General features: G+C 57.9%; 9 protein-coding genes and 3 long non-coding RNA genes across 15 annotated transcripts; 9 read left to right on the top strand and 3 right to left on the bottom strand.

Annotated features, from left to right (window-relative positions):
• Nucleotides 1-11,548: 11,548 nt before the first annotated feature.
• Nucleotides 11,549-19,377, top strand: HOXC13 (homeobox C13). The gene is made up of 2 exons (XM_026000053.2): nucleotides 11,549-12,278; nucleotides 17,771-19,377. The coding sequence occupies exons 1-2, from the start codon at nucleotides 11,549-11,551 to the stop codon at nucleotides 18,025-18,027; spliced, it is 987 nt and encodes a 328-aa protein (XP_025855838.2). The 3' UTR covers nucleotides 18,028-19,377.
• An 8,221-nt stretch (nucleotides 19,378-27,598) lies between these two features.
• Nucleotides 27,599-29,165, top strand: HOXC12 (homeobox C12). Its single transcript, XM_072765085.1, has 2 exons — nucleotides 27,599-28,193; nucleotides 28,927-29,165. The coding sequence occupies exons 1-2, from the start codon at nucleotides 27,599-27,601 to the stop codon at nucleotides 29,163-29,165; spliced, it is 834 nt and encodes a 277-aa protein (XP_072621186.1).
• A 5,839-nt stretch (nucleotides 29,166-35,004) lies between these two features.
• Nucleotides 35,005-38,454, bottom strand: LOC140599815 (uncharacterized). The gene is made up of 3 exons (XR_012002810.1): nucleotides 38,288-38,454; nucleotides 36,323-36,482; nucleotides 35,005-35,228 (listed from the first exon to the last, which is right to left on the bottom strand). It is a non-coding gene; the product is annotated as an uncharacterized lncRNA (long non-coding RNA).
• A 7,159-nt stretch (nucleotides 38,455-45,613) lies between these two features.
• Nucleotides 45,614-47,591, top strand: HOXC11 (homeobox C11). The gene is made up of 2 exons (XM_026000055.1): nucleotides 45,614-46,295; nucleotides 47,359-47,591. Exons 1-2 carry the CDS (start codon nucleotides 45,614-45,616, stop codon nucleotides 47,589-47,591), a joined length of 915 nt encoding a protein of 304 aa, XP_025855840.1.
• Nucleotides 47,592-56,491: 8,900 nt separating this feature from the next.
• On the top strand, nucleotides 56,492-62,592 carry HOXC10 (homeobox C10). The gene is made up of 2 exons (XM_026000057.2): nucleotides 56,492-58,371; nucleotides 61,439-62,592. The coding sequence occupies exons 1-2, from the start codon at nucleotides 57,624-57,626 to the stop codon at nucleotides 61,714-61,716; spliced, it is 1,026 nt and encodes a 341-aa protein (XP_025855842.1). The 5' UTR covers nucleotides 56,492-57,623; the 3' UTR covers nucleotides 61,717-62,592.
• An 8,698-nt stretch (nucleotides 62,593-71,290) lies between these two features.
• On the bottom strand, nucleotides 71,291-71,838 carry LOC140599860 (uncharacterized). The gene is made up of 2 exons (XR_012002843.1): nucleotides 71,708-71,838; nucleotides 71,291-71,408 (listed from the first exon to the last, which is right to left on the bottom strand). It is a non-coding gene; the product is annotated as an uncharacterized lncRNA (long non-coding RNA).
• Nucleotides 71,398-75,781, top strand: HOXC9 (homeobox C9). The gene is made up of 2 exons (XM_026000058.2): nucleotides 71,398-72,946; nucleotides 74,824-75,781. Exons 1-2 carry the CDS (start codon nucleotides 72,409-72,411, stop codon nucleotides 75,066-75,068), a joined length of 783 nt encoding a protein of 260 aa, XP_025855843.1. The 5' UTR covers nucleotides 71,398-72,408; the 3' UTR covers nucleotides 75,069-75,781.
• Nucleotides 75,782-81,779: 5,998 nt separating this feature from the next.
• Nucleotides 81,780-85,210, top strand: HOXC8 (homeobox C8). The gene is made up of 2 exons (XM_026000511.2): nucleotides 81,780-82,215; nucleotides 83,648-85,210. Exons 1-2 carry the CDS (start codon nucleotides 81,780-81,782, stop codon nucleotides 83,938-83,940), a joined length of 729 nt encoding a protein of 242 aa, XP_025856296.2. The 3' UTR covers nucleotides 83,941-85,210.
• A 4,619-nt stretch (nucleotides 85,211-89,829) lies between these two features.
• Nucleotides 89,830-102,904, top strand: HOXC6 (homeobox C6). 2 transcript variants are annotated; one of them, XM_072765155.1, is made up of 3 exons: nucleotides 89,830-89,947; nucleotides 100,465-100,810; nucleotides 101,560-102,904. In XM_072765155.1, exons 2-3 carry the CDS (start codon nucleotides 100,657-100,659, stop codon nucleotides 101,862-101,864), a joined length of 459 nt encoding a protein of 152 aa, XP_072621256.1. In that variant the 5' UTR covers nucleotides 89,830-89,947; nucleotides 100,465-100,656; the 3' UTR covers nucleotides 101,865-102,904. The 2 variants fall into 2 exon arrangements, with proteins under 2 accessions (XP_072621256.1, XP_025855844.1); XM_026000059.2 differs by lacking the exon at nucleotides 89,830-89,947 and having other exon boundaries at nucleotides 100,396-100,810.
• HOXC4 (homeobox C4) lies at nucleotides 89,864-126,629 on the top strand. Of its 3 annotated transcripts, none has more exons than XM_072765153.1 (4): nucleotides 89,864-89,947; nucleotides 123,732-123,848; nucleotides 123,997-124,936; nucleotides 125,438-126,629. In XM_072765153.1, exons 3-4 carry the CDS (start codon nucleotides 124,498-124,500, stop codon nucleotides 125,788-125,790), a joined length of 792 nt encoding a protein of 263 aa, XP_072621254.1. In that variant the 5' UTR covers nucleotides 89,864-89,947; nucleotides 123,732-123,848; nucleotides 123,997-124,497; the 3' UTR covers nucleotides 125,791-126,629. The 3 variants fall into 3 exon arrangements, with proteins under 3 accessions (XP_072621254.1, XP_072621255.1, XP_025855846.1); XM_072765154.1 differs by lacking the exon at nucleotides 89,864-89,947 and adding an exon at nucleotides 122,441-123,572; XM_026000061.2 differs by lacking the exon at nucleotides 89,864-89,947 and adding an exon at nucleotides 122,442-123,572 and having other exon boundaries at nucleotides 123,732-124,936.
• Nucleotides 94,668-100,139, bottom strand: LOC140599861 (uncharacterized). The gene is made up of 2 exons (XR_012002844.1): nucleotides 100,016-100,139; nucleotides 94,668-96,424 (listed from the first exon to the last, which is right to left on the bottom strand). It is a non-coding gene; the product is annotated as an uncharacterized lncRNA (long non-coding RNA).
• HOXC5 (homeobox C5) lies at nucleotides 104,962-107,313 on the top strand. The gene is made up of 2 exons (XM_026000060.2): nucleotides 104,962-105,642; nucleotides 106,372-107,313. The coding sequence occupies exons 1-2, from the start codon at nucleotides 105,189-105,191 to the stop codon at nucleotides 106,584-106,586; spliced, it is 669 nt and encodes a 222-aa protein (XP_025855845.1). The 5' UTR covers nucleotides 104,962-105,188; the 3' UTR covers nucleotides 106,587-107,313.
• Nucleotides 126,630-134,612: the final 7,983 nt, after the last annotated feature.

Genomic DNA, 134,612 nt, shown 5'->3' with positions numbered 1-134,612 from the left:
TTCCCTAACGAAAAGAATCTCCAGTAAAAATCGGCACTGGACACAGAGGCCAGTAAAATCCAGTGAACGCAGAGGAATCGCCTGGCCCTTCAACTCTAAACAAAATCATATTTTACGTTAATTACAAAAGTGAATTTAATTTTTCTAAGTGCCTCATTTTGGTAGGGTCAGAAGACACATCTGGCAGGGATGAGGTCATTGCAAGAGGAGTTTGAAGATTTGCAATAAAAAAAAAAAAAAAAAAAACCCACAACCTCCTCCTTGGGAGTCTCAGTCGAGGTGGGAGCAAGTAGCTTGCAGGCCCCATCACTGAAGGCCAGGCCCCCCCAGCTCAGTGTGCTCGGGCACCTCTGCCCCGGGCCTGCAGCTCGCTGCTCCAGCGCGGGCGCAGGCTCTGCGGCGGGTGCACCTTCTCGGGTACATGTCGGGTCTCCCGGGACTTTGACCCTGCGCCCCTCCCCGCCGGGTTGGGAGAGGAGCTGGGCCCCAGGCTGGAAAACCTCCGCGGGGAGGGGAGGGGCCCGGCTCACCCCGGGGGCGCTCAGGGCCTCCCAGGTGAAGGAGCGGGACTCCGGGAGGGATCGCTGCGTTCGCGCGGGCACCGCGGGGCGGCACGGCCCCCCCCCCCCCCGCCAGCCCTCCGTGCCCTCGGCGGGAGCGGCTCTGCGGTGCGCGGCGGCCTTCGGGGTCCCGGCGTCAGCGGTCGCTCACTTCGCCGCCACCCTCCGCGCCCCGGGGCCCCCGCGGCCCGGCTCCGACTCCGCCTGCAGACCGGGCCGCCCCTCCCCAAAAGCGGCTTCGGGGAGCGATGTGGGGTCCCCCCACGCGGAGACGTGGCCGCGGGCCCAGCTCCGGGGAAGGGCGGGAGGCGGTGCGCGGAGGCGGCCCCAGTGCGGCGCCGGCACCAACCAAGTTCCGCTGGGGATGTTCGAGAAATCCAGTTTCTCCCCACCCCGGGATGCGCCCCCCGCCTGAAGTCCATCCCCTCCCAAGCGCCAAGACGCGGACGGGCGGGCGCCCCGCGGTCTGGGCGCTGGGGCTCTGCCTGGGGCAGATTTCGTTTGGCGCAGGTTGAGCCAACTCGGTGGCCGCGCCCCAGCTGGGAGCCCCGCGCCGCTCTGCGAGCCCTGCACGCGCCCCCAGACCCCGCGGCGCCCGCTCGCCCTGAGCGCCCCGCGCCTGCTCCCCGCCGGGGGAGGCCGTCGGCTGCCCGGGAGCTCGACGGGAAGGCAACGCTCCGAGCTCCCCGAGCGGCCCTGGGAGGAAGGAAAGGAAATCAGCAACCGACGCCCCAACCACAGACGTGGAGCCAGATTATGATCCCACTGGAGGTTTCGCTGAGCCTCCCCCACCCCACCCCACCCCAGCCCATGCACACATCATGCACCTCCGAGCTGGCTCCGTCCCCGAGAGCCCCCAAAGGAGCCCTTCTGGCCTTGAGAAGGGGGACTCTCCTCCCCTCCCCCAGCTTTGATGCTTAAAACTGAAGCCGCTGAATCCTGGTTGGGGACCTGGAGGAGAGGGAGGCGGTGAGGGGGCTGCTTCCCCGAACTAGGGGTTTGCAACAAAGCAGATTTTGAACTTCTGACAAATACGTTCCTTGTTCCTACAGCGCGGATCTCCTTCTGGAGGGCCACGGTGCGGGGCGGGCCGCAAGGTTCTCCGTGGAAGTGGGCGGCCGGTATCCCAGCACTGCAAAACACCATCGCGGCGAAATCCTGGGGAAACGCAGGCACCACTTCCTCTCCCCTACCTTTTGATTAGTTGAGTAATTCAGGAAAAGGAGAATTGTGGTTGCTTCTGGAGACTCATTCTTGCTGGAGAGGGAAAAAAGGGGGTGGGGGGAGGGAAAACCTAATAGAACAACGGTGGAGTGTGAGCTGTGAGCGAGATGGTGAAATAGGTCCTCTGTGCACTTTTTTTTTTTTTTTCTGGCGTAAAAGGACAGTGTCTGCCTTTCTGGGGCATCAGTTCCTGGAAGGATGTTGGTAAAACACAGTGCTAGATGGTTACCAAAATGTGTGTGTGTGTGTGTGTGTGTGTGTGTGTGTTGGAGAACAAGGGGTTTCTACTTATATGGATGGAAAACATATTTCTTTACGTGGGAATAATACTTGGGCTCTAGCTTTTTTCCAGGGTGATTGAAGCTGGCAGGACCAGCCCTCTCCACCTATATTCACCTCAGGTGAATATGCACTTGCAGAGCGAACCAGGGGCATTACTCGAACTGGCAAATTCAGAGTCATCTTCCGGGCTGGGGAGAGCATCTGAGGAACCCCTGCTGATAGGAGCCTGAGGACTGAGCGCTGACCCGCTAGCACCCAGACCAAGGGGGTGTCTCTGGACCTAGCCAGGAACTGGGCTCCAGTGGCTGCACCCAGAGAGCCGGAACCCAGAGACCAAGGGAGCAGTTACTTTGGAGGCAGGGGCGGGGGTGGGACTGGGCTTTCTTCCTCCCTGGATAAACTGCATTTGATAAACTTTTTTTCAAGGGTGATGCTAAGTTTTGATGCCACTTTCTTACTGGCAATGTCCGAAGAGAGAAATTCGCCGCTGTGTATGATCCTGTGCCTACTCTTTAAAGCACCAAGTATTCTAAACAAAAAAATTTAATATAGGAAATTTGTAGACTCACCGTGCACCAGATTTAGAAGTACATTTGAAATATGCCCAACTGGGTTGTCATCCTGAGTTTCTACACAAAACATGACCATGCCACGTGCAGCAAATGACAACAGATACGTAGCCACACCGAAATTCATACTGAGATTTCTATCATGTGAATAATTTGCTTTTTCTCCTTTATCTTTACGCCGGTGAGGATCTACCCAGCTTTGCAGAAGTCTTTTCCCATGGCTTCGCTGCCTCTGTCCTTCAGCCCTTCCTACCTACTTCCCCCTATTTTAAAAATTTTGAGCCAAGAATTCTCTCACACATTTTCTTAGTGGGTGCATGAATTTTTTAAAACCACCTCCCTATCCCAAGACTGGAGAGAGGGAACAGAAAATAATTTTTTTTTCCCCTTTCCCATTTGGGAGGTGCCCTTTTCTACAGGAAGAAGGGACGGGCAGTGAGAAGGGAGGGAAAGGGGCCGACCTGCGGTCTGGGCAGGGGTGGTTGTCAGCGGAAATCTGCAATCGGGAGGTGACCCTGCAGAGATGCACCGGAGCCCCCCCCAAGCACCGGGACCTGGTTCCCAGACCCCCCTACGGGGCGCCCTGGGGCACAGCCCAGTCGGGGACCGCGCCTCCCCCGCGCCCAGAGCCCTGGGCCCTCCGGTCTGCTCTCCCCCACACGTGAGTGTGCCCACCTGTGCGCCCAGCCTCGGGGCCCCGAGCGCACGCGCGCCTCCGCGGGGCTGCGGGACCCGGCGGGGCCGCGGGGCGTGGAGCGGGTGCGGGTGCGGGTGCGGGTGCGGCTCGTCCCGCGGTCCTCCCCTGTCGGCCAGTCGCTGTCCGGTGTGCAGGCGGCCTTCGCCCAGCTGCGGCGGGGTCGGAGCTAGGGAGGCCGGATGCGCCATCGCCGCTGCACGTAGCACCGCAGCATCCCCCGGAGCCTGCGGGCGGACACCGAGGCCCGGTCCCAGGGCTGGGAGCCTCCCCGAGAGCACCGAGCGGGCAGAGGCTGGCGCCCGGCTCCCGGCCCGGGCCGGCGGGGGCTGCCCAGGCTGCGGGGACTCGCCACCCAGGCTCCGGGAGCGACCCGAAGCTCCTGAAAATCCGTGCAGGGAAACAAAACTGCGCTGAAGAACCGGCGTCAAAGCCGAGATGCCCCCGAGCTTGGCGAGAGGACAACCTGGTTTCCCGCAGGCGCCTAATTCCGCTAAGCGACCGCTGGGGGGGGGGGGGGGGGGATGGATCGGAGATGCTCCTGGATATCCTCAGACCTGGTGTCTTTATTCTCTCGAAAAAATAAAAAATAAACGTGTAACAAGCATCTCTGCCTTACGGATGCCTGAACACCATTTCTACTCAGTAGCTAACTGCATCCGAGAAAACCACCGGTGGAGGTGAATGAATAAACACGTCTGTGCTAATGTGTATCTTCGTCCCCAGAACTGTAGGTGCACCCATCCCCACTGTAGGCGCACCCATCCCCACCATAGGTGCACCCATCCCCACACGCGCCTATCGGCATGGGCGTAAAGACGATGCAAGGCTTGGCAATTTAAAAGTGAAACATGACAGTGTTTCGTATTCAAGGGAAATATTTTTTAAATGTTTGCAAAGATTACTTAATTATCTGGATATGGGTATCTGAGGGCGCATATCTTGTGTTAATATTTATCTAAAGTTCCCTTAACAACCAGCAAAGCATAGATTATATGCTTATTTGTCTAGAGATGATAGGTCTATAATAGATGAGAGAGAAATAAATCTATATTACTTCTTTGGAGGGAAATTCTTGAATAAGCCAAGCACTGAAAAGAGAGTTACCAGTATTTTAAATCACAACGCGGATCCTAGCAGAATAGGACTTTCCTGAGGCTGTGGAGTAGGCGAGGAATTGCATAAGTTCCCCCCTCCCCATGCCTTAGGAGCAGAACATCTGCAAAACTTGAGGATGGTCTCTCACATCCATTGGCTTATAGTGGCTTAGTGGAAGGAGAGAAGGCCACCTCTGGAGACAGCTGGAGTTGGTGGGTTCACAGAGTCTCCCTAAGCTCGGATCCTAAAAATATTTCCTTTCCTTTCACCCCTACCCACTCTACCAGTCTGCTCCAACCAGCACCCCTGTCATGACCAACCCGTAAATGTCTCCAGGCTAGACAAGCACAATACACACCCCTGGCAACACATGTTCCTCAGCATGGGCACTGACTCCAGTGGTGTCCGAAAGCTGGGACTCAACAATTGTGCTCCCTAGAAATGCGGAAGCCCATCAAGTGTGAGGAGCCTGCGGTGGTCTTTGTGCCTCAAAAGATATTTCTTCTTATCTAAGTTAAATTTTTCTCTGACTATGCAAGTGAGTGTGGTAATCTTTAGGAAGAGAAAAAATAGATGTCCCCCCTCCTCCTTTGTGGTTCTTCACCTTTCATCCACTTTGCTGCATGCACAAGGCAACACCACAGCTGAGGGAAAATAGTGCTCCTAAGTACTCCCTAGGGAAGGGAAATTTGGGTGGGAGGGAGGAGGATATCAGAGGGATAGTTTCCCACCAGTCACTAAAACTGCACCAAATCGTATCTTTTAAGGAATATTGAATTAATTACCACCAGTTGGAATCTTGTTCCAAGTATCGAGACAAACAAACCCCCTCCTGCCTTTCTGCCCCACAGCTCCCAAGCCAGGTTGGCTATTTTAACAAAGAGAGGTTTATTCCCCCCCTCCAACTTTAGTTGAATCTTGGGTCTTCACTTCCCTCCTTTTTTTTTTTTTTTTTTTTGAGATGGGGAAACTAAATTTTCTTTCTTTCGATAAAGCATCCTCTGAAGATCCCTTAGTTGCTTGTGCCTGATTATTCTCAAATTAGACTGTGTCTTCTTCTGTGACTTCTGAGGGTGTCCGGTCTTGTGGAGATCTAGGCTGTGTGATTTCCCTCCTTCTTCATGATGAAACGTACATATATCCTTCGCCATCTGCCCCTTAGGGCTCCACCAAATTCCAGTTCCCCGCATCACGGTGGCATTAAGGGGGGGGTGTCTCTCATCTAGTTAGAAGTGAAATGTCTAGCACTTCAGCTCTTTCACATTTAGTCATTCTTTGGGACAGGTTAAACAGTCCTCTTTGATACAGAAGAGTGATGGCTTGGGGTCCTGAGAACGTTATTTTCCGTATCTTCCTTTTAAGTAACTAACTGGAAATCTGAAAGGGAGGGAGAGAAAGATCAGCCTCCTTTCTAGGAGCCCCAAATCTAAACTTTAAAAGATGGAGGAAATGATCGAAAGTGATAAATGCCTTTTCCAAGCATTCAGTTTGTTGGCTTTCTGACCAAAAGGGGCCTTTGTTAGATCTCTGCTACAAGAAAGCCAAACCCAGCTCCCAGCAAACACTCCTCCACCTCTTCCCCACCCCCCTCACTGCCTTGTCTAACTTGAAAATGAACTTGGACTTCCCTCTCAGACAGGCCCTAAACCCAGGAGAGATTTTATTTGTCTGTTTTTGAAGGGCTTCCTAAAAGGGGGAGGTGTTTTGAGGGGAGGGGAAGGGAACAGAGGGCTCTCACCCACAGCAGAAGAGAGGGTAGGGGTAGGGGCTCCAGGGAGGCAAAAAGGGGCCGAAGGTACTTGGTAATTTCTGAGCTCCATGTTAATTCTCTGAATTTCTTTTGTCAGTGGAGGGTGAGGAGAGGGCAAGCGACAGGCTGAGATGTTGCCAAGAGAGACAAGGGGGCAGGAGGGATGAGATTAGAAAGGGATGTCGCTGGGGGGGAAGGAGAAGATGAGGAGGCTGGGAAGGGGCCCTGGTTAGGAGCTTGGCCAGGCTGGGAGGGCGAGGCGGGGAAGCAGTAGATGAAAGAGGGCTGGGGTAGGGACCCTGAAAGCCACTGGAGGAGGCTTCCTGAGAGTTCTCTATGGCAGGGGCTGATCTCCCCACCGCCCAACGCAGTGCACCACCAGGCAGGGGAGGAGAATACCCAGGAAAAGATTGGTGATGACAGCCCGAACCTGAACCCCTGTGTGGATCCCTGCAGAACCAGAGAGGAAAGTGTGATGTAGCTCCCCAGACCCTCAGCCTGCACCGCAAGTCCTAAGTGACAGCAGGAGGGAGTGGATTTCTCTGATGTCTAAAAGAGGGAAGTGAATGGGGTCTGGAGGAAGGCAAGTTTGGGTTTGAGAGTGAAAAGTCTGACACTAGGAGCAAAGTGATGCCTCAGCCATCCTGGTCCCATCTTCCCTCAAGCTGGGGCCCCAGGGAGGGAGAACAATAAAGGTGGAAGACGCCGGGATGGCAGCCACTGTCCAGGAGGTGAGTTCCCAGGCTGGGAGGAGACGTCTGGGTGGCCCTTTTCTGAGGCCAGGCAGTGGGGGAGGACCAAATAAAGTAGAGCTGGTTCCCGAAAGATCCAGGTGGCGGGAGGTGGCATCTGAGTCTCCACACTCCTTGGGTCATCGCCAACCTTCCAGAGCTGGGTGGGGGGTGGAGGAGAGGAGGAGACTGGGCTAGGCCAGGAAGCCCCAGGATCAGCCACTTTTCTTTCCTTTTCACCTGTATCACTTTCACAACCTACCAAGAATTTGCACTGAGTATGTGGGAGGCTCTTTCACTCAGACACCCTCTCAGGGCTGTCCTCTCCTAGGCCTTCCCTGAACCCCCAAACCTTTCCTGTATGTGGCCTCTCCAACCCAAACATCCCTTTCTTTCCTGGACAGCTCAAGCCCTCTGTCCTCTGTCATCCACAAATCTCCTTTTCCATTCTGCAGCCCGTGCCCTGGACAGGAAAGGGCCCCCCAAACTATGCCCGCCCACCAAGGCCCCAAGTCTGGGCCAGAATCCAGACCCCATGGTGGTGAGGCTCTTTGTTCTCCGCCGCCTCAACCCACCCCCTCCCTTTTTTTAAACTGGAATTTCTCCCATAAAAAAAGGGGGGCAGGAGCTTAAGGGCTTCGAGCTCTTCCCCCCTCCCCAAATCCTGGAGAATCTGAAGGAAACAGAGGAAATTGTAGGGAAAACAGAGGAATTGATGCTTAATTTCCAGAGAGAAGAACCTGGGAGTGGCGAACACACCAACTTCATTCCTCTCATCCTTCTCCCTAGCCTTGGGTTTAAGGCACACCCAGCCCTCAAACACGTTCATCAGGCTTGCACCCCTCTGCGGCAGACGCTGCTAACCTATACCTCTGACTTTGTCTTTAACACGGCGGCCCGGAGTTCCACCCCTCACCCTCAGCAAGGCAGACACCCGCCTCTTCATTTCCCTAGTACTTTCCTGGGGGATGTGTAGGTAGATAAGATGAGCGTGCAAATTAAGTGTGTGTACAGAGGGATAAACAGAGCAGCACAGATCTTTATTTGCATATAGAGGATTTGGGCACGAGGCTGCGTATCTTCAAGAACGCACTGGGTTGTGTTCACAAGGGCATGTGCCCGAACAGTGCTGCAGCCCGCACAGGGTCCCAGATCCACAGGCCAGGAGCGAACACACACACGCAAAGTGTGTGCATACACTTTCTGTGCAAAAGCACGCTGAACATCCCCTTTGTAGGTTGGACACAGAAAAGAAATATTTCGGAGCTGAACTTAGCCTGCATCTGGGTCCCGAGCAAAGCCAAGGACAGAGTGGCCCCGCCGGCAGCCCTGCCCGTGTCCCTTTTGAGCAGGGAGCCCGGAGCTGAGCCCGGTTTTCCCGACGGGGCCCAGGGGCGATTTTCCATTTTCCTTTGATATAATGAAATGCTGCGTCTTTCCTCCCACACCAGCAGCTCAGAGCCGAGGAGCACCCTCCTCTTCGTTGCCCTGCTCTCCTCTGAACTTGCTCGGCGGTCGAGCTCCAGCGGCCACACCGCAGCAGCCCGGCGGGCTTGGGGCTTGGGGCGCGGGGGGCGAGCACCGGCCGGCCGGGGTCTCAGCGCCCGGCTTTCCGGGGCGGGAGCGCCTCCGAGATGTAATTACTACGTTTGCAGTGGTGCATATTCTCCTGGAGTGTTTAATTTGGTTTTATTTGTGTCTCAGCGAGATCCACATTTTTTTTCGGGGGGGGGGGGGAAGCGACCCCAGGCTTTAAAGTTAATTAACACCCAGGCTTTGCTGCCCGCACCGCCGCGCCCCCGTCCAGGAGCCAGTTTCAGGCTCGGAATGTCCTGGGGAGCCCAGAGAAAGAGCCGGGAATCGTTCAGAGTATGCGGACACGTCTCCAGATGCTTTTAATGCCCTTGGCCCTGAACCTTCCCCTCCTCCAGGCTTCCCACACCCCCAAGTCTCTTGGTGGGTGGGTGGGGGTGGGGGGCTACATCTTCTCTGGCTGGTCTTCTTGATGAAGGAGGCTTTGGTTCCCTCTCCTCTTGTAGCTAAATTTTGGCCGCATCGTGCCCCTAATAAATGGAATTGTAAAATTGCCGGGTTAATTAAATCTATATCTCATTGCAATAGGAATAGTTAATGTCCTTACATAAACCTGGAAAAGAACATACTATTAATTTTATTTATTGCTGGGCCGCCCTGCACCCAGATCCTTCCCACCGTTCTGACCCCTACTCCCAAAGGCTGGGTCCGGGTCCACGGAAGACACGTCAGGCGTCAGGCAAGAGCATTCCTGGGCTGGGGAGGGAGCCCCAGGAATGGGGTGGGCCGTTCAGGCCCTTTGTTTCTCCCGGCGGCCCCACAGAGCCGGATCCACGTATCTCCCCACGCAGACCCAGGACTTCGCGGTAGGAGAAGCCAGGGCCTCTGCACCACCTCTACACCTGCGGCTGGAAAACCTCAGACCTCCGCGCCACCCACTCCCACCAGCCAGGCCAAGGTCACAGGACCCAGCCTGGACTGGCCAGCCCGTGTTTGCTCTCCTTGTCTTACCTTGACCTTGGACTCTGAGGCAGGGTAGCCAGTTTCCAAGCCAAAAGCTGTCTCCCAGCAAGACCCCACCTTCCCCTGGTTCATCTCTTCTCCCTCCACCATCATCGCCCCCGACACACTTTCAAGCTAGGAGGGCTTTATGTTTCAAACCTTCCTGTTGTATTTTCCTCCCACTTTCCACCCAGCCCAAAGCCTGCCTGCTTTTCAGACTCTGCGGTGAGGTCCACCCTTCCAGATGAACATCGCGCTGATAAAGATTACTCATTTCTTATCCTAACTCACCGACGCCGGGGCGCTCTCCATCGTCAAATACCACCTTCCCCATACAGGGAGAAGGAGGCGGCCAGTGGGTCACGTCTCCGTACAGACCCGGCATTTGCTCCCAGGGTTGAGGGATCCAGTGGGTCTGGACTAGCCTGCGCGTCGTCTGGACAGGAGCACCCAGCATTTAAAATCTGTGGCGGTGGCAGGACAGAGGGAGACGCAGCAGCCCCTCTCCCCTCTTTTTTTCCTCTCTCTCTTTATTACCTCTTCTCCTCAGGGAGGCCCTGTGCTGAAAGGGAATTTGGCTCAATTCCATGGAGATGTGCTCTGGAAAGGGGTGACTCTATTAATGAGCTAAACTGGACGTAGGAAACCCAAGTCTGGAGATTGGTAAGGAGAAGGCCGGGGTGGGGGGTGGGGGCTTTTTCAAAAATCAGTAAGTTGGTGTTAATTTTTTTTTCTTTGAAATATGGGGCAATTTTAAAGCATGAAGACGCTCCGCAGTAAAAGGGAGTGACCCCAACAAAGCTGTGGGAGCTAAAGTTAGAGAACTGTGTTGATCCTGGCTCTGCCCCGGGGCCCTCCCAGGCCGGCTCTCCGGGCTGCGGGCTGCGGAGGGCGGAGGCGGGCCGCGAGGCTAGGTCGGTCCTTCTGGGGTCTTACAAAGTCGAGCCTGGAAAGGTCCCTCCAAAGGGGCAGCTCCGCCGACTCTCTCCTTCCACGTTTCCTTTTGTACGCGCTTGCTCTGGCTCGCATCAAGGGCTTGTGAGCTTGCCTAGACCGAATTCCACCCCCCATCTCCCGCCCTTTCCTTTGAAAATCTCACTCCGAGGCGGCTGGTTTCTATTGCATATTGAAGCATCAGCCTATTGCTTTTGCCCTCTTTTCCCTCCTTTTATTCTTTCTCCACTTTTCACTGAAGAGCATCCCTCTGCCCTCTCCATGCAGCGGTGTGTGTGTGTGTGTGTGTGATTTGGGGCTATCACATCCTCTTAGCCCTGTCTGCCCTGCGGTGGAGGTGCAGGAGCCAGCCCAAAGGCTCCCTCTCGGACAACTGGGGCTTTGGGGAAAGTGGCTAAAAAGTCGGAAATGCAGATGCAATCCTGGGCATCCAGGTCTCTCGCTGCGCGGCGGGTTCCTTCCATCCGCGAGCTCCAGGGGATTATGCCAGCGCGAGAACCCCGCGCCTTGACCGCGCGCTTCCGCCTGCTTCATTTATTAAGAGGGAAAAAAAAAATCCAGTCTCCCCGCTACCCTTAGCCCCAACCCCAATCCAGCCGCAGCGAGATCTTTTTTTTTTTTTTTTTTTTTTTTGAGGTGGGGGGAGAGATCAGTCTCTCCCATAGACGATCTAAATCTAAACCTAGAGGGAGGCGCCCAGGAACAGTCCTGGTCGCTCCAGACCCCTTTGCGTCGGCCAAATTCAGCCCCCCCCGCTCCTCCCTCCCCCTCCCCGGGGCCTGCCAGGGGGGCGGCGCCCTGTCCCTTTAAATCTCCCAGCTCCCTCCTCTCTGCCCCTCCTGAGAGCCAATCAGCAGAGGCCTGATCCCTCCGGCCCCGCCCCGCCGCGAGGGGTGGGAACCCCAGGAGGCCCGGCCCCGGAGTCACGTGCGGGGGCCGCGTCACGTGGGCGCGGGAGGGGCGGGGCGGGGGGACGCGCGGGAGGCGGCGGGTTTCTTAATGAGGAGTGTCCGCATGCGTGCGGGGAGCGGCGGGAGGGCGGTGCAGGCTCCGCGCGGGGGCGGGGGAGCGGAGGAGGAGGGAGCGAGGTGTCTCCCTAGCTCGCTGCCTCTGGCAAGTGGAGTTTTTAAAAAGCTCGCGCAGATCATGTCATGACGACTTCGCTGCTCCTGCACCCGCGCTGGCCCGAGAGCCTCATGTACGTCTATGAGGACAGCGCGGCGGAGGGCGGCGGCGGCGGCGGCGGCGGCGGCGGCGGCGCGGGCGGCGCGGGGGGCGGCTGCAGCGGAGCGAGCCCCGGCAAGGCCCCCGGCATGGACGGGCTGGGCAGCGGCTGCCCGGCCAGCCACTGCCGCGACCTGCTCCCGCACCCCGTGCTGGGCCGCCCGCCCGCCCCCCTGGGCGCCCCGCAGGGCGCCGTCTACACGGACATCCCGGCCCCGGAGGCGGCGCGCCAGTGCGCCCCGCCGCCGGCGCCCCCCACCTCGTCCAGCGCCACCCTGGGCTACGGCTACCCGTTCGGGGGCAGCTACTACGGCTGCCGCCTGTCGCACAACGTGAACCTGCAGCAGAAGCCCTGCGCCTACCACCCGGGCGACAAGTACGCGGAGCCGTCGGGCGCCCTGCCCGGGGACGACCTGTCCTCCAGGGCCAAGGAGTTCGCCTTCTACCCCAGCTTCGCCAGCTCCTACCAGGCGATGCCCGGCTACCTGGACGTGTCGGTGGTGCCCGGCATCAGCGGGCACCCGGAGCCGCGCCACGACGCGCTCATCCCCGTCGAGGGCTACCAGCACTGGGCGCTCTCCAACGGCTGGGACAGTCAGGTGTACTGCTCCAAGGAGCAGTCGCAGTCCGCGCACCTCTGGAAGTCGCCCTTCCCAGGTAAGCAGGGCCTCGCCTCGCCTCCCCGCCCGCCTGCCCCGGGGCTCCGCGCCGCGGCCACCCCCGCCGTCTGGGGCTCGGCTGGGCGGCCGCGGGAGCCGGCCGGGCGAGCTGCGCCGAGGAATGCGCGGGGAGGAAATCTGCTCCGACACGTTCCGCCGAGCTGCCGGCCGAGGGTGAAGCAATCGCAGGCGCCCGCTCGCCCGCGCGCCCGCCTCCGCCTCCGCCTCCCGCGCGGCCCTCGGCGCCCCGCGCCCGCCTGCAGCCAGGACGGGGGATGGGGCGGGCTGAGGGGCCCACCGCGGGCGGACGCGCAGGGCTGGAGCCGCGGGCAGCGGAGGCGGCGTGGCCTGCAGAGATGGAGGGAGGGAGCTGCCCTGGCATCCCCTTCCTGGCCACCGGGACAAAACCCTGCACCCACCGAAGAATGGGGCGGCGGGGGGGATAAGAACTCTCCTGCCCGAATTTTCAAGATCGTGCATGCACCGGACAGGTTTTTTGGTTTTTTTGTCTTGTTTTTGTGATTTGAATAGGGGGGGGGGGGGCCCTAAAGACATGTAGACTGTTTTTCTGTTCTTGGTTTATTTTTAAGGATTTGGGCCCCCCCCCCCCCCCGGTGAGTTTCCTGATCCTTAAAGGAGCAGAACTAAAATCTCCGGAGGGGACGTGGAGAGAAGGGAGTTTGCATCCCTCTCCTGCCGTACAAAATTTTCTTTGCTTCGCTGGTATCCTGAGCTCAAATCCTGTGGGTGTTCCCACTGCCAGCTCCTCCATCCCCACCCCCAGATGTTGGGGGGGTGGGGAAGAGAGTTTTCTATGCCTAGACCACAGAAAAGGGGGAATGAGGGTGAGAAGTGGGGGACCGAAGACCTGTTCTGGATACAGCCGGGGTCCAGGCCCAAGCTAGGGACGCCCAAGTCTTTGCCTGTGGAATAGGGGGTGGGAATTCACCCATGTCCTGTTCCTTTTCCAAATGAGGCTGATTCTAAACCAGAGGGGACCCTGCAATCCTCACCGCTCCCCAGGGGAGAAAGATCAGTCTCAGGTTTGTCAAAATCACATCAGGAGCTTCGGATACGGCACAGTGCTGAGCGGTTACAAAGCTAGAGCCTCCGTCTGCTCTGGCTTTGAGCTCGGTGGGAGAGGGCTGACTAGCTCCATCCTAATACCTACAGGCGTCCTGGTGGGGGGCATGGAAGCCACAGATGTCTCCTCAGACCGTCCACAGGGCCCCCCAGCTCTAAGTGTGAGCCCAGGGACATTTTCACTGGGGATTAGAGGTCTGAAGACCTGCTAAGGGTGGGCCTGAAATTCCTCTGCATCCGGGATTGGGGCAAGGGCAGATGGTGAAAAATCCCTGAATGATGTTAGAAAGTGTAGAAAATAGCATTCTTGCAAATATGAGATTACTTGGTATAATACAACCGAATATCAGGGTGGGACCCACGCTAGGCACCCCATTTCTGGCCACCAGAGGATTCCAGGATGATACCATTTTAGTATAAGGTATCTGGTATTGCTTGCTCTGAATTGGCAATAATATTTTTTATATAATTTCTGTTAATTAACTACCTAATAGGAAACACATGATAATACATTTCTAGAAGACAATTCACATGGAAGCATACAGCAGTGTATTAGAGACAGATGGCCCTTTCATTCTCCATCTCACCCAGACGGAAAACTCCTTAGAAGACACAGGTCCAACAGGAATTCCTGGAGGAGGGAGAGCTAGCTGGTAGGCAATGCCCCTAAGGGGCTGAAGGGCAGGGGAGCAGATGCCCACCGGGCCCACTGTGGGCAGAGGCATAGGACTAGAGCAATGGGCAATGGGTTTAGTGTGGAGAGAAAAAGAGAAGGAGCTGCCTTGGCATCTCTGTGTATATATGTGGAGCGAGGTGGGGGGGGGTGAAAGATTGGAAAGCAGCTCAGAAATATCTTTGAGCAAAATGAACATCTTAGAGATACGGGAGGGGGGGGGAAAGCCTGCTAAAAATAAACACTTTTTTATCATAACCTCCTAGAGAAAAGTAACTTTGAAATAAAAAAATATAGCCCAATTGAGATTTAATACACTTGCAAATTATGGCATGGAAGTGGATATATAAAACCCACTATGTTTCAGCAGCTATATGCTCACAGGCTCCCTGTGTGGAAACCGAATCAGGCTGGTACATCTCAGTGAGTACAGATGTCCAGGCAAAAAGCAGATGAAAAAGAAATTATCTTCAGACACCCTACATCTTTCTACCCACACAGAGATCTTTTAGAAGTAGTGAGATTTCCAGATAACTCTGTCTATGCAATTGTGGTTTGTTCGGCAGCATCTGGGCATAAACACTACTGTCTCTCTTTAGCGCCTCTGGCTCTGAGAAACCTCACTATGGCAGTCTGGGCTGGTGTGGGATATGGAGGCAATTGTTCAGAAAGATCCAGATAATTAGGGCTGAGATGTGTTGTGGCTTCTTCTTTCCCCCAATTATACAGACCCTTGTTTCATTGCTCTTTTTTTTTTCTTTCTATGGCGAGTGTAGGCACTTTTTTTTCCCCCCACAGAGAGAGACAAAAATTCCAAGAGAGAATCAGCAGAAATTCCAAGAGAGAATCAGAGCATGGGGTGGGGGTGGGGGGCACAGGGAGAGCAATAGAATGAAATAGTGGGTTCTTTGGGCCATGTTGGAATCCCTACTGACTAGCCTTTGGATTTTGGTTGAGAAGAGCAGCTAGGATTTCTGGCTAGACCAAGTCCTCTTCAGCACGCAGAGCCCTGTTGTAGGAGTAAGTGGTCAAGAGCAAGTGGGCTGTGGGAACTTGTGCCCAGGACCCCAAGAGAAGGCTACAGCTGAGCACTGATCTGATTTTTATTCAACTCTCAAAGATGTCTATTGGGTCCCCAGCTATGAAGTGGTTTGTGTATGTGCTCTGGAGGGACATTAGGGAAGGCTTGATTGTAAAATTAATAACCAAATCCCCTATTTACTTTAGGCAGTAGAGACACAGCTCGAGGTCTGAGCTTCCAGATGTTTCTACATCTGTAGATCCCAATTCCTTTCCAGACAAGACAGCAGACAATGAAAGGGGGCTTCTTTGAGAAGGCAAGACTAAAGGTGGTTTCCCAGGAGGCCAAAACAACCAATGTTTTGGTCAGATCCATTAAAAACTTGGGCAAGTCAATCCTTGGCATCCTATAGAGAAAAATAACTAGTTTAGACCAAGTATCTGATTTTTAAAGCACAATTTTAAGGATTATGTTGATTAAATCTCATTGGAAATTTAGAGTTGGAGTTTAGAGGATCCACAATTCGGTAGGAAACTGTGAGCATTTCCAGAAAGTGAGATAGAAAGTCAGGGACAATTAGTTGGTTAATCCAGGAACCAAAACCCACTTTAACTCATTTCGCTTTCCAGGGAAAAAGGTATTTCACAGCTGGATTGTACCAGATAGCCTATTTCCATTTTAGAACTTACTGTGTCATTACATTGAATCAGAAAATCTTGGTTTAAAATCTAGCCCTGTCACTCAAGTAAGTTTACCCACTTTGAGCTTCAGATTCCTCATCTTGTAAATTGGGTTTAATAAAATAAGCCTGAAAAAATGTTCTGAGGATATAAATAATAATAATTTTAAAAAACACCCAAGTACCTCATGGTATCACTACTTACCCTCTTTGTTTTACTCTTGTCCCAGAGTCACCAATCTCCTGAATCATAGCTACATCTGTAAGAGTAAAACAAATTTGAGAACTGAGAGTCATTAAAAAAATATCTTGTAAAGAAAAATTCTTTTTAATGTAAAGGATCTTCTCTGTTAAAGTAAAGCTGTTTTGTTTTTCAGATTAAAAAACAAAACAAAACAACAAAAAAACCTTGGCCTATTCCTACACAGGCAGAGAAAAGTGACAAGTCCAACAATTTTCCTGAGAAACTGTCATCATGAAGACAGCCAGACCAGGCCATTGGAACCCCCTCTCTTCCACATAATCTTCCCGAGCACTTTATTTCCTACTGCATTTGATTGTGACCTCTTCTCTTTCCAGCCTGTATAGACAAGTATTCCTGGGTGAGAGCAGATCCAATGGGAATGGGTGTAGGGAAGGTGTTTTATGAGGGTGGGGTGAGAACAAGCATTTCAGGAAGAGCTTTGTGTCTGCATTCCGACTGCCTCTCTACTTCCAAAGGGCAGTAAGAATGAAGGGGGACCCCAGATATCTGGTCCTCAGCATTAGCTTCTGCCTGAAGAAGTCTAACAATCACATTTTTAAAAATTGAAGGGTGAATTATTCAGATAATCTCCCTAATTCCCCGCTTCCCTTTGGAAGTGTTGCTCTGACCTCTTTACTAACAGAGGTGAGGGTGGGATGGCAGAGGGATATAAGGGACATACACTGGTTCTTAGTTCCTGTGAAATACAGAGTATGAAGAGAGTGACCGAGTAGCGGCTGGGATAGCAAGGTGCTTAGGGTCGCTGCGGTTCCTGTACGCCACGGAGAGAGTTTCTCGCAGCGTTGGAGGAATGGAGAGGAGAGGGGGTTGGAGCAGAATTTGCTCTGTTTTGGTGAGTGGACACTTGTGGGGGCAGGGAGAGGCACTTTATTCTTTTTGTGGAAGACTTATGTAAATAGCCGGATTTAACCCAAGAAGAGCTCTCCTAGTACCTCCTTTGGTAGGCAGACCCCAGGCGTGGACTCGACTTCCAGGGACCTGAATCTCTACATCTTGCATCCAGGACTTCCCAACTTGGATGCTGTTAAGTGGCTCACGTTGCATGCGTAGAATGCTCAGCTCCCAAGCAGGCTGGCTTCACCTGGACACTTCTCTTCTCTGGCTGTTGGTACAGGTCTCAGCTTCCTAGGGCAGAGGCAGTGACCAAAGGCATCAGGCCTCACTCAGTGGTGTGCACCCCCTGGAGCTCTCTCCCTTCTTGCCATGCCCTCCCTTAAACATGAGGACAGGACACCTTTTCCTGATAATGGGGCACAGTTTATACTAATAAATGCCCAAGGGATCCAGGAAGGAGGAAGGAGGAATTTTCCTGAATACTTGCAATCCTCTAGGCCCTTAGACCAGGATGAAGTTTGTAGGGACCCTTTTAAGGCTCCAGGATTCTAATAACAAATGCTGTGCAGAACTGTCTTGGAGCCTGAGGCAAAAGGACAAATCGGTACTGCGGAATTTTAAAATTTGTTGTTTTGTTTATCGTGGATTTTTTTTTGCATTCATTTTGATTTCTTTAACATTGCATTAAAATATCACTTATCTGGATGCCCAAGTTATTGGTGCCCCCGTCTTTTAAAGTTTGCACAAGAAAATAAAATAAAATAAAGTTTACACAAGAGGCAACACTCTAGTGTGGCCTTGCTAATAACAGATGTGCAAAGTCCGTGCCAGAACCTTGACCCTACACAATGGTGCAGCCTGGGGCACACAGCCCGGCCGTCTTGGGTCCAGGCACCGGACTCACTTCCTGCCACCCACCTCCTTTCTCCCCGCAGATGTGGTTCCCCTACAGCCCGAGGTGAGCAGCTACCGGCGCGGGCGCAAGAAACGCGTGCCCTACACCAAGGTGCAGCTGAAGGAGCTAGAAAAGGAGTACGCTGCCAGCAAGTTCATCACCAAAGAGAAGCGCCGGCGCATCTCTGCCACCACGAACCTCTCCGAGCGCCAGGTCACCATCTGGTTCCAGAACCGACGGGTCAAAGAGAAGAAGGTGGTCAGCAAATCGAAAGCGCCTCATCTCCACTCCACCTGACCAGCCGGCTGGCCACCTGCCCCGTCTATTTATGTCGCCGCTTTGTACCATAACCGAACCCAACGAAGGACACTTCGCCGGTGCAGACGAATATTTAATGTTAACAAGAAAGAGTAACTGCGCCATGGGAGGCAGAGAGGCTCGGAGGGCGAGCTCTGCAGCCCCCCACTCCCCACCCCATCCTCAGCCCCCCACCGCCATGCAGATGGGACCTACGAGGCCTAGAGAGCTTCTAGAGAGCTTCGGCGGTGGGGCTGGGTGGGCTGTGGGAGGAAGGCTGGGAGCCTCCACTCCCCTTTGCCCTCATCCCTCGCCTCGCCAGAAAGCTGAGAGGCAGGGAGCGAAGCGCCCGATCATTCCAACCAAAGCAGGGCTGGGGAACCCCGAATGACCCCATTCTTGCCTCATCCTTTGCCCAGGCAGTTGGTGACCCTCCTGAGGGTGGGGCCCAGCGCAGACCTGGCCGAGCTCATACTATCCTTCCCCTTCCTCGTCCCGCTCCCTGTCCCGCCCGCACTCCTTAGTTAGGCAAGATTTCCCGGTTAAGATTCTCTGTGCATATTTTAAAAGTCACGTTAATATTAATGATAATTGTTAGGGATCCGGCATTGTGACTGGAGTACACACAGCGCATAGGTTTTCTTTCTTTCCTGTTTCAACAAAAGCTGGAATTGGTGGAGGAGCTGCCTATCCCCACCTCAAGCAGGAAACTGAATTTCTCCGGAGGAGCTGACTCTGCCCCACGGTCTCCTCCTCGGCTCTGCTCTCTCAGTCCCGTGCAGAAATCCAAGGAGGATGGAAACTCCAACCACGCTGCTAAATATCTCCCCCCCTTCTCCTTCCTTCCCTCCATCCCGCTCCCTCCCGGGGATCAGGCCAGGCACAGAAGCAGAACGTTTTTCTAAGGAAAGGACGGAACTTCTCTTCCAAGGGGATGGAGAGTGGGTCCCCCGGCAGAGCCCCTCCCCAGTTGCTCCTCCGCGGAGGCAATCGCTGAGAGAGCCTCACACTTTCACTTCTACCGATTGTCCAGAGGAAAGCAGTTTTCTTCCAGGAGGCCAAAATAACCAGCCCCCAATTAACCAGCTAATGTAGACGCTGCCTAACATTTCCCTCCTCGAAGGCCAACTTGCTGCCGAGGGGGGAGGTCCCTCTCCCTTCTCCCTTCCCACTGGTGCATTACAAAACAGTGTTCTTTTGAAATGTTCATCAGAAATAGGCTTTTTTAAAATGTTGTGTATCTGTATATAGTATTGTGATGTCTGAATGACAATGTACTGAATGCAAAAAGAAAAAAACAACCCCACAGACCTGTTTTTAAAATAAAATCTTTTTTTTTTTTTGCCTTGATTTTATGACTCAGATTCCTTCTGCAGACCCTTCTGTCCACTGGCTCATCGGGGCCACCTTTGATGCCCCAACTCAGCCAGAATGGGCAAGGGGAAGCGTGTAGACATCACCTCCAGCTGGGTAAATTCCAAACTCATATTTCGTTCCACTCAAGTTTTCAAAGTGAGTTATTTGGGTTGTGGATGTGATCTCGAAAGGAGAAAACTCCCTCGAAATAGACGAGTGTGTGTTGGGGATAGAAGGATGCAATCAGCGACTGGGAAGGCCTGGAAGCAGGTGAGTGAGAACAGTACACTGCCTGTTGACTTCACGTAACAGTTGGGGCTCAGATCTGGATTTAGGAGCTGAGAAGGCAGCACCAGCTAGAGCTGGGGGCTATGGTGGTCGCAGTGCCAGCGGCAGCACCAGGGAGCTAATCTTAGGCTTCTGGGGCCCTGCTGCCCCCAGAGGGTCCGCAGTCTCTCCAGCCAGTGCAGGCCTGGAGCTAGGCAAGGGTCCGCACAGCCAGTCCTGCTGGGGGGGGAGGGGGCAGCCGCAAGCTCAGCACTCCTAGGCTGCTCTCTTTTCTTTCTCACCAATTTATGCAGAGATGTCAGGCCACTAGGACCCCTTGGCCCCCCAGTTCATAAGCCAATCCCACCTTTATTTTCCAGCATTCCTGGGGACCACAGTCTTCTAGGCCGTCAGGAGCCATGTAGACTCTGCCATTAATTTGTTTTCCCTGTCGCATCCATCCGTGCCTATCTCCCTATCTGGCGGAGTTAATGAGATCGTTAAGTTGTCAGGTTAAGAGACTTTTAAAAAGCAATATAGCCTAAAACAATGTTATCTCAGATTAAATCTTTACTGCAGCAATTTTTATTTATATATAATATTTTTCCTCTCCTGAGACACAGAAAGACTGGAGGCATTGGGTTGGAAATCAGAGCTCTCCGACCTCCCTTTGCCCGATGGCTGAGGTTCTTACAATTTTACTTAAATAAACATTTCTGGGGGTGAAACACACACACACACACACACACACACGCACACACACACACCATGTTGTCTGAAGAGACAAAGAGCCTGAAGAATTCACCCTCTGTAGAGGCTCTGCTACTGATGTGGCTGCCAGTCCTGTTCTCCATTTCAACTCTGGGTTAACTCTCAAAGAATCACTTGCTGGGAAGTGGGGGTTTGGGGGGGGATGTAGGTGAGCCTCCCAAGAATAAGGTTCATTCTTAATTCCATCTTCTCTTCTCTCACCACCTGCCACCTTAACCTCTTCCCAAAACCAAAACCCTGAATCTCTCCTGAGATGGAAAGAATCAAAAATTATATGCGTATGTCAGACAGAGGAATTGAGCAGACAAGAAGCCTGGGGCTCCCTGGATATGGGCCCCCATCCCTGTTGACTTGAGGGTGCCCTGGCTTAGTCCCATGACAGCTGTCGATACAGTGGAAGTTGGAGACGTAGGGAAAGAGAGTCTAGAGCTCTCCCAGGGATCTCTCCACCTCTGCACACAAACTCACCAGGCTCTGCTGAGTGAGCCTCCCCACACAGAGAGACCCTCCCTAAGGCCCCAGAAGGGGGCGACGGAAAAAAGGAGAAAGCTCAAGCAGGCTCATTGGGGTTGCATTGGGACACTGAAAACCCAAGCAAAGGCGGCAATCCCTCGAGCGCGCCTGGGAGCCCCGGTGTGCCAGAGGTGTTTAGGACCGGCTCTCACGCTGGATCAAATATGCCTGGATGGGTTTGGAGGATTATCGTGTCTGGATCCATTTTGGAGCTGCCTCTCCCATAAGAGTAAGCAAGCGTGAGAAGGAAAACTCCTGTGTGAGCAGGTATTGTGCGAGCGTGTATTCCGCGGAGGCAAAGATGGGGAAATGCAGGACGCTTCCCCCGTGTGTTGACCTTTCCTTCCTCCAGGAGCCGGTTCTCTTTGGGGGACTCTGAAGACAATCCTGTGGGGGTGTACGTGGGCATGTGCACAATCGAATGCGTGCGCGCGTGTTTGTGTGTGTGTGCGTGCATGTGTGCAGAGCTTTCGACCAGTGGAGAATCTCCTCAGCCTTTCCTGCGTGCGTGTGTGTGTGTGTGTGTGTGTGTGTGTGTGTGCAAGCAGGTAGCAATATTGCCATCTCGGGGTGTAGACTGTTTTCTTTTCTTCATTCCAATCTGTAAGAAGCCTTTCCTTCCAAGCCAGTCTAGCGGTGGTGTGAGAGTGAGGCTCCACTGTAGGCGAGGGTGTGAGGATATACAAGAGGTGCGGAGGGTTGAGGGCACAGAGGCTTCCCCTGGAAATAGCCTCCCGCCTCCGGGCCCAGGGCTCCTGTGATCTTTCTCATAATCCAGTGTCACTCCCTGACTCCCTCTGCCTCCCCCCACCACTCCGCAGGCCAGGACTGAGGGACCCGGCTGGCTGGAGCCTCACAGGACTCTCCACCTGGAGGTCACTCTACCAAGCTGCCAGGGAAGGCTCAGTTTTCCTGGGCTTGGGGAGAAACCCCTCCCCACCCACATATTAGTTCCCAGACCTGGGGCCAGCACCGTGGGCCTTTCAGCCTGTAGTCCCACAGCCACAGCCGAGAACCCACCTGAGGGAGCAAGGCCCGCAGTTCTCGGGGAGATCCCTCCACGACTGTCTCCCGACCATCTGCTCCTGAGGCTGATCCACAGGCGGCTGGGGCAGCAGGCCGGTGTGGGTGGGAGGCAGGGGCAGTCCCTGGGACATTCTCCATCTCTCCGAGGATTGGAGCTGGGACCCTGCGGCAGGTCCCCCCACCCCATTCGAAAGCGAGCTCCCCACCCTGGGATCCACCTGCGCCCGACCTGGACCGTGTCGGGAGCCCACCCCTCAAAAAACTGCAAGGGCTGGTTCAGGCAGATGTGTATCCAGACCTGCGCTGGTGGAGGATTGAGGGGCCCTGGGGAGCCAGGGGCTTCTGGGAGGAGGAGGGGGCCAGAGCCTTCTCGCAACCAACCAGGCTCTTCCTCTTTTAGCCTTGACCGTGACTAGGTCTTTCTGACCTTGACATCACAGGGAGCACAGGGAAGGGGGGCCGGTGGAAAAGGCCTTGATCTTCCGGTAGCCAGAGAAGGGGAGGGCTGCTCGCCCCTTGCCGCGCCGGCCCCCTTCCCGCCAGGGCCCGCCGCCTCTGTTTACACACAGAGGAGGTGTCGGCTCCAGTCTAGACAGGGGCGCTAATAACGCCCATAAAAGGCGGCCTCTCCAGAGATGTTCTGCAACTCGGCTCCCGCGCGCCTACCGCTGGCCGCGGCCTCCGCCTCCTCCGCCCCGCCCTCCTCGGAGCCTGCTGCAGGCCGCGGGCGGCCCTGGGGAGGGGGCACCCCGAAGGTTTCCAGAGCTGAGAAACCCCGCCCCGCACCCTTCGGAACCTCTTCTGCCTCCAAAGGTAAGTGGAGCCCCGCTCTCCCAGCCCAGCCCGGCCTCCAGGTTAGCAGCGCATCCTCCCATGCCCACGCGCCCCCCCAGGCACCCGTGTCCCCCGCCCCGGGACTGGGGCCTTGGATTCGGGAAGCGCTGGATGGCTGGGCAGAGCAGACCCCAAATAGATCTCAGCCTCTCCCAGTGCCAGGCCTGGCCGGAGGCCGTGGTCACGGCGAGCCCCGGCTGTGGGGCAGAGGGCACGCGGGTAGTCCTCACCCCATCCCGCTTCGAGGTCGCCGAGACCAGGCCGCGGGCTCCCGGATACGGTGCAGGCGGCTGTGGGTGTGGCGTCTGATGAGGGTGGTTGCTGGCTTTTTTTTTTTTTTTTTTAACTGGGTCCCCACACCTTTCCTGACACTCAGTAATTCACTAGGCCGAGGAGATCCTCTGCTGGCGGAGGGGGGGAAATGTCAGGGCCGCGAAACTATTTAACTATTAGTGCGCCGAAAGGACAGGGAAAACGGGGGAAGGGGGCCCATTAAGGGACATTAAGGCATGCTCAGGTGAGAGGAGGAGAGATGGTCTCCCAGACGTGCCTGACGGGGTCCCCCTCGCCCCCCAACACCCCTTCCCATTTCCCGGGTGGCGATCAGGCTGGGGTCTTTGGAGGGAGGGGCGCCGAGATGCTGCAGAGGGGTTGGAGGAGGTAAGGCCGCTGCTGACCCCAGGCCACTGGGGTGAGCCTGAGAGCCTGACTGGACCCCTCTCCCCCTCCCCCGGAGCCTCTAATGCCCCCCGCCCCAGTCTGCAGATGCCTGAAAAGCAGCACCTGGAGAAGGGGTCTCCCAATCTTCCTCCCTAAGTCCTGCTCCTCCGGAGAGGTGGCTGGGAGCCAGGTGGGCTCCAACCCCTGGAGGAGATAGTGAAGGGAAGAAAAAGGAGACGCGGCGCCCCTACCTCCACCCCTCAGACTTGTCTGAACCCACCAAAGATGCTGTACCAAGTCTGAGCTCCCTCCAAAGAAGGGAATAGAGAGTTCGGGAGGGTCGGGAGGGTCGGGAGGGGGCCAGACCTTCCTCGCCGGCCCCTTCGGTTGTCCACCCTCCCCGCATGCCCCTCGGTCCCTACTCCCGGCCCACCGGGGACCCGGGTCCTGTCACATTTGCATACGCGGCAGAACCGCTTTCTGCAAACTAGGCAGTGACCTTGAACCGGGCCGCTGAGGCCTCTCGACCGAGCGAGTGGAGAAGGCGGCACCGCGCCCAACAGTCCTGACCTGGGGGCGGCAGGGGAGCAGCTCCAGGCAGCTCGCAGCCGTGGCGGTGGCCTGAGCCTCCCGCAGCCGCCTGGCCCCGGCCACCCGGGCGGGCACGGGGTTCTAGTTAACTCCTGTGACCCCGCCCGGCATGGTGCGGACTTGAGGCCCCCAAAGAGGCCGCGAGGATGCAGCGGGGATGGAGGCACGGATGGAGGCGCGGGCGAGCCGGCCGGTGGGTGCGCGGGAGCACCAGGGCTGCCTGGGGTGCTCAAGGGAAGCCTCGGCCGCATCCCAGCCTTCGGTTTTAATTAACCCCTGAGTTAATGAGCAGGGCTCTGTGCGCCAGGCCAGCTGCAGCCGGCGGGGCCAGGGGGCAGGCCGCCTCTTCTAACCCCGGGGCCTGATGAATGTGCGGGAGAGGGGCCGCCCGCAGCGCTCGGCGGGTCCGGAGCCTGGGCCTGGCCCAGCACCGGGTGCGCGCGGGCTGCAAAGTGAGGGCGGATAAAAGTCGGCCAGGCGCGGCTGCCCAGAGCTCTGGGTGGCAGGTCCCCCGCGGTCCCCTCCCGGAGCCCCCGTTGGTTCCGGGCACGCAGCTCCCTCCGTGGCTGGGGGTAAATTTGAAGCTTTGCACCCGAGCCTCCCGCCGGCCCCGGGGACCCAGGCCGGGCGCAGCGCTCTGGGGCCGGTTCGTGGGAGCCCGTGTTAAGGAAGGCGGGGTGCCCTAGAGGGGGACAGATCCGCGGTGGTGCACTCTGATTGCCTGGGTTCCTCACCGGGATCCTGAAAACCGCGAGGCTCACAATGGGCTTGGAGGAGCCGGACAACGGGATGCTGCTGGTTGCTGCTGGTTCTCGGCAGCTCTCCCAAGGGGCGTCAGGGTCAGCTGCGCAGCGCAGAGGGGTTTGTGCGTGTGCCCTTGCCCGCAGAGCGGAAACCGGGGGAAATGGCCTTCAAGGCGGGCCAGGTGGGACGGGGAGAAACTGCGTGCCTGGACGAAGGAAGCCCTCCCTGCGTTTCTGTCCCCAGCGCCGCATCTGCCGCCGGTGGCTGCCGCTCCGTGTGCTCAGCGGCCTGGCCGGAGGGCAGCGTGCGACGCTGGGGCCTGAGGTCTTCTGGCCAAAGGGAGAAGGGGAGAGGCTGGGACCTTCCTCCCGGAGTCCCCTTTCCGGGAGCCTGGAGTCATCTGGGAGGGCGAAGAGGATGGGAAGAAGCCTCTACCCCGCAAGGACTGGTGGTGACTGCACAGCTCAGCTCGGCATCCCTCACACCAACAATAGCGGCCGAGCTCCGAGGCCTGGAGGCCTGGAGACCTGGCTGCCTGGCGCAGCGTCGTTCTGTTTGAAAACAACAATATTCAAGTCACACCCTGTTTATCTTTATGACCCAAATAACCCCCAAATAATTTTTTTAAATTAAATTTTTAGTGGTGCTCATTAATGCATCTCGAAAAGGGGGCATAAATAGGATGTTGGAGATGCTGTGACGTGGAATTTGCAGCTCAGGGACGCTCCCTTCTGCAGCCGCGGAGCCCCATCATCAATTAGGCACAAAAAAGGACAATCCAGGCGGTCTCCCGCCCGGGGCTCGTGCCGTTCTGACTGCAGGTGACTGCACGGTGCTGGCATCTCACCGCTCAGCCTCTGTTCGGCAAGTGGGCCGGGCGGGCGGGGCGGGCTCCGGGGCTGGGAGGGCCGTGGCCAGGCAGCCCGAGCAGGGCAGCCGCGTGGGGAAGGGGACGCGGGCAGGGCCGGGCGCCGCGCTGCGAGCCTGGGGCTCCGCGGGCAGGGCGACGCTCGCTGGCGCGGACTCCTCTCCGTCCGAGGGAGCGGTTCTGGGTGGGATATGAAATCGCCTGGCGAGCTGTGGAATTCGAAGAATCTGCGGTTCTCTCTGCCGAGTCCTGCAGAGGAGAGAGAGAGAAAGGGAGATGAGAATCTCCGGCTTCGGTCTGCTTTTGTAGCTTCGGCTCATTCTCAGATACTTAACTTTCACCTACAAGGGTTTCTTTCTGCCACGTTCTCGCGGAGGCTCTCGGTTTCTCCAAATTTCTCTAGATCTTCCAGTGTTTCCCTGCATGTAGCTGTTTGCTAAATGTCTTAGCTGCTGCTAAGTGTCTACTTTACCTTGTGCTACTCAAAGCCGTGAATTGTATAGGAGCCGGAAACAATCAAATAGAAATCCGAGTACTTTGTCTACCAGACATCATTAGAATACACACACTTTTGAAGGCGTTGTTTTGGTTTTCACTTTAATCCGATTATCTGTGTTCTGTGGACTTGGTTGAGATCGGATTGTGGTCTTCAGATGTCCAGTAACCTCATCAATGGCCAGCGCTGGGTTCTCAGCCTTCTCTGGAGGGAGTTGCTGAGGTTAGCACCATAAATATAATTTTAAACCCCAACAAGATAATTCTCCAGAGTCGTCCCCCTCATTCCCAGCACACCTACTGGCATTGGCGCGGCTCTCTGGTGGTCCCAGTGGCAGGCTGGGCTGGTTCTGGGGCATGGAGGGGGTCTCTTTTGCAGTGGGAGTCAGGAGTCTGTCGGGCCAGCCAAGCTCTGCTGGGGTCCCAGAGCCTCTTGCTGCAAAGACTCTGGAAGGCTCCCCGGAAGCCCATCCGACCCACGGAAGTCACAGGGAGGAGTAGCTCAGGCCCTCAGATTTTCAAGAGCAGGTAGTCAGGTCCCCATAGAGCTGGGTGCCTCCTTTTCTAGGCTTCTTCTGCCTCCTTTCTGCATCCCTCCTCTAACCGTGAGTGGAAGCGTGAGCCTGGGATGGCTCCCAGATCCCGAGGTTGGGGGGGGGGGGGAATAGCCAGCATTAGCAATTCTCCCGTGCTCCTCTCCTCCAGGAAGGACCCCCAAAGTATCTACCAAAATTCCTGAGGAGGAAGAGCTGAGGAAGAGGAGCACAGCATCGGGCAGGGCTGGGAAAGACAGTGTCAGGGAAACCTGTCCTTACCCCTACTTCGCCTCTACTGTAAATAAACCCTGAGCCAAAGGGCTCATCCGTCTCCTTAAACAGCCAGTAAACTTTATATGACACAATATCTAATAGTAATTTATTGGGGAGATATTGTAAATTCCAACGGTTTTAGTTAATAAAGGAGCTAATTAAAAAGAGGGACAGGCTGTGCTTGGCCAGCTGTTGGCGAGGAGATAATACATCTGGGGAGGGGGGGGTTGCATGGTGCATGGTGCATGGTGCATGGTGCAGGAGTGCCTGCGAGAAAGGGTGTTTTTGGTGTGGCTTTTCTCCCTCTTGCCCGGGTCGGGCGTCGGGAGGTTGGCTTAGTCTCTGCTTTCTGCATTGGGTTTTATATGATATTTAAAAAAAAAAAACAACAACAACAACAACACAGAATGCAGGGAGTAAATCTGCCCCCGTGTTTGGTCCCCCACCCCCACCCCAGTGCGGAGCGGGGAGCTGGAGCTGGAGCCGGTGCGGGGTGGGGGGGCCTCGCAGTCCCCACCCATCCCCCCGGCGGCGGCGCCCACGTGAGCCCGGTGGCCAATGGGTGGCCGGTGCAGGTTTAACTATGTTTAATGTCAGATAGCAATAAAGTAGACGCTGCCGGTCGGGCCCCGCGGAAATGGGCGAGCATAATCTCCTGAACCCCGGGTTTGTGGGGCCGCTGGTGAACATCCACACGGGGGACACGTTCTACTTCCCCAACTTCCGCGCGTCCGGGGCGCAGCTGCCGGGGCTGCCGTCGCTGTCCTACCCGCGCCGCGACAACGTGTGCTCGCTGCCCTGGCCGTCGGCCGAGCCCTGCAATGGCTACGCGCAGCCCTACCTGGGCAGCCCCGTGTCGCTCAACCCGCCCTTCGGCCGCACGTGCGAGCTGGCGCGCGTGGAGGACAGCAAGGGCTACTACCGCGAGCCGTGCGCCGAGGGCGGCGGGGGCCTGAAGCGCGAGGAGCGCGGCCGCGAGCCGGGCCCGGGGGTCGGCCCGGGGGCCGCGCTGCTGCCGCTGGAGCCGTCGGGGCCGCCGGCGCTCGGGTTCAAGTACGACTACGCGGCGGGCGGCGGCGACGCGGGAGCCGCGCACGACCCGCCCTCGTGCCAGTCCCTGGAATCCGACTCCAGCTCGTCCCTGCTCAACGAGGGCCACAAGGGCGCCGGCGCGGGCGACCCGGGCGGCTTGGCGTCGCCCTTGCACCCCGGCGGCGGGCTCTCGGCCAGCGGTAAGGACCGGGGCCCGCGCTCCAGGCGCCGCAGACCCGACGGCTCGCGGGGGCGCAGTGCAGGACCGAGCTGGGCTCCTTTAGGAACGCGCGGGAGGGGGGGTGGGGGGCGCCTGGAAACATGTAAATGCCCCCATAAAAGAGCTGCGGACAGCTCCCTATCCCCCCCCCACCACCACCACCACCCTCGAGCTGCTGCAGGCTGCAGGGGCAGGGAGCTCCGGAGAAGGGGATTCTGACCCAGGCTTCTCCAGGCCTGGAGGTGTGTTGCGGGAGGACCCTGCTCTCTCCGGCCTTTGCACAGGCTCCGTTACCTACTTTTTTTTTTTTTTTTTTTTTTTGCTTTTAAGAAACGCCAGCAAGGCGGGTTAACTCTGCCCGCCTCCCTCCTGTCTGTCCCAGCTCATCAGGGAGCCTATCCCGGAGGATGTGAAAGGAAGGGGCCAGGATATCCGGGAGGAGAGGTTTGGGGAGAAGGGAGGGGATCGGGACTCCAAAGGCTCAGGAATACAGGGTTGAGGAGGCAAGGAGGGGTGAAAGGGGAGGAAGGGAGTGATGAAGGGGGGCAGGAGTGGACGGGGATGAGGGTGTGTGGAGGAGGAGGAGGATGAGCTAGGAGAGCGACGCCTGGAATTGGGCTGTAGGCCAAGAGAAGGGCCGGGGAAGGACCGAGGGCACTGGGCTTGTCACCTCTTGGTCCTCTGGCCAACCCTGCCGGTTCGTCTCCACCCAGGCGCGCCCTGGTACCCGATCCACAGCCGCTCCCGGAAGAAGCGCAAGCCCTATTCGAAGTTGCAGCTGGCGGAGCTGGAGGGGGAGTTTCTGGTGAACGAGTTCATCACACGGCAGCGCCGGAGGGAACTCTCAGACCGCTTGAATCTTAGTGACCAGCAGGTCAAGATCTGGTTTCAGAACCGGAGAATGAAAAAGAAAAGACTTCTGTTGAGGGAGCAAGCTCTCTCCTTCTTTTAGAGGGCAAGACACGGGCACCCGCCCCGGACTGAGCCTGTCTCTGGCAGAGAGCAAGGGGGGCGCTGCCTGGGACGCAGTCCCCGCTTAGAACGCCAGGCATCTCTGGCAGGCGCTCCCTGGACATCCTCTTGTCTGTTTTGTTTGTGGTTCCCTCCCACACACCCCCCAGCAGGCCCTGCCAGGTCCCAGCCCAGCCAGGGAAAGAGGAAGCCCACAGCTGCAGACAGGGGATAGGGTCAGCGAAGGCAGAGGTGCTGGGGAGAGGCTGCTCTGCAGTGGGACTGGGGCATCGGGCCTCTGGCTGAGGACCTGGAGGAAAGGCGATCCACGCGCCCTCCTCCCTCCCACAACTCTCCTTCCAGGGTCTTGAGTCAGCCAGCAGTGGGCAGAGGTGGGGACAGTGGAACCAAGGCTCCCCAAACTCCCAACTGTTGGGGTTAGGAGAGGAGGGAGCGAGAGTGGAGGATCGGTGGGGAGACCGGAAGGGGTTAGGGCAGCTCCGAGAGGGCAGGAGGAAGTGCGGGAACCTAGAGGAAGTCCGGTTCGGGAGAACAGAGTGATCGGGCGATGCTCCAGTCCACAGGGGTCTGGTCCGCTAGGCCTGGACACCCCACAGGCGCAGACAGGCGGCTGGTGACCTGGCTGCGGACGGGGCGAGCGTCAGCCTCCCGGCCCCTCTGGGGCAGGCTGCAGGAAGAGTCTGGGCCCCTCTCCCCACGGCCCTGCGCCGCGCTCACAGGTGTGCCTCCCTCCCCTCTTCCTGCCGCCCAGGCGGCTGCGGGCCGAAGCCGGGAGCCTGAGACTGGGAGCTGGGCCGATGCCGCCGCCTCCGGTGTCCGGTGTAGCGGCCCCCCGGGGACCCCCACCCAACCCTCCAGGAGGCCCGGGAGCCCGGGAAAGGGGCTGCGAGGCGCACCGTTGATTGGCCGGGAGAGTTTCTGGCAGCCGCAAGGCTCGGCCGATCCCCCCTTCCCGCTGGCGTTCACGGTCACGGCCGGAGGCTGGCCCGGCATAATTTACGAGGCAGGAGGAGAATCTGCCCCTAAAGGGGCTACCGGCCACGGAGGCCCCTGCTCAGCCCGGCTTTCCCAGGCTGGTGACAATGAAGGAGGGGGGCGCTGCTGCCCCCCGCCCAACTCCTTTCTCTCTTTTACCCCCCCACTCCACCCCCCCAACGTCGCCCTTTGTCTCAGGATCCACTGCCTCCAGGCCGGGGAGCCACAGAGTACCAGGACCAGAGCCAAAGGAGGGGCACATCCCCAGAACCGGTTGGAAGCCAGAGTGGCTTCTTCAGCCCAGGGCCTTTACCCATAGCGCCCTTCAGACCCCAGCCCCAGCCCCAGCCCAGTAGATCCAGGCTGGCTTAGGAGAGAGGGCAGTGAAGACGTGCGGCGCCCTCCTGCACCCCCTGTTTATCCCTCTGGGTGAGAGTCCCTCTACCTCCCATCTGCTGACCCACCGTTGCCAGGAGGAAGAAGGTGAGAAGCAGGGGACTGATGCGAGCTAAGCCCAGCATGGACGGTGTGAACTGGCCTGCTAGCTTGGAGTTCTTCCTGCCGGGGAAGAGTCCCCCTAACACACCCTGGAATGGCAGCCCCCAGAGCCTCCCACCCTCCCACCAGCACGCAGCTTCAGGTCCCTGTACAGGGTTGTGCAGAGGCATGGGCAAACACAGCACAGCTGAGCCCAGCTCCGCTCCCCCGGGGCCTATGCCACTCCCCTGACTGTACTTGGAAGCAGGCACCCTCTTGTACAGCCCCAAATACAGCCTTGCAGAATGGCCGTACAATCACTTGCCCTCATCCCCCACTGGGCACCTGACACCTTCCCCACTGACATAAATGTTTCACCTGTGTACAAGTTCTCAGACATCAGCACCATTCCAGCTGTCTGCACAATCCCCTGTGGGCTGGCCCTGGGTATGAGGCATCTCCCCTTTGCCTGGTCGCCCATGTACCCCTCTATGCAGCCCCTCCTGTGACCTTGTGGGCTCTGGGGTGCTGGATTCGAGCTTCACCACTCCAGCCTGACTCCCACAGCTTAGTGGAGGAAAAGAGACCAGAACACTATAAAAGGGGTGGGGGTACAAAGATATGCAATATTCTTCTTCCTGTCGCTTTAAACTGACTTCCGTGAGCTTCTCTGTCAATCCGTGTCCAGTTCTCTGTGTCTGTTGCTCGTACCTAGTGTAGTCTCTGTGGGTATCTGCCCTTCCCAGCTCTCTGTAGTGTGCCCTCCTATTCAAATGTCTGTCTTTAGCACGTTTTCCCTTTATATAGTCCTTGTACAGAGTTGCTTCATCATATTAATATTAATAATAATAATTAAAACATGACTGGATGACGATGTGATTTTTTTTTGAGAAAGATTTTTAAACTGAGTCCCCACGCGTGGTCTCCTCTGCTCAGAAAGAATGGGATCCCCATTCCTAGCTGTTCCCCCACTTTACTGTCTCCAGCTCAGGTGAATAATAAAAATAATAAATGTATAATGATAAAGGAAGAACAGTGCAGGGGCAACAAAAATATACGAGCAACCAAGATCTGTTGATGAACTGCCATCTCTAGTCCCAAGCAATTACTAGCAGAGAGAAAATTGGGGGATAGTAGATTGGGGGGGAGGAGAGGGATTGCTGAGGAGTCATGGGGCCATAAAAATACTGTAGACAGCCCAGGGGGTGTCTACCTTCAGGGCCAGAAAGAGGAAGCCTGAGCTGCAGGATCTCTGAGAAGTGAAACCAGGGCAGAGGCTGCAGCAGGTTGGAGCAGCAATGGCAAGAGTGCCCTGGGACATGGGGCAGGGGCTCGTGGAAGCACACTTCAGCGCCATGGTCTAACCCCATGGCTTCACTCTGACAGCACATTTTGTGCACGCAAAATAACTAGGTACGGGACTGAAGACCCCTTGGAGCTGGTGAAATAGGCTTCACCTCTCAGCCAGCAGCTCCCTTTGGGCCTTGCCAGAGAGAGGCCTGGGTGGAAGCCAAAGTCTGGGTTCCAGCAGAGCCTTTGAGACCTCTGCACCTTCCCTTCACCCCTTCCTTCTGGATGGGACATCCTCCCTCTGCCTCCACCCTTGTGCCTCTGGTCCCTGAGTTTTCCTTTCTCACAGCCTGGCTCCAATCAGGGAGTCTCCTCCACATTCCCCCTCCACCCTCCTGGGCCTGCTTAGGAATAGCAGGGGCCCCCACTGAGCCCAGCGTCCAAGCCACACCTCCTGCCTTGAAATCCTTCTCCCTCTCCCTTCCTTTCCTTACTCCTGCAAGTAGAAAAACTAACAAATTTAGATTGAATCCCGTTCTCCATTTGCTTCTAACACACAGCTTGTCTTGTGTAGCTGAGGGGTTTGGGCAGGACAGAGATCCCAAGCTCTGGGGGTCACTCATACAAAGCTCCCCCCCTCAGAAAACAGGCAAAACTGGGGACAGGATAGCTTCTGGCAGTCAGGAGGACTGGGTGGCCATGTCCAGGTCTGAATTAAGATGTGTGTGTGTGTGTGGGGGGGGAGTTGAATCCCAGTGAATCCAGGCCAGAGACTACCCTCTTCTTAAGACAGATCTGTACAGGAAGAATTAACAGTGAAGGCATTTCTGGCTTTAAAAAAAAAAAAAAGGAAATTTAAGGAGGTCAGGAGTAACTGGTCTTTAGTTTATTCCCTTGATTTATTCCCAGAGACACTGCAGAATCTGAGAGAGAGGCAGTACCCTTGTTGGGTGGTGTCCACATAGGTCCCAAAACTCAGTAACTGGGCAGACTGTCAGAGAAGGAAAGACACTATAACCTCCTGCTAATGGTTGAAAGCATATCTTTGGGTCTCTGGGCCAAAGAGAATGTCGTGATTGGAGCCTCAACTCAAGTACTCAGGGCAAGGCTGAACTCTGCATCCGGGCAGGCATTGCATCTATTTTGCAACTATTCGGTTCAAGCCCTCAAACTGCAATTTACTCCACGGGCTTTAAAACAAAGAATCCCGCGTCTCTAATGGAGTCTAGAGGAGCAAGGGATGGAGAGGATTATCTGGATAATTCGGGCAGACAAGGATTCCGCTGTTTTGTATCTGCCAGCTTATACCCCCCAGATGAGCTGCGTCTCCGGCCGCGGTTCTCCACCCAGTGCCACTCCACTCGGGCCGCCCAGACACTGCAGGGTATTCAGAGCCGCTGTGGAGCGGGCGGGCGGCGGGGAGGGGTGCCGGCCGCTGGGTCCCGGGGATGCTAATGCAGCCGGAAGCCCGGCGCGCGATCGATGGCTCAGACCCGGGGCGGAGCAGGGACCGCGGCCCCGTCTCCGAACAAAGCAACCCCCCGGGATCCTGGTTCCCGACAGGCCGGAGCCCCTGCCCATCCTCCCCGCCCTTACCAGGAAGGCAGCAGCGGCTTTCCGGCCCCGGGCCGGCTCGGGAGGCGCACCCCGAGCCCCCAGCCCCCGAGCCCCCGAGCCCCGGCTCCGCGCGGCGGGCGCATGGAGGCGCCGCAGGCTCCGGCTGGCTGAGCGCGCGGAGGGCCGCAGGCGCCGGGTCCCGCAGCCGCGCATCCTCCCTCCCGCGCCGGCCTCGGTCCAGACGGGGCTGCCCGCGGGGAAGCGTCGCCCCAGCCCCGCACCCGCAGCCGCAGCCGCAGCCGCAGCCGCAGCCCGCGCCGCGCCCGCCGCTCCGGGAGGCCCCAGACAAAGGCGCGGCGGCCGCTGGCGGAGGCGGCGCCCCAGCACCTCCGCGGCCTGGCCCCGCGCACAGGGCTCCGCGAGGTCGGCCCACCTCGCCCGGCCCGGCCCGGCCCCCGCCCCGGCTCCGGCTCCCGTGCGCCGCGGGGCCCCGCGGAGGGGAGACCCCGCGCGCCTCGCAGCCCCTGCCCCTGCCGCCGGCAGCTCCAGCCCAGCCCAGGGCCGCGGGCCCCGCCGGGGACGGGATGACCCCTGCTGGCCACAGCCGCGGAGGCCGCCGAGCCCCGCCCCGCCCGGCCCGGCCCGGCCCCGGGCGCCCCGCGAGGGTGCGGGAGGCCTGGGAGGACCGCGGGGTCCCCTCCGCTGGGCGCGCGCGGAGCCTCGGGGCCTGTGCCGCGCGGGGAGCCCGGCACCGCCGCCGAGCAGCTGCGCTCGGACGAGGCCAGACGCCCCGGGCCTCAGCCTCTCTGAGCCCGAGCCACTCCCCGGGGCCGCGGAGCCGAGCCCTGGCTTGGGCAGCTTCCACCGCCGGAGTGGACCACGTCCGGGAGGAAAGCTCCCTGCGCACGACGGAAGATGCGCAGTCCGTGTGCGGGGCACCGGGAAGATGCTTCGGGAAATGCACACTTGGTACAGCCGGCACAGCCAGCCTCTTCCAGCAGTCTGAAGTGCACACAGATCTCTTTAGCACATGTCCATACGGGCACCGAAAACCTCTTTCTCTACAAAACATACATACAGAAGCACTTTTATTTGTACGGGAAAGCAACCTTCTGGGAAAAGGTTACACGCCGCATGGATGACCACCACATGTAAAGGTTCATTTGCATGAACAGCGCACTTGCATATATATGTGCTGCGAGGCGACTATACAGTCCTGCATCTATTTAGCTGCATGGACATATGCACTCCATAGGGCGTATGAAATCGTGCATGGAAAATGCATCCAAATCGTGTCCACCGAACAAGGAAAATACATCATCTTATTACATATGAATCACAAAGTGAATAAATATCATATTATTACATAGATGCACTAAGTGAATATCTACCCAGTGTATGAAAAACATTGTTGTGTAAGTTAGTTTACGTAGTGTGCGTGTACCAAATACATTGAATACATTCTTTGAGCTCACATGTTTTTGTATTTATAATACACATTTATTTGGCTGTCTTACAAACAGTAGCAGGAGGAAGTTCAGGCATTGGCAATGACAATCTCCGTCGGCTGAGCCTCTTTTCTTTCTGTTTTTCTATTATTTCCGTCTTTAAAAAACCCCTTCTCCGTCCACACTGATTATTTATATAAGTGGTCTCCCATCTCCAGGTCTCTGACACATCTCTTGTTGAAGTCAGGGTCTATATTTAGAATCCCAAGTCCTGTTTGCAGCAGGATAATCACAGCCTGTATGGAAGGAGCATTATATAATTAGGTTACCCCTGTGTCTCAGGACTTGTTCTTCTAGACCTAAGGTAAATATATTAGAGAGTCACTCTAGGCTGCCAGTTAAGAAAGAGGGAGAGGGTAGAGGGAAGTGCTGGCCTGGGAAGTTGTGTAACAGGCAGGCTGGGGTAAAGGCAAACTCCAGGTGCATGCCACCGGGCACTCTGGGTTCCTGAAAGCTGAAGTTTGTTTAAATTTTTAAAAATTGATCGCCTCTCGGCCTTTTGGCTAAGATCAAGTGAATTTTTTAAAAATTGATTCTTTAAAAAATCTCCAGTGGAGAAAGACGGCATGAAGTAAAGGCTGGACGTCGCCTTCTAGGACCCTCTCAAACCCCAGAGCAGCCCCACTCCCTTGGGCCAACTAGGGAGAGGATTGCGGCCCACCCAGCTCCTCAGCCCCCCTTAGCATCCTTAATGTTGGCCAGGTCTACACAGGCAGCAGGGGCGGGTTGGCCCATAACCCAAGTTCTCAACAAGATCCACTCCTAGCACTTTCGGAGAGGCGATAATAGCTTAAAACATTTTCTGACACTGAGCTAACTCTGTTTCCGCCCGGGGAAATTAGTCCCACTTGGGTCTTTCCTTAGGAGCTAAAACTCCGAGAGTACCTGACACACGCCTATGGAAAAATTCTTTGAAAGACAATGCACTCACACCCCGCCGAGATATTGTTTATGGGTTCCGTGTAGACACTGCCATATTTTACTGTCCAAAGGAATCAATTAATTAGAGCCTGGCCAGTGCCCGCGCCGGCCGCTGCTTGGCTGAGCGCGAGGCTGAGATAGATGAGCGCGGCCGGCCCGGCCTTGTTAACAAGCGTCCTCATAAAGATGCAGCTGATAAGGCGGCGGGGCGCCGGCCCGGCCTTGGGGCGCCCGCTGTGGGGGGCAGCGGAGTCCCCACTCCGCTCGCCTTCACCCAGTCTTCTCCCCTCTGGCGCCTTGGTGCTGGCACCCGGCTCATTCCCTCTCCGCTCCACTCCTCAGACTTTTCCCTCTTCCTCGTGGAGCCCCAAATTTTAAAAGAGATGTTTTTTAATAAAAATATGTCCACCTCTGTCTGTGAGTGCCTGTCTGGCTGTTCCGGGACCTGCTGCCGCCTCCTTTCCTTGCATTACTGTGCCTGGTTCCTTTTCACATCTGGCGCTCTCTTCCCTCTCTGGCTTCGCCCTTGCTTTTTCTACCAGGTTGGTGCTGGCTCAGGCCCCAATGAGCTTGTAAAAAAATAATAATAATACAAATAACCCCTGGTTATCTTGTGGCAGAGTTAACACCCCCAGATAAGTCAGACCCCATGAAAAAAAAAAGCCAACCCTGGATATAATTGCTGGTTTGGGTTGCAACACTTAATTCTGTTTATTCTCACCAATGTGCATACTTAACGAAGAGATATTGGTATTAAAGGGCAGGGGGGAATTAATTTTACTTTTATAGTCATCTATTAAGAGCACAAGATGATCTGGGTCTCCTTTAAAGGGACCAAAAAAGGGGGGGAGGGAGCGAGAAAGAAAGGGAGGGGGAAGGGAGAAATATGACTGAAGGCGAACAAAGATCTTTGCCTGAAGAAACAATGTAACACTAGACAGAACTATAAAGTCTGGGAATGTAGCAACGCTGGACCCTCTCAACTTCCCCCATTTGGAATCCTGTCCCCTGCACTTCCTGCTGAAATCCTAATCCTGACCACACAGCAGTATTCAAGAAAGAATTCATGCAATTATCCGGATAATTGTGGGGAAAAGAGAGAAAGCATTTCCCTTTTATTGTCTCATCCTCTCCGCTGTGCAGAGGAGGAGGAGGGGGCTACATGGGATATGGAGGAAAAGGAGGGTCTCCCAGGGTCACCCTATGACTTACAAGATGGCTACTCCTGAGCCAAGAGGGTCCTAGGCAGGAGCTTATAGGTGCTCAGAGATTAATAAGGCCTCAGGGATCCAGTTTCATTTTTCAAAATATTTGTTTGATTTTACTTTGTATAGACCTGCCTCATCTAGTATTGTAATTATCACAAGTAAGTGAATAATAGATAATTATAGGGGTGTCGATAATATCATTTATTTTATAGCCACACAAGATATGATTAGAGTCAATGTCGGAGGCTCTGTTGGAGCCTGGAAGACAGCGAGAGGCAAAGTAGAGAGGCCTGGTAGTCTTTCCTTTCCTCTGGTTATGAATCTCCAGAAATCCCCAATTGTCTAAATTCTCTCTCCAGATATCTTAAGGGAAAGCTCTACATTTTCAGGGGTTGTTAGCTCGGAGAAGGGCAAACAGCAATTTGGTACTTAAACCTCCCCCACAGTCTCAGGGGCAGTAGTCTCCGTTCCCCCAAGATGAAGGGCTTCACCCTCAGTTCAAGACTGCCAGGGTCACAGAGACTCGGCAGTTTAGGCCGGTGAGAGGAAGACAGGGTCTTACCAAAACCAAGTTCATTGTCATCCCCAAGTGGGCATTGGGTCCAGAGTGAAGCCCCCTTTGATCCCAATCCGGTCTTCTTTCCTGGACCTCTCCCCCAGGGACACCTGAATGGGGGCAGAAGCCAGGCTAGGACTTGTAGAGGCTGGTTGGGATGGGGATGGGGGGAAAAAAAACCCTGAAAATATGCTTCCTTGTTTCTGGGATTCAGAAGACCAGAAGCCAGAAGCCTAGGGGGTGGGGGAAGGGAGGGAGGGAGGGAAAGAGAGAGAGAGAGAGATTGTGATAGAGGCCAGGGAAGAGAGGGTCAGGGGAAACCATGAAGCAGGAAGGCAAGAAAAAAAGGAATGAGTGAAAGAAAAGGGGCAGGAGGAGAACCCACAGGGAATACAGGAAGGAAATATAATGGAAAAGGTAGAAAAGGAAGAAGAGGAAATAAAAAGACAGAAGAAAAAAGGGGGGTCATTTTAAAAGGATGTTACGAAGAGCAGGAGAGGAAGGAGGGAGACCGAGGCCGGGGTCCGCGGCTCGCTCGGCCAGGCCGCCTGCAGCAGTCTGGGTGGGCGGGGGGCGCCACGACAAAGTGAAGGTCAAGTTAGCATCGTACCTTATAAGGAAGGCGTCGGTCCTCCATTTCAGCCTTTCTTTCCGCCAGGACGTGGCCGTAGCATTTCTAGTCTCGTAAACACTGGACTCTTTGGGGCCTTTTAGAAAAAATAAAGACCCTCTTCCTTTATTGGAGGTGCGCTCGGCCGGCTGGGGGAAGCAGCGGACAGAGAAGTCAACTAATGAAGACTCCGGGAAACTTTTCTCTCCTTTTCTCTCTCTCTCTGGCTCCGCTCCCGCCAGCTGGGCTCCCTCCCTCCCTCCCTCCCTCTCTCCCTCCCTCCCTCTCTCCCTCCTCTCCCAACCCGACACCTCTTCTGCTCTCCGTATCTCCCTCCCGGTCTTCCCTGTCTCTCGCCACCGTCTGTAACTCTGGGATCTGTCTCTCCACACCCCCCTCCCCTACTGCTGACTTCTAAATTTGTTCCATTCCACCACGAAAGGAGCAGGAACGTAAGAATTGGAAAGAAAATTAGCCTTCTCAAAGAAAAGTGCATTTACAGCCTAAATGTCTATTAAGATTTCCTTCTGAAAACCAGGCGGTAAACTCGGTAAGGAGGAGAAGTGAGGCAGCGCCAGTGGGGAGGGCTGGCGAGGTGGGAGCCTTGGATTTCTTTATTTCTCAGGTCCAGAGGCGGAGAGAAGGGGGAGAAGCAGGCAAGTGAGAGAGAAGCGCTGGAAGCCGGCAGCCAGCAAAGGAGGCGGCGCGGGCGGTGCGGGAGAAGGGAGGCCCAAGGACGGGTGGCGGCCGCGACCTGGAGCCCGGGCCTGGGGTGCCCAGACACAAGCGAATCTCAAATCCGTGGGCCTGAGAAGTGTGGGGAGAGGCGAGGACCGCAGGAGGCAGGGAGGCCCCGAGGATGGCGGTGCCGCAGCCGGCCAGCCGCGGGGAGAGGGAGTTCCGGACCCGCGGGGCAGCGGCGACCCGGGGACAGCGGCGACCCAGGGGCGGCGGGGCGGGCGCCAGAGGAAGGAACCCGGAGCGCCATCCTGGATCCTCTCCCTGCAGGGTGGCACTGGGGGCGAGGGGGACAGCGGGGGACGGAGGGAGACAATCCAGCCAAGGGGGTCTGTGACGGACTCACCTCTTTTTCCTGGACCTGACAGCTTGTTTTCTCCTGCTCTGTGCCCACGGAGCCCTTCTTAGGCCTAATCCTATTTTTTTAAGTGGGAACTCTAATGGCAGGGTCAGGGTGGGATGCTCAGAAAGCCATTCTGGGGACTTCTGGTTCAATCTGAAACTCCGCAAAACCCAAATTTTGTCACCTCCTCCCTTCTCAAGTGGAAACCGGCCTCGAGGACCAGTCCTCTCCCACTTTACCTACCTGGCTAAGGTGCCTAAGGGCTATAGGGACATGCAGTAGGACCTGACACCCAGGTAGGAGCAGCGAGGAGCCCTGGGGCTGTCAGTGCAGCTCCCAGACCTCAGTGCCCAGAGCCTCCCGCCCTGCATTCCGATAATGAAAAACAAAGGGGGAGGACTTGATTATTTCTGATGGCATTAAAGGACCCAGGCTTAGAAAAACAGCATCTGACCCTGAGATCTAAGGTGATGGGTGTCTCCCCCACAGACATTTAATCTGGGCAAATGTCCTACTGCCTGAGCTCAAGGGGCCTTAAGGGGGTGGCCAGGGTGAGGACATTTGCTGCCAGAAAGCCCCAGGGAGGGAGCAGGAGGCCCGCTTTGGTATTATCTAGAGTTGTGTGGAGAATATTTTAAAAGGTCAGAATGAACTGGGGAGGCGCTTTCTGATGTCCCCCTCAGCTCTGGGAAGGGGAGCCCCAGGAAAGGAAGGAGTTTCTGAGCTGGGGCATTTCCCCCTACTGTGGGAAAGACAGAGATACCCAGACCTCATTCTGCAAAAATGTGTTGTGTGCCTGTGACAGAGAATTGGTAGCTGCTTGGGAGATTTCCGGACTTTCAGGGAGTAGAGCAGGGTCAGACACTCTGGGGAAGGCAGAGGCTGAGGTGTGAGGTAGGGTAAGTGGAGGAATCTGGGGAGCAAGACTAGAAGGTATCACCCAAATCCAGTTCCTTAGAGAAGCCACACACACACACACACACACACACACACGCACACACACACACAATGGGCTCCAATATTGAAAAACACCAGATGATCTGCTTGGAAGGGACATAAACAGGCCAAGCGGATGCAGGTTCATAAAACCTGCAAAATCCCAGACAGGAACACTTAAAATGCCCCAGAAACAAAGCACACCGTGACAAATTCTCACCCAACACACAAGTACATGCAGCAGAAGGTTCCCAGACACGCAGAGAGCCTCCCCACTCGGGGCCTCCCCACTTGGCCACTCAGGTGTACCTGCCCAGCTCCAGGAGCACACACACGCTTGTGCACTTCCCCAAACCTACCCGCAGCGACCCTTGGGGGCAAGGGGCAAACACTCGGCTGCACGAACACCCCACAGAGCCAGCCCCGGGTCCCCTGAGCCTCCGTAATGCACGATCCATACCCGGAGATAAAAGTCTAGACAATAGACGGCTGTTTATGACAACGGGGCCCTCCAAGTTTGGAGCCAGGCGATAAATCTCTGGTGAATCTTCCTGTAACTCAACTTCTGGCTGTAGTGACGAGAGAGCCGCGGAGACCGCAGAGAGAAAAGCAGCAAAATGCTCTTTTAAATCATGAGCAGAAGGCGACTTCCCCGCTGGGGCAAGAGAGTGGAGGCGGCCACACTCGCCCCACATGGCGCGTCCACACTGTGGAAGCTTTCGGATCGGGCTTCAGCACGCAGGCGAGTCAGGTTTCCCGGCCCCCCGGAAACCGGGGCGAAGTGTACAGGCAGATGGCGGGGCCTGGAGGCTGGGACAGACCCACAGACCGCTCTTGCTGCAGGCACAGGGTCTCTTTTTTGGTGGTGGTGACCAGAATCTTCCTGCTATGTGTCACCTGAATTTGTTCACCCAGTGCCCCTCTTCTCCCTAGTGCTCTCTCTCTCTCTCTCTCTGTGTGTGTGTGTCTCTCTCCTCTCTCTCCCCCTCCTTTTCCTTTTTGGATTGATGGGCTGTTCCCTTTTGCATTTTCGACCCAGGCGTCTGATTACAAGTAAAGAGCCACTGAAGTTCATCTCATAAAAATGCCGCGAGCTCACTTTGATCTGCGCGGACTGGGTCCGAGCCTGAGCAGGCGCTAAAGCCGGGGAATGGCGGCTCGGGCGGGCGGCCTGGGCCTGGGGCGGCGGGGACGCCGCTCGGGTGGCCCCCGGGCAATCCCGCCCAGAGAGGCAGCTCCGCGCCGCTGCCACTGGGTTTGGGCACCAAGGTCCAATGGGAGCGGCTCCAATTCAGACTGCTTTTAAGACATTTCCTTCGTTTTAGAGCATTTGGTGAGGGGCCCAGTGAAACTGGCTCGTAAAATGGGACTTTTATGGGGAGAAACGGGGTCGCGTTGCTAGCCTCCAGGGACAATCCCTGGGGGAGGAGGTGGGTGGGGCTGCGGGGGGAGAATCTGCCCTTCTCCCTCCCCTTTCAGCTCCGGGGGCTCGGGTGACCTCACTTGGGCCCTTGGGCTTGGGGTGACGGCGGCCCGGAGGAGAGGTGGGGGCCGAGCAGTGCGATCCCCCAGCTCTTCGGCTGGGGTGGGGTGCGTCCCGGGTGCGCGGGAACTGCTGGCCTGAAAATCCCGAGCGCCAGAGGGGTTGGTAAAGCCGGGGTGTTGCTCTGGGGGAGAGACGGCGCGAGAAGGTGCGAGCCGATTTCTGGAGTGCTCGTCTGGCGGCCAAGGCTCCGGCGCCGGCTGCTTACCTTGCACTGACCCCACGGCGGACTGAACTTAGAGTCCGAGCCCATCGGAGCTCTCAAGGGCCCTCTTTCTCCTCCCTCGCTTCCCCTCCCGCTGATGGTCTCTGGGGTGGGCCCCGTGCCCCACGCCCCAATGTGCTCTCTAGATCGGGGTGGACAAGCTGCAGGGCCAGTCAGTGCAGCGTGTGGGGTCTCCCGTGCGGGGATTCAGAACTCAGCAGATACTGCCCCCTTCTGAAGCCGCCTCTGGTGTGGGCGTGTGGAGGGGAGCCCCCGAGTCTGCAGAGGTCCTGGCCAGAGTGGCACAGCAGCTGCTGGCGGCCGGGCGGGCGGGCGGGCGGGCGGGCGGGCTGGAGGTGCTGACCGAGCCACCAAGAGCTAGGAAGGACAGGCCGGCCCTGCCCCGGAGGATTTCAGGTGAAAATCGGGGCGCCAGGATTGTGGAAGGGCCACAGGCACCGAGAGATGGGGGAGGGGAAGCCACCTCCCGCCAGGGACAAGGACTTGCCAGGGCTCTTGGGAGCCGACTTGGGACCATAGTTGAGCCTCAGTTGTGGGTGGGATGCACTGATGCCCTGGGGTGCGGCCTGGGACTAGCCACTCAGCCTATGCTTTGGAGTGGTCCCGGACCTAGGGCTGCGCGGGGAAGGGGGAAGTGGCCAGCCCGCAGCGTGGGCATTTCCACCCATCACTGCCTTGCTGACCTCAGTGGCCAGAGCCTTCTTTCCTTGACCCCAGCAGCAATCTCCAGGTGCTGGGATTTTTAAAAAGTTGTTGAAAAATTAAAAGTCAGACCAAAACTAGAAAAAAAAAAAAAACCAACAACAACAAACAAACCCTGAACTTCATGCCTTGTTTTTTGGGGGAAGAATATTAATTCTCAGAAGCCTCTGTTGAGAGACCCTAGAGTCTCCTGGACATCAACTTCTCTGACATTCTTTCTTGCCTTCTTTTTTGTTTCAAGGAAATAAAGCCGCCAGTGGCTCCTTGCAGCCGCCTGGCTCACTTTTATGGTGGCCCTGGAATAAACTTTGGTGGTCAAATTCAAGTGCTCAGGCCCACAGCTGGCTCCTCACAGGAAGCGTACCCCCTCCCCACTGTCGGCCAGGGCAGCAGAGATTTTGCCTGGGGGCTTAGGCCCCACAAAGCCCTGGAGGCCAGGATGGAGAAAGAAGCATGGCCCTGGGGGGAACTGGGGAAAGCCAAAGCCCCGAGACTCTGTGCCCTCATCCCCACCTCTGCAAGGGATAGGGGTACCTCTCACTTCCCTCTCGCTGGTTCCTATCACTGTTTGGGGAACATTCTGCCTCCAATAAACTTACGTTTAATGAGGTCAGGACGAACCCTATAAAAGCCATAGTCCATAGTTCCCCATCATTATAATTAAAAACGCTAGCCCCAGGTCACCCTATAAAAGGAGGTAGAGGAAGGAGGAAAAGCAACAGATTTTTCTTCCTGCAGCTTCTCACTGACAGAGAAGCCCCACACTTGAACAAAGTCCCAATCTAGTTCTTCTTTGCCCCCATTTAAGATCAGGCCGGGACTAAAGGGCTCAGGAAGCTGATGGGGATGAGGATGCTGGAGGCCTATCCCTGGGTATTTCAGAGCTACCCCAGGAAGGGGACCCATGACCAGCGTGACTCCACTCCAGGCGATGCTCTAAAGGCTGCGCACATTTGGGGAGGCAGGAGGGTTGAGGAGGAATGGATTTGGGGAGTCTTATTTGGGGACATGATCTGATTTTTTGTGTCTCCTCCATCTGGTTTGGGGGCCTCCGTATCTCGGCAAGCTCGGCAAGGAAAATCAAGTCCAAATAATATTTTTAAAGTAGAAATCAATTTTAACCAAGAGTTAGGGGGTCAAAGAGGGTCTGGGCCATTTCTGGCTTTCCCTGAGTCCTTGTGGGTTTCAGTCCTCCCCTCCTACCTGAACAAATCATGCCCTGGCAGCTCCTCCTTGGATCCAAGGTTGCTTTCTGCTTGTGGGGAGTGCTTCGGCCCCTTGGATCCAGTCCAGAACCTTTCAATAAAGTGATTCTCAGCTGCCTAGATGTGTCCCACAGTGCCCAGAGGGATGGGAGGCGAAGGAAGGCAGCGCCTCTGAGTCCACCTCTTGGGCCACAGCTATCTAGGAGGCTGGTGGACTGGGAGGAGGGCAGGGCAGGGCTAAGAAACGGGAAAGAGGCACCAAGGCCTTGCCTCCAGCCACTTGGGAACAGGGCTGGGGGCCTCCATGAGGGAGTGGTCCCTGGCCCTGCCCTGCCCAGCCCACCCAGGTTCCTCAGCTCCCTTCCCCTGCCCTGCTAGTCTGTCCAGCAGACCCACACCTGGCCCCACTGCCCACCTCCCAGCCCCCAAATCATTCAGGGATAGGAGCCCCAAACCCAGCACCCACCCACCTACCTACCCCCTCCCTTCATATACTTCCTGAACCCTGACTCTGGGCATCTTTTCAGCCCCCAAGCTGAGGCTTGAGCCCCCAACCCAAAGGACCCCTGGGACAGAGAGAATACACGGCTCTCATTCTGATCTTTATCTGTGGGGTTTGAGATTTAAAAATCACAGTGGATGTAGCTTTCTGCACATTGATTGACAATAAAGGCAGGCATGAAATATTCACCCAGGGCCACTCTCTCATACTAAATATTTAACACAACATTAGAGAAGGTTTTTCCCAGACTTCGCCAGGCACCGGCTGGGCGGCTGGCGCACTGCTTACCACTCGTTTATGACTAATCTGAGTCCCTAGCCGCAGGCAGCACAGCAAGCCAGACAAAGTTGGGACACTTGGCTTGCTGCTGGGCTGCCTCACCTTTGGAAAACTTCACATACTCTTCTGAGGAGTCTCTCCAAAAGAGAAAAAGGAGTCTTGACATACAGCCCTGGCCAAGAAAAGGATGGACTTCTTCAAACTCTTGTAAACAGGCACCGGCCCTCTGCGGGTTGGCGGGGTAAGAGTCCCTGAGAGTTGGGGGGGAAGGATTCACATCTCCCGCGGAACCAGGCGGAGGGGAAGGAGAACTTCATCCCCACCTCGGTGTTGGGTTCATCTCCGGGAGGAGGCAAGACCCCCCCCCACCCCCAGACGTGGGCAGGACCCACCTCCTACTCCTAATCCTGGGGTGAGGGGGGGGGGGGAGAAGAGGAAGAGCAGCAGCTAGGGAAAAAAAATACAATTACCCCCTCCCAGCCACCGCCCCCGCCCATCCCACCGCCCACCCCACCCCAACCCTCTCTCTCTCTCTCCTCCTTTGCTCGCTCTGTGGAATGGAGAGGAGGGGAGAGACGAGAGAAAAACGAATACAAATCTGCAATTGATTTTCATAATGTTTCTGCGGTGTTTGCAAACCAATCGCCTGAACGTCCCCATCTTACCTAAGAGCGAACCCCTCCTACGTCCGCGAAGTGCTCCGAACTGATATATGACAATATCTACTTTGGATCACGTGCTCGGGGAGAGAGACTAAGACGGATAACGCGTCATCTCGCCTTCCCAAATTTTTCCCCCCCTCGCCAGATCGGGTCCAAAACCTCCATCTGGAGCCGGCAGGAGAGGAGAACGATGTTTAACTCGGTCAACCTGGGCAACTTCTGCTCGCCGTCGCGCAAGGAGAGGGGCGCAGACTTCGGCGAGCGAGGGAGCTGCGCCTCCAACCTCTATCTGCCCAGTTGCACTTACTACGTGCCCGAGTTCTCCACGGTCTCCTCCTTCCTGCCCCAGGCCCCCTCTCGCCAGATCTCCTACCCCTACTCCGCCCAGGTGCCCCCGGTCCGCGAGGTCTCCTACGGCCTGGAGCCCTCCGGCAAGTGGCACCCGCGGAACAGCTACTCCTCCTGCTATGCGGCGGCCGACGAGCTCATGCACCGCGAGTGCCTGCCTCCCTCCACGGTCACCGAGATCCTCATGAAAAACGAAGGCTCCTACGGCGGCCACCACCACCCCAGCGCCCCGCACGCGGCCCCCGCCGGCTTCTACTCCTCGGTCAGCAAGAACAGCGTCCTGCCCCAGGCCTTCGACCGCTTCTTCGACAACGCCTACTGCGGCGGAGACGCGCCCGCAGAGCCCCCCTGCCCCGGCAAGGGCGAGGCCAAGGGGGAGCCCGAGGCGACCCCGGCCTCGGGACTGGCGCCCCGCGCGGACGCGGGGGCCGAGGCCGAGGCGGAGGAGGAGAGCACCAACCCCAGCTCGTCCGGCTCAGCCCACTCGGCGGCGGCCAAGGAGCCGGCCAAGGGAGCCGCCCCCAGTAGGTAGCGGCGGCCGGGCGGGCGCGGGGAGGGGGGAGGCGCGGGGAGCGGGGCGCGGGGCGCGGGGCGGCCTCGCGTTTTGGGTCAGTCCGGTTTTATGTGGAGTTTTATAAGCATTCAAAGGATTTTATTATAACCTACAAAGCCCTCTCTCCCAACGACTCGACTTTTTACGATGGAGAAGGGGTGGGGAGGGAGGGAAAAGGGCGCTTTGGAAAAGCCGGTGAATGAGCCCCCCCCCCCCTTCCCCGCTATCTCTCCCTCGGTCTGTGAAATTTTTTAAAAGCGCCACCGTCGCGAGCGATATTAACTTTGATCGTGAACTTAGAGGAGCGTTGAAGGAAGGATGGGGAGCCGGGCTGCCGGGGGTGGGGTGGGACGGAGGGGAGGGGTGGAGGGGGAGGAAGGGGAGGGCGAGGGAGAGACAGGGAGAAACTCGGAGAGGGGGAGTGGTGGTGGGGGGAGAAGCAATGGAGCAGAACCTGAGGCCCGGGCGGCTGGGCTGCTCTGAAAAGCTGCTTTTTTTTGCAAGGGGCCGAGGGTGCGTTCCGGGGCCGCGCGGAGCCCCCCGGGGCGACGGGGAGGGGGGCGCTGGGGAGAGGCGGCTGCGGCCCGTGGCTCAGCCTCCCGGTGCCCCGCGGCCTCGCGGCGCCGGCCCAGCCCGGGAGCGTGGAAGGCGCGGCCCGCCGGGCTCCGGGGCCCCGCGCGCGCTCTGGGGAGGCCTCGGTGCCTGCGCGCTCGGCCCGCGCGCCCCTCTCCACGGCGCCCCGCAAAGCCGGGGCGGGGGCTCCCAGCGCCCCCGGAGGCCGCTGCAGCGCCGGGCCCAGCCCCGAGGCGCACCTGGCCGGCGCCCCCCCGCGCCCCGGGGCCCGGGGAGGGGCGGCGACCCCGCGGCCCGGCCGGCGGGGGGTCCGGGGCCTGCGCCAGCCCCGGGCCCGGGCGCCTTCTGCAGGCAGGCCCGGCGGGAGGGCGGCCGCGGCGGGGCTGGGAGCGGGGCGGCCCGGGTCTCACGTGTCTCTCTCCCCTCTCCTCGCATCGCCCCCTCCCTCCCCTCCCCTCCAGACGCCCCCCGCACCCGCAAGAAGCGCTGCCCCTATTCGAAATTCCAGATCCGGGAACTGGAGCGAGAGTTTTTCTTCAACGTGTATATCAACAAAGAGAAGCGGCTGCAGCTGTCCCGGATGCTGAACCTGACGGACCGACAAGTGAAAATTTGGTTTCAGAACAGAAGGATGAAAGAAAAAAAACTGAGCAGAGACCGGCTGCAGTATTTCTCGGGAAATCCTCTGCTGTAACCGCAGACCGGGCCCTTCTGGGGGCGGGGGCCGGGAGGGGTGGGGGGGAAGAAAGGGGAGAAATTATTTTATTTTATTTTTATTTTTTATTTTCTAACTCGCCTTCTTTCCGCGGGTGGAAAACTGGACTGTGGCCAGGGCTGGCCCCCACTGCCGGCGCCCGCGCTTGTCTCTGGAACCTCCTTCACCTTCCATCCGACCCGCTGTGGGACAGGGACCGGGCCTGGAAAGAGGGTGAAGGGAAGTGTCTAACCCACGGCGAGTGGACGTGGTTGGCGCCGAGGCCAAGACTCTTTATTTAAAAAGAAAACACACCTCGCGACACTGTCTTGCTGCTCGGGTTGGGCGGGGGCGAGGGTAGTGGGCGCCTGAGCGAGCAACCCTGGGACCGAAAGCCTTCCCTTGCCCAGTGAGATCTCTGCTAAGACACCGTGTCTGCCAGGGGGGACTTCCTGGGCTCCCCACCCCTGCCCCACCTACCCCCCCGCTGCTGGGGGGCAGCTAAATGTGATCCTGCCTTGCTGTGAAATTTCTGTACCTTGGACCTGGTGTTAGGTGTGCAAAGTCCGTGTCCTACCTCCGTCTGCGCCCAGGCCCCGCCTGAGCCTAGTTGTTCTCCTTGTGAACGTGTAGAACCCTCCTTTGAAATTTCTTAACTGGTGCATTGAGGTTTCCTAACCTATTTCCAAGCCGTGCCCCACTCCATGGATTTATAGCTATAGTCTATGCAGTTGTTACCTCCCTTCTTCTTTTTTTTTTTTTTTAAGGAAAAAAAAATGATTAGGAGGAGGCAGGAGGGAGGTGGGATTGGACGCCTCCCCCATGCTGGGGCCTGAATTTTTGTAAATAAATTTCACAAGCGTTTCTACCCAGAGGGGATGGGTTGGGGGTTGGGGGGGGGGGAGACTCGCCTGGAATGAGAGTCAAATCACCCATCTCTCTCCATGAGCGTGAGTGCGCGTGTACGTGTGCAATCCCCACCTTGCTCCCATCCCAGAGGGATTGCTGTGAATTTTTTTTTTTTTTTTGGTGGCAAATAAAGATATTTCATTCTGTTCAATATTATGATTTTATTTGACCCTTTTATTAGCCCTTCTCCTCTTAAAATCCTCAGTGCTCCCAAGGCGGAGGAGGAGGATGGTGGGTAGGGCCCAGCTGGTGAGGACAGGCTGTGAAGGTGAGGTAGGCCCAAGCTGGTGGGCCTGTACCCTCTCTGCTGGCAGGGGCAGGAGCCGTAGCTTCCTGCTGCTCTCCGGCCCAGGACATTCCACGGCTACTCTTAAAGCTCCCCTTTCTCACGTGCAGCTTGCGCAGCGTCCAAACGCCCAGCAACGCTTTCCGTTTAAGTACACGTTTGTTGTGGAGTTAATTGTAACCATCATCGAATTTAAATTTATAGGAAGTTTCTTGGCTCCACCGCCCTCTCGCCAGATGTCTCCGTCTGTTGCAGTAAATGTGCAGGGTTGAGGGTAGGGCTTTCGGGTTTTTTTTCTCTATGAGAAGACTGTATTGGAATTTTTATATACACTTTTGAAGGAGGGAGGGGAGAGGAGAGGAGACCAGCCCCTTGCCTTTCCTCACCAAGGCTGGCCCCTGAGGGTGGGAAGGTGGGGCTGGGCCCCTTCCCCTCAAGCACAAATGGCCAGGCTCCTCCAGACACAACAAGATGCTAGATTGGGGCCACCCTGATGTTTATACGCTGGGTCTCCCAGAGTAGAACCCCCCAGAGATTTGTTTTGCGAGGGGTTGGCATGAGGTGGGGCACCGGATAAGGGGGAGACCCATGGGGACATTCACCGTACCTACCTATATTTGCAGCATGGTGCTTTTTGCTTTTTTTTTTTTTTTTTCTGTATAAAGATAACCATAGTCCTTTCAAGCGATTTCAGCGAGGGCACTCTGGCAGTCTCTGTTCCAAATTCATTCGTTATTTAGGGGCAAAGATTTGGAACCAATTCTCTCAGCCTTTCCCTCTCTTTGGAACTGTTCTTATGCAATTCAAAGAAAATGTTTTTGTCAATATGGTTCTGGGGACGGATGGACAAACACCCCATCATGGACAATCGTATCCAGGCTCCGTCGTTGTTTTTGATGACAGGGATCCGGGCAGCTTAGGCATCTGGAGCTGTAATTTATTTGTGGGTGGGAGTCTTGAGGCAATATCTGAACGCTAGGGTGTATATGCAGCCCCCGCTCCCTGAGGGGCCCCCACAGGTGTGGAGGCTGCTGTACCTACGTGCCCCGGAGGTGGATCTTCCATGCACGCTCTCCGCTCTTCGTAGAGCAAACCTGACCACATGCACATTGAGGGCTCACGTCCTCTGTGGTGTGTAGCCGCTGGCAGTGTCGCTGAGTGTCAGCAATGATGAGGCTGAGGGTGCTCTGCGTGTGCGTGTGCCTGTGCACGCGCAAGACCTGTCCCGGTCCGAGGCTATTTATCCCCGAGTCCTAGCAGGGAACGTTGGCACGCTGGCCGTGTTTCCTAGAAGACGGAGATGGCTCTATAGAGCAAACCTGTCTAAAGGGCAAAACATTAATGTCCAAATGAATTCTGATTTAGGAGAAAAATATTTAAAACCTACAGCTACCACTCGCCCTGCGATACGCGGCTCAGAAAAGATCCGGGGCCCAGAAGGAGTTTCGGGAGGCCCCGGGCGCAGGGAGAGAACAACAAAGGCTTCTGTGACCCGGCCCGGAACCTGCCAGTCCTTGGCGACCCTCTAAAAAGAGCAAAAGGGGTCTCTGTCCCCCAAACAAACCCGTCTTCTGGCCCCTGGGATGTCCAGCCCCCCTCGGGCTCGGGGCTCTGGGCTCAGCCTCCCGGGTAATCCCCTCCAGCCGAGGCGCTGCCCGGGAACAAAAGATCTCCGTCTAGACGCCGCCATAAAGCACCCCCCGCGCCTCTAAACCCAGTTTCATTTCGCCCTTAACGACCCAGTCTGGCCTGTGTTAGAAAATGCTTCCGCTCTAAATAGTAAACAAACCCACCGTGGATGGTCTTGGCTCCCCCAGCACACCCCAGACCCCCACGCCATTACCCTCTTGCCCGCATTTTCCCCTCTTCTCTTCCAGCTTTTCTCAGCTCCCGGCTCCCCAGCCCCCTCCCCCCCCCCCCCAGTAAATAAACCCGAGGCCGAGTTCAAAGTTTCTCGAGCTAAGGAGGAATGTTGGTTGTAAAAATCCAAGTTTATAGCGCACGTGGGAGTTTACAAGGGTATTAAGTGGTGTGGGCTGAGAGAGAGCACTCCGGGCCCTCCCCCTCTCACCATGGGCTTTAGGGGTACAGGGAGAACCTTGGGGACTTGAAAGGAGAAATGGGTTGGGGCCAGCCTTGTGTCTGGGGTTTCTTTGTCCCTCCACCCCGGCCGCGAGGACTGGGGCTGCAGGGGCCCCTCGGAAGCTGGCTAGGCCGGCGCCGAGAGCAGGCCCGGCCCGCGGTCCCAGAGGGAGGACGGGCGCTGAGCGGCGGGCGGGCGAGCTGCAGAGTTACAGACCAGGTGTCTGACCGGGGAGCAGACCTGGGGAAGCCTAGAGCCCGGTCAGTCGGAGGGAGAAGGGCTCCGGGGGCGATTTCTCGAGTGGGCTGAAGGCAGAGGGGCATTTTCTCACCAGGGCCAAGAAGAACTTTGAACTTCAAGGAAGTCAAGGGCGCCACCCCTTCCCTCTCCCCGCCCCTCTCGGAAATCTGTTGGGCCATTCGTTTCTGGGCCACTATTCCCTCAAGGGGGCAGTCCCTGGGGTTTCCTGGTGCCCCGGAGCTGGATGACACTGTTTGCTGAACCCTCCCTGCTCAGAGCCCGCCAGAGCCCCGTGCACGCGACTACACTCTTTATTATTCATATAAACCTTTGGAAAAGGCAACGCCCGGGAAGTTTTTATAACTTTGTTTGGCATAAAAGTTTTACAAGATTCCTCCTCCCTTTTCAAAAAACCTCAAGTTTTGGTCTTGCCGTGGAATGAAGTCTCGGGATCTTTAGGAGGATGCGGGGAGAGAGGTTCTGGGGCCCCAGTGGGGGGAGGAGGAGGTGTGTGAAGCTGCCTCTCTCCGCCCAAGGCGATACCAGGCTGGAGGCTGGAGTCAGTCTTTTCCTGAGGCCCACCTTGGACCGAGCTTTGGGGGGTTACAGCTCACGGGGGCTACAGGCCTGCCAGACAGTCCCGACTTCTCTGCTCTTGAGGCACACCCTTACAGGCCCCCCAAAGCTGGGCAATGTCAGCAGGACCAGACCTTCCCCATCACTCCCTCTTGTTCTCCTGCAGGCATCTGTCTCTCCCTCTCTCTCTCCCTCTCTTCTCTCTCTCTCTCTCTCTCTCTCTCCCTCTCTCTCCACACACGGCCCCAAACACTTCCTTAACCCACTACACAAAGTAGAGACCCATACCCTTGACTCAGACCGCCAGTTTGGGAGAGTCCACACACACAGCCTTGCGTCCCTATTTCTGGCCAAGTCCACAATGGGTTTGAAGAAAGACAGAATTCAAAACGCCAAGAAATTCCTGCCCAGAGGTTCCAGAGGTTCCAGAGGTTGCAAGACCGAAGGAGGAGGGCCGGCGGGCTGCAGTCCGGGAGCTCAGAGAACAAAGGTGCCCGTGTGGGGCCGCGGCTTTGGGTTGCTTAGCCCACGGGTGACCCCTCGGATCCCGACGCCCACCTGGGCCTGACAGCCCGCTCCTTCATCCTGCCTGACTCCAGCCTTGGGGATGCCAGCTGGGCTCAGACTGAGGCCATTTCAACGTGCAGCTCTGGAGGTCAGGACAACCGTAGAGCGACTTCTCCAAAGCCAGGCCTGGTGGACGCGGCTCCTTGGAGGCAATGGAACCGAAGGTACCTGAGCCCTGGGGCCGGCGCTCCAGGGAGCCGTCAGAAGGAGCCGGAAGGTCCCGGCCGCTCCTCCTTCCCTCTAATGGCGACTGCTGAGGCCTGGCCGCCGCCGCCGCCCGCGGCCCTACACTTCGCCTTGTGGGGAGCCGAGTTGTTAAGGCTGAAGGCAGGGGAAGGTCAACTCCAAGCCCGAGCAGCGAGGCTGGGGAGAGATGCCCCCCAGCCTGGTGCTTTCCCCTCCCCGAGCCCTGCAAGACAGGGAGGAACAAGAAAGCCTGGGGCTGGGGGGAGACTGAAAGTCAAGGCGGAAGGAAAGCTTTGAGGAGGAGAGAAAAGAGCAAAGAATAACTTGTGTAATAAGGAAAAAGAGAAGAAGGAAACGAAGGAAACCAATGAATGAAGAAAGAGAAAAGATCACGGGGTAGAAAATGAAGGAAAAAATGAATTGCAGGAGAAAAGAAGAGAAGAAAAAAGAGAAAGAGAAAGAAACAAATAAAGAGAAAGAAGGATGAAGAAAAAGAAAGGAAGGAAGGAAGAGAGAGAGAAAAAAAGGAGAGAAAAAAGGGGGAAAAGATGCAAAACGGATCTTCGAGAAGGAATTTAGCCGGTAAGGGAGGAGCGGGTTTCTCGGAGCAAGCCGGCCCAGCCACAGCCCTGACTCCCCACTGGAAACCCAATCCACTGGGGCCACTTGGGAGCAAATCCCTAAAGTGAGGGGCAAGGCTCCCCACCCCCCCCAAGACATCTTCCCATCTGTCCCCTTGTCTCAAAGCTTCTTTCCGAAGAAGTGTTTGCTGCTGTCTGGTTTCGATTCAGGAGGCAAAGTTAAATAACTGGCCGGTCTCCGGCAGGCAGGGCAAGAATGCAGTTGTGCTGGCTCAGGTTCTCAGGCTTCAGGATGCGGGATTGCGGGGGGAACGCTTTTTTGTTAGGTAAAGGTGAATATTTGTGGCGGGGTGCACCCAATTAAGCACAAGTTAGACAAGTGTACATAAACGGTAAATTCCACAGCATCCGTGTGCAAAAGTGTGCAGCGTCCAGATGCGAGAGGGACTCTGACGGCCCGGCTGCCAGGGTGGCTGTGCGACCCGGAGTAGACCAGAGGGCCCTCCCAGCGTCCTGGGTCTCCCAGGTCTCCCTGGTACCTGTTTGAAAATCTCTCTCTGGGGCTTCTGGGCATTAGCAGTTTGCCTGGTGCTGCCGGGCTCCCAACCAGCCCTGGCGGAGCCCGCTGTTAGCAAAGGAGAAAAGCGAATTTCTCCCCCAAGTTTTGGGATGAGAATGATTTCCCTGGGCCCCCAAAACAAGAGGGAAAACGCCTGCAATTTTCCCCACTGGTGTGATTTTGGTTTCCATTTCACTTGAAGAGATTTGAGTACACCAACTTGATTATTATTTTATTTTATTGTTTTACCCCAAGGGGAGAGACGTTCTTCCTTTGCTCACTTCACCCTTGGAAGGTCCCGGATGATGTCCTTCACCTTTTGGGGGAAACGCTCCTAATTTTCCTTGGAAAAATCGGGGTGTTTCCGCAGGCACTTTGAGGGCCAGAGCCAGGAAGACAGGCGGCGGTTCCTTTCTGTGCGAGGAGCACTACATGTTTTCCTCTTCTGTTTTCACATGGGGACCCCTAGTGCCCCAGCCCTCGGCCTGCCCTCTGGAACCACGGATCTTCCTGGAACATGCAAGGAGCCGGCGAGGAGCATCCTCCTCCGCTCCCTGGCTCACGGAGCCACAGGCAGCAGGAGGCCCAGGCCCGGTCCCTGCTGCCCTTCCAGGTTCTGGATGCTGAGGAAAAGTGCACAGAGTGCCAGGGCTCTCGGGAGGGTGGGTGCGATTGGCCGAGGTGTAGGCACGGCCTGAGCTCCGCCGCTCTGGTCTGCCGCCCCTGGATTCTCACAGCCCCAAGTTGAGGCAAGAACGGGGAGCCCCGGGGTCAGGCATGGGCGCAGGTCTCTCGGCGCTCCAAGAAAGTTGGGGAAACGGGTTAGCTGGGTGAGCAGAGCCACACAGACCTCTCTTGACCCCATCGAGCGCCCCCAGGGGACAGGCCTGAGGGTCTGGGCTCTGTGGGGCAGGACCGGTGGGTGCCTGGCCGTGGCAGCCCGAGTGCCTTTGAACGCCAGGCCCGGACAATAGGACGGAAGCGGCCTTTGCTCGTGGCCTCGGGAAAGACCGAGCCCAAGGGGGCAGGGCTGGGACCACGTCCGACTGTACCTTCCAGGACCCGCTCAGACGCTTCCCTCGCCCCGTCCTCATCCTCTCGTCTTCCTTTCCCTCCCCCCCTCTGGCCCAGAATCCCAAAGTCTGCAAAACCCCAACAAGTGAGGCAAGTCTGCGTCGGCCCGCCCCGCGCTCGGGGTCTCGTTTAACAGCTCGGGGGTTGCGTTTATCCTGCGTAATTAGAGGCAAACATTTGTCCCACCGGGGGTCCCACTTAGGCTGATGAATTTGATTCCTTTTTTCATTAATGGGCCGTGTTTATCATACTTCTAATTATTTCAACTTTAAACACTATTCGTTCTTGTGAGGAGGTGAGAGCCGAGGCGGGAGGCTCCTTCTCCCCGGGGGGGATGACGGCAGGAATTCTGAAGCGGCCCCAACCCCTCCCAGGGCTGGGGCGAGGGGTGAGTTTGGGATGGGGGTCGGGCTGGTAGGGAGAGGCAGGTCCCGAGGCGAGCGACTCTGCTCCTCTCCAGTTGGCTCCCCAGGTCCGGTCTTGGGGCTTGCTGGTTTTGAGAGGTAATCTGGAGTTTGTCTTCTTCGCCCTCGGCCACCTCCCTCGCCCCCTCCCGGGCTGGGCTCGGATCCTTCCCCTGCGAGGCTCCTGGCAGCCTTCCACCACCCCAACCAGACCCCAGCCTGGCCGGGCAGGGGCTGCGGGAGCTCTGTCCCAGCCCCCAGCTCCTGACACGGAGAGAAAAGCCAGGAGAAGCTAGGGTTGGCCAAGCGGTACCTGGGTGTGGAGGAGAGGGCCCAGCAGACCCCCAAACAGGGGGCAAGGGCAGGGGACTGCGACGCCAAACTCCACGGACAGGCACGCCAGGCGGCAAAATAAAGGAGATGTGAAAGAGGGGGGGAGGGAACCCCCCAAAGCCATATAATTCTCAATTGCTTTGGTCTTTAATTTCATCGCCCCATAAATGAGGAAATATCAGTTCCCATACTAAATTTTTATCCCCGGCTGATAAATATGACGGGGAATTTTCGTTGGGCCCTCGTAAAAGCGAACAGTTTCGATCAAACTGGTGGGGAAAGACTTATGCAGATAATACAAACAGAGTGGCCATAAAGTCTCCGCCGTTTCCCGCGGGGTGGGACAAATGGCTCCCTGGATTGACTGCCGCCCGGGCTGTCCCAGGGCTCGTCTGGGGCCTAAACAGCCTAACCTTGCCCCGGCCCACCCCTGTGCCGAGCCCGCGGCGACCCCTGCAAATGAAAACACAAAACCATTTCTGAGCTCCCGTGGCCGGCCCTACAAGCGAGTCCCACGGTACACGTTTTCTTGTAGGATTCCCGGGTCGGGGACCCCGGGGCCTCGTCTCCTGCCCCCGGATGAGCGGGGCCGGCGGGTTTCCTGCCCAGGTCCTTTTCTAGCCGCCACGGGCTTGGGCCTCCTCTAGGAGCGATGGGGCCTCCGCACTCCTCCACCCGCGCCAGGGCGCCCTGAGCCCAGGGCCTCTCCCCGCCAGGCTCGGCCCTTTGGAAAATGGAAACCCCAGGCTTCGTCCCGGGGAAAATGCGGGGCGACCGGAAAGGCGAGTTATTTTCCAGATTCCGTTTCCTGAGGAAGGGGTGGAGAGCTTTAGTTCGCTTTGGGAGAAAGGCGATGGAGGAGCGGAAAGAACTGTCTAAAACATACCTGCCCCCTTATTTCTCGTTTTCCTTTATTAAAAAAAAAGAAGAAGAAGAAGAAATAAAACCCACAAAAACAGGCCGGTTCCTCTTCTCCGCTCAAAAATGCAAACGCAACCAGCAGCCGCCGCAGCTCGTTCGCCCTGGAAGGGACACTTCTCTGGGTCGGATGTTGTCGCATGTGCTGTCCTGGTTTCCCCGTGTGATACGTGACTCCCACAAAACCAGCGCAGGGCCTGCAGGTTCCCTCTTCCTCTCTGGGAATATTCCCGGTGTTAGTTAGTGGGGGCAAGGTCAACTGGAAAGCGGGAGCCGCCAAGGCCTGGAGCGAAACGGCCCGGCCCGCCCCGAACCGACTCCAAGGCCAAAGGCTCTGCAGCCCCAGAGGCGGTGACCCAGGAGCTGCCCAGCCCGCCGGCCCGGGCTCGGGCGCACTCCTGGGCGGTCCTGGAGCCCGTGGCTCCCTCCACCCTGCGGACCCCTAGATGCCCCCGGGAGCCCCCTTTACCCTCCTCCAGCAGCCTTGAAGTGATGGTGACCCCCTCCCAGGCCCACCCCAGGCCCTGGAGATGCATCCTGCAGCTCGAGCAGCTCCCACGAAGAGAGGTTCCCCCAAACTGAGCTCCCAGGCCCAGCCGGGCAAACCGGGGCGCGTCAGAGCAGAAAGTTTAGTTCTGTTGGGGAATTCCTGAACTTTTCCTGCCTTCCTCTGCCCACTGGAGCCCTCCCCGCCGCACCCCAGGCCTCGCCGCACACCCATCCCCGGGGAAGGAGCGGGGAGGCTCGGGCCGGGGAGAGGGAAAGAAGAGGCAGGGAGAAGGGAAGAAGTACCTGAATCGTGTCTTGACCTTTTAATTTGAATTTGACTGTTTTGAGCACCGACTGGCCTCGCCCGCTCCCTCTGTCCTGCCTTTCCCCCCTCTCCGCCCCAGCGTCCCCAGGCCTTGCAGGCTGGTTCCCGGGTAAACAAACCCGGCTGTCCCCAGCCCCCGCCGCCCCCGCGCCCCCGCGCCCCGGGGGCGCTTCCTTTGTTCGCGGGAAGGGCTCGCGCGCCCCTACCGCGCGGCGGCTGCTAGGTGGCGCTGTTGCTCCACGCTGCGCGCTCCGCCCGCCGACAACTTGACCCCGCTGACGTCACGGCCGTCTGGATCATCAAGGCCATTTTCAAATCCCATTGGTCTAGCCGTCACATGGCGAGGCCCGGAGGCGCGGATAATTACGGGGCTGCGCGTCCCCCCCTCCCCCGCGCCCCCCTCCCGCCCCTCCCGCCGCCCCCCCCTCCCGGATGGGGGGAAAAAAAAAGATGTCAGCTCCTCCGCCGTAGTGTTGCTCCTTAAAAGCCCCTGTCTCCGAACATGACATGCCCCCGCAATGTGACTCCCGGCCCGCTCGCGGAGCCCGTGGCCGCGCCGGCAGCAGAGCGCGGCGGCCGGGGCGCAGGCATGTACATGCAGCCCGGGAGCGACTTCAACTGCGGGGTGATGCGGGGCTGCGGGCTCGCGCCCTCGCTCTCCAAGAGGGACGAGGGCGGCAGCCCCAGCCTGGCGCTCAGCACCTACCCGTCCTACCTGTCGCAGCTGGACTCCTGGGGCGACCCCAAGGCCGCCTACCGCCTGGAGCAACCTGTTGGCAGGCCGCTGTCCTCCTGCTCCTACCCACCTAGTGTCAAGGAGGAGAATGTCTGCTGCATGTACAGCGCAGAGAAGCGGCCCAAAGGGGGCCCCGAGGCAGCCCTCTACTCGCACCCCCTGCAGGAGTCCTGCCTCGGGGAGCACGAGGTGCCCGTGCCCAGCTACTACCGCGCCGGCCCCGGCTACTCCGCGCTGGACAAGCCGCCCCACTGCGCCGCGGCCAGCGACTTCGAGGCCCCCTTCGAGCCGCGCGCCAGCCTGCACCCGCGCGCCGAGCACCTGGAGGCGCCCCAGCTCGGGGGCAAAGTGAGCTTCCCCGAGACCCCCAAGTCCGACAGCCAGAGCCCTAGCCCCGGGGGGATCAAGACGGAGCAGAGCCTGGCGGGCCCCAAGGGCAGCCCCCTGGAGGGCGACAAGGAGCGCGCGCGGGCGGCGGACTCCAGCCCGGACACCTCGGACAACGAGGCCAAAGGTGAGGCTGCGCGGGCCGCGGCCCCGGCCGGGTCTCCCAGGCCCGGGCGGGGGCGGGGCGGGCCCGGGGCGGATGCGCCGGGAAGGGGAGCGGCGGCCTGGCGGGGCCCCGGGGGTGCCGGGGGCGCCGGGCCCGGGACGCTGCGGCCGCCCGGGCTGCGCGCGCTGGGCGCGGGGCCGCGGGGTGCCGAGCCCCGGGCGGGCCGGAGGCTTCTGCAAAAAGCTTAAAATGGCGAGGCCGGGCCGGGCCGGGCGCGGCGGGGCGGAGCGGGGATGCCGCCTGCCGCGCTCCCAGGTGCACGTCGTTTCGCTCGCGGCGCCGCTCGCTGCCGGGGCTCCGGGGCGTGCGCGGCCTTGGCTCCTGCGCTGCGGGCTCGGCCCGGGCAGGGCGGGCAGGAGGTGGAGGCGAGGGGCTGCGGCCCGGTGCCTGCCTCCCCGGGCGCGGCTGGGGGGCTGGGGGCTGCCGCCGGCACCGGGCGTCTGGCGTGCTGCAAGTTTCTGGCCCCCCCCTGCTAAAGGTTGTCTTCCTCCCTTTCTCCTTCTCTGTTTCTAGTTAAATCAAAAAAATGTGTTTTCCCCCATTGTTTCTCCAAAGGCAGCCCCCAGATGAGTGGTCGGGCGATTTCTGTGTGCGTGGCAAGCGGTTTTCTCCCGAAAGGGAGTGGTGCGTTAGTGGATTTATCTCCTGGTGCTTTGGGTCGGAGCGGGAGAGCCTCGCCAAGAGTTCACGCTCAGGGTTCGAGGTGCATCCCTGCTGCAGGAACTGGGGGCCTCCAGGTCGGGTCTCTGACACCTGGAGAAAGAATGTGGCCGACACGGGAGCAGTGGAAGGGGCCTGAGGGGACCGGCTTTCCCCGCGAAAAGTTGGAGCGGAAAGCATCAGCCAAAGGCCCAACTGGGAGGAGAGGAGTAAACGTGTGTCCCCCTCACCCCCGTGGCACTGGCTGCGGGAGGCTGCGTGCGAGTGGGGCTCACTGGTTGTAGAGGCAGATGAGATCCTGAGAGCTGAGCACACTGGGGGCGGCCTGGATCCTCAGAGTCTTGTGGCGCTTTGTATATGGATGCGGCGCACACGCATGCCTGGCGGCGACCCGTGTCACACTCACACACACGCCTCTCGCATGCTTCGCGCACACTCACGCATGCCCGCTCACACACACGCGCGCGCACTGTTTTGGCGGGCAAGGACAGCGCCTTGCCCTCTTGGGTCTCCTCTGCAAAGGTGGCCTTGGCAAACCAGCCCACGGAGACCCCAGACAGAGGAGCCCGGGGGTGTGTTCACGAGGCTCAAGGAGAGAGTGAGGTACTCACACCCACCAAGGCTTCCCGCTGGCACATGTGCGGCACGCAGGGGGGCTTAATTTTGTGCCCTCTCCCCAGACCCTGAGCTTTGTTGGGATACAATCTTAGGGTAGGAAAAGCTGGATCCCGGCCCCACCAAAAGCAAAGTCAAGGTTAACAAGCCCACCTCCTAGCTCCAACTGCCCCCATTCCTGTAGGCTCCCCTTTCTCCCCTCCCTCCCCACTACCACCTAAGCCCTTCCACCCCAACTAATCCCTCTCAGTCGGCCTGTGCCCTTCAAGCCTCCACATCCCCCCCTTACCGCCCCCCCCATACGGTGTCTCAACCGGGCCAGAGGCAAGAGGGCTTTTGGCCAGACTTCCCCATTTGTAATTTCTTCCTTCCCCCCAAACCCAATAACCCCAATAAGAAAATAAATAAGACAGGGTTAGATGTGGAGAGCCCTGAAACAATCTGGCAAGAGGCTGCAGGTGCAGGGGCAGGAGCAGAAGTAAGGACCTTCAGATCCCTTGAACTACAGCCCCAAGTTTGCATTTTTTTTTTCTGGTGCCTCTCGGTTCCCCAAGGGCCCCTGCCTCATTCCCCATCAAGATAAGATCCAGGAATTGGGCAGTTCCATTTGGCAAAGGGGGGAAGATAGAGCACAGAGCTATCAGCAGCCCCCTTCGCTGGGTGCCCTTCTTGGGTCTCTGGACTCTGGGGGGTTTTTTGCTAGAAAAGATGGCCAAGGTCTCTTCTGCTGCTTGAGGAGCAAAGCTGGTCCATTGCACCAAGACTGTGCACCAGGGAGAGAAGCTGTCACTAAGATAATGGGGGATACACACTACATCTGTGGCATCTCCTGGTATGAATAGACACATGTGCACATCTGTGTGTGTGTGTGTGTGTGTGCACATTTGTGTAGGAGTGCGTACCTCTACAGGAATGTACGTGTACATACAGGCATACATAGCTATCTAGGCTAGATGGAGATTTCCAGGAGGCTGCATTTCCTCAGGGTATCTCTCTCCCTTGACCTTAGGTCCTATGGCTAGGGCAGTTGTCTGAGGACCCTTCAGCATGCCCCAGAGCTGTTGCCCCTGACCTCTGCTGCCTGCACGAGCAACCCTGCTTCAGCTACTCACACCTGGGGGAAATGGCCAGGAGAGGAAGAGCTGGCAACGGGAGATTGAAAGGGGCAGAGTTGCTCTGTGGCACTTCAGGTGGGAACAAGGGCTGGGGGTCTGGAACAGGGACAGCTGCAATGGCCTCTGGCCAGGGGGACTAAGGCGAAGTCCCTCCGTCCCTCCGCTGCTGAGTTGAGAGGGGTCAGAGCTCTCTGGGAATTGCTCTAGGCAGCGGGGTGGACTCTGCAACCCCCGTCTGGGGCCTGGGAAGTGCTCTTCCTTCTAGTTGGATTTTTCCAGAACTGGATTGGAACAGAGAGGAGGGAGGGCCTGGTGAGGTGGAGAGCGCCCGCCAGGGTCAGTAAGCTGAGGGAGAGTGGGAGTACTCAGAATCTGCTAGGTCAAGGTGGATTTGGGTCATTTAGTTCATAAATGCTTCGGAGGCAGGAACTTTCTGTCTTCCCCCGTGGAAGCCTAGGCCATCCAAAGAAATCCTAAGAGCCCTGAGCCCCAGAGGACCCAGCAGCCAGGCCTGTGGGGCGAGAGCAGCTCCCCGTGCTCCCCCAGCCGCCCCCTTAGCAGGCTGCCAGAGGCTGCAGCGGGCTGCGAGGCTTTGCCTCTTCCAGGGATACTTATGTAAATAATGTTATTTTTAACAGAGGAGATAAAGGCAGAAAACACCACAGGAAATTGGCTGACAGCAAAGAGCGGAAGGAAGAAGAGGTGCCCCTATACTAAACACCAGACGCTGGAATTGGAGAAAGAATTTCTGTTCAATATGTATTTGACGCGAGAGCGCCGCCTGGAGATTAGCAAGACCATTAACCTTACAGACAGACAAGTCAAAATCTGGTTTCAAAATCGCAGAATGAAACTCAAGAAAATGAACCGAGAGAATCGGATCCGGGAACTGACCTCCAATTTTAATTTCACCTGAGCGCGCGGCCTCCCCTCCCCCGCCCCCGCCCCCGCTCCTTCCTTTCCCCGCCCCTCCTCCCTTTGTGCCTGGTGGTATATTTTTTTTTCCTCCCCGAGTATAAATGCAACGCGCCTGCAAAAAAAGGCAAAGACCTCAGACTCTCCTTCCAAGGGACCTATGGTTCGTGCCGCGAAGATGCATCCACCTAAAGCATGAGAAATGGGGTGCCGGGGCGTGGGGTGTGGTGTGCCCGCATAGATGAGGGTGGGAGTGTGGCTGGTGTGTGTGTCAACCCCTCACTCACCCACGCACTCACGCACACCATCCTGTCCTCCATGCAAAGTTAAGGTCGAATCCACCCGGTCAAGGGGGAAAAAGAGGGGAAAAAAAAAAGAAAAAGAAATCAACCAGAGAAGGTCTGTAATCTCTCGCAGAGCACAGTCAGGATCGCTCCTTCCTTGCTGCATTTCCTCCTTAGCATAATAGACGTTTTGGAAAGTTCGGCTAGTGTTTATGTGTTTGTCGTAGCGCCCAGCGCCTCCACCAAACCCTCTCCGTGTCTTTACCTCCCAGTCGCTCTGAGAATCTGCTTGAAGTCTCGTATTTGTACTGCTTTCTGCTTTTCTCCCATCCTCCCAGCACCCCCCACATCCCCCCCGCCACTGACACCTCAGAAATTCCATCCAGAGGAATACAAAAAAAAAAAAAATTAAAAAATTAAAGCTAGAACATAGTGAAGCAAAGACAGACTGCCCCCCCCCCCCCCGCCAAATATCACCCTGTCCCTGTCTGGGAGTTGTGTTATTTAAAGATATTCTGTATGTTGTATCTTTTGCATGTAGCTTCCTTAATGGAGAAGAAAATCCTAATAAATTTCCAGAATCGTAATCCTCAAATGGGTGGTTTTTTGTTTTCAAGTGTTTTTTAGCAACACCCCCACCCCAAAAGAGGCTGAGTGTGTGGATGTGTGTGTTTTGTGTTTGACTCATCTCCTAGAGCCTTTCTAGAATGTCTCTTGGCGGGTTTAATGTAAGTGAGAGACCATAACGTTGATTTAAATATTATCCAGGTGACCACAATAAGTCAAGGTCATAAAACAGTAATGTCAGGACGGTCTTGGTGCGCGCGAGAGGTGGATTTTATGATCTGCAAATATAATGTGGTGCTGCAGTAAAAGATGCATTTAAAGGTGACTGGAGGAGGGAAGAGGCAGAGAGCAAACTGCAATCTTGAGGAGCAGACGGATCTGATTGCCTGGGGTGCTGGGCCAGGCGCACCCCACCGCTGCCGGGGGAACCCCAAGAGCCCCCCACCTATCCAAAGAGAGGAATAAACTTAACCGCCGGAGGGGGACGAGGAGCCCAGCCAGCCCCCCCTCGACAGCAGCAGCAGAAGCTCGGGCAGAGGCAGGAGGAGGAGGCGGCGACAAGGTAAGAGAAGCGGTTTCTTGTTCTTCTCTTGGTGCTGGAGAGGGGACTGGCGGCGTCCCCAGGTGCCAGGCGTGCAGCGGGCACGACGGGGACGAAGGTGTTGCGGGCATCCGGGCTTGCCGAGAGCCCAGGCTTGCCTCGTGGCCGCTCGAAGCGGAGGGCAGTGGCCGGGAGCTCCCGCTCCTCCCCTCCCCGACCCGCGGCCGTGGGCTTCGGCGGTTAAAGGGGTAAATTGGTGGTTTTTGGCTTCTTTCTCTCCGCGGGCACTTAGGGTCGCCTCGAGGTCGACACATGGATGTAGATGTGGCTCAGTCTGGTCGTCTGCTGGGGGAAGCAGAGGGAGGGTAGGCTCGGGGAGGGCTGGAGCTGGGGGCTTAGGTTTCCTGCTCTGTGCTGGTTTGGATGCGAGCCTTGTTCAGGCTCTCGGTCCCCACGCTCCCTGGCCGTGGGGCTTTGCCAGGCAAGTGGCCTGATTGGAAGAGGCTCTGGAGCTCCGGCGCCGTGGGTCGGCCACCCATAGAGGCAGGGAAGCCGAGCAGAGCTGCGAGAGGGAGAGGCTCAGAGGGGACCCAGGAGGAGGGCACGGGAGAGCCAGCTGGGCGAGCCGGGGGACCCAGCTCAAGAGTGGAAGGGCGCTCCGGCTTCCCCAGGGCCAGGGCCGGAGGCAGGGGAATAGCTCCGCTGCGGGGCGGGGGGCGGGGCGGGGGTTTGGCGGCTGGAGGTCCCATTTCACCAGAGTTTCCCTGAGCAGTGTGCTTAGACCAGAGGCTGAGGAGGCAGTCAGAGCCCCCTACCCACCCAGCCACCCAAAGTCTACTCTGGTCCTCAGGGAGGTTGTGGGGGCGGAAAGGGGGACGGGGCTGAATTTCTTCCTTCCGCAACCCCCTTCCCTTCTCCTCCCGATAGATGCAAAGCCGAATCTCCCGCCCTGCTCGCTCAGCTGATCTGTGGCTTAGGTAGTTTCATGTTGTTGGGATTGAGTTTTGAACTCGGCAACAAGAAACTGCCTGAGTTACATCAGTCGGTTTTCGTCGAGGGCCCCAACCCACCTACCCCGCTCCTTCCCTCCCCAGGGGCACTGCCCCTTGGCCGGCCTCCTCCCAGATAGGGCAAAATGGGTACAGACTGAGGAGGGCAAGCTGTGCGTGGGGCCGCAGGACTAGTCTGGGGAGCCCCCGCTTTATACTGTCCACTCCTCAGCCTGTCCCAGTCCCCGTGACTGAGGGAGAGGAGTTGTTCCCGCAGCTATTGTTTCCTGGACCCAGCTGATGGAGACAGACAAAGAAAGTCTAGCCAATTCCAAGGAAATTGAGGAATTGGAGTAAGAGGTGGCCTGGTGGGCCCGCTCAGTTGGGCAGCAGGGTGGGGCAGGATCAGTAAGAGAGAGAAGAGCTGGGGAGAGAAGCGAGTCTCTGAAGGGGCCAGCTTTTCTCACCTGCCACCTCCAAAGACAAAAATCTGCCCCCAGTCGGCTGGGGCTGGAGCGGTCCCTTAGAAAAGTGGGGTGCCTGGGGGGCTCCCGAGAGTCAGGGAACTCTGAGTGCCAGCTCAGCCACCTCCCCTTCCCTTTCTACAGCTCCATCCCCGCGAGAAGGGCAGATTTAGCGTGTTAGTAGGTTAGAGGAGAGCCATCAAGTCCAAGTAGACCCCCCCCCCCACCCTACTGGGAAGCGTCAGGGCAGGAACCTGGCTCCAGCCTCTGTCTAGCTGTCTGTGGCCCGTAGGCCTGGGTCTGTGGTGTCTGTGGCTGTCAGGCAGCTGCTGGTGCTCGCGCTGTGTGGAAGTGTCTGGGTGAACGGAGGCTGCCAGCGCCCACCATTACCATATTGTTGGGAAGGCTGGTGGCTGTGCCAGGGGGAGGAGGGGAGCGTAATGGAGTAAAGGAGGATCTGAGCAATGTGAAACTTTGCAAAGCGTCTTCGCCTCCTTTCCCCACCTGGTTCCTCAGTTCTGGCCCTGGTTGCTCGAGAGAAGGCTCTCAAAAGAGGCTTCTCTCCCTGCGGAGAAAAATGGGAGGGGGGCCGGGGAGAATGGGGAGATACACCCCTGTTCTCGGGGAGACTGGGAAAGAGAAAGCCAAAAGGAGAAGGACTGGCTCTTGGTTTTCTTACTTTGGAATTATTATGAATATTAAAGAATATTAAAGCGTTATAAACTTTGAGACGGGAACAAAATTACGTCCCTGTACCAAAATAGATACACGGAGTTCTACGGCTGGGGGGGGGGTATAGCTAACCTTGGGGACGAGTGGGGGTCTCTGTTTCTATATCTCTGTCTCCTCCAGACTCTCTCAAATCCCCAGTATATTCTTACGTGCGTTCTTCGTGTATTTTTCTCTCTCTCTCGTACAAAGAGATTTCTTTTGACCCCAAGGAGGCTAGCAGAGAAAATGGGAATAGAGACTTTGTTCTCCCTGGCTGAATTTGGTAGTCTGTCTTTCTGTCTAACCGCCCCCTCCCCAGCCTTTCGTGGGGAAAAACGATCCCTTCCCTTGAGGGGAAGTGCTCCAACCTCTCCATGGCTCCCGGGGAAATAGGGAGGTTTTCAGAGAGGGAGGCCAGCTGGTGCGAAGCAGGCAGGGGCTCCCCTGGTTTGGGAGCCCCTCGCCGTCTCTGAGTTCTCAAGCTGTCAGAAGCACAGGGCCATTTGAAGTGAAGGGAGCCCCAGGCAGGGGCGGGGTGCTCAGGAGTGCCTGGCTCGAGAGAGTGTCCCTGATGGGCCGAAATTCACCAATGAACGACTTTTGCGCTCTGGGTCTCTCTCTGCCCCCATTTCCGTTTTAAAGTCGGTGGGCTTAGGGGAGGGTGGCCACAGAGCCACGAGTCTGGGGTGTCCCCCTCCCCAGATCCCGGGGAATGGGGTGAGTTCTCATCGGGCCAAGGTGAGGGCCAGTCTGGTGGCCAGAGTCCACCCTGGGGCCCTGGGACCGTAGATGATGGCTAAGGCGACGGTGATTATTTATTCGCTTCGCTGGAAGGGAGTCTTCAGAAGAAACAGCGTGAAGAGGAGGGAAAAAATTATCTCTCTCGTCTGCGGATATTAAGATGGATTTTTATTTCTTAAAGGACCCTCCCCGCCGAGAGCGCATAAGCGTAAACTTAATATATGCTCCGCAGCCCAACTCCAGAAATCGCAATAAAAGTTAAAACCTCCCCTACTGGTTTTTTTTAATTATGATATGGGAAAGAGGAGCAGGATTTATAGAGCTGAACTCCCGGCGTGTGAGTGTTTAAGACTTGCGGGAGCCGGAGGACGAGGCGAGAGCTCGCCAAGGAGAGCCTCGGGCTCCGAGACGGCTCGCGGGCGGCGGGGGCTCCGGCCGGCCCGGCGAGCCTCCGCGGCCTCCCCGGCGGGACCCCGGCTCCCTCCTGCCCGGCCCACGGCCTTGCCTCGGCTCGGAGACGCAGCCTTTCCCGGGAACAGGTGAAGGGCAGCGGCGGCGGGGGCCTGGGGGCTGCGGGGGGGGCCCGGCTTTGTGTGTGCGGGGCCGGGCAGGGGCGCGCGGGGCGCGCGGGGGTGTCGGCCGGCGGGAGCGCGGGCGGGTGGCTCGCGTGTGGACTTGGGCCGCGGCGGAGCAGGGCGCGCTCCGGGGCGAGGCGGCGGCGAGGCGGGCAGCCGGAGGTGCAGCGGGAGCAAGGGCCTCGGGGTCCGCTGGGCGTGTGCGCGGCCGGGCGCGGCGGCCCCAGCGTGGAGCGCGCGGGGCGCGGGGAGGCAGCAGGCCCCGCACCCCTCGCCCCTGCGGCGTCCGCGCGGAGCCCGGCCCGAGGTCGGAGCCTGCAGAGTGGGCGCGGGTGGGGGTCTTCCTTCCTCGCTTTTCCGCCCCGGAGCTCCTCGTCTCTGTGTGTCTGTCTCTCTCGGAGATACCTGGATTTGGTCCAGAACAGGTTGCCCGCGGGAGGGCCCCGCGAGCGGCAGCGCGAGGGAGGGAGAGAGGGAGGGAGGGCGAGAAGGAGGGAGGGAGGGAGGGAAGGAGGGCGGGCAGCGGCGGCTGCGGTGGCCGCGGCCTCCCTCCCCCGGCGGGCGGGAGGCGGCCGCCCGGCATCGTGGCCGTGGGGAGCCGAGGAGCAGGTAACGGCGGCGCTTCCGAGGCGGGACCGGACCGCGCCGGAGGCACCGAGGCTGCCGGGCTGCGCCCAGCCCCGGGGGCGCGAAGGTAGGGAGGGGGCGCCGGCCGCGGGCGGGAGGCCCGGGGTGTTGAACCTGCATTTGCGCTGCCAGCCTGTCTGCGTCCGGGCTGCGACGCCCCACACCCTTGGCTCTGGGCGGGGGCCCCGGCGCTCGGGGCTCTCGGCGGCCTGTGCGCTCCGGGCCGCGGGGTCCCGGCCGCGCGCCCCCAGGGCGCTCCCCGGGCCGCTGGACGCGGGCGCCCCGCTCGCCTCCGCCCGCGCGGGGTCCGGGGCGCCCCGGGGCCGCGGCCAGACAGCCCCCGGGCCGGCGGGGAGGGCGGGGGGGCGGGGGGGCGGCCGGCCGCCCGCGCCCCCGGGCTGCGCTCCGGGCGCGCATTGTGTCTCGGTTGGCCACCTCGGCTCCGTGGGCCCGGCCGCCAAAGTCACCGCAGAGGTCCCGGCGACGCGCGCGGCACACAAAGGCCAGGTGGCCGGGCGCGCGGCGCGGGGCGGCCCGGGGCCCGCGAGCACCGCGCGCGGGGCCGCCGCCTCCCGGCCACTCCCCGGGCTGGGCCGGCGGGGCGGGCCGGGGCGCCGGAAGTAGCCCCGCTGGCGGCGGGCGAGCAGGCCGTGGCGTTGGGAGGGCCACGTTCACAGGCCGCGGGGCCCGCCGCCGCCCGGGGCCCGGTACCCACCTGGGGGGCGTCCGCGGTGCCCTCGCGGCGGCCCGGGCGGCGCAGCCTCTGCGCGCAGCGCAGGCCCCGGCGGGCACGAGTCGCGGGTGGGTGCGTTTCCCCAACAAAGAGGCATCGGGAGCGAGAAGGGGGGAAAGTAGCGGGGCCCGGGGAGGGGCCGGGGAGGGGAGAGGGCAGCGGAGGGGCGAAGCGAGCCCGTTTCAGGGGGAGAAGGAAAATGAAAGCAAACGGAGCGCGGCCTGCTCGCGCGGCGCGGGCGGTGCTGGTGCAGCCGAGCCGGGAGCGGGCTCCCCTCCCGCCTGCGCCGCCGGGGCGCCGGGGAAGCCTGTTTTAAATTTAATCCGAACTTGACGGTGTGGATTGAACCGGAGGGAATTTAAATCACTGAGAGGGAGGCCGCAGGGCGAGGGGAGGGGACGCCTCTAACCTGTCTGTCTGTCTGTCTGTCTGTCCTTCCCGGGGTGCTGCTAGCTGGTTGTGGTGGTGGCTGGGCGGGTCTGAGGTGCTGCAGTGAGGGTGCCCCTCCCCCGTGGGGGCTCTCCTGTGCCCAGTGAATTCTTTTGGGGGGTCGGAGGCAGGCTCTGAGAACCGGAGCGAAGGCAGGGCTGCTGGCTGGAGCTGGGGTTTCCCCCCCTCGCCAACAGGGACTCCCAGTGTCCTCCAGGGCCTGGGGTTGGCCCCACCGGTGCCGAGGAAGATGGAAGGGGAGTGCTGGGGTGGGGTGGGGGGGCGGGGAGGGAGTCTGGGAAGCGGGCAGGAGGTTCAGCCGGAGTGGGTGAACCTGGAAAGACCAGCCCCTGCATCCTTTACGCCCCTAGGTCTGGAGGCCTGGATTTGGGGGGGGGGGGGAGCCTGAAGTTCAGCTTCAGAGCCCTGACCTGCCACCCCTCCTCCCCCACATGCAGAGCCCAGGGGTACAGCCCACATGCAGCTGTGAGGCCCCCGGGACCTGGGCCTGGTGAACTCAGGGACTCCCAGCCTCTTCCAGCCCCCCTCCTCCTGGCTGCTGCTCTGTGCAGGGCCTAGGCAAACCGGGCCCTGGTGGGGAGGGGGCTGTGGGCGAGGCCTGCTTCCTGATCCACAGCTGTGTCTGTGCCTGAGTGGGGAGGGTCTGAGTTCGCGCTCTGGAACCAAGGCGACAATCTCCCCTCAGTTTCACGGGGACTTTGACACGGCAGCAGGGAGCCGGGCCCGATCGGCCGCCCGCCGCCGCCGCCTGTGCTGCGTGGGCAGGGAGGGTGGGCAGGCAGCTCGGGAGTCCCAGAGGAGGAAGTGGCCACCGGGGCCAGGAGAGGAAGGGGCTTCTGCTTGCGGCCCGGCCCGGTGTCCGAGGGGCTCTCCCGGCATGCAGAGGCCCACGGGGAAGGGTCCTCAGGGGCGCCTTTCTTCTAGGAAAACTGAGGTCGGGGCAGATGGGCCCTGTGCACTGGCGAAGACGCCAGAGGAGGAGCGGGCGTGAGACCTCCTGCCTCCTCCTCGGGTCTCCCTTGCTCCCTGACTAGAGCGTGGCTCAGCCCCCGGACGCCGCGGGGTGGCTGCCTGGGCCGAGTCGGGGCTCTGCATCCTCCGGAGGCCCAGTGTGCCCACCCCGGCGGGTCGCCCGGGAGGGGCCGGAGAGGAGGCCTCTTCCTCCTTTGTGTCCGGACAGAAGTGGCCGCCGCGCCCGAGCGGTCCCGCGGCAAAGGCCGGCAGCCAGCGGGCTGCACAATGCCACGGCTGCTCCCGGCGCGCCCCTGCCCCGTCCGCGTCCCCGGCCTGTCGGCCTGTCGCCGCCCTTCCTCCCTCTCCTCCCCGCACGCCTTCCTCTCCCTGCTCGCCCATCTCTTCTCCTCTTGCCCCCTCTTTCCTTTAATTCTCCCCTCTCCTTTTCTTTTTATCCTCCGTTTTCTTCTCTCTTTCCCTCCTTCCTTCCTCTCCCTGGGCCTGGCGCCGTGTCTCAGTTGTTGTGTCTCAGGCTCAGTCTCTCTCAGGCTCTGTCCCCTGGTGTCCTCTAGGTCTCTGTCTGGCCCCGGGCCCGCTGAAGGCTACACGTCTCTGCTCACTGCTGCCAGCAGCCGCCCAGGAGCCAGGCGGGGTCCCCCAGCCGCCGGGGCTGGGGGAGGTGCTGGTGGTGCTGGGGGGGCTGGAGAAAGCCTCGGCAGGGGGACGGGAGGGAAGCTCCTGCCTTTTCCTTGAACTAGTGAGGGCGAATATTTGATTGACAGCTAACCCGACTCCATCAAGGCCAAAGAGATATTCTGTTTCTTGCTGTAATTTGGATTTTCCACACCAGTCCTGTCCGGGGGAGGGGAAGACAATCAGAGCTGAGGGCGAGGAGGCTGAGGCCCCGGGTCGTCTCTCCCCAGCCGGGCACTTCTCACACACCCCCGTGCGCGTCGAAATCCCAGCCCCGCTAGACCGAAAGGGAAAGAACCGGAGAGGGGGAGGAGCAGGGACTGGGGAGGGGACCTGGAAAGCTGGGGCCAGTGCTGCGGACTGCAGATCTACTCTCCCCCCCTGCCAACTTTCCTCCCCCCCCTGCACCACAACACGCATGATGCACTCTCTGGGACACCTCTCTCTAGCCCTTCTGCACACCCCGGAGGAGACAGGTCGACAGAGGTGTGGGGGAGCACCATCCTCCACCCCACCCCCAGCGTTTGGTCCCCTCCTGGGGACAGGAGTGGGAAAGCAGGGCAGGCGGCTCCTGTCTGGGAACCAGTGTCCTCCCCTGCTGCCTCAGAACCTGTGTCTCAGCCTCAGCTCCAGCCTATTTCCCAGAGCACAAGCTGGGACTCTTCTGTCCTGACCCTGAAATTGCATCCCCTGCTTCAGACTCACTCTGCCCTGCCTGGGGTGCATCGTGTCTCTGGGGGACACCACCTGCCCTTCACTCTACCCCCCAGCCATCCTCCCTGCCCCCTCTCCTGCACCCACACTGACAATTTCCTGCTTGCCCAAAGCCCACCTTTACTAACCCTCCATGGGGCGGTCTGACGGGAAGCAGGGGGCTGGGCGAGGGACCCCCAAATTCAAGGAGGAGGGTAGCAACCAACTTATTTTGGGGGGGAGGAGGAATCCAAGTTGTCTGATCTTCCCTATAATCACACTGCCCCCTCCGGAATTCCTGCGTCCGACCCCAAAGAAATGGCTTTCTCCCATCCCTCCGTTGCTCTTTTCCCGTTCCAAAAACAGCCTACAATTTTATTTAATGAAAGACACATTTATGAACAATCAAATGATCCTCATAAAAATTTTATTGAAGGACGTAAAAACAAGCTACTTGCCCACGACCGAGGTCGCTCTCTCTCTCTCTCTCGCCTTGCCCGCGCTCACCCTGGCTCTCTGCAGACAGAGCCCTGGAGTGACTTCTTTTTTTGGGGGGGGGGGGCGCGCGGGGTGTCGCAGAGATGGAGTTGGGGGGCAAAGGAGGGCGAGCAGGAAGACGGGATGGGGACGCCCCAGTGAACTTGTGCTGGTCTCTCCTCCACTGCTCCAAGCTGGCAAAGAAAGATAAATAGATACAGACAATAAATTTGAAATAAAGGCGCTTGCATATCTGTGCCAAAGCAAAGAGAGGGCTTCTGGTGCTGAAGGTGTGTGAGGTCCCGAGGTCCCACCCCTCCCGCGCGCAGACCCCCTTCCCCAGGCTGCCCTGCCCCGGATTCGGGGGGCCGAGTTGGCCAGTGGCAGGAGGACGCTCCCCTCTCCCTCCTTCCCTCCCTCCACCCCAGCTCCCCCAGTCCCCTCCCACCCTCCCTCCCTCGCCGCTGCCGCTGCTCCTGGAGGAAATACATACATGCACAGTATTTAAAAACGCATTTTTAAAAGCCACGTTCCGAACTGACAATCGCCGATCTCGGCTCGCGCGGAGACTGCGGGCGCGTCGGGCCGACAGAGACGGATTACGTCAAGAAATAGTTCCTCCACCTACCTCGGCCTCTCCGCCCCTGCGGGCTGCGGCGCGCGGCTCGGCCCCGGGGGTCCCGGCGCCCCGGCCTCGCGGCCCGGCCGCGCCGCCCCGCCCCGCCCCGCGGGCGAGCGCTCGGGGGCGCGGGGCGCGGGGGGCGCGGGGGGCCCTGCGCGCGTGGGCGGACGGGGGCAGGGGTGCGGGCGGGGAGGGAGGGAGGGACGCGCTGTCCTGAGCGGGGGGGGGGTGCCCGGCGCGCTGGGGCCGCGGCTCCGGACCCCCAGGAAAACGCAGGGGTCGCGGGGATCAGCAGAGCGAAGGGGGTGGGAGAAGCGAGGAGAAGCGAAGAGGGGAAGGGAAAAAAAAAAAAAAAAAAAAGGCAAGAAGAAAAAAAAAAAAAAAAAAAAAAGCCCCTGCGCATTGATCCGCGCCGTATTTTTGGGTAAATACGATCACGTGGGGGCCGGGGAGCCAATGAGCTGCGGGGAAAAGGCTGGAAAAATAATTACCTGCCTTGATTGTTCTGTGAGCAGATAAAAAGTACATATACAGTTCATACAATAATCTTATGTATGTAAAACCCCGTTACGATGTCGGCGACGGGGCCCATCAGTAACTATTACGTGGACTCGCTCATCTCCCACGACAATGAGGAGCTGCTAGCGTCCAGGTTCCCGGCCACCGGGGCTCACCCCGCCGCCGCCAGACCCAGCGGCTTGGTGCCCGACTGTGGCGACTTCCCGTCCTGTAGCTTCGCGCCCAAGCCCGCGGTGTTCAGCACGTCGTGGGCGCCCGTGCCCTCGCAGTCGTCCGTGGTCTACCACCCGTACGGCCCCCAGCCCCACCTCGGCGCCGACGCGCGCTACATGCGGACTTGGCTCGAGCCGCTGTCGGGCGCCGTCTCCTTCCCCAGCTTCCCGGCCGGCGGCCGCCCCTACGCGCTCAAGCCGGACGCCTACCCCGGGCGCCGCGCCGACTGCGGCCCGGGCGACGGCCGCAGCTACCCGGACTACATGTACGGCTCGCCCGGGGAGCTGCGCGACCGCGCCCCGCAGGCGCTGCCCTCGCCCGAGGCGGACGCCCTCGCCGGCAGCAAGCACAAAGAGGAGAAGGCCGACCTGGACCCCAGTAAGTCGGGAGCAATCGCCCTTTACAACCGGCGCGGCCGGGCGGGGCGGGCGGGGGCGGGGGCGGCGGCGCGGCGAGCGCGGGAGAGCGGGGCCGAGCGCTCCATAAAAGCGAATTACCTCGGGGAGCTCGGGGGGCAGGAAGGTCTGCGCGGGGCGCGCGGGGCGCGCGGGGAGCCGGGCTGGGAGAGGGCCGAGGGGGCCCCGAGCCCCGGGCGGCTTCGAGGAGGCCCCCCCTGCGCGCGCGCACTCCACCCCCTAGCCCAGGCTGCCTCTTTTTCTTTTCCTTTTTTTTTTTTTTCCCCTTTATTATTATTTATTTATTTATTTATTTATTTATTTTTTTGGCTCAGTCCCCACTTTCCTAGAAATGCACACGAGGAGATGAGGAAGGGGATGGAGGTGATGGGGATGAGGATGGAGATGGAGATGGGGACAGGGCAGGGGTGAGGGTCATTTCATGCTTTGAGATGGGATTAGAGGAGAAACGAGGAGGACACTGGGGACACAGAGGAAATACCCCAGGGAGAGAGATCACCCCTGCCTCCCCGCCTGCCAGCGTGGGAGGGGGGGATGGTGGTTCTGGCCCCACTAGGGATCCATCACACAGAAGGTGCCTTGCCTGGACTTCTTCTCCTCCCCACCCCCTCAGGAGCACTAGGTGAGGGGGTCTGCGGGGATTTCACAGCCTGGGAACTTGGGAGAGATCAGGACTTGCAGAGTTGGGGAAGAGAAGTGGGGTCCCAGTCTCCTTAAACTTGAGAGCCCTCTTCTGAGGGTCTGCAGGAAAGAGGGTTGAGAACCGGGCTCAGGGATGAGGACTGGAGGGGGGGAGTCACATCCTCAGATTAGGGAATTATATATATATATATGTACACACACACACACATACACACACACACTCCCATCAAGGAGACTGCAGCCTTCTGAGTATTGCAAAGAAGGGCAGGGGTAGGTTGGGGGGGGGGGCAGGTGGGAGCTGCTGGGCCAGAGAAAGGGGAAAGAAGGGGAACCAGCAGGGGAGGGGGTGCAGCCCCTGAGTGTGAGGAAGTGTCTGGGGGAGTCCCAGGAGGGGGCTGCAGGAAATCCTTTCCTGCAGCCCCATAAGGGGCCAGGGCCTAATTATACCCCTCTGAAGGCTTCCCTCCTTGCCCTCAGCTACTCCCATAAACCTGAAATTGGAGGCTTGGCTCCTGCAAAGCCTGTCCTGGGGCTGCCAGGAGGGGGGCACTGGGAGCCAAACAGGGAGGCTCAGATATGGGGGAGCCTGTCCCAAGGCCAGCAGCTCTCTAGGGAGAGGAGAAAGGCTTTCCCCATCCTAGCATCACTCTGAGAATTCGCCTCAGCAGGGTTGAACTCCGAGAGGGAGCGGAGACGGGCGCTGCAGAGGGTAGTGAGGGGCTCAGGGACTCTCAGGGTCAGGAAACAGATCTGCTGAAATTTCAGGACTTGGTCGTGGGCAGGGAGGATGGGAGGGGGCAGAGGAGGAGGGAAGTGGGGAGGAGAGAGACCTCGCTATAAAAATAAAAAACAAGAGAGAGAAGCGTTTATGGGCCTATGAAACGGTTGGGAATTTGGACTTTTTATGAGCATATTCTCAAATTACTACTCTTGAAGCTGACGACCAGACTGTAGGGGCTTTGATAGCTTTGATTTCCTAGAGTTTGAGGTGCTAGGAATGGAAGAGGGGGAAGATGGGGAGGGGGCAGCAGGCAAGAGGAGTCAGGGAGAAAATTGCAAAAGCAAAACGTGTCCAAATTCAGGTTCACTCATTGCATCCGGGGCGCCTGGCTCAGCCTGGGGGTAGGGGTGACGGGGGGGGGGGTCCTGGGCTGGAAAGGGGGCTCCACTGACCCCTGCCTGTGTTTGGCCCTCCAGGCAACCCCGTGGCCAACTGGATCCACGCCCGATCCACGAGGAAGAAGCGCTGCCCTTACACCAAGTACCAGACGCTGGAACTGGAGAAGGAGTTTCTCTTCAATATGTATTTAACCAGGGACCGTCGGTACGAGGTGGCCCGGGTTCTCAACCTCACCGAGCGGCAGGTCAAAATCTGGTTTCAGAACCGGAGGATGAAGATGAAAAAGATGAATAAAGAGAAGACCGACAAGGAGCAATCCTAAACCCTGCCCCAGCCTGCTGCCTCGGCACAGCCAAGGGAGAAACAAAAAACCCCACAAAAATACCCCAACCCAGGCGGGAGAGAGCACGAAAAGGAAAGGAAAAGAGCAAGAGAGAGAAAAGCCAATCAGCTTAAAAAGAAAAAAAAAAAAAAGGAAGGGGAAAAGGAAAACTCTTGCAATTGGGGAGGGTTCAGTGTTGAGAAATTGGTGTTTTAGAGTTAGTTCTACCCAGCGAGGAGGAGGAGGAGGAGGAGGAGGAAGAGGAGGAGGAGGAGGAGGAGGAGGGGAGAGAAACCGCGTTCTCTTCTCCCAGCGCGACTGAAATAAATAACACACACAAATGTGATTTTTCCCCTCCTTTCTTCAGAGAAGCCAGTACTTGAATCGCTATATTTCTATTTTTTTTTTTCTGTATCGTATTTGATCCGGGCCGTCCCTCCCCAGGCCTGGGGTGCTCCGCGTGCAGATTTTGTACACACACACACAAAAGCAAAGACACCCACACATACACAATAACAATTGCCAGCCCAGGAGCTGAGGGCCGAGGGCCCGGACGGTGCCGAGGCCGGGTCGCGCAGGCCGGCGCCTCGGGCGGGCGTGTACATAGCAGTGTCTCCTCACCCCCACCGCCGTCCTGTAACGTGCTTCTGTTTGTTATGGTAGAGCAGCTCTGTGTTAATATATCGAAGTCACTTAAAAAACCAGAAACCCAACCGCATCCAGTTCTCGTTATTTCTCCTCCCTGTGGCTCCCAGGCTGCTGTCGTGGAGGAGGCAAGTGCTCAGATCCTTTGGGGAAAGCCGGAGCCAGGGAAGGGGCTCCCTCGGCCTCCTCGGCCTCCTCGGCCTCCTCGGAAGGGCAAGTGCCTGCCGCCGCTCTCCAGGCAGCGTGGGGTGGGCGTGAGGGCTCCAGGGGTGGGGTGGAGGCTGCTGAGGCCCGGGCGCAGCCTGTGTCTGCCCGGGCGGCTGCCTGAGAGCTTCCTGGTAGCTCGTTGGAGTCCAGGGGGTGGGGGCATGGCATGAATGGTTTTCCCTGGCTGTAATTAATTGTAATAATTTATGAGTACACGAGATCGGAGGGAAGAGATAGGTGAAGATGAAAGTTGGGTGCTGGGTGAGGGCCCGGGCTGGATTCTTGCCTGCCTGCATTGGTGCTTCGAGGGATGGCTGGGAGGGAGGGAGGGAGTGCGGTGAGCGGTGAGTGGTGAGGAAGAAGGCTGAGCAGGCCTCAGGGAGCAGAAGAGTCTCTGGGGACTGTGTTCTGAGTAAAGGAAGGGGGAGAGGGACAGAGAGGAAGGTAGAGGGAAGGGGAGAAGGAAGCAGGGAGAGGAGGAAGAAGAAGGAAGGAAGGGAGAGAGATGGCAAAACCAGTACAATCCTAATTAGGTTTAGTTTCAGCTTCTCTGTGCATTCTCAGCTTTTCTCTTCGCTCTCCTCCTAGTTCTCTTTTCTCCTCCGCCTCTCTCTCTCTCTCTCTCTCTCTCTCTCTCTCTCTCTCTCTGTCTCTCTCTGTCTCTCTCCCTGTCTGGTGTTTAGTTTGCATGTTGGTTTGGGGGTAACAGGGTGATGCTTGCTGAGTGGCTGCAGCCTTTCTGGGGGATGACATGGCCAAGGCCTAAGGCAGCTGGTCAGGGATTAGCCCAGAGTGGGGTGTTCCCTGGCGGTGGTGGGACCCCAGGCACAAGGGTAGGGGCCGGGGGTGTGCCACAGCCCGTTGGTCAGTTGCACTGCACCCCCCGAGCGAGCGCCTGCCCCAGCCCCGGCAGTTTTCATCCGCTAATCAGAAGCAGACACAAGCTGCTGGGTATGCCTCGGCCCGGCGCCCCCTTTCTCGGAAATCCCCCAATCTGGAAACTATTAAACTCAGACGGCTTGAAATATAGCGCTTTAATATCTCAGGCTGCCCATTCTGGCGAGGGGTGCAGGGTGTTGTTCTGAGTACTTGGGGAATACCACCGTAAAAGAAAATAACTGGGGATCCCAGTCCTTCTGGAGCTTCCTCCATCGCATGGCCTTACAGGATTGGCGAGGCACTTGGAGGGACCAGCCCCTTCCCCATCATTTGAATCTCCTACCCCCTCCTTCCACTCAGCAGGCCAATTTCGGGGCTAGAGGAAGGCTGGAAGGCAGGAAAGTTTTGCTGGGATGATCTTTGAGGGGGACGGTCAAAAGTCGCAAACACTGGTTTTCCCAGTGGCTGAAGCACCCTCTCCTCTTGCCCACTGCAGAGACCTCCTCCCTGATTCCAGAAGCAGTTGTTTTCTTGGCCCTTTCGCAAGGTGCTTTGCCAGTAGTTTATTCTCTTTTCTCGGTCCTCACACACCCCACCCCCTTGGCCATTTTGCTCTCCTGGGACCCTGGCCTCAGTTCCGCTCCAGGACCTGTTCCCCCCTGGGTCCTGACTGCCTCCTGACTGCGGGGACTCAGGCTTTTCTCCCAGCCCAGGCTCCGAGGCGGCGTTTCCGGGCTTCCACCCCGCCCCTGCTCCAAGGCCCTGTCGCCTCCCCTTGTCCATCAGCGCGGCCTGCTTCCTGCAGCCGCCCGCCCGCCCGCCCGCCCTAGCCGGCCCTGCTTGGGGCAGGAAGGAGGGCCGCAGGGCTCAGGGCTCCAAGGGCCCTGGGAGAGCGTGGGATCCAGAACAGGCCCACCCGGCCCCAGCCCACTGTTCGGTTCCAGCTCAGCCTCCGGCCTGCAGGTCAGGATTGGATTCCATTTTTTATTTATTACAATTTGTGAACTAAAACCACAACACAGCACACATCCAGAGAAAGAAACGAAAGCTGGGGTGGGGTGGGGAGAGGGGCTAGCAAACGCCCTCCTGCCCTAATCTTCCCTCCCACCTCTCCTCTGCTCCTTTGTCAGAATCACAAAACCCTAAAGGTTGTTCCACTTGGGAAGGCAGCGGATAGGTACATTTCCGCAGCCCCGAAATGCCACTTTTATGGCGCTGTTTGTCTCCCTACGCTGGATTCTGAATGGGGCTGAACAAAACAGCAGCGCGGAGCTGGCTAGACGTCTGGGCTTAATTGTTTTATGGTTTAAATAAGGTGGACACTCTTTCCTTTGAAATCGGATTATAGGAATGTTTTGTCTATGGCCCACGGAGAACAGGACCTCACTGGCTGGGAGAGAGAGGTGGAGAGACAGAGAGAGAGAGAGAGAGTGCGTGAGCGAGAGAGAGGGAGAGAGAGAGAGGGATGGGCTACAAACCAGGGGGCCAACAGTCGGGAGAAGTCAGAGTCCCACCCCAAAGTCCTGCAGGCGGCGGCGGAATAGGCGGTGCGGAGCCAGCGGCAGGGTAAGAGGAGCGAGGAGTTTAGGGTGCGCGCTGGGCAGGAGGCCTGGGGAGCCTCGGGGCGTGCATCTGCTTGAGCGGAGGTGGTCCGAGCCCAGAAATGCGCCCGAGTAGGGGGCAGATCGCGGCAGCTCCTTGGCACAGCGTCTCTCGATGCGGGAAGGGAGGGTGACAAAAAAGAGAAAAGAGCGTGAAACCTTTGACAAGGCTTATCTGGAGACCTTGGGAAGCTAAAAGGACGGCGGTCCCCGGGGAGCTCCCTTCTGGGGACCCCCCCCCCCCCCCCGTGGCGCGCCCGCTTGCAGACTCCTGCCTCTGACCTGCCACCTTGGGGGCCAAGGCTGGGACCTGCTCGCCGGGCCGCGGGCCCTCGCGGGGCCGCGCTGCGTGGGGGCGAGCGGACGCGAGGTGGCGCTGTTGCTCAATGTTAGAGGCGGCGGCGGGCCCGGGCGGCCCGGCCGCGCTGACATCGGAGGCCGGCGCCCGCGAGCCGCCGAGAAGGCCCCGCGCCCGGCCCGGCCCGGCCCGCCTGCGAGCAAATCCATCCTCTCACCTGCGACGTGCAAACAAATCGCGCGTGGCGGCGGGACACGGGCCCCGGCTCGGGCTGCAGGCTCGAGGGGCTCGGGAGGGCGGGCGTCGAAACCGCGGCTGGCGAAGGCGATAAGGAAGGCGATAAGCGCCGAGCAGGCCGCGCGTGATTGACACAAAAAGGCAGGATGACCCGGACAGACGAACCGAAATCCGCGGTACCTAGGAGGGCGGGGCAGGCCCGGGGAGGCCGGGACGCCCCTGCGAGGGTGGCTGCTCGGGGTTCCTCCATCTCCAAGCTCCCGGAGCCGCATCAACCAGACACGTGGAAAAGAAAAAAAATAATCATAATCATAATCATGAAAAGGAGAATCAAATGAAAAGGAAAAAAAAAAACAAGAAAAGGCAAGGGATACCCCTCCCAAAACAAAACAAAAAAAAAAAAGGAGGGGGGGAAATCGAGTCCAGCCGGGGGATTCAGGACTGGTGGGCTCTCAGAGCAGACGGTGGTGGCGGCACACTCGGGACAGTCGCATTCCAAGACACAAAGGCCTGTAAGAATAGCTCTGTGGCAGGGTTTTCGCTGGACCATAAAATGTCGAGATATCCCCCCCACACACACCCTCTAAAAGATAAGGCGCAGGCCCCACAGCGGGTCTGGCCTGCCGAGCCTCCTCTTTCCAGGCAGGGAAGGGAAAATATTTATGACAGTCCCCAGTGACCCAGATGCTGGGAGCCCAGAGCCTATAGGGTTCAGCTTGGTACTCTGAGCAGAGGAGGATCAGAGAAGGCAGGGCTGGAAGCAAGGCTGGAGCCTGCTGTGCTGGTGGAGGAGGCCCCCCTCCCCCCCGACATGCCCCCCCCAGCTGTCCTGGACCCCAGGGAGGTCTGCAGCCCTGGCGCAGCCCTCCTCTGGCCCTCCCCTCCTGCTGCTCCAGGGCCAGAGTTCTGGACTTGCAGAGTTTGGGCAGTCCCTAAGTCAGGTGGAGGTGGGTTCCTCCAAATTCAAGGGATCCTGGAAGTGTCTTTTGCTGAGGCACCCTTGAATCTCCTTTGTGAATTTGACTGACAGGGGCCATTTTCCCAGAGATTATTTAGATGATATAGGGACTGGGCACGGGCGGGGGCAGGGGGGTGGTGGTGTTCTACACCATACTTTCCTGCCCTGCCATTCCTTCATCCATCCCCAGAGCTGGGCTCCGGATGGGGAAGGAAAGATCTGGTTTTCTAACAGCCTCCTTCCTCATCCAACCCTGGAAGCCCAGGATGTGGAAAGAAAATAGGCAAATTTTTCGTGATGCAAAAAGCTAAAGACGCAGGCGTGTCCGTCAGGTATTATTTCCCTGCGTGCCTGGGTGCGCGGGGCCCTGAGGGGAGAGGGGTGCTTCCAGGCATGCATGACAGCTGGGGGAGCCTGCATGCGACGCCGTGTCAGGGTGGAAGTAGCCCATCCAGGACGTGTGTATCCTGAATGTGCCCCACTACTGCCCTGTGTGTGACGGCCTCAGCCACCGTGGAAGGGGAGGACCGGAAAAAATCATTCTCTAATTCCTCTTTCTCATTCGTATGCACACAGCACACGTAGTATTCACAGCTCTCTCACTTTCTCCTTTTTCCCTCTGTCTGTGTTAAGCCCCACGTAACCGTGCACACTTATGGCCAGAGAAGGGTGTTGATGGACTGAGGTTCTTTTATCCGTTAGAATTACCTTGAATTCACCTAGTCTCTCGGGGATGGGCGAGGAACCCCCTAGAGAAACTGTGGGTAAATATTTAAAGAGTGTCTGTTGACAGTTCCCGTCCACATCCCGGCCTGGGCAGCCTGCCTGGGGAAGCAGGGGGTGCGGCCGAGCCAAGGGGCCCCTCCAGGCCCAGCTGGCATTTCCTATGGGGTTAGAGTACGCGGGGACGGGTAAGAGGCCTGCTGCGGATAGGGATAGTCTCCCGAGAGGGAGCAGCCCGGATCAGCCCAGCCAGAGGCCAGGGACCCGCCAGCTGCCCTGTCCTCTGTCCCCATCAACTGCTTTGCTGTCAGCACCCCTGGCCAAGCTTGGAGGCAGGAGCCGGTGTGTGAAGGGGCGTGTGAGCGCCCCCACCTCCTCCTGCCTCCTCTGCCCACAGCAGGCGGGCACCGAGTCTTGGGGTGGGGGCAGGAGGGGCAGGAGGCCCGGGGGGCTGCAGGGGGGGGGCTGCTGTGCTGCTGCGCTCGCCCCTTGGGAGTCCCAGACTTGAGGACCCCCTGGGGAGCCCATCTCGGGCACACCCGGCGGCGGGGGAGGGTCTCGTACCTGTTGAGGTAACCTGAGTTGACCCGCGGGCTCAGGTGTCTGGGTCCGAGGGAAGGAGAGGCGGGAGGGGGCTGGGGAGAGGCACCTTGGGCTGTGAGCGCGCACCTTGGAGAGGCCGCCCCCGCCCGAGCCGGGGCTGGCTCCCCCCACACCACACCCCCGCCCTCCGCCCTCCCCTCCCCTTCCTCGCGGTCCCCCAGCCCTGAACCCCTCAAGCCCCGCCGGCTCTGCCTCTCCCTCTCCCTCTCCCTCTCCCTCTCGCCCTCGCTCTCGCGCTCGCTCTCCCTCCTCTCCCTCTCCCTCTCCCTCTCTCTCCCTCTCGCCTGTCTTCATGTCGTGGATTGATGAACGCGAATCGCGTGTAAGCGCCGCCGCCGCCGGAGCCGGAGGGACTCGCCCGGGCTGCTAGAGCGAGGCGCCCAGTGCGGGAGCGCGAGCTGCACGCCGAGCCCGAGCCCGGAGCGCAGCGCGGCCCGCGGAGCCCAGCCCGGTGCGGGGCGCGGAGGGCGCGGGGGCGCGGGGCGCGGGGCCGGGGCCGGGGCCGGGGCGCGGGGCGGGCGCGGGCCGCAGGGGAGGGGCGGCGGGTTCATGTGCCCAGCATGAGCTCCTACTTCGTCAACCCCCTGTTCTCCAAGTACAAAGGCGGCGAGTCCCTGGAGCCGGCCTACTACGACTGCCGCTTCCCGCAGGGCGTGGGCCGCAGCCCCGCGCTCGTGTACGGGCCCGGCGGCTCGGCGCCCGGCTTCCAGCACGCGTCGCACCACGTCCAGGACTTCTTCCACCACGGCGCCTCGGGCATCTCCAGCCCGGGCTACCAGCAGAACCCGTGCTCGCTGAGCTGCCACGGAGACGCCTCCAAATTCTATGGCTACGAGGCGCTCCCCAGACAGTCCCTTTATGGGGCCCAGCAAGAGGCGAGCGTGGTGCAATATCCCGACTGTAAATCCTCCGCCAACACTAACAGTAGCGAAGGACAAGGCCACTTAAATCAAAACTCGTCTCCCAGCCTCATGTTTCCATGGATGAGACCCCACGGTGAGAAGCCTTTTCTCTTTCCCCCTCGGTCGCCCGCGCTCCGGGGTCTTCCCCCCCTCCCTCGCCTCCTTTCTTGTCTGCCCTCGTCCTCTCCCCTCCTGGCTTTGGGGTCTCTCCGGCCCCACCCCCGGCCCGAGTGGGTTTCTGGAGGTGGGGAGGGTCAGCCGGGGGTGGGGCTCGGGGCTCGCCTGGGGTCCGCGGGCGGGCGCCGGGGTGAAGGTGGTGGCCGGGTGCAAAGGCTTTCCCGTCCTGATCCTGCCCTCCACCTCCCACCTCCCACCTCCCACCTCCCACCTCTGGCCGGCTGTCTGTCTGCCTGTCTGCCTCTCCGTCCCGCCTCTGGCCACCTCTGAGGTCGCAGTTGGGGAGGCGGCTGGCCAGGGGCCCCAGCACCCTGAGGCTATCAGCCTCTGGAGCAAAGCAGCCTCTCCACAAGGCAGAAAGCCTCAGTCCCCACAACAGTGGCCAGGCTGTCTTGGGGACAAGGGGCACCTCTGTTTCCCTCCCCTACCTGGACCACAGGGTGACAGGACCCCCAAGGACAGGTGCCCCGGCTCTCTGGGGGTACCCACCGCCCCCTCGCAGACAGCTAGCCTCAAGGCCACCACCCCAACTTTGCTTTACTTCCCGCAGTTGGAGAGAAGACAGGGAGCCAGGGAGGAGAGAAGAGAGGGCAGGGGGGGACAGGGGCCATGCAGATTAGAGGGCTCAGGGGTCCAGAGGACCCAAGCCGAGCTGTCCCCAGTCAAAGGTTTGTGGGCTTTGCCTGACACCTTCGGAGTGGCTCAGGCCATGAGCCCCTCCGGGGGTGGCCCCTCCTGGCCCAATTTCGAAGTAAAAGGGGAAGCGAGAAAGCGACAAGTTCCAGCGGGGATGGCCCGTGATTTATTTGCTGGTCTCCAGTTAGCAATCAGGCCAAGCAGTGATACATTCCAGGAGATCAATTATTTTTCTTCCTGGCAAGGCACTAGGCAGGCAGATCGAGGAGGGGGCAGTGAGCAGAGCCCCTCTTCTTCACCCCCAGACCTTTTTCCTTTCTTTTGGAAACAGACTCTGTCCCCAGCCCTGCTCACCAAATGCCACTCTGCACTTGTAAACAAAGCTGCAAGGGCCAGTTTCCTGAGACTGCAGGCCTGGGGTGGGTGGGAGACTCTGCAGTGCTCCCCCGGGCCCCTGCCACCCCCCGGTTTCCTGATAGACCCCAGTCCCTGCCCCCACCCCCACCCCACCTCCCAAGGTGAAGCTAAACCAAAACAAGCCCCCAAACTTTCCTGCCCTTGCCTGCTTCCCTGCTCCTGCCCTGTCTTCAGGAGGGAGGGAGGGGGAACTGGGGAGACCATGGAGGGGAGGAAAACTTTAGGGGAGAAAGAGTGTCAGGGGAAAGCCAAGCCCCCTCCCAGACATAACCAGATTGGGGTTCTATTCTGTCCAGCTCCGGGGCGGCGCAGCGGAAGGCAAACTTACAGCCGGTATCAGACCTTGGAACTAGAAAAGGAGTTTCTCTTTAATCCTTATTTGACACGAAAGCGCCGGATTGAAGTCTCTCATGCCCTGGGACTGACTGAGAGACAAGTGAAGATCTGGTTCCAGAACCGAAGGATGAAGTGGAAAAAGGAGAACAACAAGGATAAACTGCCCGGAGCCCGAGATGAAGAGAAGGTGGAGGAAGAAGGAAACGAGGAAGAGGAGAAAGAAGAGGAGGAAAAGGAAGAAAACAAGGACTAAGCAAAAAAAGAGAGATGCCCCCCCCCCCCTCCCTTAGCAACTCCCTTGAAGTTTCGTTTTATGGTAGCGGATAAATTGAGAAGTTTACGACTGTCATTTGCTTTTATAGAGAATAGAATGACACTCACAACTCTAACTACCTGTCAGATACTTGCAGCTCTGGTTTTATTACCTTTGGACTTACCTCGATCTTTATTTGTTTGGGGGCTGGAGGGGGGGAGACCGAGACACAGCGAAAAGTTCGGACTCTGTCTCAGTCCTTGCCCCAACACACACACTTGTCCCTACCCCCACCCTTCGGAGTCCTGCCTGGATTTTAAGGTCTGAGACCTGGCCTCTTCGCCCCTCTCTCACCCCTTTCTTGCCACACTCCCACCTCCCTGCTTCTCTGGTATTTATTTTAGAGGGGAGCCCTCTCAAAATGCGGAAGAAGACTTGTGGCTTTGTTTTTATGCTAGGATTAGTGTATTAGATTTCCTTCTTTGCAAAAGAAAGAAAAGTGAGGGAAGGCAGGCGAGGAAAGGGAGATGTTGAAAGAAATTTTTTCAAAATGATAGCAAGGAATATCCCTTCTCCCTCTCTGGGGCTCCCCCACTTAGAAAGACTCCCCCCCCCCTTGACTTTCTCTAGAAACCTGATGGAAACCTGAAGGAGATGCAGGTCTCTCCCCTCCCCCTCTCCCCACAGGGTAGATAGGAGCCTGCAGTCGCCGCTGAAATCCTACCTAGACATCCCATGGTCACTCGGGCCCATGCCTTCCTCCCTTTCGCTGTCTGATTTCTGTTGTTGGGCCCAGCTTCCTCTGAGCTGTACTAGTATTAGCGCTCAGAAATCACCATAATCATGAATACGAATGATAATAATAATAATAATAATACTGATAATAAATCTTTAACATACTACCTAAAGGGAACCTGCAATAATCTTGAAAAAATAAAAAAGAAATTTAAAAAAATCCTAATATGCAAGAAAAAAAAGAGAAAAAATTAAAATTCAAAAAAAAAAAAGAGAGAGAAACCTCCAACGTATTTTATCACTACCTATAGGAAGAAATCCTGCTTTGAGAGTATTCGTAATGCGGTTTTGTTGTTGTTTGTTGCTGCTTATTTCACTAAGAAAAACCCAACAACTGAGACTGCCTAGCCCGCCGGTCCTGTGCGCTTTTATTGTGCTTCTAACCCCAGTAGAGTAGAACTAAATTGCACTGAATGTATAGTTAACTCTGTCTTGAATTCTCTGTTTATGCAATGTGCTCGAAAGAAAAAAAAAACGTTAAAATATATCTATAATAATAATTTTTGGTCATTCGTCTTTATGTCCAGCTATGAATGTAGATTTTGTGTCCCGGCAGCCCTGTTCCTGGTCCAAGTACTTTGTATTGTATACGTGAGTCATAATAAAAAAAAAAAAAAGGAGAAAAAAATATTTGAGGCTGGAATGACTTGCTTTTTCTCCAAAGCCCCCCTCCCACCCCCAAGCCTCTACCCCTCCTTCCCTCCTTATCCCCTTTCCCCAGCACTGTGGAGAAGGTCTCCACCACTGATCTGACTTTGAGGTGGGGAACTCACGTGGAGAGGCGCCTAGGAGTTGAGAGGGCAGGCCTGGGGAGGAAGGGAGGGAGGGAGGGCAGGTGAAAGGTGGGGGAGGTGTAGAGGGGGAGGAGGAAGGGCAGCAGGCTCCCGTGTGCTCTTGGGAGAACCTTGGCTCCAAACAAAATGGGCAAAAGGAGTGTCTAGATGCCAGGATCCCAGTGGGAAGAAAGCGTCTCCCCACTTGCTCACCTTCCTCTTCCTTGGCCTTGGGCTGGGCCCAGACAAAGAATCTGCCCCCACGTCCCTCCCACAGTCAGGCCTCTTTCTTCCAGGGGCTGAGGATGAGGCAGTGGGGTTCTTTCTGAGCTCCACAGTCCCTCACGGTCAACCCTGGGCACCCAGCACCCAGCACCCAGCATGCAGCACCCAGCACTAGGACAGTGACCAGGGTGGGAGGAAGGTGAGGCTCAAGGCAGCCTGGAGGACTTGGCTGGGGAAGACGGCCAAGGGTGGGGGGCGAGGGAGCTGGAGCCTGGGGGAAAGGAAAGGGGAAGGTGAGTGAGTTGGTACACCAAGCAGCCTGGGTCCATGTTCTGAAATTCAGATTCCGTCAGCACAGAGCCATCACTGTCACCCAGGCCGCCAGCATCTACTCCAGCCTCTGTTCTGGCTGTTTCAAGCCGGCTCCCGGCTTCACCTTGGCAATTGGGCAGTCTGCCCTGCCCTGGTAGTGTGGGCCATTGGCCTGGGGGCGAGGAGGATGGGCCTGCTCAGTGGCGGGCCCTCCATCCCAGCCACAGCAGGGTGAAGAGAGTCTTCATTGGACTCCTCAAATAAGGGGTTGAAGCCTCAGGGACTCAGGGGGCAAAGGGGTCTCTCACTCCTCCCTGGAGGGTCCTAGCCAGAGAAATCTGTTTATGTCAGTGAGATTCTGGTCAAATAATCCCAAATTCCAGAGATACAAGTCATCTGACTCAGTCAGGAGAAGGGGGAAAGGGAAGGAGATGGGATCTTCTGGTCCATAAAACCAGATTCCCCAAAGACTGAAATATTTTTGAGGCCAGATCTCTTTTTCTCTCTCTCTATCTCTCCCTCTCCCTCTGATCAGTGATTTTCCCAGACTTAGACCCAGGCTGACTCTTTATTTTGTGTAATTTCACCTGCATCTGGGTCCCTGGCTCCCTCAAAAAGTGGTCATGAATACAGGGTTGGGTCAGGCATCCTTGATGGGGGACTCCTGCGGCCGGCTGGAGAGAGGCTGCCGATTTCCGAGCTTAGGCTGCAGGCAGCCGGGAACAGCTTTGAACAGCTCTGGGGGTGGGGTGGGGGAATCTTTGGAAACCTGGGGTCCCTGCTGCCAGCCTTTGCGCCAGCCAGGTGACCCCGTTTGCTGCAGGAGGCACGGGCTACCCGCCGGGGAGGCCCGAAGAGAGCATTTGGCTCCGACCTCAGGCCTTCCCACGGGCATCCCTGCCAGACTCCGAGGGTCGGCCGCGGGCCGTTTCATTTTTTATTGTGGAATTATGATTGCTATTAATAAACATCGCTGGCCCCGCCGTAGCCAAGTTGCTTGAACCCTATGCTAAGTGGCTCCGCAGGATCTCGCCGAATTTCCCCCACAGCCAGCGCCCCATTCATCCCTGGCCCTGCTCAGCAATGCCCGTGGCCCCGAGCCCGGCGTCGGAGGGCGGGGTGCGTCTGGCGCCCGGCATCGCTAGAGATGCGAAGCCTCGGGTGGGCCAGACCCGGAGAGCTCCCGCCGCCCCTTCCAGCGGCACCCGCTCCCCCACCCCTTCTGCCCACCGCCTCTTTTTTCTCGTTTGGAGAGAAAAGGAGGTAAAACCCGTTTTATGGGGGAACTTAATTGCGAGCGGGATGCGCTCTCTTTAGAAACGCGTCCTCCCAAATGCTCCCGCCGTCCCATTACCGGAATGGGGACCATTCGGCTGCAGCAGATAGGACTTTCTCCCATTCTTTACTTTTTTATTAGCCAATCAAAGTGGCTTCCGAAAGCTATTTGTGATTTGTGAAAAATAGTATCTTTCAAAATGCTGAGTTGAAGCATCTCGCTCATTTCGCCTTGAATTTATTATTCTAATCTCAACCGTAGAGACGGGATAATGCAGCTATTAAGTTGGGGGGCAAATTCGTTTCTCTGGATTATTTTTTTCTAATTCTCGGCATTTTATCTCCCTCCCCACTTCATTGCAGAGGCCAAGGGAGGTGCGGGCCTGCAGGGGACCTGGGGATGGGGGAGGTAGTGAGTGCTCTGAAGGGCTTTGTGGGGGACCCTAGGATGGGAGAGCGGACTGGCCTCCCCCAGCCTCATCTTCCCCAGATGGGATGCCCCACAGGCTGCCTGCCGGCCCAGAAAGTTACCTCGCCCCAATTAGACCGAACTCGGGACAGGTTGTGCCACAGACGATCAGTAAAATTTCCGGTGAGCAGCCCGCAGCGCTGTCCCATTCTCCCAGCGGCCCATTGTGAGAAGCTGGGCCAGAGCTCCCTTGTCGTAATTTTTAACTACCTGTTATAAAATTTATGGGTGGGTTTGTAAAAGAAACTAGGTCTCTGCATCCGGCTGAGGGAACTGCTTCCCTTACTGAGGGAGGAAGTTTGGGGAGGGGATGAGGGACCCCCTATTGGTTGGGGTGGGGCACCCAGCCCTGGAAGTCCCCTTGCCAGCTCCGTGCGGGATTCAGGGGAGAGCTTTGGGCCTTCAGACCTCGGGCTGGTGGGGAGTGTTGGCTGCGACTCGGCTGGGCTGCGACTCGTTGTTGGCAAATAGTCTCTATGGGGGGGGGGGATTTATTCTGGGTTTCCCCACATTGAACTCATCGCCAAAATCAGGGGTCTGGAGAAAGGTGGGGGATATCTCTGGTGCTGGGAATTTAGCACAGAAGGCGGAATTAGGGGAAGGATAAGTTTCTTTGTGAGGGGGGGGCTCTCCAAGGTGCGTCCCGGTTAGCCAGGCAGCAGAATTTTCCTGAAAACGGCAGGCGGGTGCGGGTCACCTGCCAAGACAGAAAAGGCTTCAAAGCACCTTGCACCCAAAGTAGGAACCAGGATCCTGGGCCTTGGTTTTATTTGTGATTCTAGACAGATTGGGAGTAACTGCCCTCTGAAGCGAGGGGCGAGGAGACCTGACGCTGGGGATGGTCCTGCGGAGGGGGCAATGGTCCTTTTCTCCGAGAAGGGGGCGTGGGGGTGATGGGCACTTTGGGGGGTGGAGGCTGCCCGCTGCCCTCACCCCTGCCGGCCTGCGCGGCTGCCCAGGGCGCGTCCCAGCCCCGCGGCTGCAGACCTCGGCCCGCGGCCGGGCTACGGGGCCTCCAGCGGCGCGGCCCTCCGGATCCCGCGGGGCGGAGTGGGGGGCAGAGTGGGGGCCGCCGGGGCTCCCCGCGGGGGCGGACGTGGCTCCCCTGCAAGGAAGCAGGCGGGAGGAGGGAGCGCGCCCGTCCTGCGCCCCTGCGCCCGGCGCAGAGCCCGGGCTCCCCGCATCCCACCCTGATACCCCACTTATTAGGGGAAATATTTGGGATTCGGCGCGGCGGAGGGAGGCGGGCGGCCGCGCGGGAGGCCAGAGCCCGCCCGCGTCCCCGGGCCCCCGCGCCCTTCCCGCGCGAGCCGGCGGCCGGGCGGTGGCGGCGGCGGCGGGCGCGGGGCGCGGGGCGCGGGGCGCGGGGCGCGGGGGGCGCGGGCGGGGCGGGGGCTCCCTCTCCCGGAGAATTGGGTAAACATGGCGACCGGCGCCCATTTGCACACGCTACACAAATGCATCGCATTCCCGGTTGTTTGCAGAAAATTTACAGCTGAGTAATAAAAGTTTACGATCGACTCACAAGTTGGATTGGCCACAAGAAGTCATGTGGATTCCATCCATGAACGTGAACTTTTTATTGTGGTTTGTCCGTTCCGAGCGCTCCGCAGAGCGGTCCTCCCCGTAAGAGCCTAACCATTGCCAGGGAAACCTGCGCGGCCGCTCCCTCCATCACCGTATTATTTTATTTTTTATTAATCTGATTAATAATTATTTTCTCCCCGCATTTAATTTTTTTCCCCTCCCAGGTGGAGTTGCCGGAAGCTGGGGGCACCTGGGGAGGGGGCTGGGGGCAGGGGCAGGGCAGGGGCCGGGGGGCCTCTCTCCCTCCCCACGCCCCGGCCCCCCGGGGGCAGGAGGCTGCGGGAGCAGGAGCGGAGCCGCGAGCTGCAGAGCCTCCGCCCCTCCCCTCTCCCGGCCTCTCCCTCCTGCCCCCTTCTTGCAACTCCCCTTAATTTTATTTGGCTTTTCCATCATTGGGACTATTCTCTCTCCTTTTTTTTTTTTTAATTTTTAAATTTATATAAAGTGCCTATGTATGTGTGGAGCTGAGACTGGCTCGGCAGCGGCACAGAATGAGGGAAGACGAGACAGAGAGTGGGAGAGAGAGAGAGAGGCAGAGAGAGAGGGAGAGGGAGAGTGACAGCGGCGCCCGGTAAGTGTTTCCTTATTGGTTCAAATATGTAACTAATGGTCCGTAGCTGGGTGGCGGTTTCGAGATAAGGACAGCAGCGGCTCGTCTCGGTTAGAGGAGAGGGGGGCTGGCGGGAGGGGGCGTGCGGGCCAGCGAGGGGGGAAGTGGGGGTGGGGTGGGTGGGGGCCGGGCTGCCAGCGGTGTCCTGGTGTCACCGCGCGCCCTGGCTGGGGTCGGGGCTCCAGGCCGGGGTCTAGGGCGCCGACCCGCTGCGTGGTGCCCACCCCGTCCTTACCTAGGAGGGATCCGCGGCCTCCCGGCTACGGGAGCTAATGGGACCGGGACGGAGGGGCCCGGAAGCTCAGGCTGCAGGGCCGGAGCGAGCACTGTAGGCCGCAACCATGCCCCCCAGCAGAGCCGGCCCCCCCAGCCCCAAACAAACTTCGCTCGGCCCCCGCCGGGCCCGCGGCCCCCGCCCTCGCGGAGAGCGCGGCGGCCGAGCTCACACATGCGCAGTGCGGGCCCGGAGCGGGCGGCGGAGCAGGAAGAGCGCGCGGCTCGGCGGGCGGCGGGGCCTGTTAATTGGCAATTAGGGGGGAGGCCGTTGGCTGGTGCGCGTCAGCGGAGGAGGGTGCGCCCGCCCGCCCCCGCCCCCGCCCCCGCCCCCCCGGAGCGGGCGGAAAGCTGGGAGGCGGCCTGCACCGGGCGGGGCGGGGGCCGCGGGGCTCCAAAGCCTTCTTGTGCTGCGAGCCGGGGCCGACGCGCCTTCTCCGCCCGCGCAGCGCCCCCCACCCAGCCGGGGCACCGGGCGGGGACGGGGACGGGGACGGGGACGGGCCTGGGCAGGCCCCGCTGGCTGCGGGCAGGCCCGGGCCTCGCCGGTGAGCCGGGGCAGGGAGCACCCAGGCGCGCCTGGCCCGTGGGGCGGGGACGTCAGAACGGGGCGGCCCGGAGGGTCCCGGGCGCTCGGGATCCCCCTGATAATTGGTGCTAATGGCGAGCTGCACGGTCTTAACCCGACACACATGGTTTCATAACACAGTGGCTTAATTTCTTCCAAATGTACGTGGCCCTGGATGTGTAGCCGCGTGACATGACCCCGCCCTGCTCCCGGCCTGGGTCCGAGGCCGCCCCCCGCGCGGGTGAGCTTCCGCTCGCAAAGGGCGCCGCACGCGCGACCGCTTCCACGCCCGGGCGGACACGCCCCGAGCCGGGGGCGGGGGGGCGCGCAGGGGCGCGGGCCGGGCGCTGCCCCCGCCGCGGTCCCCCCGGGCGGCCGCGCTCCTCCGCCGAGCGGCGTGGGGGAGGGGAGCGCTCCTCGATTTCCTGTTTCAACCCTGACCCGTCGCCCCGGGGGTCGGCGCTGGGAGAGGGAACCTGTTTTTATCAAATTCTCGAAAAACGCGATCCGACTGCATTCGAATCAAAGCCCTCGGGTCCGGGGGACGGGGACTCTCCCCTCCCCTCCCCGCAGCCCCTTCCCTCCTCCCCTGCCCCCCCAAAAGTCCCGTCTCGCATCCGACATAAAGGCCTCCGAGGTATTCTCTCGGGGGAAGAAATGGCATTTTCTCTCCCCCTTCCACTCCCCCCCCCACGAGGACTTGTGTGTCGGCAGAGGCGTCTGCCGAGGGGCTAATTTCGTTCCTTGTTTACGATCGAGAAAAGCGCTTGGCTTTCCCCAAATGGGCCCAGCCGCCTGCTCGGCTGCCGCGCGCTCCGCCGCTCCGCGCCCAGGCCGGCAGCCACGCGGCCCCGGGCCCCGCGCAGGGCAGGGGGCGGGCGGGGGCCCGAGGAGGCCCCCACCCCACGCGGAGGCCTGGACGTGGGAGCCCCTCTCCTGGCGTAGTGTGGGAACCGCCGACCGGTGAGGCCTCTATTTCTCTCTTTCGCCTGTATTTTGTCTGCCCCCCACCCCCCACCCCTGCAGATGGCCGGCCCGACTGGGTGGGGGGGCCACGAGCCTCCTTTGTTCACACCCCCCCCTCTCGGGAAAACAGTTGGGAAGGCCACTCAGGACAGTGGGGATTCACCTGGGATAGTAGAGGGGCCCCCTCCCTTTGGAGGGGTGGGCCTGGCTAGGGCTGGGGTATTGATCTGGGCCCACAGGCAGCTAAAGAGACCCGCTGCCAGATTTCAGGGTGCTAGGGTTCATGGGTGACGGGTTAACGGCATCATCCTGAGGTGTCCTTGCATAATATTTTTCTCAATTGATTTTCTGTCCCTTCCTGGCTAGGGTCCCGCGGTCCCCCATGTCCTTCACCCTCCAGATCCTCCTCACGAGGCAGAGGGACGCAGAGAAAGCCTGGCAGCAGTTTTCTAGTCCGGCGAGGGGAGAAATCCAGCCCCGAACGCCAGCCCCTTCCTTCCCTCCTTACTTTCGATTTTCTTTTCCTTCCTTCTCCCCCACTCTGGTGCTCACACGGGAGCACAAGAGAGGCCACCAGTGGCACCGGCCAGCCTCCTCGTAGGCCAGGTTCCCTGTAAACGTGGTCCTTAGTGCAGGAAAGCCCTGGCGTGAGTATCTAATAATAGCCAGGGCCGCTGAGAATAGAATCTGGCCGGGGGACTCTGCACGCCGAGGACTAACGCTGGCAAGAAGCACTGAATCTGTGGGTCACGTTCTGGCGACGCTCCCTGGAGCCCAGGGCCCCTGGCGTTCCCCCTCGGAGTCCACTCTTTGGGCACCTCAGGCCTGTCCCTTGAAGGCTTTGTCAGCCCTGCCACGGGCTGCAGTCCACGCGCCAGTTCCTAGGCGAAGGGAAACCGGGCAGAGCAGACCCTTTCTCTCCTGGTCTGACAGTTGTGATCCCTACAAAGAATGCACCCTTGTTTGGAGAAGGCGGCCTGGTTGGGTTGGCTGTTGTGTTCCAAAACCAGGCTTCGTAGCTTTATACACTTATTACGTCTGGGCTCAAATGTACAGACTCCGACTTGTGCGTGAATATATACAGACTCATATTTCCTCGGTGGTTAATTGTACAGCACCATGCTTGTCCTCGCTCAAACACCGTTTTATGTGCATGCAAAATTTTGTTAGTTGGGATTGGGCTCAGGGAGGCACTGGGTGCACCCAGCAGACCCTCTCTGGGCACGCTCTTCTGGAAACGTGTGTGTGCACGCGTGTGTGTGCTGGAATCGGAGTATGCGGGTTGCAGGAACCAGCGGATGCCACGAAGGCTTTCTGGGACCTTCTTGCCTTCACTGTCCAAGCAGCTGGGCTGGGGCAATAGTGAATCCCTTCTGCTTTCTCTCCACCCACCCCACAACCCAAACCCCAAACTTCCCCAGCTCAGAGGCTGTTTACCAGGGAGCCCTGTGGTGTTGCCAGTGAGTTTTGTGGGGAACTCTGTGGGTGAGGTGGGTCTCTGCGCAGTTCTGGGCGGCTGGCTAGGCCCTGGCGCTCTAACGAACGTGGCTGGGACAGTGAAGGGGATCTGAGGGGTCAGGAAGGTGGCCTCTGGGCCGAGGCCGAGGCAGCCACTTGGAGAGGCCGGTGCAGAAGGCGAGACAGAAGGGGCAGGGGTGCGGAGAAGGTCTGGCTCCCGCTCGGCACCCCAGGTTCGCCTGCGTGGCTGTGGGGGCCGCTGAGGGGCCGTCTAGGCGCCCCCAGAGCCCCGGATCTGGGGACTGGAGGCGCCTGTTTCAGTTGTCCCTCGTCGCAAGCGGCCGGGGAGGAGGCTGCGGCCGGGTGGCTGGCGGGGCGGCCGGGCTCCAGCCTCCCCCCGGGCCTCTCCCGCCGCCGGTGGGGCGCAGGGCCCGGTACCGTCGGAGCAGAGCGGTGAGGGGACGCGGGCCGGGCCGCCAGGTCGCTCCAGGCCCCTTCCACCTCGGCCGGCCGGGCCTGGGGGCGGCCTCGCGGGGTGCTGGGGTGAGCTCGCCCCGGGCGGTGCCCTCGGCGGCCCGCGGCCTCGGGCTCGGTGGCGGCCGCCCCTGTTTATTGTGTCTGTGGGTTGTTTACTTGTTTTGTCTGCTGCCACCCTGCGTCGGAAACCCGCCAAACCAGCAAACACCCAGGAGAACAAAGTGCGGCGCTGCCCGGGCTCCCTCCCCTTCCCGGCACCCTGCTCCGCCGGCGCCTCCGCCCTCGCTCTCCCTGCCCGGGGAGGAAGCGCCAGCTCCTGGAACAGGGCAGCTGTTTATAGGGGTGGGGAATTATGGGGACACCATAAACCTCCGGGTGTCCTGGTGCTGGAGAGCCTCCGAGCCGCCTTCCCCTCGCCCGGGCTTTTCTTCCTTCCCCCTGGCAACTGCCTGGCCGAGGGGGCCACGGTGGAAGCCGAGGCCCCCTCGCCCCAACTCCTCCACGCCTTTCTGCAGGAGTTTTCTCTGAGACACAGGTTGTTGGGTTTTAAATCAGGGTAATGGTGGCAGATTCATAAAACTAGATAAAGCATGTCGTTCCCCCCGCACCCTCCCTTCTCCTCGGCCCCCCAAAATAGCAGTGAATTTAAGCAAATCCTACAAAATTAAATTGCCCCTTCGCTAAAGATCCTATAAATCTCCAGGCCCGCCAGGTGTAGAGTCGGAGAGGCCGCTGTTCGCCTCTAATTTTGCTCCCGGCTATCAAATCTAAAAGAGTATCATCGAAGTAAGTAATATTCTCGTTTCTGAAATTAATTCCCCCCTCCCCATCTCTCTCTCTCTCTTTTCACCGGCGCAGATTAAATGGTTCTCTCAGATCCCCAAACAATAAAGGATAAAATTATTTATAGGGAAATGAGGACGATGTTTCACTGTTGGCTTATTGTTCCAGAGCATAATAACATTTTATTTGCAAGTGGGAGAACTTAGGCCAGGGGGGGATAATGGGGGAAAGGAAAAGAAGTCCGGAGTGGCAGGGCACCCCCCCCCCCCACAGAACTCCTCCTGTATATAACTTCTATGACATTTACAATTTCCTCATGACAACTCACTGTGACGTCATAAATGCTGTGCTCCTGAATTTTACAATTCTCATAAACCTCCAAAGTGGGTCCAAGCAGTGCTTATGTGGAGGGCCGTAAGAAAAGCCAGGAAGTTGGGGGTCCTTTGGTCCCATTCTGGGGGCCAGAAATATTCTAAATATTATTCTCGTTCTTCATTTTTCCTCCTCGGCCAACCAGGGCCACTTGCTTCTCCTCCCTGAAATGTCACTCAGCATCTGAGTTCCCTCCCCATTCCCAGTGGGGATGAGGTACCCCGTGTCCGAAGGCTCTCTGGCATGCCCTCTCTTCCTTGGGACAGAGATGGGGTGCGTGGGGGCCAGGCCCCCCAAAGCCAGAAAAGACTTCTTCCAAAGGGAGCCCAGAGGCACTCAGGGCTGAGTGGGATGGTTCAGAGACGCTTGGGGTCTGCTTTACTTTTCAAGCTCCGGTTAGTGAAGTGAATTGAGAAGCTAAACAACTGCCATGGTGGGAGTCTGTGTCTGCTGAGGGTAGCAGCCCCAAGTGGAGTGGTGGTAAAGAAAGGTCAGGCGGAAGTCTGGAAAGAGAGAGAAGGAGGAGAGAAAATATGACGTGAGTTAGCAGAGCCTCTCCACGTACCTTCCTTCTCTGTTTAATTGCACATAAAGCAGAAGCAGCTTGGGCAGCCTCGCAACCCCTTAGCTCAAAAGAGAATTTGCCAGCCCAGGCCTCAGAGGTGTTTGGGGCAGTTAGTTCTCAGGCGCCTGATGTGCCCCATCTGGCCTCATCCCCCTTCGCCCCTCCCTGCTGACCCCCAACTCCTTTCAGCTGGCCAGCCTGGGCCTTGTCCCCGGAATATCAGCACCCCCAAATGGGATGCATTTCCGGGTTGGATGTGTCAGATTTCACCTTTCTGCAAGCGCCTCCAAGCCTGAACTTTGAGACAAGGAGAAACATTCTGTTTTGGAATGCAGTGTGTGTGGGGAGGCGTCCCCCACCCTTCCCGTGAGAAGCTGGAGGTGAGCTATGCTTTGGTGTCCCCAAGCACACCCAGTTCCCCGCATTCAGGTTCTCTGGCGGACTTGGAGACTCTCCTTGCACTCCTTTAACTCCGGATTCTATGGAGATCAAAGGAACTCCTACACAAATCACTGGGCATTTGGAGTAGGATTTATTTTTTTAATTTTTTAAGTTAAAAAGGTGTCTACTCATAAGCCAGTCGGGCCACCCCAGCAATAGCTCTAGAACAGCAAAGCCTTAACCAAACAGTGCGACTGTAAGGTGAGCTGAACAATTATTGAAACTGGGCTTTCTCTGCAAGAGGGATTTCAGCCCCTGCCCAGTGGCGCAAAGGGTGCTGGTCGGGCAACCGCCCTTCCCCTGCTCTCAAAATCAAGAATTGGCAGGGGTGAGTCAGGCGGCTGCCGTGGCTTCCAGGCAGCCAAGCGCCCAGGCCGAGAGCGCCGAGTCCTGCGGCTCCGGCTCCGGTGTCCAGGTCCTTGAGCAGCCTCCGGAGGCGCCGAGCTGTGGTTGGTGGCGCCGGCAGGCAGGAGTAGTGTGTGTATCTGTGTGCAAGGCTGGGTGAGTCACAGACATCTGCGCAGAGTTGGGGGATCTAGGGAAAGAGAGAAGACTAGCAAAACACCCACTAGCCAGGACCTCTGGCAAAGACTGTCCCCCAGCAAAAATTCCAGATCTCCTCCTCCTCGCTGCAGATCCCCTTCCTCAAGAAAGTTCTATGTTTGCCAGGGCAGGGTGGAGAGGAAAGGCAGGCAAGGTGAGGCCTGCCCACGAACCCCTTCCCAGCCAGAGTCCAGGCACACCCACCCGCTCCCCTGTTCAGAGCTACGCAGGCCCCCAGCCCCTGCCCTGGAGCAGGTTAAGGCTGGGGTAGGAGCGCTTGACTCATTCAGCGAGACCTTCGAGTGCGCAGCCTCCAAAGCACCCCTTAGCCTTGGGGACTCCTGGCCAGTGACTGCCCCCCAAGCAGGCCCGTGGCGCCTGCAGCAAGTTCCACTCCTGTAATTAGCGCTCATGAGAAGCATGTGTTTGGGGCTGAGGAGATGGGGGGACTGGAGCAGCGAGCGGCAACTTTCCCCCTTTATTCCTCTTCTGTGTTTTTTGAATTCTGTTTTCGAATCCACTAATTACAGCTCCGAAAGCGAAAATCTGCTCTGCCGCCAAACCCCCTCGGAATGCCTGATTCCGGAGGCCCAAGGGGCAGAGCAACTCGGAGACCTGCGGGCCTGATGGGGGTGTTCTCTGATTGCTCTAGGCTTGTTTTATAGAAACAAAGAACAAGTCCCCCCCCTTCCCAGAACTTGTGCATATTTACAGAGCTCAACTGCAGTTTTAATAAAACATCTGTTCTTGCTTCTGCTGATGAGTTTCCATAATTGTTTTCAGACAAATTTAACAGGAAAATATAAATATATTTAGAAAAACCCAAGTCCCAGCTATCCCCCCATAGACAGCCGTTCTTTCGCCAAAAAGATAAAATTAACATAAAATGAGAAAAGGAAAATATAATCCAATGGAGGGAAGATCGGGTTCATCTGACCTGCTCTCCCCCCTTGGAGCGAATCCTTCCAGCAAATTTCAGCTGCATAATTAAAGACCAGACTGAAAGAAGGAGGCTCCTTTTCTCAGGATGGAAGGTGATGGGGGAAGAGTATGTTGGGAATTAATTTTGCCGAAAATCTTTAAGCAGTGGGGGAATTTATTTGTATTTCTGCTTCCTCTTCTCTCCCCCTTCCAGCATTTCTGCCTCTTTCCCCCAGCAGCTGGTTTCTGTTCATTATAAATCCGCGAGACCTTTCAGTCTCTGCCCTCTGTTTAGGGACGTAATAAAACACTTAACTTTCCGGGGCTGAGACTTACATTCTGCTCCTCAGGTCGCCCACCCCCGCGCCCACTACTTTTAGGCCCCAAAGGAGACTATCCCCAACTTTGGGGGCCCCTTGCCCCTCCAGACTTTGTTTAGGAGGGGCTCAAGGAAACCCAGGCATCCTTGCTGGGGAGCTGCAGCACATGCTTCCCCAGAAGCCCCTTCTTTCTCCCAGGGTCCTTCCTTCCCCCACCCCCCACGAAAGAGATTTTAAAAATACATAGAAAATCAACACTCACTGAAAGTGAAACCTCATTAAGACATCCTATCTTCCATCATTCAATTTGTTGTACATTGCAACAATTTAATATCTTGAAGGAAATATCACTGACATGATTTATCCCTCTAGCAATCTCTCTGAAATGGGGGGGGGGGTGGAGGGAATTTACTCTCTCTTCCGGCCTTGCTCTACGTTACTCTGCTACCCTTAGGGCAGAGAAGAGGCTGGGGACTCAGAGCGGCTACTTGTGTCCAGGGTCCAGGGGTGCGCCGACCTGTTTCTCAGCTCAGCCCCCTGGGTCTCGCCCCCCTCCCCCCTAGTTCTTTCTCGCTCTACCTCTTGCCCTCCAGGGGGCCTGGAGCCCCAGCCAGCTGTTGAAAGCCTCTGTCCAGGCATGCCATGAATTCGAAGACAGCTGGATTCTAGAGCAAAAAGCAAGTCACGCTGGTGTCTGTGTTTATGTACCTGCCATGTCACCCCCAAACGAGACAACTCCTCTCAAAATTTCTTTCTTAACTTGGAACCCTCCTCTACCCTTTCACTTTTACCTCCTTGAGCAGAAGAAAGTATGGTCCAAGGAGGGGGAACCTTGATAAGTACAGGGGTCTTTCCCCCACCCTCTTAAATACCAACAATTTCCCCTCCTTTCTGAAGGATTGGGGCTGCACTTTTAAAAGCCAACACAAATTGTCCGGCAGGAAGGCTCTTCAGTCCCCTAACGAGGTTCATGTCTTAGCTAACATGTTGTCTCCACCAGCTCCTACACACTGTCTGCTTTTGGGTTCGAAACTTTATTTTTCCCCCCTAGCGACACTCCAGGGAAACCTTAACGTTACAGAAGATGAATAAACGAGTTTTTTCCCAGCGTAGTCCCGTTTATGGCTTTATTGCTACCCATTGATTACTCCGCTTTGTTACACAGAAGGAAAAGATCATAAAATCCGGCGACATCCGGGTTCTTGTTATAGCCACCCCCCCCCCAAAATGGTGAAGAGAAAATATGAGCTTGCCCTGCTCCCGTCGCCAGCCCCACCGCCCCCTTTGTCAACTCAGAGCATTCTCAGCCTATGTCACGATATCAAATTAAGTTTGGGTTAATCAGGAGAAAAACCCCATCTGCACACCTTCCGCTGCTTCAGTCCGCCCACTGCGGCTCCCTCAGAGCCTCGAACTCAGCTGCCTTTTCCTACCCTTCTCTTCCTTTTTCTCAGCCCCAAGGTGGAGAGAAAATGGGGGGTAGGGGCTGCTGGGAGGCCCGGCTGCACCAGGTGAGGCTGGCCCTGGAACCAGAGCTCCCCAGGAGCCCCTTGCTGGACTCTCCCCAGCCCCAGGGCTCAGGTCCAGGGGTGCCTCCCTTGGCTGGGGGCTCCTGCCTCGGGCAGGGGCTTGAGCCTGCAGGACGCCAACTGCCCTTCAGAGCCCCACCAGCTTCCCTCCCTGCCTGGATCCTGTGTGAATCACCCCACCAGCCCTCGCTGGCTCCAAATCATAAATTCTCACCAACATAAACAGGAGTTGATGTGTCTAGAAAGACTCTCAGAGTTCTTTCTTCTTCCTTCCTTTCTTCCTTTCTCTCTCTCTCTCCCACCTTTTACTCCTTTCTCTCTCTTTCCTATTGTATTTTTATACATGTTCCCTTTTTGGCAGAAATGCTGCAAGGGTTTCCCCCAAAAAGGGTGTTCTGAGGGGCAGAAGGGGGCTAAGAGGAAGAGGGAGCAAATACATGGCCCCTCTGCCCCCTTCAGCTCTGCCACTGTACCCTGAGGTCTCATCCTTCCCCCTTCAGACCTGCTTGCTCCCCACATCCCCCCTGACACCTCAGACTGTCAGCCACCCTCTCCTTCCTCTGAGCACCACGTTTTGTGCAGTTTCTGTGTACTTTTGATTTTTTTTTTAAATTATTGGGGGGGAAAATACTGGTCTAGTGATGAGAACTCACTGCATGGAGGGTCAAGCTAGGATTTCCTGTAGGATTTCTGGGGATTTCCCCCGAGCTGGGAAGGGGCTCTTCCCAAGGAGAAACCAGGACATAATTTCTGAAGGGGTGGGGGAGATAGAAAAGATGAAATCAGATTGGAAATAGAGGGATTTCTCCAGACCTGGCTCTGGCCACAGCACAGCAAAGTTAGCTGGGACTGAGAGATTTCCCAGCAGTGCAGCTCCTCTTCCTCGGGCCCCAAGGCCCTGCTGATGCCTGCTCACCGTCCTTCACCTCCAGATCAGTTCCCTCACATATATGTTTTTTAAAAAGAAATCCAAGTCTTACTTTCAAAGCACACACTTAGTCTCAACTAGGGAATCAACAGAAGCAGAAGCGATTTTTTTCCCCCTTCTTGACATCTGGCTTGCGATTGGCTGGAAGGGGGTCAGCTGACTTTGTCATTTTGTCTGTCCTGGATTGGAGCCGTCCCTATAACCATCTAGTTCCGAGTACAAACTGGAGACAGAAATAAATATTAAAGAAATCATAGCCCGACCAGGTAAAGGCAAAGGGATGAATTCCTACTTCACTAACCCTTCCTTATCCTGCCACCTCGCCGGGGGCCAGGACGTCCTCCCCAACGTCGCCCTCAATTCCACCGCCTATGATCCAGTGAGGCATTTCTCGACCTATGGAGCAGCCGTTGCCCAGAACCGGATCTACTCGACTCCCTTTTATTCGCCACAGGAGAATGTCGTGTTCAGTTCCAGCCGGGGGCCGTATGACTATGGATCTAATTCCTTTTACCAGGAGAAAGACATGCTCTCAAACTGCAGACAAAACACCTTAGGACATAACACACAGACCTCAATCGCTCAGGATTTTAGTTCTGAGCAGGGCAGGACTGCGCCCCAGGACCAGAAAGCCAGTATCCAGATTTACCCCTGGATGCAGCGAATGAATTCGCACAGTGGTGAGTTTTACAGCTCCGAGATATAAATTAAATAAACTGAACTGGCTTTATGACCGGCTTCCCTAGAAGAACGGGCGGAGAGAGTTTTTTATGGCCCCATAAAAACAATCACGCTCGTCTCCTCGCCGACGCCGAGACAGGGCCCCCTCTTCTGCCCCTCTGCTCGCCTCCTGCTCGCTGGCTCGCTGGCTCGCTGGCTCGCTCGCAGGGGCCTGGCCCCCTCGGGCCCTGGCGGATTGGAGGGCTCCCAGGCAGGCCGAGGGGGCAGGGACGGGGCAGGGGGCAGGGGGGCCGGGGCGGGGTGGGGGAGCCCCCCCAAGTCAGGCTGAGGAGCAGGGAGGGGGCAGAGAAGTGGGGAGAAGTTTGCAGGGAGCTGGGGCGCTGGGGAGGTGGGGGCGCCCAGCTGTGGAGCAGTGGGGCCCTCATTCCCCACTGTTGGGGGTTTTCCCAAACCCAGTTTTCAGACCTCCAGCTCTCTGCCTGGTTCTTGCGCCCCCTCCTCCCTCCCTGCCTCCCCGCCTCCCCGCCTCCCCTTTCTTTGGGACACTCACCCACCAGCTAGGGGGGGCTGGATGGAGTTGGGCCCCGGCTGTGCCCCCAGTGGGGGTGGGGCAGGGCGAGAGGGCGAAGGCTGGAGCCCGGGCCGGCAGCGCTGGCCACGCGGGCGGGTCAGGACCTCGCCAGGCTCGGCCGCCCACGGAGCACGCCTTGCTGACGGTTCTCAGTGTGTTCTGTGCCCGGGTCTCTAGGGGTCGGCTACGGAGCGGACCGGAGGCGCGGCCGCCAGATCTACTCGCGCTACCAGACGCTGGAGCTGGAGAAGGAGTTTCACTTCAACCGCTACCTGACGCGGCGCCGGCGCATCGAGATCGCCAACGCGCTCTGCCTCACCGAGCGCCAGATCAAGATCTGGTTCCAGAACCGCCGCATGAAGTGGAAAAAGGAGTCCAACCTCACGTCCACGCTCTCGGGGGGCGGAGGGGCCGCGGCCGACAGCCTGGGCGGGAAAGAGGAGAAGCGGGAAGAGACAGAAGAGGAGAAGCAGAAAGAGTGACCAGGACTGTCCCCGCCGCCCCCTCTCCCTCCTTCCCCCCTGCAACCCCCCTCCAGCTCCCTGCTAATCACACACTCTGTATTTATCACTGGCACAATTGATGTGTTTGGGGTCCCTAAAACAAAATTAGGGACTCAGATATGGACCTGGAAGTCAACTCTGGACCCCCTCCCTCACCGCACAAACTCTGTGACCACGCGCCTCCTCCTCCTCCTCCTCCTCCTCCTCCTCCTCCTCCTTGCTCCCTCGCTAGCTCGTTCTCGGCTCGTCTGCAGGCCCCTTCCCCCCGCCCAGGCCTTGGGGGCTCGTCCCTGAACCTCGCTTCACACTCCACGGATGACCCTCCAAACGAGGACTCGGCCCCCCACCCCCTCGGCGCCCCCACCCCCGCCCCTGCGCGGAGAGCAGCTCCCGGGCCAAGGCCTCCGCGCTCCCGGGCCTCAGGGCCCGGCCTGGCAGCCGCGAAGGCCGGGAGGCCCAAGGAGGGCGCGTCGTGGCCCCGCAGCAACCCCCAGGGCCTCCCCGCAGCCCCTGCCCGGCCCCTCTGCCCCAGCAAGTGCCCGGCCCAGGCAAATTGTATTTAAGGAATCCTGGGGGGGTCATTATGGCATATTACAAACTGTGACCGTTTCTGTGTGAATATTTTTAGCTGTATTTGTGGTCTCTGTATTTATATTTATGTTTAGCACCGTTCCGTGTTCCAAGCCCATCCTCAAAGGGGGAAAACAAAACAAAAAAAAAAAAAAAAACAAAACAAAACAAAACAAAAAAAAAAAAGAGGGAAAATCACAAAAAGGGAGGAAAAAAAAAAAGTGAATGACGTTTGTTTAGCCGGTAGGAGAAAAAAAGAAATAAATTCAAAAAAAAAAAAATCCCCTCGTGTTACCCTCCTGTATAAATCCGACCTCTGGATCCGTTCTCGAATATTTAATAAAACTGATATTATTTTTAAAAGTGGATATCGGGGATTTCTGTTAATTCGCTCGTGCGCCGGCCCGGGGCGAAAGTTGGAGCAGGCTCCGCGTCCGCCGCCGCCTGCAAGCCCCCAGCCCCCTGCGCTCGCCTCTCCCGGGAGGCGGCGGGGGCGCAGGGGCGCAGGGGCGCAGGGGCGCAGGCCGGGCCTCCCGGGCTCGGGGACGCGCTGGGGGGCTTCCCGGCGGAGCAGCGCACTCGCCCCGCAAAAAAGGCCGCAAAGGATCTCGCTGGGGGTGGGGGAGGCCTGGGCTGCTCGCCTGGGTCTGCAGCCCGGCACAGGCCTGCCTTCCTGCCGGGGTGGCCTGGGGTCCTGGCCGGGTGAGCCCCGCGCCCCCAGGGCCAGGAGGGAGCCCGCGCCCCGCGGCGAGCAGCCCCCGGCCCGCGCCAGGCCGACTTGCGAGCCGTGGCGGGGGCGGCGGGAGCCGAGGGCCGGGAAGAGCGCGGCTCCGAGCCCTTCGGCGCAGCCCGAGCGTCGCGGGGACATCTCGGGAGAGAAAGCCTGGAAACAGCCTGCGCCGGGGCGCCTGGCAGGCCTGGGACAAAATCCCTCCTTCCCAGGGCCCGGCCCGGGTCGGGCCCCTCGCTCCTGCGCCTCCCCGGCCTCCTCGGCCTCCCCGGCCGGCGGCGGGGGCGCAGCCCGACCCCGACCCTCGCCCGGCTCGGGCCTGGTCTGCTTCGGCCCAGCCGGAGCAACCCGAGTGGGCCTGGGGGAGCGAGGACGGGCTCTCCCGCAGGGAAACAATCCGCCAGAGTTTTCCAGACCTTCCAGATCCCCGCCAGCGCCCCCTCCAGCGCCTCCGCCGGCGGGGGGGGGGGGGGGGGGCAGGAGGGGGCTTCTCCGGGCAGGGGCGGGGATTTCCTGGGGAGAGGCAGGCAGGAAAGACTGAGACGTGGGGCTAGGGGAGGGGGTCGGACGGGGGCGGGAGGCTGCGGAGCCCCTGGCCTCGGGCTGCCAAGGTGCCCCAGGCGGGGCCCTGCCCACCTCCTGCACCCGCCCCCCCCCCCCCCAGCCAGGTCCTTCCCACGCCTTCAGATAGCTCGGAAATTGCTCTCCTGTGGACCTCCTGTATCTGGGTCCCTGGAAACCTGTTCCAGAGGCCTTTTCCAAAAAGGGCACAAAACAGGCCTCTGCCTCTGCCCTGCTCATATGATATCCGTGGAGGCTTCAGGCTTGCTTCTGCATGTCCTCAATGAACATCTATTTTCTATCCCCAATATGTGGCATAGGTAGCACATGAGGGTCACACGCAGGGATGCAGAGCAGTCCTCCAAGCCCATTGTGTCTGATGCTACACACACACACACACACACACACTCTCTCTCTCTCTCTCACTAGGTGCCACTCTGGGGTCCCAGGATGCTGAGGTCTACTCAGCTCCCCCTACACATCCTCACCTCCAGGCTCATCCCAGACTTCCCAGCACTCTCAGCTTCCTGACCGCCCCCCCCCCCATCCAGTTCTGCTCACTCAGGACCCTCCTCCCCTGGCAGGCATCTTGTCATCTTGTCCACCTCCCCAGGGACTGGGTTCCCTTCCCCACGCTGACGGTCACCTCCTCAGCAGTAGCAGGGCCTTGGGGCCTCCAAGGAGAGGGGACTTCCACCCTTGGTTGGGAGAACCTGGGATAAATCCCGTGGGATCTCCAACCTGGGCACACTCCGCCCCAACACACACACACACACACAGAGACCCCTAAAATCTCCTTTTCCTCAGCCATTCTTGAAGATCAAAAGACTCTGGGTGTGGGGAGGACAGGGCTATCCGCTAGTGCTTGCACCCTAAGCAAGACCTCATCTTTCCTTAAAATTAAAAAGGCCATTTCAAGGGTTTGCAGCAGCAGCAGCAGCAGCAGCAGCAGCAGCAACCAGCCTTCCTACAGGGTAGAAAATCCAGCGGTCTGAAGGCGGGCACGCAAGCCAGCTGCAATCCTCCCAAGTCGGCACCGGGTGTCGCTGTGGGCTCGTTGTCCCGGCTACCCCCCAATTCCAAGAACCATTTTTTTTTCTCCCCCTTCTCTCTCTCTCTCCCTCTCTCTCCCTCTCTCTCTCCTTCTCTCTCACTCCCTCTCCCCCCTTGGTTGGGCTTTGCCAACATATCAAGATGCGTTTCGCCGGCTTCCATCACTAACCTCCCGGAGGTCATCAAGCCAAATTTATGAGTGGCCGCTCCAGTCACGTGACTCTATTTAAGGCTCCCTTATTTGGGAAGAGCGCATAGGATAAAGAAAGAGATATCTCCACCTATAAATTGTGCACTTTGGAGAACAAAAAACCCCTCAACTTCAAAGAGTCACAAATCACCCTTAATCAAAAAGGGTGCAGAAAATTTTTTTTTGGGCCCTCCCCGCCATGAGCTCCTACGTAGCCAATTCATTCTATAAGCAGAGCCCCAATATCCCTGCCTATAACATGCAAACTTGTGGGAACTATGGATCGGCCGCAGAGGTGCAGGCATCCAGGTACTGCTACGGTGGATTGGACTTAAGCATCACTTTCCCACCGCCTGCGCCTTCCAACTCTCTCCACGGGGTAGACATGGCAGCCAGCCCCCGGGCTCACCCCGACCGCCCCGCCTGCAGCGCCGCGGCCGCTCCGGGACACGCTCTGGGCAGAGACGAAGCGGCTCCTCTGAACCCCGGGATGTACAGTCAGAAGGCGGCTCGCCCAGCGCCGGAGGAGCGAGCTAGGAGCACTGGGGAGATCAAAGAGGAGCAGGCGCAGACAGGGCAGCCCGCCGCCCGGAGCCAGCCACCGGCCCCGCCACAGATTTACCCGTGGATGACCAAACTGCACATGAGCCACGGTAAACTTTAGGACTTCATTTTGCGCGCTCGGGTCCGCCTGGGTTTTATAGGCCATGCGGGGCAAATAAAGAAAAAAAAACCTGCGGCCATAAATTTTACGATCCAGGCATCAATGGCTCGTAAAACTGTCCACTAAAAGGCTTAGAGGCTGTGTGCGCCCAAATTTACGACGACATAATTGGATCATAGGAACAAAACGTGTATAAAAGGCAATATTCAATTTTTGGGGGAGAGGGAGGGAGTTAAAAAAATAGAGGGATCTGAAGGGTGAGGAGCGCGGGGCTGCAGAGCGGGGATCCCCCCCAGGCTCCCTCCCTCCCTCCCCCGTGCAGCCGGCGCCCGGCCTGGGCCGCTCCGGAGGCTTCCAGCGACTCGGGAGGGGCGGGAGGGGGGTCCCCGGAGCTCGGTCTCGAGGGTGCTTATTGTTCGGTCCGAGCCCGGGTCTCCCTCTCCCCCCAGCCCTCAGCCCCTACAGGCTGCGGAGTGAAGGCTGCGGTGCAAAGTTCCTGCCGGGCCGAGGCGCCTCTCCCGGGCGGGCCGGGCAGGGCTGGGCCGGGCTGCACCGGGCGGCGCCGGGCTGCGCCGGGCCGGGCCCGCCTGCGGCCCGCCGGGCCTGTGCCGGCCGCTCCGGGCTCCCTGCGGCCGGGGTGGGGGCCTGGGCCGGGGCGGGCCGCTGGGGCGCTGCTCCCTATTCACCCCTCCCTGGCTTGGGGGGGTTTCTATTCCAGAGACGGACGGCAAGCGGTCCCGAACCAGTTACACGCGCTACCAGACTCTGGAACTGGAGAAAGAATTCCACTTTAACCGCTACCTCACCCGCCGCAGGCGCATCGAGATCGCCAACAACTTGTGTCTCAACGAGAGACAGATCAAGATCTGGTTCCAGAACCGCAGGATGAAGTGGAAGAAAGATTCCAAAATGAAAAGCAAAGAGGCTCTCTAGAGGCGGGGGGGCCGCACACAGCGCCCCGAGCCCGCTTTCCTCCCCGCGCCTTTCCTCCTCGGGTTTCCTCTGTCTGCGTCTGGGGCACGGCCGGGCGGCTGGGCACCGGCTCGGCCTCGCAGACAAAAGCGCTTCCCCCGGCTTCCCGCACCCTCGCCCCTCGCCCAGCCCAGGGCCCGGCGGGGCGGCCCGGGCTCCCTGGGTCCTGGCGGCCCGGCCCGGGCTCAGGGCGAGCGCCGCCCGGCCGCGTGAAGGGGGGCCCCGCGGCCCGACCCCTCGGCCTCCCCTGCCCTTTGTTCCCGGCTTAGGCCGGCGAGAGTGGTTGTGCTTGGCCGAGTGGGCGCCGGACTCGGGGTGCTTCGGTGTAGCGACTAAACTCCACGTTCGGTCTTTAAATGATTTGCATATGAAAGGGGGGAGATGACTGAAGGCCCGCCTAGGGCCCCCCGGTTGCCCTAGGCTCTCCAAACCTTCTCAGCCACCCCTCAGCCCCGTAACGTCTCCAGCCTGCGCCCTCTGCATGCCCTCTCAGGCCCCCCGCCTCAGCTCACCAGCTAGCTCAGCTCTGGGGGTTCCCTGCCACTGGACCCCAGCAAGCAGTCCCAGAGGCTCCTGGCTGCCCACTAGTCCCTGCCACGACTCTGTGCCCTCCTGCCCCATCGCTGTTGTCCAACTATTTATTGACTCCAGGTCTTTCCTGAAACTATATTTTGTCATATCAAATAAAGACAAAGAGAGAACAGGACCAAAGACGCAGCGGTCCTCTCTGTTGGGGGCATGTATTGGGTAAAAGCGTCTAAATGGGCTATGGGACATAGGAGAGGCCCACAGCCTCTCGGCCTCTTTGTAAAAAAAAAAGAATTTTTAGGAACTTCTAGAAGGATTGAGGGCAGGGAGGTGAATTTGACCTCCTTTCCAGATCCCTGGTTCCCAGAATGGCCTTTGGTGGGGGGGGAAGGGGCGGGGGGGGGGCATCTAGCTTGTGTGGACTGGCTCTTCCCGTGCTGTGGCTCTCCGGGGCTTTCAGGCCTCTGCGCCCCATTCCCACCTTGGCTGGGTGGATCTGAGGCCTCTAGACTGGCACCAGCCCCCACTGCATGCCAGGGCTAACCTGCAGGGACTGGGGGCTCCTTGGTCGTCAGACTCGGGCCCTTCTGGGCCTCTGAAGATCTCTCCCAGGGCTAGGTGGTCTTTGAGGGACCTTGCTGGACATAGAGGGAGGGCTGCCATTTGGTCCCAGAAAGAGTTGGTGCTGCTTGGTGAAGGGGTCTGTGGAGCTGGAGAAGGTGTGTCTCTGCCTTTTATGATACTGGGGGAGATGGGAGGAAGGAGGGCAACCCACAGTGTACCTGCCTAGCAAGAAACGTTCAGACTGTTCCCCTCACTCCTAGGGCCTAAGGCTATGCAGGACAATTAGCTGGGCAAGGAGCTGCATAGACTGGTGCCTGAGTCCTGTCTGTTTGCCATCATTTGTCTCACTCTCTGGGATTTTGTGTGGAGGGGGAGGGTGGGCTAAAGGGAAGGGGGAGGGAGACAGATAATTCAGGTGGTGCCGAGGCTGGCTGAGGCCCACACTCTGCTCTGCTCCAGGCTCCTGGGATGGGATGGGGGAGGAAGTACTTTATAGGAGAAACAAATGTGGGAAGGGTCCATAAAACTTTACTGCATTTCCTCTCCCGCCTCCCACAACGGGGTGATTTCCTGGAGCCAAGCCTAGGCCCCCCACACTGGGGGAGGGTGCGGTTCGGGAGCTGGGCTAGGAGGCTGCTCTTGAAGCCAAGAGGGAGAGGGAGCAGAGAGACTCTGGGGAGGGGCAAGGGGAATATTTATGATTATTAATGCTGATGCTCCTAGGATTTATTATAAGGACTGACTTCTCTGCATCCCACTGCCTAAGCTATGCATCTGTCATTTTTTTAAAACCCGAGAGTCTTTCCTCACCCCGTGCCTCGCACGCAGGAGGTCTCAACAAATGTTTATTGATCCGTGCCCATCGCGACGCCCTTCCCTCGCGCACTCAGGCCAGGCTGGGGCGCCTGCGGGGTCTGTGCCTGACTGGCACTCAGCAGTCCGCCGCCCAGCACCGACCCGGCTCCCCTCTCAATCCCTCGCTCTCGCTCTCCCGCAAATAAAATGTGTAATTTTCTTCAGGGAGTTATTTTAATTTTTTCTCCATGCTGAGCAAAACTATTGGGCGAGCGGTGAAGCGTGGAGAAGCACTGGCGTCTCCAGTGGGTAACAGTTAACTAAGAAAGAGGCCGTGGCGCCCGCCGTCCCACCGTCCCGCGCTGCAGCATCCCTGGTGCCGAGGCCCCAGCTTCCTCCCCAGGGGATGCACCGGGCTTTGCCAGGGCCGGGGCGAGGTTGCTCGGAGCCGTCGCGGGCCCAGCAGCCCGCCGTGCACTAAAGGCCTCCTTCCTGCAGCGCTAAGGCCTCTGTCCCTGCAGGAGCTGGACGGTTGGCTCAAGTTGGCCAGACTTGGGCGGACGCCGCCTCGCCAGCCTGCCCCCGCCCCTCCTGTCAGCCTGCGGGCCTGCCCCAGGCCCCAGGCTCTGCTGCAGCGTCAGCTGCCACCGCCCAGCCAGAGGCCTCGGACACCCTCCCCTACGTGGGGACTGGGTGCGGCCCAGACCCTGGCTTGCTCCCTGCGCGGAGGCTCCTGCTTCGAAGCCTGGGGTGGATCTCCCACCAGCCAGCCTCCTGGAACAATCCCCAAGCGCCAGGACTTGGCACTGCTCTGGGAAAGTTAGTGGAGGGGCTTCTGGGTCCCCAGCAGAGACCAGGGAGCCTGCCTCCCAACTTTGCCCTGAAGCCCACCCCCTCTGGCAGCCAGAAAAAAAAAGGGGAAGAAGCGTGACTTACCTTCCCGGGGGAGTGGGAAGAGGGGGACACGACCCACTCTGAGCAATTAGAGGAGAGAGGAGGAAAAAAAATAGGAGGAAAAAATATCAACACGACCTCGAAGGCGACAGGTCCTTATGGAAATAAGTAAGTAAATAAATAAATAAGGATCCACCCTCTCCCCCCTCCCCACCCTGCAAGGGGGGTCTGGGGGTGGGGCAAGGAGCAGCACAAGGGCTTTTTAGTGTAACTGAGCATTAGAGAAATACGCACGGCTTCTATGTGAATTTAGGAGTTTGAAACTTTTGGAGGTTATTTATGTGAATGGCCCGAAGGCAAGCCCGTGAGTGGCTCTTGGGGGACCACGTGATGTCATTAAACCAAGTTTTATGGTGTAGGGAGAGCTGACAAACCCACAATATATTTACATCATATATAATCTTAACTGTCCAGCCACGCAGCTGCTGGTGAGGTTTAATGCTAGGACAGAGGGCCCGGCAGTTAGAGGGGATTACGGCGCTGGGGATGATGGTGAGAGGTTACATCTTCGCAAATGAATCCCAGGCGAACGCTGTAAGTTAATTTTCTCTCTCTCTGACCCTTTCTCCCGTTTACCTAATCCCCCTCCCCGTGATAGAAGGCAGTTCCCACTCATTAAGGGGAGGGGAAGGAGGCCGCCGGCATTCCCAGGCTAGGGTGGGAGAGGAGTAGGAGCCTGGGAGGGCCGGGAGCTGTCTCCTGTGGCCTGGCCGGCCCTCCCCTCCCTGCCCTTTATTCCCTCCAGCTGCAAGGCAACTGCGGTGGAGAGAGGCCTGGGTCCCTTAGAGCTTGGCCAGGTCTCCCTGGCCCCTCTCCCTCCTCAGTTGGGAAGAAAGGCTGCGGCAGACACCTGGGTGTTCGGGTCTGTAGGAGCGTGCAAACTCTGGGCGCACGCGCAAAGTGCGCCTGGGGCCCTCCCTGGGCTGGAGGGCCCGGGTCGGCCCTTGGGCCAGCGGCTCAGCGTCCAGGCAGGTGAGGCAGCTGGAGAGGGAGGCCAGGAAGGCAGGCTTTGGGACTTCGGAGCCCACAGGCTGCGACCTGCGACGGCAGAGGCATCTTAAAGGTGGCTGGCGGAGCCCAGAGAGTCCAAGCGTTTTCCCTTTCCCCTCCAGCAGGCCTGGGGGGCGTCTGTCCCAGCGTCTGTAGTCTGGGGTCGGAGTCGGCGGGGCCAGTGCGCTTTCAAGCCACCTCCCCCTAGTTGTTGGGTCTTTGCTAGGGTCTTTGCCTAGCCCTTGCCTGAGATAAAAGTAGGCCCCGGAGGCCTAGCCATCCCCGAGGTGAGGAGAGTGTAAACGGTGGAGAGGGAGGCAGGCCCGGCTAGCCCCCAGCCCTGGGGGGAGAGGGGCCTGTGGGGGCCGTCTGGGGCCGAGTTCTGCGGCCGCCCCCGCTGGGCGTCCCTAAAGGTTTCTGGGAAGAAGCGGTGGAGGCGTCGGGAGCCGGAGGCACGTGTCCTCCACACCTGCCAGTGCCTACCCCTCCCCACGGTCCCCTGAAGGGCTGACCCCGGGGGCCCGGGGGACCGTCCAGGCCCTGGGAAGGGGGGGGACAGCGGGGGCAGGGCAGGGAGCTGGCCTGCACCTCCCAGAGGGAGTCTGGGGGACGACGGGGCTGGGACGGGGAGGGAGAGGACGCAGTGCCGCCCCCAGGCACCGAGGAAGGGGCGGGGAGCCCAGGCCGACTGGGGAGGGGGAGGGGAGCCGGGACCCAGGACTGGCAGAGCGGCGGCCTTCCCCAGCTCTGCACCCCTGCGTGAGGACTCCCGAGGCCGGCGCTCTGGGCCTCCGGGGTCCCCTCCACACCTTTATGTCCCTGGGAAGCGGGAGGATCCCAGACGATCTCCCCAGTAGCCCAGTCAAAAAGTGACCTCGCAGGTTCTGCTCTCTCACCCTCACTCCGAGCTCCCCACCCGTCTGTGCGGGAGGGGTTTGCATTCAAGCCTGGGGAGGGGGGTTAGAGGGGGTTTTCCTTGCCCCCCCCCCCCAGCCTCCCCAGGGCTTCAGGGAGCGAGTGAACTGGTCTTCAAGGACTTCGGCAGGTGCCCCACACCCAGGCAAAGGCGGCCTTCCTGGCCTCTTGGCCAAATCGCAGCCCCAGCCCCTTCCTCTGGGGGAGCCGGGTGGGTGTCTCTTAGGGGTTCTAGGACTTCCTCATCTCCTATTCTATTTCTTAGGCTCAAAAGTTCCCTTTAAATATCACCCCTTCTTCCTACCCCAGTGATAATAGATCATCCTTCCTCACAAATAATTTGTGTGGGCCAGTTTTTCTTCTTCCTTTTTTTTTTTTTTTAACGTTTTGTAGGACAAATCTACAAATGGAAGAGAGACAAATATAAATTGGGTCTGAGACTCTTGGTTCTCCACCCCACTCCCTGCACTCGATTTTGGGGTCTTCCTGGAGCGGGAGATGGGCGATCAATCAAGTGCCAAGGTGCCCCAGTCAACCCGGGAAGCTTTTAATTTTGTTCCTAGGTCTTTAACCCTAGAAGAGGTCAAATAACCAATCAGAAATGCTCTAAGCAGGGTCACATGGCCCACACCATCCAATCAGCCAAAAAGTACTCGGGTCTCTGTGTCGCCCTTCCCCTCAACTGCTCTTCCTCCTTCCCTCCCTCACCACCTCCTTGAGCTCCTGGGTCCGCCCTATCTCAGATACCTAGGGGAAGAGCGATGCTGAGAATATCCTGGCCCCTCCCTTTGTCCCTGAACTGCTTCTGGGGTGTCTTTGGCTTGCATCCACCAGTTCTAACAACGTGCTTCGAGGTCGGTCTCATTTGCACAGGGATTTGACATTGTGGGGGTGTCCTCTGGATCATTCCCATATTCGCGGGTCAGATCCTACCCAATTCACTGGGCTTTATAGGTGTGGACTCTAGATTAGGGTGTACAGTGGGTGTGGATATGAACTCCAGCCCTGAATTCAAATTCTGACCGTGATTATTGCCTAAACACTTACCTTGCACCAGTTTGCATTCTTTTCTGAGCCTCCTGGGGGTCAGCTGGGAGCGATTAAAAACGACCTTTTTTTGATTTATCTTTCTGGAAGTGCCCAGGAGCCGTTTATCAAAGGACCTCTGATGTGGTTGGAGAAGGGAGCAGAAGCGGAGACTTTTTTTAAAGTTGTGTTTGGTACCTTTAGTTTGTTGAATAACTTTGAGCCAGTTGAAAAAGGGATTTGGAAAAAAAGAAGTGAGCACAGAAAATCAGGATCCTCCCTAGATATATTATAAACAGTTGATGAATTTAAATCCTTTTCCTTTGCATTCTTTTAATAATAATAATAATAATAATAATAATAATAATAATAAACAACTACGTGATGATCCTGTGTTCTGGCCAATAGCCATCCAAGGGCACAGCCACCAAAGATATGGATTTCTGGGTTTGTGTTTACGTGGGTCAAGTCAGAACAAGCAGTGCGTGAGAAACTATTTCTGAACCAGGGCCTCTGATGACACAGAAACTGTGCATGTAGGACAGAGTGCTTGTGTTTCCTGAACACTTGGGCTGATCCCTGAGCCAATCCACTCGTGGGTCCAGACCCAGACATTTCTCCTTCCGGTATCCTCCAGTCTCCAGGACTTTGTTCCATGGTTAATTTTATGGTTAAGCTCCCCTTCCCTCCCCTTCTCTTGATCTGCCCTCTTTGGGCTGATTTGAGGGTTAGGAGCTCTGATGGCCTGTGCCACCCAGACCTCCAAACTCTCTCTGGGGGCATCAAGGTTTCAGGGGTGGAAGGAATAACCCAGTTGAAGCTGGGCTTTGTCAGCACTCCTCTGCTTGTTGGTCTTCCGGGTGGGCCTGATTTGGGGACAATGCCATAGAACAGATGGGAAGACGGAGGATGAGAAGTCAGAGGAAGGGCAGCTCTCCTCAGACATGGAGCCCCCCACTTCCCAAGTCAACTTCCACCACACAGCATCACTGACCTCTTTCATGAGTTAGAAGTAGAGCACGCAAGCTTATGTTTCCCTGGTGGGTGGTGTGCTGGTCTTTGAGACCAACTTTCTCCTCCAGTGTGGGTCTCTCACACTGGAGCTTCCAGGTCTCATGAAAAGTGGAAAAAGAAAATGGGAGCTTGCTTCTATCCAAACAGGCACTGGGAAGAGATTGTATTGCCTCACTTCCTCCTAATACCCCTGTGAACTTTATCTGTCTCTTTGACTCTCCCTTTCTGTGTACAATTGCTTTGGGCTCAGGTTTTGAGCTGAAACGTCCTTGTCCTAGGTTTCAACTCTGTTTTCTTTGGCTGGGGGTGCATGGATTACTCTGAGCCTCCTGCTGGTGGGACTGGAAACCCTGGAGCTCTTTGAGGTGGAGAAGACAGACAATCTGGATTTAAGACCCCCAAGCTAAGGCTTTCTGGGCTAGAGATTCAATTTAAGGAAGGAACTAGACTGCTGGAGGGCCAAGAATATCACATTCCCTTTAATTGGGTCCTTGGTAACCCAGAATAGTGTATCTGTGTATATCCCCTAGTTGCTTTGATAGGGCCCCAGAAGCTCAAGGTGTCTGAACTGAGGACCTGGGGTGATAGAGATCTCTTTGCCCTTGAGCCCTACAGAACTCTGGGATTCCTCTTCCTCTGCCATTCCTAAGGGGCAAAAGGAAAATAGAGATACCTAGGAGGATTCACTCTGTGTGTGTGTGTGTGTGTGTGAGAGAGAGAGAGAGAGAGAGAGAGAGAGAGAGAGATGGGAGTGGGATGGGATGCAGTTTGGGACTTGGGAAAGTTGGGCAAGGTAATCCAGGACCTTGTTCAGCCCCTGAGGACCTTAAGATCTACAATGATCTCCAGGCCTTAAGATCTACAATGAGAAGTTGAATAGAAGACGTATGCAGGAAGGCAGCTTCTTCTCTACACTTGGCACCTATACAGAGAAAGTTCTACCATGACCTGCAGCTGCACGCGGGCTGGGTGGAATGTGTGGGCTGTTACCTGGTGTTCCTTCTGTACTGCCGGTGTCCCAGCTCTCAGAGAGGTAGGGCAGGCTGGGTTCTGTCCTCGGAAGATCCTTACATCTCCCAGTCCCTGGCCCTGAGCACCCCACTGGAACGCAGGGAAGTACATACAGGTGCCCCGGTACAGTAGGGTGCCTCTACCCCAGGCAGAGTACAGTAAACCAGCTGGCTTCAACCAACTTCCCATTCGTTGTCCTGCCTCATTCTTCTCATGGTTCAGCCTGGAGACCATTTGTCCTCCCCAGCCCACCCCGCCCCCTGAAGCCCTGGATAACTGTTAAGTTTCCCCTCTTCTGCCTCCCTGGAAAACCTAGACCCTGGAGTAGCCCCCACAGATGGTGGCAGCCGGGCTCCTGATGACCTTTAGTGTCCTGTTGGCCTGTTGGGTTGTGTGTAGAGGGGAAGCAATGTGGAACCCTGAGACCAGACCCTTGTCTGATCAAATCCTTTTTTTACTTGCTATTCTAGGCTCAAACTCAAACTCAGGGCTGGTTCTTTGCTCAGTGCTGGGAAATTTTCATCTAGTAAATACTTTTTTAAAAAGTCAACTTTCTGGAAAATCCAGTGTGTGTGTGTGTGTGTGTGTGTGTGTGTGTGTGTGGTGTGAATGAAGTGAGTAAGGGTCAGGTCCCTCATTTTAGATTGTGTCTCTCCCCTCCTCTGGGTGGAGGATAGGGGCGTGGGCTGAGGTTTTATTGAGGGTGCTTTTCCTGTTGGGAGTAGAGACAGGGTCATAAAAGCCTAGAGGAGGCTGTTTTGATCTGGTGACTTCTCAGGAAGTAGCATCAGAGGTTTTGCTTTGTAAATCACTCTCCCCCAAGCTGGCCAGCTAGATTGGATTGCACTTCCCCAAGCCCACCTGGGGGCCCTCCTTACCTCCCTTTCCCCAGTAAACCAAAGGAGAAATATAGAAGGAAGTCCAAGGCTTTCTAAATCCTATGCCTCCAATAAGAAAAAGGCTCATTAGTGATTTTTTTTCCCCTCTCAAAGTTCCAGATTTAAAAACCATGCAACCTTTCATTTTTCTTTTTGCCTACAGAGAGCTTGGTCCCTACCCCATCCCCCCACCCCTCAATTAAAAAGGAACTAACATAGAAGACAATCAGCTTCTGAGCCTGGTGGTTAAAACTGTGATTCCTGGAGACCCCACCATGACTTCTGGGTCTGCTATTCCCCTGTGACCCCTTTCCTGAGCCCCAAACCCTGTCTTGGAAAGATGGGACTTCAGGTGTATCGAGAGCTCTTGAGAAGAGGCATTGGGAGTGAGGCATATAGAAGAACCCATCTAGCACCGAATGAATGGAAGAAACTTTCCATAGTCTGTGACTGGGTTTTACTTAGTTGAGTTCCAGGTGTGTGTGTGTGTGTGTGTGTGTGTGTGTGTGTGTGTGTGTGTAAGCCCACAGCCTTCTCACAGCTCCCAGTAACGCAGTAAGTGAGCTGTCTCCAAACAAAATCACATTTTACCTGAATGGCTCCATTTTGTAATGTTAATGAGCCTTCCCCTAAAAACACCTCAACCTCCGACGGGTCCCTCCACCCCCAGCCTTGGGCCAGGGAGCCTAAGGGAACAGGAAGTAAAGAGCTCTCTACCTCCGTGTCAGGGATGCTTTCAGGCCCAGGGATCAGGGCTCGTGTCCATCGCAGGAGAAATGCCCCCATATGCTGGAAATGAGGCCATAGATTACATGAGTTCTTGGGCCTCTTAGCACTTGCGCAGGCTCTAGTTTACCCTCATTTGTTTCTCAGAGAAGTCTGGGCTGGGACATCCCAAACGGCACTAGAGAATCTCCCTCATTCCTAGGACTCACTGCAAATACACATATCGTTATAGAGAGCCGAGCAGCCCAATAGCTACACATGCGAAAATGTATTTATGGACCCATCTATGTCTATATAACAGGATGCATGTTTTATATCACTCTCTACTCCACATTTAAATGCAGGTGTATAGATCTTTAGATTTATAGATCCACAGTGAACATACCAGTCCTCTGTCGAATTCCTGTGTGCGCATTACCTCTCGTTCTGTAGTGGTTGGATGCATACGCTGGGAGGTATTGGTACAGCTCTCTCTAAACACCTAGATGAATATTTGGGGTTGTTTTCTCGAATGGAAAGAGCTATGTGTGTGCTGCTCAATCTCTATTTTGAACATTTTATCTAGATTTATGCAAGGACCTCAACCCATAAAATAACTACATATCGAAGCTACATATTTGGAGATCTTTATGGTCTTTGCAGTTTTGCAGCGAACTTAAACTTCTCAGCATATGTTTAGAGATGGTTCCATAACACGTATATCTGTGTGTAGGGGCATAGATCTCCCTCTGGAAGGATTTAACCTTAATGCATCTCTGTCTATCTCTGTGATCAATAGAGACATCAGGCAAGTGGGGATGGAGAACAACTACCTTTTGGATGTTTTGCTTATTGAAGGGAGTGATTCTGTCCAAATCTAGTCCAACTGAGTCATCTGCCCCATCCAGGGACCACAGCAGCTCTCTCCAGGCTGTCTCTGTGACCCGAAGTCCCAGCCAGGCTCCCCATCCTGCAGCACCCCTCAAGACAGCCACAAAGGGGAAGGGGAGAGAAGAAGGGGAGGAACCCTTCCATCGGGCTCCTCTTGGCTCTCAGGTGGAGAGAGGCATGAGGAGTCCTTCCCAACCCCAACTGGGCCTTTGGATTTGGGGGGAAAGGGTGTTGAAGTCCCCGGCTATTTTTGTAGGGTGCCCAGGCGGTGCCAGGGTCACTGCCCGACCCCGACGTGCCCCCTCCCGGATTGTTCCCGGGCCCGGGGCCCAATTAAGCGGCCGCCGCGCTCCCTGCAGCCGCGCTCTTATCGGCCTGGATTGATGCCTCCGCGGCTCCTGTATATCATTTCCAAGATTTTTTCTGTCCAACTCCTCGGCTCCTTTGGCTTCCGCGGCTTTGACTAATGATTGCTACAGATGCCAACGTCTCCAGAATCCTAATAGCCGGGCGGGCGGGCTCTTATTTACCCGGCAACATTGCTGCGTGGGGAGGGGGGGGGTGCCGGGGTCGGAGGGCGTCGGGGGACAGGTGGCGACCAACTCAAGTTTCAGGGAACTTCTTCCCCAGGGAGAAAGCCGGTCCCAAGTCCCTCCTCTCCCCAGGGGGGGGAAATATCTGAAAATACTAATGGTAACTCCTTGCTCGCCTCGTTGGAAGGGGCAAAGGATGAGCAGGGCGTGGGGAGTAATCAGAGGAGTGTTTAGTAGTTGGCACCGACGGGCGAGGCCGCGGCCTGGGGGAGGGATGGGAGCCGGGGCGGCGGGCGCAGGGCGCAGGGCGCAGGGCGCAGGGCGCAGGGTGTAGGGCGCAGGGTGTAGGGCGCAGGGCGCAGGGCTCCCCGTCCTAGGCCGCGCGGTGCCCTCGCTCTCCCCACGCCGGCTCCTCCCCGGCCCCAGGTCGCAGCCCCTTCCCCTGCGCGTCCCTGGCCTCACCTCCGGGCCCTGGCCGAGGGGCCGCCCCGCGCATCCCGGGGGCGCAGGTGCCCAGCGCGCAGGCCTCCGGGCCGGGGGGAGGCAGGCGGGCCCCCAAGGCTGCGGCCGGCCCCCAGCGCCCCGCAGCCGCAGCCGGGCCCCGGCGTGACCTGGGGCGCGCCCCGGGCGGGCGGGAGAGGAGGAGGCCCAGGCCCGCGGCGGGAGCTCCGGGCCGGGCGTGCAGCGCAGGAGCGCGGGGCGAGCGGGGAGCAGCGCCCCGGGGTGCAGACCCGGCCCAGGGCCGCCCCGCAGGACGCCCGCCGGGAGGACCCGCCCGCACACACCGGCGGAGCCGAGAGGTTGAGCAGGCGGAGGCAGAGGCGTCCCGACGCGGCCGAAGCGAAAATCAATCACGTAACTAAGCCGGGGAGAGGGCGAGGCCCGAGGCTGGGCCGGGTGCGCAGGCGGCGGCCAGACCCCGCGCGGCTGCGGGCAGGCTCCGGGCGGACCGCGGTGGGGTCGCCCCAAGCCCCCCTCGCGGCCCTCCAGCCTCCAGCGCGCGCATCGGCTGCTTCCCTAACCGCGCTGCCAGGGATGCGTCCAGGGAAGTTTCTGCGACAGCCCAGGGGGCCCCGAGAGGCTGCCTCTGGGCGCGAGGGATGGAGGGAGGGGGCACCCCGGGTTTCAGGCTCTTACCTGGTGGCCTGGGCCTCGAAGCCCCTCAATGCCCCAACCTGGGAGTCAGGCAAGCCTTTAGAATGACTCCCATCTGCGGGCCAAGGCTGGGAAGGGGCTCAGGAGGCAGGTGGGTTTTATTAAAGGAGAAACTTGGGGCTGAGCAAACCGGGCCCCTTTGGGTGGGGAAGTGGGGAAGGAGAAGGAACTGTTCCTGGAAGAAGGAAAGGAGGCTGGCTGGGAGCTGTTTCATGGGAGGGGGGGGATGATGCCCCGGTTGTTACAGAGGTTGATATTGGTGATGATGTCCCACGGCTGGGTCAGCCCGGGGAGACCTAGCTCTCCGCAGTCCTTTCTCCAAGAGGGTTTTCTGGAGAAGTCAAGGGGGCCCCAACTTGGTCGTGGTTGGGAAGAATAAAATAAAGACCTTCCCTCCCTTCCCCTGCCCACTCCTCTCTTACTACTTGAGGGCTCCGGAAAATCAGGGAATCTTATAAAATCTCCATCACCCGCCTCCCCCACCCCCCCGCCGCCCCCATTATTTCCCTCTGTTCTCTGCAGTTCACTGAAATGCACCGTCTTGGGGGGCGGTGGGCTTTCCTGGGGCGCCCTTCTCATGAAGCAAGCAGCTACCGATCCAAGGCTCCAGGAATGATGTCTCTGACCCTCGATGAGACACCCAGGATTCTCTTGCCTGCTCCGTGGAATTATCCCTCCATCCTTAGCCTTTCCCAGTCTCTGCTTTCCTTGGTCCTGGGTGCCTGGTCCCATGGGTCTCTGGTGGCTCAGAGACCAAGAACAGACTGGACCACTTTGAGATGCCCTCATCAAGCCCCCAAAGGGTTCCCTGCCTCCTATCATTTCCTTAATCCTGGGAGCACCAGGCCAGGGAGCCTTCCGTAGCTACCCTAAAGCCAGCCTGATTCCTAGAACTTTCAAAACTGCATTTCACCTCCTTTAAAAAAGTAAAAATCCTTCCCCCACCCCAAACAGGAAAGTTTAGGTTACAAATCTCCAGCAGGGCAAGCTTCCTACAGCTTCAAGTCAGAATTTTCAGCAGCAGCAACAACAATATTAATAATCAGAAGAATCAAAGCTTGCATCAAAGGCAGAAAGGGACACCCCAGCTCAAGTTTTAAAGGGGACATAATCCAGCAGCCTTGGATGAGAGTGGGGGTCAGTGAGGCCAGGATGAACCAGGAAGGGGGTGGGGAACCCAACCTCTAACTAACAATTTCTCCAGCATAAAAATGAAACATCAAATTCGTTAGCCCAGGGCCTTCATTTTTCCCCTTCCACATTATAACTAGTTATTGAACTCGCTGGAAGATCTAAAGGCCATTTGCGAAGAGACAAATTTCAATGGAGTTTCCCCATCAATAACCCCATGGCAGTGACCTATTGGAACAAGTCAAACACCCGAGGTGAAATGCAGGTCACTCTGTCTAACCAATATTAAAATGCGGCCACTTTTTAAAAAGCCACTTTAAACGAGATTTGAGGAAAATTGAATTCCAAGGAAGGCGAGGCAAGGAGGGGGAAATCCACGAGAGGACCTTGCCTATGGTCTCCGAACAAACAAGAGAAATTCATCTTTAATATTTTAAAGGGGGGCAAATTAACATTCCATGATTGCTTTTTTTTTTTTTTTTGAGACCATAAGCGATTCCAGGAGAAAAAAAAAAAAAGGTTTAGTATTTTCTGGTGACACGTCCGGGTTATTAAAATCATTTTAGACCAATTCATTACTTTTACTGACAAGAGATTTAAGAAAAAATCAATTAAGCATTTGCATATTCTTTTGCATACATTACTTCTGCCTGCTGGCGTTAGAAAGGGACAAAAACACACATATATACATACACACACGGCAAAAAATGAGATGAGAGTCTTGCTTTAGTTTGGGGTTTTCAAGTTGCTCGGAGAAAAAAATAAAAATGAAATGAATTACTTGGCGGCATACCATCTAAAAGTCAATTTATTTGAGGAAGAGGAAAGAGATGTGTTGGGATTTTTAATCTCTAAGACAACAATAACAAAAACCACACACACACACACACACAAAATCCTGCACTTCCGAGAGTGGGAAAAAGGAGTGACCCTCATTTTCCTTCTCTTTGCCCTCCAAATCCTGAGTTGGTTCTCCCATTTATTTTTCTCCCTAGGAAAATCCAGGGAGTCTAAGAGGTGAGGTTTTAATGCAGCACAGAATGTGTGGAGCCGCCGAGGTCCCTCAGCCGGCAGCTTGTTACTGGGGAGGGGAGGAATATGGGTTATCCAACGGTCAGTATGGTAATCCGGGCACAATAAGGCCTCGCACACAATGGACACATATTTTTCTTCAGCGGTGTCAGAAGGGAAGCGCTTTGTACTGAAACATGTTTCCGAAAGAGAAACCAGATCGAGATTTAGAAAGGAGATGGGGAGGGTGGCATTCGGAGAGCGTTTGGAGGCTGGCAAAGGGTGGTCAGAAAAAATAAAAAATAAAATTGGGGCAGAGAGAGGTGGAGGGCAGAGCAGGGCTGGAGATCCTTGGGCTGGCAAGGCAGGAGCAGGAGGGCAAAGCACAAAAGGAGACAGGACCAGATACAGGGACTCCTCGCGGGAAGAGCTGCTTTAGTGCCCCCCCCCAACATTAAGCCAATGCTAAGTGCAGGAGCTCTCCAGAGGGATTTTATTTCTGTGCTTGTAATAATATCCAGGTGAAATGTTTGCATGTGTGTGTGGTAGAGACTGGCTGGCTTGCTATTTGCCCCTTGTGATAGGCGACTTCCTTGCTATGAAGGTATAGGCACCCAAAGAGAGTTTTTTTTTTTTTTTTTTTTTTTTGCAAATGATGTAGATGAATGTGGGTACATGGGGGGAATCTCCCAGATTTCACTTTCTGGAGGCGCACGTTGAATGAACTGTGCAAACCTGGAATGAGAACCCCACCTATTTATGGCCTCATAAGGAGGCATTTAGTGTGTTGATAAGTATGAGTAGCAGTATGCGCGCATGTTTGTTAGCTGTGGTAACCAAAGGCGGCTTGACATTCAGCTGGAGGCAGCTGAGCTCTGTAGCTACTTAGACATACTGGCCCAACGTGGGTTTCCTGCTCCCGCTCCTTGACCCACCTGCAGGAGCTCAGAATCCCGGGGAGCAGGGGCGTGGGATGGGCGACGCCTTGGGAAGAACTCCCTGACAAGCCCAAGAAGGCGAGGAGATGGAAGAAAAGAGGGTTGTGGCAGGGGGCAGGGCAGGTACAAGGTGAGAGCGAGGGCTGGGAGCGGAGGAGCCAGGCCAAGACCTCACCTTGCCAAGGCGGGGAAGAGAATATTCTGGGCCCCGAATGGGTGGGGCAGCCCGATCCAGGTGTTGGCCTGAAAGGGAGGCTGGGGGTGGGGCTGGAAGGCTCCTCGGGCCTCAGCCACCCTGCCCCCACCCTACCTGAGCTCCCTGGAGCCTCCGCTCTCCCCGGGGGACGGCCTGGGGCTGCGCTCCTGACTCTTTAGGTAGGCGGCTCAGCTTAGGTTTCCCTTTGCCCTCTTGCAGCAACTTGTAATTAACCCACCCCTGCCCCCAATAATCACAACAGATAAAACCCTCCCAGGCTCCCGACCACTAGCAGTGGAGCAGCAGCCTTCTCCTCCTCCCAGTTGCACGGTCCTCTTGCAGCCAAACTGGCCAGTGCTCACAGGCAGGCGGTCCCAGGCAGGAATGGGCTGGGGCTCTCCTCTGGGAGATGGTGGCCCTCCAGGGAGTTCCAGTTCCCTCACCCGCCAGGTGGTAGGGGGCAGGGCACCGTCCTCCTGGGGCTCGGGTCTGGGGGGCGGCGCCCCACGCCGGAGCCTGGGGTGAGGGGAGACCCCGCACTGGAGACTAGCGAGCGGCCAGCGGGCCCAGGCGGCTCTCCTCCCTGCCCTCGGGGTGAGCCCCAATTTGGACGTGGGGACCCCCTCTCCTGCATCCCTAAGGTGGTGAAAGACAGGTGGGGAATCTCCCGCCTTCAGTCTCCCTCTCATGAGGGCTTTATTATTTTTTTCCCTTTCCCCTCCTCATTCCCTTAATTGCAGATGTTCTAATTAAACCCTCAAATAGTTGTTATGCCGTTTTAAAAGGTACTTATTCAAGTGTCAACCAGGCTGGGCTGGGAGGAGGCAGCGTAGGGCGGCGAATTAAAGGTAGATTGACTAATCACGGCGGCGATCATAATAATAAAATCAGAGGGAAAAAAATCACATTACGACTTTTCGTGGAAAGGAGGGTGCAGGCAGCCAGCGGCCGCCAGCCCTGCGCCGCCGCGACACAAAGAGTGCGGGCGATTCCGCGAGACTGATTTATGACGTTTTACAGCCCTATAAAAGCTGGAGCGACGAGGCAAGCGCTCCTACCACCGCTGGCAGATTTAGTCTAATAAATAAAACATAAACAGTTAACTTTATGTGTCACTTTTATTGTTATCAAGTAAAATATAGCCAAGCCCCGGCAAGCTATGATTTTAAACTATAATTGTTATCAAGTACAACAAGGGGACCCAGCTTCCTCCCTGGGCTCTCCCCTCCGCCGCCCCCCAACTCTGAGTTATGGGATCAGCTAATTGGGATCCGTGGCACGGCGTGGCCACCCCCGGCTGCCGTGGGGCGGGGGGTGGGGGGCTCAGAGAAAGCAGCCCCTTTTGGCCTCCTCCCTGGCCCCGCCACCCCACCATCAGGGTATTCGTGTGGGTGGGCGCCCGGGGAGGGGAGCGGGGAGGGATGGCCTGGAGACCCCCCAGGCCTGCCCAGCCTCCCCAGCTTGGTGAGCTCACCCCTCGGCTTTTGGAAAGCAGCCTGGAGCTGGCCCTCGGGAATGTGTGTTTACATGTAAACACATGTGGTGCATGGCCGGAAGCAGGCTCTGCCCACACAGGCCTCCCTCCGAGTAGGTCGGGCCCTCCGTGGGGATGAAGGAAGAAGAGCGCCCAGGGCCTCGGCCGGGCACGGTCACCGGGCACCGACTCCTGGCACGGGCCGCCTTGCCCCGGGGCCTCGGGAGCCAGGCCCGAGGTAGTTGTCAGGAGGCAGCAGGCCGGACGGGCCGCCGCGGACGAGCCGCGAGCCCGGGAGAGTGTCCTCGGGGCTGGCGCAGGGGGGTCCGCGGGCACCGGGGGAGGAGGGCCCGCTGCCGAACTCCGCTCTTGCCAACCACTTCCTGTCTCTCTTCAGCGGGGGCTCAAGCCCCAGACCTCCAGAAATGACGTCAGAATCATTTGCATCCCGCTGCCTCTACCTGCCCGGTCCAGCTGGGACCCTGCCTCGGCGGCCCCCAGGCCAGAGGGTTGGGTGAGTGTGTTTGGGGAAGGGGGCTGGACTCTGGTATCCTTGGATGGGGGGCACCCCAGGCTCTCCAGCCTCCTGGGCTCAGCCTGGGCCCCTCCCCATCCAACCTCCACTCCAGTCCTCCTCATTCAACTTCCTCTTCCTGCAAAAGAGGGGCGCTGCCCGGTGACCTACACAGACTGAGATGGGATCGCCATGAATGGAGACCTCTGGAAAAGCTCAGGAGCCAGGCCCAGGGGGCCCGCCGGAGGCCCACGGGGAGCCCCTGCGAGGGCGCTGAGCCGCAGCCTCCCGACAGCCTCCTGGTGCCCAGGCTTTGCAAGGGCGCCGGGCGCTTCCCATCTCCTTTTGCAGGGGAGGGTTGTCAGTTGGCGGGGTGCGCGCTGGGGGCACCGCCGCCCCCGCCGGCTCACCCCACACCACCACCCCCACCACCCCCAGCACCACCACCACCACCACCACACACAAAAAAAATTGGATACATTTTGAATAAAGCGATTCGGTTCCTTATCCGGGGACTGGGTTGCTCCGTGTGATTGGCCGGCGGAGTCACATGGTGAAAGTAACTTTACAGGGTCGCTAGCTAGTAGGAGGGCTTTATGGAGCAGAAAAACGACAAAGCGAGAAAAATTATTTTCCACTCCAGAAATTAATGATCATGAGCTCGTATTTGATGGACTCTAACTACATCGATCCGAAATTTCCTCCATGCGAAGAATATTCGCAAAATAGCTACATCCCTGAACACAGTCCGGAATATTACGGCCGGACCAGGGAATCGGGATTCCAGCATCACCACCAGGAGCTGTACCCACCACCGCCTCCGCGCCCTAGCTACCCCGAGCGCCAGTATAGCTGCACCAGTCTCCAGGGGCCGGGCAGTTCGCGAGGCCACGGGCCGGCCCAGGCGGGCCACCACCACCCCGAGAAATCCCAGCCGCTCTGCGAGCCGGCGCCTCTGTCGGGCGCCTCCGCCTCCCCGTCCCCAGCCCCGCCAGCCTGCAGCCAGCCAGCCCCTGACCATCCCTCCAGCGCCGCCAGCAAGCAACCCATAGTCTACCCATGGATGAAAAAAATCCACGTTAGCACGGGTAGGCAACTTTGCTTTTTGCTCTCCCCCTCCCTCCCCTCTTCCCCAGCGCTCCCCACCCTCCCCGGCCCCCTCCGGCCCCGTCCTCCTTTCTCTCCTTCCCCCTCTCTCTCCAGGAGCGACTCTGGGTTAGCACAATTGAACTGGATTTACGAGCGAGAATGGGTAATTACATCCCCCATAAATTTTATGGCTTAGCTACTCTGGGCAGTCCGAGCCATGTGCTGCGATCTGTTATGTATGTGTGAAAACTATGCTCGCTTTCTAAGGGCGCATAAATAATTCAGTGTCGTTACAATGAGGATTCCCCTCTTATTACACTACAAAGTCTCCAGCTCCCTTCAACTTCTTTATAAGCCATTTAGCTTGATGACTTTATTTCCACCACCCCCTCCTCCCGTTCCACAGAGCTGAGGATGGGGTGAGGGTGGGGGGGGCGGGAGCCTGCTGCCTCTGAACCCCACTATTTGCTTTTCCCCTCCTCCTCCTCCTCCCCCCCCAGTGAACCCCAATTATAACGGAGGGGAACCCAAGCGCTCGAGGACAGCCTACACCCGGCAGCAAGTCCTGGAATTAGAGAAAGAGTTTCATTACAATCGCTACCTGACCCGAAGGAGAAGGATCGAGATCGCCCACTCGCTGTGCCTCTCTGAGAGGCAGATCAAAATCTGGTTTCAAAACCGGCGCATGAAATGGAAGAAGGACCACCGACTCCCCAACACCAAAGTCAGGTCAGCGCCCCCGGCCGGCGCTGCGCCCAGCACCCTCTCGGCAGCCACCCCGGGCACTTCTGAAGACCACTCCCAGAGCGCCACGCCGCCGGAGCAGCGGGCAGAGGACATTACCAGGTTATAAAACATAACTCACACCCTGCCCCTCCCCGCGCCCCCGTCCTCCCCTCACACACAAATTGACTCTTATTTATAGAATTTAATATATATATATTTTTTGGTTCTTTTCCTCTCTTCCTGCCACCTCATCCCTTGTCAATTCCAAACTGACGAAACAGATAAACAAGCCCTCTGCCCTTCTCTCCCTTTCCACTGTTAAGGACCCTTTTAAGCATGTGATGTTGTCTTAGCATGGTACCTGCTGGGGTTTGGTTTTTCGGTTTTTCTGTTTTGTTTGGTTTTTTTAAGGCCATTTTGGGGGGTTATTTATTTTTTAAGGAAAAAGCTGCAAAAATTATATATTGCAAGGTGCGATGGTCTGGTTTGGGTGAATTTCAGGGGAAATGAGGAAAAGAAAAAAGGAAAGAGAGATTTTTAAGCCAATTCTCATCCTTCTCCTCCTCCTCCTCCTCCTCCCCCCCCCCTTTCCTTAGGCCTTTTGCATTGAAAATGCACCAGGGGAGGTTAGTGAGGGGGAAGTCATTTTAAGGAGAACAAAGCTATGAAGTTCTTTTGTATTATTGTTGGGGGGGGCTGGGAGGAGAGGGGGGACGACAGCAGACAAAGCTAAATGCATCTGAAGAGCCTCTCAGAGCTGTTCAGTTTAAGGAGCCAAAAGAAAATAAAAATGAACTTTCAGTTCAGAGAGGCGGTCTATAGGTAGAACCCCCACCCCACCATCGTGGTTATTGTGTTTTTGGACTGAATTTACTTGATTATTGTAAAACTTGCAATAAAGAATTTTAGTGTCGATGTGAAATGCCCCGTGATCAATAATAAACCAGTGGATGTGAATTAGTTTTACGTCAATGTCTGATGGTTTCTTTTTATCCCCCTCCTCCTTCTGGCCTGCTAACATCCCACCTTCTCCATAGTTGCCTAAGTTTACTCTAAGCAAACACACAAATCTTGACTCTCAGCTCCTTTTCCAGTGTCCTTAGGCGAACCAGCAAGGGGGTTGGGGCAGGGGGTCCTCAAAAGAGGGGTTGTGGAAGATTGGTGCTGGTTTCTCGGGTCCCTTCCCAGAGTCTGCAGAGAGGCCAGACTCCCGTGGGGGGACTTACGGTGGGGCTGGGAGGGTCCCACTCTTCTGTACTTAGGCACAGTGTCTTCTTTCTGTTGATTTCTCTCTCCCCTCTTCTCTTTTCTCTCAGCTGAGTAGGCCTGCCTGATTTGCAGACAGGAAGGCAAGTTTAGGGAGTGGGAGAGAGGAGTTTGCACCTTTTAGGACTCTTTTGGGAGGAGGGATTAAGGAAGATGCCCCTTCCACATGCATGTGCTTCTTAAAAGGAGGAAGATTTTGAGCTGCTGATTCTGGAGCAGCAAAGTGACCTGTCAGGGTGGCTTCTCTGTTTGTTTAGACTTGGAAAGAAGGGTGAAGTGGAGGCCAGAGGCCTGGGAGGCCCCCTTGCATGGGTAGGCCTCAAAGCCTGCTGCCTGGAGATAATGAACAACTTTGATTTTTTTTTTCCCCTAACTTTTATCGGGGACCTGCCAGGTGTTGAGAAGAGACACAGGGAGAGGCAGGGACCACCCCTCTTCCTATAACCTCCCAGGTTCTGACAAGGCTTGGGTAAAGCTGGAACAAGGCTCTCTGGCTGTTAAAAAAAAACAAAAACAAAAACCCCCCAAAACACCAAAAAATGTTTTTCCAATTGTTTCCTTGGGGATTAAAAACAAGGGGAGAGAAACAAACAAACAAATAAAGAACAGCAACTGGCCTGGATTACCTGAATCATTAATTTAAGCCAAAGGCTCCCAGATAATCCTGATCCTGAAGACCAGGCCCTAGGCCAGGCCTGCTCAAATTTTTGCTTGTTTGTTGGGAGGAGGTCAGGGTGGGAACTTGGTTGAGCTTCTTGGACAATTCATTCAAATTGCAGAATAGAGGGCTACCAGAAGTAGAAGAGAGAGGGAGAAGAGATGTGCGAGTTGTGGAGGAGCCGGGGATACTCCTCGCCTCTCTCCCCAAATTCTGGGGTGGAAGGTAACAATGGGACCAGTCGTGAAAATCTGTTGTTCAGTGTGTTTGGATTTATTTCCTCTCGAACCACTTGCTGGCTGGTCCTTGGAGTGGAGTGCGTGTGGGTGCGCGTGTGTGTGCATATGTGTGTGTGTGTGTGTGTTTTGGGGGGAATCACTTGGCCCTGGAGGTCTACTTTCTCCTCCCTCAATGGTGCCCTGGAGACAGCAAAACACGCTGCCTACAGAGTGAGGAAGCGGGATCCACAATTATCTGGAGTTATTTTATGTAATCAAGTGAATTAGAGGCCAAATCTGACTGTAGCTCCTATCATCTTGAGGCAATTGACTTTGGGGCAGGACAAGGGGGTCTAATTGTGCTTGGGAAAAGGGAAGGGAAGCCTGAGGGGTGGACTTGGGGGTCTTTTCAACCCTATAAGGTAGTTTAAATGGGAAAAGAGGGGAAGAGAAAGAAAAGGAACTTGAGATCCATAGTCTTTTCTAACTTCGCTCCTTTGGTTTCAGAGGAATTTATCTCCATCTCTTCCCAAGGGCGGAAGAGACGAAAGCAGAAAGCAAGCGAGGAGGAGAAAAATTCTCTTTTCTTTCCTAAGCTTCTCCCTGAACTTGCCGAAGGGACGCTCTAGCTCAGGGAAGCAGCAGGATCATCCGGACAGTTCCTTCCTCTGCCTTTTTCGGGGCTTCAGTTTCTCCCTCCTCCTCTCACACACGTACGCACAGAGTTGCTCTCTGTCCCTCCAGGTCTGACAAGGGGAAACATCAGAAATCCGCAATTCTTGACAAATGAAACAAAACTAAACCCCCTTACATTGAAGATTCTGGCCTCTGGCCTTCCCTCCAGTGGGTTCCAATCTCTCTTTGGCCTGAGCTCTCCTTTCCTTGGGCCTGACCACCCAGGATGGGATCAGGGTGCCTGAGAGGGCGGGGTGGTGAGTGGGGGGCCCCAGCTCCAGCAGCCTGGGTCCCCGCCGCTCCATGCTGCCACAGCCTCCCTGGGAAGCCGAGGGCCGAGCTTTTATGGAAGTTGGGTTGAGCAGAGGGGAAAGGCTGGTGGGGGGGCGGGGAGGACGCAGCCAGGTTCACGGGGAGGACACAGCATTTTCTCTCCCATCGCCTTTATATTCGGCAGCGCCTCTGACCTCTCCCCCACCCCCACCTCCGACCCTCCCAAGCCAGCCCTTGCTCAGCCCCTGGCCTCCACAGAGGATGCCACTGCTTTTGCAGGGCTGGGGATTTCTTGCCCAGAGTAATGGGAGAGGCCGGGCGCTGAGTGCCTGCTGGCGGTGGGACCTCTCTGCAATGGCTAAGTTAAAAGAAGACGGGGTGCACGCGGCACCGCCAGCCGTCCAAGGTCCTTCTCTCCCAGCACCAGGAGATGCCCACAGGTCACAAGTCCCCCTGCCATGTAAGTAGTTAGCACTGGATCTGCCCAGGGCGAGGCGCACAGCAGTTTCAACTCTTGCCTCTTCTTGCCATTCAGTGTGTAGCTGAACTCCGGGGCTTGGGGACGGAAGGCGGGAAGTGCACTCGGAGCGGAGGGCTTCGGCGGGGGAGATGGAGTTTCGGTGCGGAGTCCTGCACCTGGGGAGTGAAGGCGCTGGGCTCAGGAAGGAGAAGGTGTGGAGGGAAAGTGAGCCTCGGCGGGGAAGGACTGGGGAACTCGAGTTCTCTGAGGGCGCCTTGCTGCTGCTTGTGTGAAGTTTCCTACAAAGTTTTCTCTGCAATCTGTGCATCAGCTTTTTTTTTTTTTTTTTTTTTTTTGTCTTCGAGCATGGACTTAGGGGATGGCAGCTCAAAGCTGCCTTGCTGCTGTGAGATGTATGTGTATGTGTGTGTTTGGGGGAGTGGAAGATAAAGCAAGGGGTTCTCCAGAGCTTGGGACCAGGGTACCGTCTCCTAGGCACCATTTGCTTGTCCAAGGTTAGGGAAGCGGACTCTGGAGGGGGCCCTTCAGACTGACGCTGTGACCCGGAGGAGCAGGGTGCGGGCCAGCCCACCTCTGCCTTCTGCCTGGTCCTGGGGGAGCATGGGATTGCCCTCACAAAGCTGCTTCTCCTAGTTTTCCACAGCTGTTATCTGGAGCCCCACCTTCGGAGAGCTAATGCTAAGAGGCCCTTCCCAGGCTTGGGAAAAGAGACAGAGGATCCCCCAGGTCCAGCGGCCACCAGAGCAGAGGGAGTATTTATTACCTCTCTGGATATCATTATCTAAGAATACAATTTTATGAACTTCCTAATCTGTTAGCTTGATTTATCTGGATGGGCAGGAGCCCAAAATAAACATTTGGGGGATTTGGTAGGAAAAAAGTCTCTGCCTGTGACCAATCTTTCCGATAGAACTGATCACCCCTCTCCCCCCAACTTGGCCCGCTTTCCCTGCGCCCCACATGCGCAGCCCCATTTGCGTGTTTCTCTGCAGCGAGGGGCTGTTCTGGGCTATGGGAGTTTTCGTTGCCTCTTGAGAATCAGAAATGGCCTGGTCCATTGCTTGAACCAGAGGCCTGAGGAGGTCCCTCAGCCACTTTAAAATCTGTGTAGCTCCAGAAGCTGGGATGCCTTTTGCATTTGGTAGCAGAGGGAAACCAAGGTTTGCTCCTCTGCCCCCCAGGCCCAGGAGCCCCTTCTCAGGCCTGGCTCTGCCTCTACTCCCCGGAATTTGTCTTCTCTCCTCTCTGGGGTCAGCTCTGTAGCTTCTTTACACCGAGGGTGCATCGGGAAGCAGAGCCCACATCCGTGCAGACAGGGCAAGGGCCTGGGCCACCCCATCTCCCTGCTTCCCGGCCCTGCGGATGCGCTGGCTGATAAATTAGGAGGCAGGGAAGAGGAGGCTGGGCAGGGAGGATCTCCCACGGCTGAGGGCGAATAGGGTTACAGAGGCCAACAAACCGACGGGGCTGTTTGGAATGTCCAGGCCCCATCAGCCATCGCCGCCTTCCCAAGATGCAGGGTCCCCTAGGGTCTCCTCTTCCAGCCTCGATGGGTATGGGTCCAGCCCGAAGAAGTGCCACCTCGGCTCTCTCCTCCTTTCTGGCCCAGTCCTCCCAGGTGGGAGAGGGCGTCTGAGTGAACTTCCGGGGGGAAGCCTGGGAGCGGCGCGGGAGGCTGAGCCGGGGTCTTCGGGGACCGGGCACAGGGCGGCGGCTCGGCCCGGCTCCCTCCTGGCTCCCTCCCGGCTCCCTCCCGGCTCCCTTCTGGAGCGATCGGCCCTGAGGCTGGCGACGGCGGCCCAGCCCGGGCAAAGGTGAGGGGCGCCCGGGCTCCGGGGCTCCGGGGTGCTCCAGCCGGGTCGACCGGGCGCCGCATCGCCTGTAGCTGGGTCACGACCCCGGCCCGGCCCGCGGACAATAGGGCCGTGGGGGGGCGCGGGCTGCTGACCGGCCGGCGGGTTCACAGCCGGTGAACTCCGCTCCACCCCGGGCTCCCGCGCCCCTGGGAGCCCGGCTCCCTTTTCTCGGCCCTAGTCCACCTTTTCTTTTTCTTTTTTTTTTTTTGCGTGGAAAATTGAGCACAGCCTCAGCTCCTCGTCGGCCCCCCAACATCCCGTTACCGCCACCAAATCAGACTTCATTTTCTTTAGAAACGAAAGCCCTGTTCTCTGCCCAGTCACGAGCCGGGGAGTGGGACCCTCCCAGGATTTTTGTGGGGCGCAGAGAGGAGAAGCACCCCAGGCCGCCCACCCACCAGCAAGTGGTCTCCTCCACCAGGAGAATTCCGGGCCAGGACGGTCCTCCCCGCACCTCCACCCCAAATCTTAGGAAGAATTGCTTCCCTCTTGCCCGGGCCTTTGTCTCTGGGCACCAGATTAGGATCAGGGCTGTTGTAAAAGGGGGACCGTGCCCTCAAACCTGCGGGGCAGGGACGGGACTGGGCTGTCCAGGGGGCGGGGGCGTGAGTGGGGGGTGCGGAACCTGGGAGTTGTCCCCCCAGCAGTGTGTTCGGGCTCCTTGCTGTCTCCCCATCCCAGGGAGCGCCTGGCTCTTATTGGTGACCCTGTCCCTTTGGGCAGTCGCACAGTGTTCGCAACTTTGTACACGTGGAGTCTCTGCACTCGCCAGAACAGACCTTGGAAAATAAGGTTGCAGAAGGGCAGTTGGTTCTAGCTGGAGGCAATTAAAAAAAAAAAAAGTCAGGCAGTTTGGTAAGAGGAGAAAATGGGGGAGGTATGGAGTGTTCCCCACGTCCGGCCGTTTGCTCCGGCCTTCCCCCAGCTCCCCACCTCAGCCCTATCTTGCCTGGCCAAGCGCAAAGGTGAGGTGGAGGGATGACCCACACCCCCTACAGCCCGGAAACCTTTCTTCCATTTCGACCCATGTTGCAATGTGCCTGCCTGTAGCCCTGTCTTCGCTTGGGCTTGGCCGTTTCGGGGTCTCCGACTGGCACTTCTACTGCTTTCTGTGCTCCGTTTCCTCACATCCTTGCTCCTCTGCTCTTCTCCTCCCGCAGCAATCCTCTGGGACCAGCCCCAGCCCCAGCGCTCCTCCCAGAACCCCCCTCCAACTGAGAAAGCAGAGAAGGGGAACCAAAATGGGGGGGCAGCAGTCGGGGCGGCACAGCTGAGGTTCAAAGGTTCCTGGCTGAGCCTCCAGTCCAGGCCACCTCAGGAGGATGGGACAGGCCACTCCAGAGCCAGCAGCAAATAGAACAAGGTTTTACAGCCGGGCAGATGTCAGCTTAGCCAACTCACTCGGATTCCCCTTTATCTCCTCCACCAAAGAGGCTCCAATCCCCACTATACCTTTGTTCTCTTTCCTTTTCCCCCACCTCCCCCTCCTCTTCCTCCGTTTGATCCTGCCTTTCCCCCTCAAATTATTTCTTTAGATCTGAAAGCATCTGTTCCTGCCCGCCCCTCCCCCCACACCCTCCTTTCCTCCTTTGCCTCCTCCCTCCACTTCTGGGAGTCAAAGAAGCCCCCAAATGGAGGGCCTCTGGCTTCTAGCCTGCTCTGCTGCCCCAGGGCCCAGAGACCTGTGAGGCCAACCCTTGAGAACCCCCACCCCCGCCCCCATCACTTACATTTCATTCTCCCAGCTGGAGAGGGCCCCGGCATTGCAGAGTTTGAGTCTTGGCCCCCAGGGACCAGTCTCTTCTCCCACTGGGACAGTTACCCATTAGATTCAGGTGAAGCGAGGAACCTGAGGTCGAAGGGTTTGGTGCAGAAGTACCTAGGTAATTGCCTCAGTTCTCTGGGGGCTCTAGTGGGCTCCAGAGTTTGAACATATCTTCATATCCTGACTATAGAGGGGAGATGGCCTTGGCAGGAGAGCCTGCCCCTTCCCTTGATGGCAAAGTCATTTTCTGAGCAATTAGAATGCCCCTCGACCCCTGGGAGAATTCCATCACCCAAACAGGGGAGACCCAGACAGGGTCCACACTGTGCACATTAGAGGGCCTCCTTTCTCTCTCTTCTCCAAAATAAAGAAGAAACATATCCAGAAATAGTGGTCTCCAAAGCTTCAGGAGAGGGTGGTAAAGCCAGTCAGGGTAAACAATAGACTGTCTTTTCCTCGCTTATTCCAGTTCGGTCTGAGTCCAGATAATTCAGGCCAAGACTCTTGAACTCTGGCTGGTGGGCCTGTCTTTAGCAAGAACCCATTTTCCATCCCAGAGCACCAGCCTGGAAACATCCTAAGGTCCTTGCCCTAGTTAGTGCCCCCCCCCCCCCATTGAAAATTGGTAGAAGAGTAAGTCCTCTGCTCCCTCCCTTTCCTCCAGCTCCATCCTGAGAGTTAGCCCTGCCTGGCATCCTGCTCCCTCTCCTGTCCTTGAAGACCAGTGGTTGGCCAAGAGCCCCAGATTCATGCTCCCCGTGGCTCGCCACTCAGTTTCCATGGCAATGAGAGGCAGCCCAACTAGTCCCTGCCCTTCCACTGCCTGGCTAGACCTATCCCAGCCAGGATGTTCTCTGGGGGAACCTGACCTAAGAGAGATACAGGAGACAGGAGTCTGTGTTTTGTTAGGGCATCTTTGCTAATTAGTCAGGATGGAAGAGGGCAGGCCGCGGAGAATCCCTCCCTCAGGCCTGTGACTTCACGCGGCCCTTTCTCCACATTCTGTTCACATCTGCGTGGGTCGGTGACTCTGCTGCGGGCGCGCGCGTGTGCACTCGTGCACGCGTGTGCGTGTGAGTAGAAGTAACGCATGACAGCAAATACCGTCCCGGCTAGGGCGCCTGTGAAATAGGCTCTTCGACTTATCACTCACGTCCCTGATAACAGGCTCCCGCTGTTCCCTCTCCACCCGCTGCTCTCCAAGGCTTGCCGCTCTCCTGAAGACCCTGTGGCCTGAGGACTCACCCTCCATCCTGCGACTTGGCTCCTTGGGCCCCTTGGACCCCGGGGTGACTGCAGAAGGAGGCGGAGCCAGAGGCCTCTGGGAGATGAGATTCCTCATTTAATACTTTCACTTTTTCCAAGTTAAACCCAAACCACAAACATTTATCTAACCCTCCAGCCCGCAGTGCTCTGCCCATAGGCAGGACCTGGGAAACCACCGGCACCATCACACCAGCAGCAGCGATAGCAGAGGACTCTCCGAGGGCCGGCAGCTGCCTTAGGTGGCCGTGGCGGTGGCGGTGGCGGTGGCCCTGGCGGTGGAGGAGGACGTGGATTGATGTATGAAAAGCTCTTAGAGGAGTGCCCGCGTACAGTAGGCTTTCAATAGGCTGTTGTTGCCGTTGCTGTTGTTGTTGTTGTTGTTCTCCTTCTTCTTCTTCCTTTCCCCTCCTCCTCCTCCTCCTCCTTCTTTCTAGCAACAATAACAGGCATTTTCTTAAGCGCTTACTATAGACCAGGCACTGTGCTAAATT

The sequence above is a fragment of the Vulpes vulpes genome, chromosome 8 (genome assembly GCF_048418805.1).
Source record: "Vulpes vulpes isolate BD-2025 chromosome 8, VulVul3, whole genome shotgun sequence".
Lineage (NCBI taxonomy): Eukaryota > Metazoa > Chordata > Mammalia > Carnivora > Canidae > Vulpes > Vulpes vulpes.
This window is presented reverse-complemented; position numbering and strand designations above follow the sequence as displayed.

What these genes read in the sequence shown, in the direction of transcription:
- HOXC13 (XM_026000053.2), top strand. Translation starts at nt 11,549, where the DNA reads ATGACGACTTCGCTGCTCCTGCACCCGCGCTGGCCCGAGAGCCTCATG. An exon ending in CTGGAAGTCGCCCTTCCCAG is followed by an intron (nt 12,279 to 17,770) that starts GTAAGCAGGGCC and finishes TTCTCCCCGCAG; the next exon opens with ATGTGGTTCCCCTACAGCCC.
- HOXC12 (XM_072765085.1), top strand. Translation starts at nt 27,599, where the DNA reads ATGGGCGAGCATAATCTCCTGAACCCCGGGTTTGTGGGGCCGCTGGTG. An exon ending in CGGCGGGCTCTCGGCCAGCG is followed by an intron (nt 28,194 to 28,926) that starts GTAAGGACCGGG and finishes GTCTCCACCCAG; the next exon opens with GCGCGCCCTGGTACCCGATC.
- HOXC11 (XM_026000055.1), top strand. Translation starts at nt 45,614, where the DNA reads ATGTTTAACTCGGTCAACCTGGGCAACTTCTGCTCGCCGTCGCGCAAG. An exon ending in GGCCAAGGGAGCCGCCCCCA is followed by an intron (nt 46,296 to 47,358) that starts GTAGGTAGCGGC and finishes CCTCCCCTCCAG; the next exon opens with ACGCCCCCCGCACCCGCAAG.
- HOXC10 (XM_026000057.2), top strand. Translation starts at nt 57,624, where the DNA reads ATGACATGCCCCCGCAATGTGACTCCCGGCCCGCTCGCGGAGCCCGTG. An exon ending in CTCGGACAACGAGGCCAAAG is followed by an intron (nt 58,372 to 61,438) that starts GTGAGGCTGCGC and finishes TATTTTTAACAG; the next exon opens with AGGAGATAAAGGCAGAAAAC.
- HOXC9 (XM_026000058.2), top strand. Translation starts at nt 72,409, where the DNA reads ATGTCGGCGACGGGGCCCATCAGTAACTATTACGTGGACTCGCTCATC. An exon ending in GAAGGCCGACCTGGACCCCA is followed by an intron (nt 72,947 to 74,823) that starts GTAAGTCGGGAG and finishes TTGGCCCTCCAG; the next exon opens with GCAACCCCGTGGCCAACTGG.
- HOXC8 (XM_026000511.2), top strand. Translation starts at nt 81,780, where the DNA reads ATGAGCTCCTACTTCGTCAACCCCCTGTTCTCCAAGTACAAAGGCGGC. An exon ending in TCCATGGATGAGACCCCACG is followed by an intron (nt 82,216 to 83,647) that starts GTGAGAAGCCTT and finishes TATTCTGTCCAG; the next exon opens with CTCCGGGGCGGCGCAGCGGA.
- HOXC6 (XM_026000059.2), top strand. Translation starts at nt 100,411, where the DNA reads ATGAATTCCTACTTCACTAACCCTTCCTTATCCTGCCACCTCGCCGGG. An exon ending in GCGAATGAATTCGCACAGTG is followed by an intron (nt 100,811 to 101,559) that starts GTGAGTTTTACA and finishes CCGGGTCTCTAG; the next exon opens with GGGTCGGCTACGGAGCGGAC.
- HOXC5 (XM_026000060.2), top strand. Translation starts at nt 105,189, where the DNA reads ATGAGCTCCTACGTAGCCAATTCATTCTATAAGCAGAGCCCCAATATC. An exon ending in CAAACTGCACATGAGCCACG is followed by an intron (nt 105,643 to 106,371) that starts GTAAACTTTAGG and finishes TTTCTATTCCAG; the next exon opens with AGACGGACGGCAAGCGGTCC.
- HOXC4 (XM_072765153.1), top strand. Translation starts at nt 124,498, where the DNA reads ATGATCATGAGCTCGTATTTGATGGACTCTAACTACATCGATCCGAAA. An exon ending in AAAAATCCACGTTAGCACGG is followed by an intron (nt 124,937 to 125,437) that starts GTAGGCAACTTT and finishes CTCCCCCCCCAG; the next exon opens with TGAACCCCAATTATAACGGA.